General features: G+C 45.8%; 1 protein-coding gene and 1 long non-coding RNA gene across 3 annotated transcripts; one reads left to right on the plus strand and one right to left on the minus strand.

Moving 5' to 3' along the window:
* Positions 1–21,212: 21,212 nt before the first annotated feature.
* T3dh (Type III alcohol dehydrogenase) lies at positions 21,213–106,193 on the plus strand. Of its 2 annotated transcripts, none has more exons than XM_037422036.2 (12): positions 21,213–21,415; positions 21,960–22,000; positions 39,418–39,533; positions 42,103–42,257; positions 58,317–58,513; positions 64,774–64,957; positions 67,074–67,226; positions 67,368–67,466; positions 85,161–85,239; positions 89,295–89,391; positions 104,057–104,214; positions 105,517–106,193. In XM_037422036.2, the coding sequence occupies exons 1-12, from the start codon at positions 21,363–21,365 to the stop codon at positions 105,598–105,600; spliced, it is 1,416 nt and encodes a 471-aa protein (XP_037277933.2). In that variant the 5' UTR covers positions 21,213–21,362; the 3' UTR covers positions 105,601–106,193. The 2 variants fall into 2 exon arrangements, with proteins under 2 accessions (XP_037277933.2, XP_075742796.1); XM_075886681.1 differs by lacking the exon at positions 21,213–21,415 and adding an exon at positions 21,612–21,685.
* Positions 106,194–133,005: 26,812 nt separating this feature from the next.
* Positions 133,006–135,409, minus strand: LOC142785298 (uncharacterized). Its single transcript, XR_012888909.1, has 2 exons — positions 135,324–135,409; positions 133,006–133,482 (listed from the first exon to the last, which is right to left on the minus strand). It is a non-coding gene; the product is annotated as an uncharacterized LOC142785298 (long non-coding RNA).
* Between the last annotated feature and the right edge of the window lie 8,770 nt (positions 135,410–144,179).

The raw sequence follows: 144,179 nt of genomic DNA on the forward strand, positions 1-144,179 counted from the left end.
CTCCATGCCAGGCCGTGCTGCCTCCGCCGGCAGCCGTTCTCACGCTCGAGCCCCGTCAGTTCTCTCAATAATTGTTGCTTCGTAGAAGCCTCCTTAAGAGCGGTGGGTACACCGTTGGGCTCCGTGCGCTTACCAGTTGTGCATGCGACAGCGAGGCGCCCCGACATCCTAACAACAGCGGGGGAGATTATGCTCGTCTCCCTGCCGCCACTATGTCTGGGTCAGCCAAATGGTCGCGTCTCTGCGTCATTCTCAATGACACGCGTGCATGCCAACAATGGCTTAAACTCAGATGGTGGCGCCTGACCTACCTCTTGCCAGAAGCTTTCACGAACAACTTCCCCCTTCTAATCCCCAACGGGGGTGACCTTGACGGCTTCCCTCGTGGACTGTGCGAACGAAGAAGTCTTCTTTCTTTCCCGTGCTCGGGGTCTTCCGCATTCGCCTTCGCGGAACCGATCGGCTTCGCTAGTTAACGGGTCGGGGACAGGCTACGCGCTCTACATCAGCCGCATTGATTGCGCTACATTCAACATGCTGGTAATTGGTGCCTCATACTAACTAGGAGTACGGCTCACAAGACGCTGGATAGGTGGCACTGGCCCTCTGAGGGCGGGCATAGAAGCTACCGCAGCATAAGTAAGTAGGGCAGCCACAAGATCTTGCTCGCGGGCAGCTGGGAGCACCTCAGCGACCTCTCCTTGGATGAGGTCACGAAAGCAGGATGGTAGAGTTGAGGTAGGCTCTTGAGTGAAGAGCACCAGTGAGCCTTACAACTTCTTCGCGGACGAAGGCCTTGATTTCTGTCAAAAGCGGCACATGTTTGGGGCCGATGATGAGACTCAAGAGTGGCACCGCATTGGGTGGTGGAACTCGTCTAGTCAGAGCTCGCTGCTTGCGCAATTTGTCGTAGCTCTGGCACAAGCTAATAACGTCAGCTATTGTGGTCAGGTTCTTCGCCAGCAACATCTGAAAAGCATCGTTATAGAGCCTTTCCTTATTTGCTTTATTTTGTCGGTTTCCGTCGTATCAGCGTTGACGCGTCTGCACAGATCGAACACGTCTTCAATGTAACTAGTGAACGTCTCACCCATGTCATGTGCACGCGAGTGCACACGCTGTTCGGCACGGAGTTTTTTGACGGCGGGTTAATCAAATAGTGCTGTATTTGCTGTCTTGAAGTGTGACCACGTTTGCACGTCGCCCTCATGGTTCCTGAACCACAAATTCCGCACTTCTACTAAATAATATTACGAGCCAGTGGGCATGGCTCCGCCCCGTCGTAGACGCATCAATGAAGAAGAAGCGGAATCGGCGCACCAGATCCTAGCAACCCTGAGGTGTCAAACCTACCTGTAAGTATTGCAAATACACTCTTTTCTATATTTTGTGTATTTGTATTCCCCGTAACGAATTGGTGACCATGCTGGGTAACAAAGCGCACTACAACGGAGCTCCACAGTGGTCGTCAAGTCGGAGTTTCCGTGATGGAACACGAAACTGATCCCACGGCCACCACTCCATCGGCCTCAGCAACGCCTGCACCATCTATGGCAACGCCTCCACCGGCCCCACCCCAACCCACGTACATGCTGACGCATCCGAAACATCCAGGAACGTTCTGCGGTACGGACGAAGTTGACGTTGACGACTGGATCGCCGACTACGAACGTACCAGTGCGCTCAACCGGGGTGAGCCGACTCTCATGCTGGCTAATGTGCTGTTTTATCTTAAAGGCACGGCCAAAGTCTGGTACGAGAACCATGAGGAAGAGATCGGCAGTTGGGACACGTTCAAGGAGAAGCTTCGTGATTTATTTGGGAAGCCCATCGGTCGAAAGGCGGCTGCAAAAAAAGGAGTTGTCTATACGTGCTCAGGCGTCCACAGAACCGTATATCTCGTATATACAAGACGTGCTGGCTCTATGTCCTAAAGTCGACAACGACATGTCAGAGTCGGATAAGGTTGGCCACGTCCTCAAGGGGATAGCGGACGATGCGTTCAACCTGCTAATGTGCCGGAACTGCGTGACCGTCGAGAAAATTATTCAGGAATGCCGGCGTTTTGAACAGGCCAAAAGCAGGCGTAATTGAAGATCTTTCACTCGACTGCCGAACACCGCTGCGACGTCCTCCTGCGACGATGGACTGACCTCTTATCGGTAGTCTCCACCTGCGTCTGAAATTACGCGAATCGTCCGGCGGGAAATCGAAGCAATTACACCTGCTCTTCCCAGCAACGGCCATGTCGATTCGCAAGTACCTCAGGTTTGCTTGGTACAGTCGATTGTGCGGGAAAAACTCAGCAATTTGGGCTTTGATGTCTGCGCCGTTGCTCAGTCTCGACCATTTGGCTTCCATTCAAGGTCGCCGCCTGGCCCCAGGTCACCGCCCCAGGAACGGTCTTTACCACGCTCTCGCAATCCGGCCGAATGGCGAGCGGTAGATGATCGGCCGATCTGCTTTAACTGCCGTCGCATAGGGCACGTCGCACGGTATTGCCGCAACCATTGGTCTTCGTCCCCAACACAGTATAACACTGCTCGCCGCGCCGACAGCTACCACCTTTTCCAGCCTTCTGCGCCGATCCCCGACAGCTACCGCCGCCTTCCACCCTTCGATGCCCCTAATACGCAGCACAGCCGCTCACCATCGCCTCGACGTCATCAGTCTCGTTTGCCGCCTGCACGTCGCCTGTCGTCCCCTTCTCCTCTACGACGACGCCCGATCTCCCCGCTAACTCTCATCAGGGAAACTAAGCGGTGCAGCTCTTAGAGGTGAAGCTGCATCCTCAGTACCGACCTTAAATCCTCTCTTTGTACTGCCGACACGATGAAATTTGATCGGCATAGACGTTGACGGCCTGACTGTTTCTGCACTTATTGACACCAGGGTGCATATTTCTGTGATGAGTGCCTGACTTCGTCGCCGCCTGAAGAAAGTTCCCACACCGGCTGCTTCTGGCATTATTCGTGTCGCCGACGGAAGAAGTCTTGCCATCATAGGAATGTGCACAGCACGCACCACAATCGCCGATCACCCCACATCGTTTCTCTTTGCAGTTATTGAGCAGTGCCCCAATGACCTGATTTATAGATTGGATTTCTTGTCCACTCATGCCGCTCTCATCGACTGTGAAACCGGCGTTCTCCAACTTGAACTGCCTCGACTTGGGGCTGTGCCATCCTCACCGTCACACCAAATGTGCGCTGTTCATTATGTTCGGCTGTCACCGCAAGCCACCACGTTTGCGGTCTTAACGATATCACCAGCTCTTCCTGACTGTCACTACATAGTGTCTCCATTAGTGGATGTGCTATTGACGCGAAGTGTTGCTATGCCGCATACCATCGTGACTATCGTAGACAACTACGTTATGCTTCCGCTTCTCAACTTTAGTAGTTCGACCAAAGTTCTCCCGCAAGGCATTTCGTTAGGCCATGTTTCGCCACTTGATGCATGTAACATCGTGGCATTAGACCCTGAAGACTGCTTGTCCCCTATTGCAGCCAGCCGAGCAAACGCACCTACCGATGAAATCACGATGATGATTGCCCCTGATCTTCTGCCCTGTCAGGCTGCGCAACTCCACCACGTTCTGACCACCTACCAAGATATTTTCGACATCGATGACCGCCCTTTAGGTCAAACGTCCGTCGTGCGTCATCAAATACATACCGGCGATGCTAGTCCTGTTAGACGGTGACCATATCGTGTTTCCCAGTCCGAACGTTAGATCATACAACGAGAAGTCGAGAAGATGCTTTCTAAAGGAGTCATAGAGGCCTCTTCAAGTCCATGGGCGTCACCTGTTGTTTTAGTCAAAAAGAAAGATGGCAGTTGGAGATTTTGCGTTGACTACCATGCCTTGAACAAGATAACCCAAAAACACGTATATCCACTGCCCCGAATCGACGACGCCCTTGACTGCCTTCATGGCGCACGATACTTCTCATCTATAGATCTGCGTTCGGGCTATTGGCAAATTTCTGTCGACGACCTAGACCGCGAAAAAACTGCCTTTGTCACACCGGACGGCCTTTATCAGTTCAAGGTTATGCCTTTTGGGCTGTGCAACGCCCTAGCAACGTTCGAACGCATGATGTACTGTCTCCTCCGTGGTTATAAATGGTCCATCTGCCTTTTCTACCTCGACTATGTGATTGTTTTTTCTCCAACATTTGAAAGCCACCTAACTCACCTGTCGACCATTCTAGCCGTTTTTCGTCGAGCGGGACTCCAGCTGAACTCGAAAAAGTGCAATTTCAGCCGACTAGAAGTCACAGTCCTTGGTCATCGTGTAAGTGCTGCTGGCGTCCAACCGGACCCTGACAAGATTAGTGCTGTCAAGAAGTTTCCTCTTCCTTCTACTACCAAAGATATTCGTTGTTTTGTGGGCTTATGGTCGTACTTCCGACGTTTTATACGCAATTTCGCTACAATTGCACGACCACTCACTGATCTTTTCAATAAGAATACGCCCTTCTCGTGGGGCCAAGACCAAGCAGCTGCGTTTTCCACGCTGATCCTGCTGCTCACGTCACCACCAATATTGGCTCACTTCGACCCATCCGCGACGAATGAAGTTCGCACAGACGCCAGTGCTCCCGGCATCGGCACCGTCCTCGCTCAACACCAGGGGGCCAAACGCGTGTTATTGCGTATTCCAGCCGCCTTCTCTCTACATCTGAGCGAAACTATTCGATAACGGAGCGCGAGTGTCTTGCGTTGGTCTGGGCTGTAGCGAAATTCCACCCCTGCTTGTATGGCCAGGAGTTTTCAGTTATTACGGACCACCACGCTCTGTGTTGGTTGTCGTCGCTCAAGGACCAAACTGGTCGCCTAGGTCACTGGGCTCCACGTCTCCAGGAGTATAACTTCGACGTAATTTATAAGTCTGACAAGATGTCGATTGTCTTTCGCGTTATCTGGTGGATCCTGCTAGCCTCGCCGTCCATGAGAGTGATTCTTGTGTGCTCGCCATATCCGATTTGCGCGACATCGGCACGGAGCAGCGCCGGGACGCAACCCTCAAGACGGTCATTGAGCAAGTATCTTCAGGACATTCCGGCCCTTCGCTCCGTCAATATGTCCTCCGCAACGAAATTCTATACCACCACAACATGAAGCCTGATGGCCCGGACCTTTTGTTGGTTATCCCCCGACACCTGCGTGCCACCATTCTTCAACATCTGCATGACGCTTCGACGGCAGGACACCTAGGTTTTTCAGGCACCTATCACCACTTGTGGGAACGGTTCGTTTGGCCTGGCCTGTATAAATTTGTGCGCCGATATGTCGCTGCTTGCGAGCGCTGCCAGTGTCGCAAACGTCCTTCTCTCCGTACAGCTGGCCTGCTCGACCTATCGACATTCCCCCGGAACCATTCTTTCACGTCGGCCTCGATTTAATCGGACCTTTCCCAACGTCCGTGTCCGGCAACAAATGGATCGCTGTCGCAACAGACTATGCGACCAGATATGCTATAACTCATGCCTTGCCAAGTAGCTACGCTACAGACGTTGCAGACTTTCTACTGAATGACGTCATTCTGCGGCATGGGGCTCCGCGCCAGCTTCTGATGGATCGTGGCCACTGCTTCCTCGCAAAAGTTATCGACGGAATCCTCCGTATTCGCTCTACCGAACATCACCTTACCACTGCCTACCATTCCCTGACCAACGGTCTCACAGAGCGCCTCAACCGAACTCTTACAGACATGTTCTCTATGTACGTCTCTGCTGGTCACCGGGACTGGGACACAATGCTCTCCTACTTTACGTTTGCGTACAATTCATCAAGGCATGACACCGCCGGCTATTCTCCGTTCTTTATTCTTTACGGCCGTAACCCTGCGCTGCCATTCGACACACTTCTTCCTTCTGATACTACCACACCAACGGTGTACGCTCAAGACGTTGCTTCTCAAGCCAGCGTCGCTCGCCAAATCGCGCACACTAGACTCACTGCTCCTCAGGCTTCACAAAAAGTCCGCTACGATGACTGGTACAGCGACCTTGACTACCCTGCTGACTCACTCGTCCTACTTTGGACGCCGCATCAACGTGAAGGCTTGTGCGAGAAGCTCCTTTCACGATACACCGGGCCCTACAATGTTCTTCGCAAGGTCACTGACGTCGACTACCTCATCACTCCTGTTGAACCACCTTCATCTTCTGCCACAACACCTACTGATGTTGTCCATGTGTCGCGACTAAAACGCTACTACACTGCCAGTCCTGATTGATTTAGCAGCACCGCGACGGCGCTTCGTCCGCCGGGAGTGATATTACGAGGCAGTGGGCATGGCTTCGCCCCGTCGTAGACGCATCGATGAAGAAGAAGCGGATTCGGCGCGCGAGATTCTAGCAACCGTGAGGTGTCACACCTAGCTGTAAATATTGCAAATACACTCCTTTCTATCTTCCGTGTATTTGTAATCCCCGTAACAATATAAAGGTCATTTATTGCACTGGAGCTGTTGGCTGATCGCGCAAAAGGCCGAACCCAGTCACTTCACTGGTCTGTCAAGAGCTTTCGTTTTCTTGAGGTTAGAGGCTTGATGTGGGCGGCCTTTTCAATGTGGCAGCTTCGGTATGTACCCAAACAAACGTTTGAAGGCCGAATAGTCAGTGCTTAGGTGGCGGGTTGTATAGACAAAGAAAATGAATTCTTCCAGTTTAGCAATCCGAAGTGACTGATCGTCATTTCACAGTTTTCGAAGAGCCGTCGCAAGTGTTCCATTGTCGTGCTCAACAAGTCCGTTGCTAGCAGCCCATTACTGAAAAATGTTTGATCACACCATGCATGCACAATAAACTCTTGAACTAGCGAGAATCATATATGGCTTGACATATGATCAGAGAAACAGCCGTCAAGGGCTCAAATTCTGTAGAAAATTGAATACAAATGCTTTATTTGCACATATTTGTTTGATGTGTGAGGACTGCTGCTGGCATTCCGTATCTGCAGGGCTGTGAAGTCAAAACGTTCATGATGTATACTTCTCTTGTGTTCCTGGCATTTTTATGTATTCAAGGGCTATGGCACTGCAGTAGTGAACATGTAACAAATTATACCAAGTGAACGCGTGGTATAGGCCGGTAAAATTGCCAGGCTTCCACACACTCTTTCGTATGTGGACATTTTTAGTAGATAGTGTGTCCCCGATGTTCGTAGTAGTAGTAGTGGTAGTAGTAGTAGTAGTGGGCAGTCACCTCTAGCTTAGTCCTTGGAATATCCGCTGAATGTTGGTACCTATATATGATGAATCAACGGCTTCTAAAAAAAGTATGCCTGGAACGTCGCTCTCTTTTCAATTGGGAGCTTTACGCCAGCACGCAATCTCGGAGGCCATGCCTCCTGCCGCATGTTGCGACCGTCCACCGCGTGCGAACCCTTACCTCCATACCGCTCAGTCAAGTGACATCACAGGTGCTCGGAGGCAACTGTGAGAGCATTGCTGTATTCGCAGGGGGTGGCCGCCAGACGCGTTCACCTAGGTACAGGAAAGGGAAGTGGTGGTGGCAATTTTTTTTAATTTGAAACAATCTAGAGAGTTTTTGTGCGCCTGAGCGGCGGTCCCTAGTTCGGGACGCCATTGGGAATCGCCGCAGCCCGGGCACGCGCCACGAAAAAGCATTGCGCATCCAAGGGCAGCCGAGCAGGTACTCCTCCCGAGCCTCTCTGGGTGGGATCTGGAAGGGGGATGAGAAAGGGAGTGGAGTAGCAGGACACGAAGCCACAACGTGGAAGGTGTCGGCTAACACTTGATAAGTTGGACACGTGCCAAAGATTTCCAGTATGAAGTGCTGGGCGACTGCTGGACTAAGGAAAGTGTTAGTTTGAAGGTGGCGTAGCAGTCATTCGTCCGCTTTCGCCAGACCGCGTGCGGGGCCAGGTTAAAGTCAACGCGAACTGCGATAATAATCTAGAATATCGCAGTAGCGTGTGAGACTGCAGTTCCCAGGATCCGACTCAGGACATGGAAGGGCAGCAGCCTGGAGGAGAAAAGCACGGGCAGTGGCATTTGCCGCTTCGTTGCCAGGAAGACCTGTGTGGCCATACTGCTCTTACAGTGTGAGACATAAAGCGCCAGGAAGCGGCTTAAAGAAGATGAGCAGCCAATGGGGTGATGGAACGATGGATGTATCGAGAACAGACTGAGCGCGAGTTTGTTAAGATAATCTGGGCAGTGTGATGAGAGGCAGCCAAAGCGATGGCAACCTCCTCTGTATGAGTTTCACTGTCGGCCCTAAAGGAGAGGCCATCGCCGTGGCGGCCCTCTGTGATCACAGTGTCCGTGTAATGACCCAAAGTGAAAGGGCCCGAGACGTCTACATGGAATACGCCGGGGTGATCGGAGTGACGCGCCTAAAAGGCAGCAGACCCGCTTGCCTACGACCGGGGTGTTGTTCGGAGTCCATTTTACGGGGTAGTGGCTCCAGCCATAATTTGTGGCGCTCTAGTTCCAGTACTGGGGATGGCAGGACCGGGTTAGTGATTGTGTTCAGGCAAAGTCTGTGGAGCAGGTGTCTACAATAGACGATTGAGTTGGTTGACGCCATGGGCTTCCGCAGCTCCGCGAAGGAGTTGTGCATTCCCAGAGCTTCAACGCGGCTGTTGGAAGTGACGATGGGAAGGTCCAGCGCACGTTTATACACGGAGTGCAGAAGAGTATCAAGTTGGTGTTCGTGGTGACGACGCAGGCGAAGGTAGGGTGACGCATAGAGGACTCGACTGGTCGCAAACGCTTGGGCCAGCCGGAGAGAGCAGCTCAGGTTCCAGGCATAGTTTTTTTAGGGGCGAAGCTCCTCAAAGCGGCACCCGTTCGTCTCTCGGCACCCGTTCGTAGTTGTAGTGCGTAACCAGTCTTACGCTTTGACCTGCAAGGTGGTGCCGGTGGGAGATTTCTCCTGTGTGTTGAACAATGAAAAATTCACAGCGTGCGCGTTAACTAAAATCCTAGTTTTGATGTCTCTAATTATCAATTATCAGCCATAGGCATGTACGTTGAGCACTATCTGACAAGAAAGGGTTATACTCGCTGGGCGTAACCTCCTTGCTTTTAGAAAGGTTTAGCGAGTTTTGGGCCGCAGTGCCATGAATACAGTGAACTAGTATATTTATTTATTTATTTATTTATTTAAATACCTTAAGAGCCCAGAGGGCATTACATAAGGGGGGATACATACAAGAGGTTACTATAGCTTCAGTAAAACAACATGTCAGGGAGTAATACTAGTAATCAAACTGACCGATAGCCCAAGCAACATTACTAATAACACAATAAGCAAAAAACACAGTAAGCAGCTCACCACAACAGGAAACATATTTCAAGAACTAGCAATAAACATTCTCTAAGCATGCGTTACACATTAAATGTCAATGGTGGTTACAAATTATTGTCAACTTCTAAGTAAGTTAGTACTGCAGACTGGAAAATGGAGGGTTCTGTAATAGTGACGATGTTTGAGGGCAGCGCGTTCCACTCGTTAATGGATAACAGCAGAGGTGAAAATTGGTATTTCTTAGTGCGTGAATATATTGGATTGACCTTATGTGCATGACCAACGCGATCAGAAACGTAGGGAGCCGGGTGAATGAATGATCGGGAAAATGACGAGTCACTATGATATAAGCTATGGAAAAAACATAGGCGGGACAACTTTCTGCGCGTGGCAAGCAATGGAAGGTTCGGAGAACGCTTAAGACATGTTACGCTTTGGTGGCGAGAATGACAGGAGGTGATAAACCGAGCTGCTTTATTTTGTACCGATTCTAGCATATCAGATAACATTGCCGTGTGTGGATGCCAGATGGTTGGCGCATACTCTAGTGAAGGCCTGATCAGAGCTTGATATGCGTGAAGTTTAGTTTTCAAGTTTGCGCATCTGAGGTGGCGTTTCAAAAAACCCAGTTTTTTTTTATGATTTGCTGGTGATGTATTCAATGTGACTGTTCCAGGTTAGGTCGGAACTAAAGAAAATGCCGAGGTATTTTGTGGATGAAACGGTCTCAATTACGGTACTATTGACTATGTATCTGACGGATGATGAGGGGTTGACTACGGAAGTAAATCTAATATGTTTGGTTTTTTCAGCGTTGATGTGCATCTGCCACAAGTTGCACCACTCTGTGAGTTTTAACAAATCTGACTGTAGGATGCTACTGTCATTCGGTTCGGTAATCTCCTTATATATAACGCAATCATCTGCAAATAGGCGTAGAGAAGAAACAATATTAGATCCAATGTCATTGATGTAGACCAAAAATAATAATGGTCCGAGCACGGAGCCCTGGGGGACACCGGATTTTACCATGCTTTTTCTGGAAATTATGTGGTTAAGCTTGACCGATTGCGACCGGTTACAGAGAAACTCTTGAATCCATTGGATTGTTTTCTGATCAAGCTGGAGGTTACGGACTTTAGTTATTAAGCGGTTATGTTGGACGCGACCAAAAGCCTTTGAAAGGTCTATAAAAATAGCATCTGTAGGAGCAGAGCTATGCATGGATTTGTGCAAGTCTGTCAACAATTCGAATAGTTGGGTGTTGCAAGAGCGTTTTTCCCGAAAGCCGTGTTGGTTTGGGATGAGGATGTTGTTTCTGTTCAAGTGAGATATAATTTTCGAGTAAATGATATGTTCTAATAGCTTGCAAAATATACAGGTTAGAGAGATTGGATGGTAGTTGTTCGGACTTGATTTTTGGCCGGATTTGTATATGGGTTTAACAAAGGCATATTTCCAGTCTTCCGGTACACAGCCCGTGTCAAGCGACTGCTAAAAGATCAGTGACAATAAATACGCTGATCTGTGGCAAGTTAATTTTAGGAGTTTGGCACTAATTCCGTCGGGCCCCGGGCTAGTCTTGCGAGGAAGGCGTTGTACAGCTTGTGCGACACCATTTTCAGTTATTGTAATTGAAGAAAAAGGGTCGTGAATGGTAGGTTTTAACAGTGCCAGTGAGTCTAGTGGAAGTTTTTCCGTGAACACAGAAGCAAAAAATTCGTTGAAGCATTCAGCACTTTCCTCTAGCGACAACGCTTTGCCTTGATCACTCAGTAGAGTTGGCTCAGAAGGGTAGGCTGTAGGGTTCACCACGCGCCAGAATTTCTGGGGGTCAGTTTTCAAAAGGTTAGGTAAGGTGCAGTTAAAATATTTTTCCTTGGCTTCTTTTATTGAGGCCTCAGCTTGTTTTGAAAGATTTTTATAATTAAGCCAATCTTCTGGAGTATTAGTTCGTGTAGCCCTTTTAAAAGCTCGTTTCTTCCTATTTAGGCATCTTTTTACATCGCGTGTGAACCACGGGTCATTTGTTTTGGTGCTGATTGTTAGTTTCGGGACGCAGCATTCTTCTATTTTTTTTAGTGTGTCACGGAAGCCAATTTTCGTTTGCAGCGCGATGTTCAAAACTTGACTCAAATATTGGTATAAAATCATCTAACATACGGTTCATCTTATCGATGTCAGCACATGCGTAATTCAATAACTGCTTAGTTACCTTTGATTTGTCGGCGCGTGGTAGATATAGTGAACAATGGACAACTCTGTGGTCGCTAATTTCTTCAAGCACGTGGGTAAGAGCTTCCTGGGAATTATTAGTGAAAAGTAAATCTAAAATGTTATCGCCACGTGTAGGTTCTGTTACTAACTGGGTCATGAGGTGGACGTGTGTCAAATGTAGAAAACGCAAGCATTCGTGACGGTGGGAGCTGTTACTGCTGACAGAAGAAGAAGATGCCCAATCTATGCCTGGGTAGTTAAAGTCGCCGCCGAGAATAAGAACAGAATTTAGATAATGGGCATGCACATACTCGAGTGAATCTTTTAGCAAGTCGACGAACTCTGGACCGCTATCGGGGGGTCGGTAGCAGGCACCGATAATTACGGTGGTGTGAGCTGACTGCGCAGTAACCCAGATTGCTTCAATGGACGAGTCGTAAGCGATATCTGACGGTTGGAATTCTTGTTTAACAGCTATAATTACTCCTCCTCCTTTAGATACCGATCTGTCTTTGCTAAAAACTGTAAACTGTGCAGGAAAGTTAAGTTCAGAGTTCGAAATGTCGGCCGACAGCCACGTTTCCGTACCGATCAAAATGTCGGCGGAACATGTGTACAAGAAGGAATTTAAGGTGTCTAGCTTATTTAAAATGCTCCTAAAATTTATTAGGAGCAACATTACTTCAGATTTGTAGGTGGAGTTTCGATTAGAAGAGGTAGTTTGTCAATCAGCGAGAGGTTGGTGCGGAGAGACTTCATTAAGAGAACTGCCTTGGGGTTTCATTGCATGGGGCGTGAATTCCTGTCTGGGAGTTACTTCGACAACGCTATCAGTGACAAAGTTGTATCGAAAAACGCGGTCCCAAATGTACAAACAGTTCAAGCAAACCGAATAACGCTCGCTTCCTTTGCGCTTAAGCTTTGCAAAATCCCTCAACCGTTTACGGGCCATCTGCACCTTCGGCGAGAAATCTTCGTCAATCCAAACCTTGGAAAAATATAAGCTTTTCAGTTTCGGGGCATTGCGCAAGACCTCGGTTTTGGACTTATAGTTTAGAAATTTGATTATAATGGGTCGATCAAAATGCGGGCGTCGCTTACCGACGCGATGGGCGCGTTCAATGTCACCAACTTGTAACTCAAGGTGCGCGGAAAAAAATTCTTTAACAATTTTTTCTGTTTCCTCGTAGTCTTCTTTGTCGGTCTCGGGAAGGCCTTTAACGATGAGGTTGTTCCGCCTCATCCTGTTATATATATCGTCTACTACATCAACGAGATCTTCATTTACTTTGATATGCTTGATTTTACTTCACGTACTGAATCACCTACATCTTCGCACGTTGACTCAATTTGCGACATCTTTTGCAGACCTGTCTCAATTTCATGAATTTTAGCATTAATGCCTGCGATGTTTTGTTTTATTTCTGTCAGTGTAGCTGTAGTTTCTTCATGAAAATCTTTCATCAAAGCTAGTACGTCATTAATCTTCGGACCAGGGTTCACTTCCACATCACCAGCACAGAGTAGGAGCAAAGAAAGGCACGTGCTCACCAACAAAACACACGGTCTCGGGCTAGCAAAGCGGAACAAGTTAGACGCGCCATTGAAGCGAGCTCTAGGGTAACTTGTGTTCTTACGACAAGGCACAAACGACCCGATGCGTGCCTGGTATGTAGACACGTCAACACCCATACTAGTGCTCAGGATACAGAACACAAAAAGGAATAGTGGGGATCAGCGGCCAGCAGTATGCAAAAAATACAGTTCTGTAAAGAGGGCAAGGCTAAATGCCTACCTAGAACAATCAAAACGAGGACTTAGCCATGGCTGCTGCAGGCCGCGAATCCCAAGAAAGAGCTGTGGGCAGCGTCTCTATGTAGTGTCCGGTGGCGCTACATTCGTTATGACGTCAGCGGGAGGATGGTGTCATTCTTGAGTGGTGACAGCGCAGAAAGGATGAATCAGTGCTAATCCTCGGTGACGGTGTGCGACCAAGCAGCAAAAGGAACACGAGGCAGGAACCTAGAACAATCAAAACGAGGACTTAGCCATGGCTGCTGCAGGCCGCAAATCCCGAGAAAGAGCTGTGGGCAGCGTCTTCATGTAGTGTCTGGTGGCGCTACATTCGTTATGACGTCAGCGGGAGGATGGTGTCATTCTTGAGTGGTGACAGCGCAGAAAGGATGAATCAGTGCCAATCCTCGGTGACGGTGTGCGACCAAGCAGCAAAAGGAACACGAGGCAGGAACCTAGAACAACCAAAACGAGGACTTAGCCATGGCTGCTGCAGGCCGCAAATCCCTCATGACCTCGAGGTGGTTAAAGGTGGGAAGTAGACAAGAAGCTCAAGGTGTAAGAAAGTGCGTGTGCCACCTCTCGTCTAGTCCCTGGAATGTCTTCTGGATGGCGGTGCTTCTATATGCGGAACCAGAAAATTGACGGGTAAATACTTAGAAAACAGCAGATGGCCAAACAAAAAAAAAGAACTATCGGTTAAGAAGAAGGTGAAGGAAACGGTGACTGACATGTGGAGAATTGGCATGATTAAGAAGTCTGCACTAAAGATATATCAAACTTTCAAGCAGGAAATTTTCAAGGAAAGGATCTATGATAACACTCGGGGTAGTTCTGTACTGTTTGAGGCCAGGACGGGAGTATTGCGAACCAAGACATATCGGGCCAAATACGAAGGGGTAGACACGGTATGCAGTGCATGTGGATAAAAGGAGGAAACTGCTGAACACTTGATAATGTTCTGTAAAGAGCTTCCCACTATAGTTAAGGATGATGGCGCAGTGTTTTTCGAAGCACTGGGGTTTAGGAACAGGGAGGGCAAAATAGACTTTAAGCGGGTAGAATTAACTAAAAGAAGGTTATCTGATTAGTAGCTAAAGTCAAGGAACGAGCAAAATTAAACCCTTCACCACGAAGTACCAGTCCTCAACTTCACTATTTAAAGGGAAAAGATAAATATAGTGGTTAGTTCACTAAGCATCACGGCTAGGTAGCGTTAGCCGCCACCCGATTTAAAGGGTACAACCACATCCATCCATCCATCCATCCATCCATCCATCCATCCATCCATCCATCCATCCATCCATCCATCCATCCATCCATCCATCCATCCATCCATTGAATATATGATGAAAAGATGCGAGATGTTGGTACTTGGAATGTTGACTAGATGGACGAACAGACACACAGACAGATGCATGAATGGACGCACGGATGGCTGCAGGGACGGATGGACGCATGGATGGACGGAGGGGCGGTGCACGGATGGACACGCGGATGCACGAACAGACGCACACACGGATGGGCGCATGGATGCACGGACGGTCACACAGACGGACACATGGACGGACAGAAGCAAGAACGAATGGACGGATGGATGCTTCGCCCCACTCTCCATTATTCACCCCGTGGATATGCTGGCAATTTTTTAGGAGGCATTGGATGAATTTATGACGAAAAGATGCGAAATGGCGGTAATAAGAGTGTTCACTAGATGGACGGGCGGTCGGAGAGATAGAGGGACGCACAGACGGATGGACAGACAGACAGAGAGACATACGGGAGGACAGACAGACGCACGAACTGACGCACGAAAGCAATAACGAGCAGACGGGTGGAAGTACGGACGGACTGATGGAGGCTTCGCTCCACTCATCATCATTTACTCCATGGATATGCTGTGATGTTTTTCGGGGGGAGGGGGGTAATCATACTGTATCTTCGTGCGTGCGTTTGTATGAGAAGATTTGAAAACTCTCCTGGCATCGCTCCTAGTACTCATCTTCGACCACTAATAAATGTTTTCGATTTATGAGAGGGTGCGTGATACATCCATGTCAGTTGGCATCATGAGCAAGTTCAAGGAAGTTGCATATTGGCATGGGACAACGATTGTGTATAGGTCTAAACTCACGACTCTGAAGAGGATCTCATTGGCCAACAAAGTCCCGGTTCTCCTGTCCTGACAGAAGCTTTATATGCACGGGTGGCTTTGCACATTTCACCTACAGCTTGCAGAGATGAGGCTGTGGACTTGGAGCTGTGGTGCATGATTAAAGTGCTAGCATGTCGGCCACGTGGTTCTGGCTTTCTGGTCGTTGTTCAGCGGACAAGTCAAACTCTGCTAGATCTAGTAGCATCCTTGTGAAGCGTCGAGACGGCTTCAAGTTTGTAGGCGACTCCTTATCTGTCCGAAGATGGAACCGTCCTCCGAGTAAGTGATGTGGAAGCTTCAGTGTAATGCCTCAATGTACAGCTAAAGCTGCTCGAACGTTGCTGTGCAGTTTAAGCTCAGGCTCTCTGAGTAATCAGCTGGTATACTCAAGAGTCTCTACCGTCTTTTTTTTGTTTTTTTTTAGTACTGTCCCAAGCGGACATGTCTCGAGCTACTGTCGTAAGTGAATCAGCGTATGTGTGCGTTGAAATGTGAGTGTCGAGGGCCAAATTTCACATTTTCGTAAGATTAGTTCGTTCAAAAACGTGCGTCGCTGGACCTCAGAGAGATTGCAAGTATCGCCAAATCAGGGCCTTCCTGCATAGCACCGCAGTCTCGCATTTGTTCTGACTATATATACCTTTCTGAACACGAACAGTTACAGCATTGCTAATAGCATCCTGGAATAATTTCCACCACCTGCACGACCAGTCGATGCTGTTCTTTTTCGCCTTCGCCACCAAGCGCTATATAATGATTAATGAACGAAACGGCGCACGCAACTTCATGGGCACACCAGGTCGTCGAGGTAATTTGTTAATCATCAGCCTGACTACGCCCTCTGCAGGGCAAAGGCCTCACCCATGACCCGCCAATCAAACCGGTCTTGTGCTTTCTGCTGCCACTTTATACCTGCGACCTTCTTGATATCGTCTACCCCCTTAACTTTCTGTCCCCCCTTAGTGCATTTGCTTCTTCTGGGAATCCAATCAGTTCACCTAATGACCAGCGGTTACGTCCTACGTGCCCAGCCCATGTTCATTTCTTCTTGATTTCAACTAGGATATCCTTAACCCTGGTTTGCAACCTGACCCACTCTGCTATGTTCTTGTCTCTAAACGTTACACATATCATTTTTCTTTCAATCGCTCGCTGCATCGTCCTCGATTTAAGCTGAACACTCTTTGTAAACCTCCAGGTATAGTACCGGCAAGATGCTGCTGTCATATATACTTTCCTCTTGAGGATTAGTGGCAGAATGACAAACATGATTTGAGAATGTTTGCCAAATGTGATCCACCCCATCCTTATTCTTCTTGTTATTTCACTCTCAAGAGTTCACATCCGTGGTTACTCCCTGTCCCAAGTAGACATATTTTTTATATATCTTGTGGCGTCTCTCCACCTATCCCAAAGTGCTGTTTTCTGCCGAGACTGTTGCAGATTGGTTTAGTTTATCGCATGTTAACTTTCAGACCTACTATTCTGCTTTCCGCGTCCAGTTCAATAATAATGAGCCGCAATTCGTCCCCCGAGTTACTCATCAAGGCAATGCCATTAGCCAATCGCAGGTTACCAAGATACTCTCCGTCAACTCTTATCCACAACTGTTCCCAATCTATGGCCTTGAATACTTCCTGTAAACACGCGGTAAACAACACTAGAGAGATTTTATCCCCTGGTCTACACCCTTCTCTATTGGGATTCTCTCGCTTTTTTTTTATAGAGAACAATGGTGGCTGTTGACCCACTGCAGATTTCTTCCAGTATGCTTATGTAGTGTTAGTCGATTCTTTGATTCCGTAGTGCCTGCATTACTGCTGATGTACCAACTTAGTCAAACGCTTTCTCGTAATCTATGAAAGCTATGTATAGGGGTTGTTTGTATTCCACGCATTTTGCTATTACCTGATTGATAGTATGAATATGATCTATTGTGGAGTAGCCTGTACAGAATCCTGCGTGGTCCTTTGGTTCATTGAACTCTAATGCCGCCTTAATACGGACACGGCCGCTGGATAAAAAGCAAGGTGCGGCCTGCTGTGTGCCGCCAAAGCGGAGGGACGGGCCTAGTTCACCTCACGCCCGCTCTGGCACCATCGCGCTTCTCCCAGGAGAAACGTTTTCACACGCATTTCTACGCGGCACAGTAGGCCGCAAATAACGCGTTTCGTAGCTGCACATCACAAGTTCAATTTTGAATAGTTATTAGGAGTACCTATTACACCTCATATGTGAACAGTTTGCCCTGGGAGGGCCAATCTTTCGTAGAGTATAGATGTCAATGAGTGCTGCCAGTTTGATTTACCTGAACTGTAAATAAGTGTTCTACTGCGAAAATATTTGGGAGCAGCTTTACTCTTTCCGTCAAGACGAAACACTCAGTTATGTGAGCAGTGAGGAAAGTGGCTGGAAAGCCACTTTTCTCACTGGAAAGCCAACGTCTGCTGTGAACGCGCGCACAATAAACACCGCACTCTAGCACAGAAAACATGTATCTAGCTGCCCACACACACGGTCACACAAAGTAGTGGCTGTATACAAACAAACCACGCCACAATCACACGAACGCTCATAATTCCTGCGGCGACCCCCCTGCTGCACGAGCTGGCGTCTACATTACGTACGGGAGGAATGCCGCTATTCCAATTCCTGACGGTCCTTGTCGAGAAATATTTTTCAACCAGACTTCCCGACGCTTTAGATTTCAGGGAAATTCATGGTACTGCAAGTTAGCATCTCTTCTCGCGTTCGACTTCTACAGCGGTTGACGCAGCGGCACAACCAACTCGTTGCATTACACCGCTAAAAAAAACAACAAAAAATATCTCCACACAATAAAAACTGTCCTCAAACACAGTAAACATGAGGCAATTAAACTGCCCCCCACACACGATCTCACACGCACACAAAAGCACGAGAAAGCATACGAAAAAACTAGACGAACAGGTACCGCTAAGATGACCGACGCACGACAGCCGATTGCCTCTACTACTAAAGAAACCAGAGAGTTTCATACAATAATTGTATGAAACTCTGTGAAAGAAACCAAACGTCCAGCTTGCCCCGCCATGGTGGTCTAGTGGCTAAGGTACTCGGCTGCTTACCCGCAGGTCGCGGGTTCGAATCCCGGCTGTGGCGGCTGCATTTCCGATGGAGGCGGAAATGTTGTAGGCCCGTGTACTCAGATTTGGGTGCACGTTAAAGAACCCCAGGTGGTCAAAATCTCCGGAGCCCTCCACTACGGCGTCTCTCATAATCATATGGTGGTTTTGAGACGTTAAACCCCACAAATCAAATCAAACGTCCAGCTTATGACGTCAGTCTAGCGCCCGCGCTTATCGGTATTGGCTTATTTGTTTCCGGCTGTCAGGTAAAAATGTAGTATTTTATGGTCGTTTCCTGTCAATTCGTCAGAGGACGGGAAAGGTCAAAGTAGAAGTGCGACCACTCGAAATCAGAAAATCTCCGACGCTGCGGGCTCTCTGAAGCCAGCAATGTGAAAATTGAGCGAGAAAGAAAATAAGGTTTGAAGGTCTCGTTCATAAATCTACCTAGGTTGCTACTACTCACGTCTGAAAAAAAGATGTATAAGTTCGTCCTTAAGTATATTCGCGCACGCGAATTCTGTGCGATTACCAAGAAACTGGCGATTCAAAATATAATAATTAACGCACGCATCTTCATGTCGTTTGCTCCTTGGGGCCAACGCCTCCTCTAAACAATGCCTGGGGAATGGCTCGCGCTCCCAGCGGAGTTGGCCTGCCTTCAGTTTTGAGCAAGCGCCGCGCGGTGGCAATCGCGACCGAGACTATTATCACGGCAGCGGGCGGTACCAGCTAAGCGTTTTTCATCTGTGACCCATAGAGGCGTGTCAGTCGAGAATTGTTCGAGACCTGCAACTGTGCATCACTGTTTCTGAGGCTATGCAAAGTGTTGCGTTGTTGCACCGTCCGCCACAAGTGACGCTAGCGACCAAGAACATTTTCAGAATAAAGGAGAAAAAGGGTGCGGCAGCTGTTTTTCTCCTCATGCGGCAGGCATCTTCCTAGAGGGGGCGTTGTTGGGGCATACAGGTTAGATTTTAGATTCAGTAAGGAAAAATCAGCAGTCATGATTTTCAATGACAACGAAGGCAGTGAGCTTAGAATACAGGAGGTCACGCTAGAGATAACAGATAAATACAAATATCTGGGCGTATGGATAAGCAATGGGACCGAGTACCTAAGGGAACACGAAACATACGTTACGACTAAAGGTAACAGGAATGCAGCAGTGATGAAAAATAGGGCACTGTGGAATTACAATAGGTATGATGTTGTGAGAGGAATATGGAAAGGGGTCATGGTTCCTGGGCTGACATTCGGCAATGCGGTCTTGTGCATGAGATCAGAAGTTCAAGCAAGATTAGAAATTAAGCAACGTGGAATAGGTAGGCTTGCTTTAGGAGCTCACGGGAATACACCAAATCAGGAAGTACAAGGTGATATGGGATGGACATCATTTGAGGGCAGGGAAGCTAGCAGCAAGATAAAATTTGTGAAGCGATTCAGAGAAATGGGGGAAGAGCGTTGGGCTAGGAAGGTTTTCAGCTACTTGTACATGAAGAATGTGGATACAAAATGGAGGAAGCGAACCAGAAAGTTGACTGGTAAATACTTAGAAAACAGCAGGTGGCCAAACCAAAAAGAACTATCGGTTAAGAAGAAAGTGAAGGAAACGGAGACTGACATGTGGAAAATGGGCATGATTAAGAAGTCCGCACTAGAAATCTATCGAACTTTTAAGCAGAAAATTGCCCAAGGAAAGGATCTATAATAATACTCTGGGTAGTTCTCTACTGTTTGAGGCCAGGACGGGAGTACTGCGAACCAAGACATATCGGGCCAAATACGAAGGGGTAGACACAGTATGCAGTGCGTGTGGACAGGAAGAAGAAACTGCCGAACACTTGATAATGTTCTGTAAAGGGCTTCACCCTATAGTTCAGGATGATGGCGCAGAGTTTTTCAAAGCACTAGGGTTTAGGGACCGGGAGGGCAAAATAGACTTTAAGTGGGTAGACTTAACTAGAAGGAGGTTATCTGATTGGTGGCTAAAGTCAAGGCACGAGTAAATATTAAACTCTTCACTGCAAAGTACGAATGCTCAAACTCACTTATTGAAGAAAAAAAATCTAGTTTTTGGTTCACTAAGTATTACGGCTTGGTAGCGCTAGTGGGCCAATCTAAAGGGTACAGTCATATCCATCCATTCGTTTATTAAACAACGGCGCCTGTTTGGATCAGATATAAAGCCGGCAAGCGGTCGAGCCAAGCCAGTCATCCAGCCATCAACAAAACTGACGTGATTTTCCTCCTTGACTGACGGTAGTAGTAGTACAGGTAACTTATAACAATGTGGTTAGTATATTGCTCAAGGCTCTTCCTGTAGGACAAAGGAAGAATGCGTTTTCAGTGCTCCTGGGTGTCTTGCCCGCTCTACTGTACGGTGTCAGTTGTAACAATGAACAAAAATGAAGCTCGTTACCACGTGTACACACGACGCCGGTATGATGCGAAGCAGTCAGATCGTTGATATATGATCAGCTGATCGTTTGGGCTGGTAAAAAGATTTATCCTGGTTTTTGCAGTGCTTGGGTGTGGTATTATTGTAATATCGCAGAGGTAAGCGTTCGTGTCACGTCTTAGATCTCAGAGGCCTAGTTTAACGTCACCTCCTGTTATGTTAATCTCGCTCTTATTACGTAGCGGCTGTCGATTTGCTGCAGACGCCTCCGTGCAGTGCGGCGCGATCTCACAAGCTCTTGAGGGTTTGTACGGACGCTTTCAAGGAAAACCAGCTTTTGCGGTGCTTTTATGCTCAAGTAGACTTCACTGTAGCGGAACCCGCATTTCTTCCACCCAATGTCCAACACACTTCGCGTCGTTAACTTGCTCCAGCAAGTGTCGCGGGCATCGTAAGTGTCGTCACGTCATTTGCATATTTTGTCACGTAGCAGGCTACCGTTAGTTTTGCATGCTTAGCGGGAGCTATGCGTCAAGAGGACGTTCGGCCACAGCTGGGTTTGTGCGGACTTTTGCTGCAGGGCTTGGGAAAATTTGCCGCGGCTTGTGCTTTCTTAGTTTCTTTAGAAAGTGCATGCAGCTGATGGAATATCCATAGAACTGATGTTACGATCACTACTACCGCTTTCGAATTGTGGGTGGATTCAGCAGGGTAATAGCAGGTACTTGATCATGCAATCACCAATTTTCGCAATAAATACCTTGCGCCACGTTGGCGTGTACCATGCCATCCGCATGCGGCATCGCGTGGTTATGCTTGCATGCTTCTCCGCTTTCACATTCTTTCCTCTTAATTGCTGCTAGGTATACGTGGGCTTCGTGTTCCAATCTTTACTCGCACCATCTTGCAATTATCAGCGGGTAGAAAGACCAGCTCTTATCTTTTTTTTTTTCCGATCGCTTATCAATTCCGCCTTGTTTTCACCTTGACAATAGATGCCGGTGTCCAGCTCACGCCACAGTTTCATCTGTTCAAGGTAAGCTGCAGGCGCGTGCAAAATGAGTCTGCACGGCTTCGAGATCCTGTTGACCGCTTTATGGAGTGCTATTAAAAACACACCATCTCGTCGTATGGTATTGACTGTGTGCCTACGGTTAGCGTGGCGCAGTAGCGCGAAACATTTATGGCAATTTGACAGAATAGAAAGCAACTAACTTTTCATATTGTGTGACGTTTTTAACAAGTCTAATTGCAAGAAATCTGGCTGTCTGATTCATAAAGCGTTTGAATGAACATGTCTGTCACTAGCTTGGCGACCTTCCACTGTGGATGCATTCATGCAACGTGAGGATACATATGTGGTGCTCAGTCATTTAGTGACAGCTCCTGCATTGTGTTCTCCATTGCGTGCAGTCGGTAGCACAACGTAGCACAAAATTTCTTTGCAAGGTAGCACCTGGGTGTCTTTATATACACCCGCAGAATACTTCGTTCTTCAGATAAAGCTTCCTCCTTTTTTCTTCATAACACCTATCGTGCACAAGCATGGCATTTGTACACCGAGATGAGCCAAAGTGTTACGCATGCAACGAAAATCGATGGCCTCTTATTTACAGAGAGGAACCGCGTTGTATAAATTTAATGCGCAAATTAAATGGAGCGTGTACATATAGAAAGCCTGAATGCGTAGTCAAAAAGAAGGAACCGAAGACGGAGGCGGTGCCTGTGCGCGGTAATAGTGAGGTTCACCTCTGCCGTCTCTTTATTGCTGCAGATGATCAAAAATTAATCTTTGTGAATAAACGCCACATTTGTAACCAGACAGCCCTCCACTACGATGATGTCTCTTCTCGGGTCATCTAATGGCTTGCCACCCTGAAAAATTAGGTCTGAAGCTCTGGCCCTAAGAGATGGCGACTTTCGCTGATCGAGGCCACGACAACACTGCCTTTAGCACATCGGCTAATCTGTGCTTGAGGGGAAGCCATCACCACGCTTCCTATGCCGCCAACCGGTGGCACACCTTTGCCTCTATTTATAGAAAAAAAATTGAACCTTCATTCACCCTTTGGAAACACGCCTCAGCTCATTTCAATAAAGAAATATGTAACGAGATACCCTTGTCCTACCTACACAGTTTCACAATACAATCGATACATCGTTAAAGTATTTCACTATCAAGGTATAAACACATTTTTCAAATGTATCTTCATAAAAACATACAGATACTCAAAAGTATCTCTAAAATACTATTTCGATAGTAATCAAAAGTACCTCTAAAATAATATTGTGATACCCATATCTTGGTACTGTTTAGCCTTGTTATAAAGCATCTTATAAATAGCACTACCGCTAAGGGTAAGCGAACAATGAAATTTTTTTATATCTAGTACTATCAAAATTGCAGAAACCCGATTTGAATGATGTTTTCACGATTCTTAAGAGGTGTCAAATACAAAGCTTTTGCATAGTTAATTCACTCTAAGAGGAAAATGATATACAATGACACATACAGTACTCACGGATTCAAATGCAACATCAAGTTTTTTAGAACGACTCGTTTACGTGATTGCTCAAACTAACTACGTTGTGCAGCACTAAATCTACTTGCTTGATATGATGTAGACTCTGATCTACACGTTCTATTCAAAACTACGCACGTATGACCCAAGTGAAAATGGTGGAAGTTTAAGTATTTGCGTTATGTGGCCCTAAATATTTTTGTTTCGATTGGTGAGTACTATTACATGTGTGCATTGCCTGTTCTGAATTACACATCCAAATATTTGAGGGGCATGTCATTGATAAGCAACTGCTTTCTGGGACAAAATAGACAGGATATTAGCAAAACATGTTGCCGGGTATACATACACTGTTGTGTTTCTTGAAGAAGAAAGGTGTGGCATCGCAGCACTTTACATTCCATTTCATTAAGTAAATGGAGCAATGATAATCAAATAATAAAGTGTAATAAAATCATATACACACACTAACCTTAAAAGCAAACCATTCTTAGTGAATGACCTAAAATTACTGCAGGACAAGTGTTTCATGCAGTTGTTAAGGATGTTCTGGAGTTGTGAAACAGTTGCAGCTATTCAATACTAAATCCATATTTCTGTCCTTATCAAGGCACCAGTGGGGGATATGATTGCCTGGATGTTTTGAAAAATGTAGGATTTGGCTGCTTTGTATATTGAATGCTGCAAGGGAATGTGCATCAAGTGACACATATGTTAGTATTTAAAATGTTCATTTATTTGCACACTGCTGACTGCCTAATCAAATGAAATCAAGTTTTATTATTTCACAACACAATGTACAAGAAGGATATACAGAAAGAGGTCCCGTAGTGTAAATTGAAATGGGGCCTGCTATGAAATGTAAACATTGGTATTTGATTGGCAACAAAAGTAGCCAAAATAGTAAGATTGCAATGTTGTAAAAAATGAGATACTGAAAACTCCTAACAAGTCATTCTGTCAGTACACGTTCCCACCCAAGAGACAAAAAAATGTCTGTATATTTACTTTTTTTCTTTCCATTTTAATTTTCAAGTACTTTTTTTTTCTTTCTTCTTGTCTTTTAGTCCCCAATCCCCTTCCCCACGCAGAGTAGCAAGTCAGTGATATACACATGCCGGCTAAATTCTCTGCTTTCAAATAGAGCTCTCTCTCTCTCTCTCTCTCTACAAATGAAATGAAATGATGATGCTAATGCACAGAAACTTGTTTTCTTTTTTTGTAATATAGAACTTTTCAACAACAATAGCCTTGATAATTTCTCATGAGCGGCAGGCTGTGCTGGCTAACATATTGCAGTGGGCAAAGTAATTAGCTATGTTGCCTCTGGCAGCATTTCTCATCACAATTGGCTCACAAAAGAGCCAAGAAAGTGCACGACACAAGCGCTGTCTAGCAACTTGTTAGACAGTGCTTGTGTCTTGCATTTTCTTGTAGTTTTTGTGTTTTTTTTTTGGGTGCAGATCATGATGAGTATGTTGTGACCAGGCCCACTTGCTACTTTACTGCAGAATTTTTTATATAGTTGCTTATTTGTTCTATTATTAGCCTACGACAGAGACTGGACGCACAAAAATAGAATGAGTGAGGTCGAAGTGCCACATATGCCGCTCTCTTGTGTCCATGTTGGCACGCCATGACTCGTTAACAAGAGCACCTACCAGCTACCTCAGCTTTCTGTGATTCTGATTTGTTTCTTTAAGTATCCCAATAAGAAATGATAAATAATTAAGGTTGAATGCTACCACAACAATAAACTATGAAAGGTACACGTGTAAAATACGCAAAATAGCAGTGCAGAATAAAACGATGAAAAAAGAATCGTTGTCAGGGGCACACATATAATGAATGTGGCTCTTGAGAAACCAGACAGTAGCATAACCTTTTTAGCGGCGGTGCGTACAATTGAACACATCTAATACGGAGGCACATCAAGCATGGCATATCTAAGTGGCTCGAGATGCAGTGAGCACATTTGTACAGGCGTCCGAAATGAACAATTAGCAGTCATTTAACTTCATTGTAGTGCGTATTTCCGTAGAGGATCACCTTGCTGGATGCACTACCGGGTTTAACGATTGTTCAGCGTGCCGCATTGCAGTATCAATGCTGAGAGTAATATTTTTCTTTAGTTGGAAACCAATACAACCAAAAACAAACTGTGCATGTATATTGAGTGTATTATTTGATTCTTTTTATGCAATAACTGAAGCTACTTAAGCATAAATAAATATTTAGTAGCTATAAATGAATAATTATTTAAGCATTATTACTGAAAGTTGCACTAAACAACATACTGCCTCCTTCTTTTTGTTCCGATGTAAGATCAAGTGCTATATACGGATGCTCTGTGAACATCACACATTTTTAGACAGTGCATCATAGTTTGCAGTGGAAAGAAGTAATCAGCACATGCGAACTAATGAAAATGGGGTCAGTAAACTGAAAACAACATTTAATAGCAACAACACACTCGAACATTACAATATCAGAGATTATTCTGTTTTAGAAGCTCGAAAGGACCCTGAAATGCTTTTGATGATTTTGTATAAACACAGTGCACGTAGATGAATTCCTAAAGGTCATTTACATATGAACTTGAGCTCCCTCCATGAACTTTGTAGTTTATTACAGCACTTTAAAGCTGGGAATAACTGCAGATAGCTGGGACTCTGCCAAAGGCGTTTTCAACTACCCATTCACAGAACTACATACTTGGGGTAGCTCGATGTCACCCATGCTGCTGATCTGATTGGGTGTGGAATTCGCCTAAGCAAGATTGGCTTGTAAGGTGGCAGCGGCTGTCGGAGCAGCCAACCACACCGTGATCTTCGTCACTGTTGCCAGAGAGCATGCGTCCTTCCGGGCACACATAGTGATGGCCTCCGAGATTGGGCACACCTGCTGGCATGCGATCTCAGAGGTCCACACTGGGTGAAGCTCAAATCGTCAAGTGCGCTCACAAGAGCTCTGCGATCACCAGTGATGCCAGGGTGTCTCATTTGTTGAGGAGGCAAGGCAGAGGTGAGAAAGAGGGTTTGATACAATTGCCCTAGGTGACCTTGGTACACTGCATGTCGCTAGATTTGTGGGGCGAGTGGTATGGTGATCATCTTGCCTAAATGCTCTCAAAAGTTAAAAAAAAAACATTTCAGGGTCTCTTTTGGGATATTGCATTGGAGATGCTTTCAAAGTATGTGCTAGAAAAAGCTGTCACAATGAAGTATGAAATTGAGCAGTTATCGAAATTTTCACTGTCATCATAGCAGCAGTATTGTGGGATAGATTATTGCAGTCTTTGGCATCCCGAGTCGAGAATGAGGCTTGAAGTGTGACAGTTTTTGCAGCTAATGGCTGACGCACTGCAGCCTGTGGGGAAATTATGGTGTTATGTGAAGGTGTGCAATTTATCCAGCTTTAAAAAATTGTGATGAAAAGAGAGTGTGGAAGTCTGATGGTGAAAAGTGAGAGGTGTAAAGCTTGATTCTAGATTTATTTATTTATTTGCAATACTGCCAGTCGCTACTGAGACCATGATAGGTGGACACTCTACACATACTGTGATTGCCCATCGTAATAACATACAGCAATACAGAAAAAGAGTAACATCAATCTACTACATGGGTAACTTAAACTTCATAATATATAAACAAAATACAAGTGCATATGAAATGGTAAATTGAACATTCGAGGGTGAATACACTACTTATAGAACTTGAAAGTATATGCTGCTTTCATGATTTGTGTCACTGGCAATCGAAACATGCTATGATTTTTTTTTTTTTTCAGTTTTGGACTCAAACTGAGACAATGACTTAGTCTTAGTGATGAAAGGTGCTAACATATTTCATTCAGGGATGGCAACAGGAAAGAAGGAATATTCAAGCCCATCACTGCTGCATTTCTAATGTACTAATATGAACAGTAAAGAGGAAAAAGCTACCCACAGGGGCGCCTGCGCAAGTAGGCGTTTGGTGTGTAGCGACACCACGGACCCAAGCTAACGGGGGAGTTTCTACTCCCTCCCACGCCTAGCCGTGCGTGGCTTTACCGTGTCCGGGGAAAAGGGGATCTTGGGGGTTGAGCCGACGCTGGGTGATTGGACCTTCAAGGCCCCCCGGCAGAGGTAACACACCCCTTTGGCCCCGGCTTCACGTAGACGGCACCCCTGGGCTGACCCACCCAGGGGAAATCGGCAGTCGCCTTTTCCTATCTCTCTCTCCCTACATCTTCGTCTTTCTTACTTTTTTAGCTTTCCTGTCTACTTCTCTCTTCTGCTTACTTCCAATTTTCTCGGCGGCAAGGGTTAACCCTGTGCAAATAGCCTACCTTGGCCTAGGCGCATTGGGTTATAGCAGGGCTGTACGGCTGACGTCTGCAAGCTTTCAGCATCCGCAAACTTGAAGCGTCCCCTTGTTGGGCTCCGTGGTGGGTGGCCGCCAACGCTGCTGAACAACATACAATCAGCATGCACAAAGCATTCCCTTTACTTAGTTATCGTGCCCCTTCAAAGCGGGTACGCACCTAGGATATCAATTTTTTCATCCGGCCAAGACAAATCTTTCCTCATTTCCACGTTATACACTGCGAAAAAACTAACAAGCAAGCCAGAACTGTATCCCCCTTCTTAGTGGCTAGACGCTTAACCGAAACTCTCGGTGCCGGGTACAAGGTTACCAAAATGGCCAGCGGAGATCTACTCCTTGAGATACGTGACAAAGACCAATTTGATAAACTGAACACCCTCACAACGTTTGGAGACACACCCATCAGTATTACACCACACAGGTCCGTGAACTCATCTCGCGGGGTCGTATCAGACGCAGATTTGCTTGACCTGACCGAAGCTGAACTTCTGGAAGGATGGACGAGCCAGAACGTGACAAACGTACAGCGTATTAAGATAAGAAGAGATCAAAAAGAAATACCAACTAAACACTTAGCTTTGCTTCGAGCGATTTGCCGGAAACCATTCAGACTGGGTATACAAAGACATCCGTGAGGCCATATATTCCCAACCCCCGCCGTTGCTTCCAATGTCAGAGATATGGCCACGGCTCGCAAAGCTGTCGTGGCCGGAAAATTTGTGCTCTGTGTGGAGTCGTGGGCCATGCGTCCGACAACTGCGAAGCACCTGCACACTGTGTGAACTGTGATGGTAATCATGCCGCGTACTCACGTTCCTGTTCTTTCTGGAAAAAAGAAAAAGAGATCATCACTTTAAAGATAAAAAAAAACATTACATTTAAACAAGCAAGAAAAAGAGTCTCGCCATTTTATGGCCCCACATATGCTGATGCGGCGTGCCAGGGGGCAGTGTCGCACCAGCCCTCGCCACTCCTTCGGCCTGCGCATAGCGAGCCATTGGCTGTGGCGCCTGCCCCCAAGGTGGCAGTAGTTGAGTCTACTCCGCCTACTATTGAACAGAGACCAGAGACTCCAGGGTCCTCGGGTCTCAAGGCCTCACCTCGCCAGGCGAGGCCCAAGCTTCGAAAAGCCAGCTCGCATGAGCGGGCATCCAGTGCCTCCGAGGAGGCAATGGATACAGCGGCACCCCTGGTGTCAAAAGAACGGCGCGGCTCTCTGGAGCGCGCCAAGAGAACTAAAAAGCTCATAACAGGGCCTGATAATAGCCCTGTTACTTGAGCTCAACCTTTCAGCTTAAACAAGTCACTCCCTTAACGTACACACAGCACTACTTTACTTCCAATATGAAACACAAATTATACATTGGAACGTCAGAGGACTGCTTAAGAACCTCGACGACGTACAAGAGCTTTTATAGAAACGCTCACCTCAAGTGCTGTGTGTACAGTAAACACACCTAAAATCCTCCAACACAAATTTTTTACGTGCTTACGTCATATATTGAAAGGACCGAAATGATGCTGTGGCGTCATCCGGTGGCATAGCCATTATTATTAATCAAGGAGTAGCGTGTACACATTTACCACTCCAGACATCCCTTGAGGCGGTGGCTGTTCGAGCGGTACTTTTAAACAAACTCATCACCATCTGCTCTTTGTATGTACCTCCCCACCACCGTCTTGAAAGACGTGAATTTCAGTCTTTAATAGACGAACTGCCTGAACCTTATTTGCTTCTTGGGGACATAAATGCACATAGTGGACTGTGGGGGGATTTTCGCTGTGATGCACGAGGTCGTCTCATTGAACTATTTATCTTCTCTTCCGGTGCCTGTTTGTTGAATAGGAAAGAGCCAACATACTATAACGTTGCCAACAAAACTTACTCGTCTATAGACCTCAGCATCGTATCACCTTCACTCCTACCCCTACTTAAATGAAAAATCATAAATAATCTATATGGAAGTGACCATTTTCCTGTAGTGTTGAGTTCACAAACAACATATGAATGTCCTCTACATGTTCCCAAATGGCTGATAAACAAAGCAGACTGGGAACAGTTCCATAACACCACACGTTTGAGTTGGACAGACATATGTAGATTAAACATAGATGAAGCTGTGCAGTACTTCACAGCTTTTCTAACTGACGCAGCAGCCAAGTGCATACCGCAAACATCTGGAATGCCTGGCAAACGACACGTCCCATGGTGGAACACAGAGTGTCGTAATGCGCGAAAGGAACAGAACAGGGCATGGAGGTTGCTTCGGAACTCGCCAAAAGCCAGAAATCTTGTCACCTTCAAGAAAATAAAGTCTCAAGGCAGGAGAACGCGTCGGCAGGCCAGAAGAGAAAGCTGGCAGAAGTTTTTGTCAGGGATCAATTCATACACACAAGAGGCTAAAGTCTGGAACATGGTCGGTAGGATAGCAGGAAAGCAACTACACACACTTCCACTCGTAAACACTCAGGGTGATACCTTGCAAGATCAGCCAAACTTCCTCGGTGCACACTTTGAACGGGTATCCAGCTCGTCCCACTATACTGACACTTTCCAAAAATACAGAACAAGAATAGAAAAGCAGAAACTCGAACACAAATGCACTAGATACGAGGCATATAACCAAGCTTTCAGTCTAGCTGAGCTGCGAACGTCTCTAAACTCCTGCAGTACTTCTGCCCCAGGTTCTGACCGTGTGGTGTATGAAATGTTAAAAAACCTACCAATCGAAACACGAAAAACCTTACTTTGTTTGTACAATGCTATCTGGTTTTCTGGCAATATCCTTACCTCCTGGAAAGAGGCTATTATTATTCCCATTTTGAAAGAGGGCAAGGACCCTTCTTTACTTTCGAGTTATAGGCCTATTGCACTTACAAACTGCTTGTGCAAAGTCTTCGAAAAAATGATAAACTGCCGACTTGTACATATCCTTGAAACAAACAATTTGCTTGACCCATTTCAGTGCGGGTTTCGAGAAAGTAGATCCACCACAGACCACCTTGTTCGTATCGAGGCACAGATCAGAGACGCCTTCATCTATAAACAATACTTTCTCTCTGTGTTCCTCGATATCGAAAAGGCTTATGATACAACATGGCGTTTTGGAATTCTAAGAGACCTGTCCCACCTTGGTGTGCGCGGAAGAATGCTTCATATAATCGAAAGTTACCTGTCAAACCGGACATTCTGTGTCCGTGTGGGCAGTGTTCTCTCCCAAACATTTGTCCAGGAAACAGGCGTGCCACAAGGTGATGTGCTTAGTTGCACACTTTTTATTATTAAAATGAATTCTTTGTACTTGTCCATCCCCCGCAATATGTTCTATTGTACATATGTCGACAACGTTCAGCTTGGCTTCAAGTCATGCAACTTGGCAATGTGTGAGCGGCAGGTTCAGCTGGGTTTAAACAAGGTCTCCAAATGGGCAGATGAAAACGGATTTCGACTTAACCCACAAAAAAGCACGTGTGTCTTGTTCTCTCGAAAGAGAGGCATGCACTCGGAACCTGACATTCGACTGAACGGGCAACGTCTGTCCGTCAAAGCTGAGCATAAATTCTTGGGCTTAATCTAGGACAACAAGTTGACCTTCGTACCGCACATCAAGTATTTAAAAACAAAATGTTTAAAAGCCATGATTGTTATAAAAGTGTTGTCACGTACTACTTGGGGTAGTGATAGGCAATGCCTCATGAATCTGTATCGAAGCCTCATTCGCACCCGCTTAGATTATGGGGCCGTTGTTTATCAGTCTGCAACTCAAAGTGCTTTGAAGATGCTGGACCCCGTGCACCATTTGGGCATCCGCCTTTCTACGGGCGCTTTTCGCACCAGCCTCGTAGAAAGCCTTTATGTTGAGTCGAATGAGTGGTCGCTTCATCTGCAGAGAACTTATATGTCCTTTGTTTATTCCCTTAAGGTGAAAGCAGATAAGAAGCACCCCTCATACTCTACTGTTAATGATTTGTCGAGCTCATTTCTGTTTCAAAACAGGCCTTCGATGAGGCAGCCCTTCTCAGTTCGCCTGAAAAGTCTAGCTGAGGAAACTGGAGTCTCACTTGAACACAGTTTAATGGCTCCTGTAGCATATCCACCACCGTGGCAATGGCAGACTATAGACTGCGATGTGTCCCTTCTAGAAGTTAGAAAACATGCGCCTATTGCCCATATCCAAACATACTTCCTGGAACTTCAACACAAATACACACGTCCTGAGTTCTTTACAGATGCCTCCAAGTCCAACTCCTCTGTGTCCTACGCTGCTGTCGGCCCATCCTTTTCGGATGCTGGCCCTCTACATCCAGGCACAAGTATCTTCACAGCGGAAGCTTACGCCATACTTGTGGCAGCTAAACACATCAAACAATTACAAATACAAAAAGCAGTAATTTATACAGACTCCCTCAGTGTGGTAACGGCTCTGCACAGTCTTAAAAAACAAAAAAACCCGGTCCTTGTCTCACTTTACTCCATTTTGTGCACACTCTACACACTCAAAAACAACATGTAGTGTGCTGGGTGCCAGGGCACCGTGAGATCCAAGGCAACGTGAGGGCGGATCAGCTCGCTGCATCCGTCCACAAAAGCACTGCCCCTACACCCATATTAATCCCGGCCCTTGATCTTAAGCCGTCTCTCAAACGAAACCTCAGGGACTACTGGCAGAGCAAGTGGGATACACAGACACAAAACAAACTACACATTATTAAGCCACAACTTGGTCATTGGCTGCCAGTATTAAAATCGCGTCATACAGAGGTAATACTAACGAGACTCAGGATAGGACACACATACACGACACACACATATCTTTTGTCCGGTGACGATCTACCATTGTGTGACAGATGTGGTGAAGCATTAACAGTCCTTCACATGTTATTACAGTGCAAACACTTAGAAACTCTAAGAAAACAGCATTTTCCACTACCCTACCGACAACATATACTTTTACACCCTGCAATGTTCATTGGTAGGGAACCGCTTTTTAGTTATAAATCATTGTTAGCGTTTTTAAAAGATATTCATAATTTTCATATCGTATGCCCGGGCGTTCCGTAGCACGACCTCTCCAGAGAGGTTTTCGCTGCGGTGGCTACACAACAAAGCATTTGCCTCACGGCCCTTGTACGCAAGGGTATGAACGAGTAAGGCACTTGTGCTAATGCCATACATGTCCACCATCGTTTTTATTATCACCAACTTTTGTCATCTATTCGCACCACACACACCTTTCACGGCATGATCATGATTTTAGTACTTCTATGTTTTTACCAGCCTTACTGCGAGGAATTTTATGGCCCTTATACAGCCACTTATCACAATCATTGTCCACATTCCTTGTCCCATGAACTGGCGCTCTTTGGCCATCAAATGGCCCTTGCGCCAAAAAACACCATATATCATCATCAAAGAGGAAAAAGCTGGCGTGATCTGAATATGAAGAATAGGTTAATCTTAATGTGCAAGTTTAAATGAATTCTATGTGTTGAAGATATATTTTTGGTGAGAGTTCCAAATGGTGGTTGCATGTTCCACTTGTGGTCTGACAAATGTCCAGTTCTTCAGTAGCATAATGCACTGCAGAGCCCGATGATGGCGATGTTTCATGAAGAATCACTTGCACATTCCAGGAAAGCCCGTGGGTACATGTTTTAGTGTCTGCACCAGTTTTGCCTGCTACTGTGGTCATTCTGGAGTGACTATTTGTCAAAGATGCTAGTCACAGTATGATATATTACAGTGGTCACTGGACATGTGTAGAGAATGATACATGCAGTTGAGGATTGTTAATGTGTATTAATGAAAGAAGCAGCAAAGACTGAGCATTGAAGGGCGCTTTAAGTTGACATGTAGTGGTTTGTACGGGTAGTGATGACAAACTGAAACGATTAGTTGTCTGTTTATCCAGTTGACTTTGTGAGTGTTCAACCAAAATAATCTTGGTAAATAAGTGGATTTGAGTCAGAGTTATTCAATAATTGTTGTGAAACTCCTCATAGGCTTCATGTATTGAAATTCAAACACGTCAACCCCCCTTCCCCCAATTGGGAGTGAGCAGATTGTCGCGCCACCTGTGGATCCGCACGCCCACTATTAACAGCCAGGGGCAGATCCAGCCACTTACTTTAAGAAAGAGTGGTCGTGTTAGGTAACACCTAAAAGGGGGGCGTCATCAAGAATTTTTGTTTTTACTAGCAGAAAAACCCCTTCATAACATAAGTACTGTTAATTTGTACATGCTCTCAGTGGTTTCACTCATTTCTTTTAATTGGCAATAGGAAGTGGACTACGAGCACTTAAGTGACGGAAGGGGGGGGGGGGGTGAGGGGTAACTGCCCTTACCGCTCCTCCTCTGGATCTGCCACTGTTAACAGCATTATTTGTTTTTTGTTGCCCGTCCCAGGTGGCGCTAATATCGGCTAACTCCGTCTAACTGGCGTGATCTGAATATGAAAAATAGGTTAATCTTAGCGTGCAAGTTTCAATGAATTCTATGTGTTGAAGATATATTTTTGGTGAGAGTTCCAAATGGTAGCCGCATGTTCCACTTGTGGTCTGACAAATGTCCAGTTCTTCAGTAGCATAATGCACTGCAGAGCCCGATGATGGCGCTGATGGCGAAGGAACATTTATGGCTAAAAGGGAAAGTGGCAGGTCAAATGACACTCCTTGGTTTCGTGGACTTGTGGACGGGAGCAAAGGCCAGAGAGGAAAACCAGACAATGGTAGAGTGTATATCAAAGGACATTCAGGAGTTAAGAAGAGAGTGCGAGATAATTATACGAGGAGACATGAATGCGCACATAGAAGATATAGATGGGTATACCGACCCGACAGGCAAAATGATCATGGATATGTGTGAAAGGCTTGATTTGATTTTTTGCAACAGTACCGAGAAGTGTGAAGGGCAAATAACATGGGAGGTAGGAAGGCTGCAGTCGACGATAGATTATGCACTGATGTCACATAGGATGTATGATAAGCTCAGGGGAATGCACGTAGGTGAAGGTGGCTCCAGAAGTCGGGGTAGTGATCACAAACGTATCAAGCTAAGTTTTGGAAGAGCAGTGAAAGTGCGAAGGAGACAAGATGAGCAACTACAGGAAAATTTTTATTCAGAAAGGCAAATTGAAATAGCCACTAAACAAATTGAGAAAGTAATCACGGAGGATAATAAGACAGTGTGGACATACATGAATCTAATTAGACTCTTTGAGCTAGAGCTTGCTAAGATGCGTAACAAGTCACCCCGGAAAAGAAGACACAAACCCAAAAGTTGGTGGGATGAGGAAGTTAAGAGAGCCATAGTGAAACGTCAGGAAGCCTCTAGGGAACACAGACATGCTAAGCAGCGGGGTGAACCGACAGATGATGTTGAAAGAAAATGGGAAACCTTTCTAAGCTGTAGAAGGGCTGCATCCCTTCTGATCAATGAAAAGATTAGAAGAAAGGGAGCTCAGTGGCTGGCAGAAGTACATAAAAAAGATAGAAAGGCAGCTGCGAAATTTTGGAACCATCTAAACTCCCTAAGAAATGAGACGAGCCTAGAGCAGAGTTTTATAACTACAGCCCAAGGTGCCAGGCTAGAAGGGGACGAAGCTATTGAATATATAAGAACAAGGGTGACAGAAAAATTTCAACAAAGAAGTACTTTATGCACCACAATAGACAAGGACGAATCAAGTGGTGCAATGGCTCCATTTTCACAACGAGAGTGCGAAAGGGCTGAGAAAAGGGTTCCTAGTAGTACATCAACAGGCCCAGATGGCATTCCAATTAGGCTGATAAAGACATTAGGTCCGAAGTCTAAGCAGGCTTTGAGAGAGGCAGTGAGCAAAATAATAATCGATGGTGAAGTTTCCGATGGATGGAAACTTAGCAGGATGAGCATGATCTATAAAGGAAAGGGGGACAAAGCTGACATAAACAACTACCGTCCTATAACAGTGACATCAGTGGTCTACAGGCTGGCGATGCAGATTATAAAAGAAAGACTGCAGGCATGGATAGAGGATGAGGGGGTGCTGGGGGAACTGCAGAATGGGTTTCGGAAACACAGGAGGTTGGAAGACAATCTGTTCTCACTGACGCAGTGCATCGAAATAGCAGAAAAGGAACACAGGTTCCTGTGGCTAGCATTTTTGGATATCAAGGGAGCGTACGATAGCGTGGTTCAAGAGGAATTGTGGGGAATACTGGACACACTAGGCGTGGAACATGTAGTCACTAATCTTTTAAAGGGTATCTATAAAGGTAACAAGGTAGTTATAAAGTGGGAAAAACAGGTATCCAAGCCTGCCAGAGGTAAAACGGGGGCTTAGGCAGGGGTGCCCCCTGTCACCCTTATTATTCATGATGTACCTACAAGGATTAGAGGCAAAATTAGAGGGAAGTGGACTGGGCTTCAACCTCTCTTTAGTCAAACAAGGAAAACTTATTGATCAGGCACTGCCAGCATTAATGTACGCTGATGATATAGTGCTAATGGCCAACAACAAGGAAGATTTACAGAGATTGATGGACATCTGTGGTAATGAGGGAGATAGGTTAGATTTTATATTCAGTAAGGAAAAATCAGCAGCCATGATTTTCAATGACAACGAAGGTAGTGAGCTTAGAATACAGGAGGTCACGCTAGAGATAACAGATAAATACAAATATCTGGGCGTATGGATAAGCAATGGGACCGAGTATCTGAGGGAACACGAAATATACGTGACGACTAAAGGTAACAGGAATGCAGCAGTCATGAAAAATAGGGCACTGTGGAATTACAATAGGTATGATGTTGTTAGAGGAATACGGAAAGGGGTCATGGTTCCTGGGCTGACGTTCAGCAATGCGGTCCTGTGCATGAGATCAGAAGTTCAAGCAAGATTAGAAATTAAGCAACGTGGAATAGGCAGGCTTGCTTTAGGAGCTCAGGGGAATACACCAAATCAGGGAGTACAAGGTGATATGGGATGGACATCATTTGAGGGCAGGGAAGCTAGCAGCAAGATAAAATTTGAGAAGCGATTGAGAGAAATGGGGGAAGAGCGTTGGGCTAGGAAGGTTTTCAGCTACTTGTACATAAAGAATGTGGATACAAAATGGAGGAAGCGAACCAGGAAGTTGACTGGTAAATACTTAGAAAACAGCAGGTGGCCAAACCAAAAAGAACTATCGGTTAAGAAGAAAGTGAAGGAAACGGAGACTGACATGTGGAGAATGGGCATGATTAAGAAGTCCGCACTAGAGATCTATCGAACTTTTAAGCAGGAAATTGCCAAGGAAAAGATCTGTGATAATACTCGGGGTAGTTCTCTACTGTTTGAGGCCAGGACGGGAGTACTGCGAACCAAGACATATCGGGCCAAATACGAAGGGGTAGACACAGTATGCAGTGCGTGTGGAGAGGAAGAAGAAACTGCCGAACACTTGATAATGTTCTGTAAAGGGCTTCACCCTATAGTTCAGGATTATGGCGCAAAGTTTTTCAAAGCACTGGGGTTTAGTGACCGGGAGGGCAAAATAAACTTTAAGCGGGTAGACTTAACTAGAAGGAGGTTATCTGATTGTTGGCTAAAGTCAAGGCACGAGTGAAAATTAAACTCTTCACTGCAAAGTACGCATCCTCAAACTCACTTTTTAAGGAAAAAAAAATAAATATAGTTTTTGGTTCATTAGGTATGACGGCTTGGTGGCGCTAGCCATCGCCCGATCTAAAGGGTACAGCCATATCCATCCATTCATTCATCCTGAAAACTTGGGCCACCTGTGTGCCTGGATTTGGGAACGCAGTTCTGCTACTCTTATAATTGCATAAGTCTGAATTTTAAGCCATTCTATCGAAAGCTTTAGAGTAGTCTAGAAAGATAGAATAAGTTTAAACATTGTGGCTATGAAGATCATGAACTAAGCAGGTATTTGTGGTTCACTCAGAAGCCCCTAATGAAAACCAAAAGTATGAAATAAGTTTATCAAGTTTTTTTTAAAACTTCATGAGTATTTAACAGTTTATCGTAATAGCTCATGATAATTGAGTTTGATGCATTCTTGTCACACTTATACGATTATCACTTTTTTGGCCCGAAATGATGATTATCAATGATTACCAATTTTTTGGCAGCAATTGATTATTTTTGTCAAATAATTTTGAAGCGAATGCAAATTTGGTAATGGGGTGCAAGTTATGGGTGGTAAAATACATTGTTTCAAATATTTACTTTACTTGGCCGATACAAGTACAACATCCTTCTAAAGTTAATTAGGCCACTGGTAATGTGCAGACTAATTATTGGGGACATAACATAATCAACCAAGAGTGAGCGGTTTTCAGCTAAAAATAGAAGTCGAGAATTCATTATCTGCACATGTGAAAAATGAACTGCAAGGTAATACTCACGGGCAAAGTAAGCGCTACATGTCGCCAGCTAGAAACCCCGCCCACCACCACTAACCGTCATTTTTCCATGGCATGTGGGATGTCATGAGCTGCATGGAGCCTAGCCGTCGCCCTTTACCAAAGTTTCAGACGCCACAAATATTTCTATATCACTGCGAAGCTAAAGAAAGGTGGCAGCTCTACTGCGTGCACAAGTGAGTGCGCAAAAATTGATGGCCAGATTGCAAACACCTGCATAGCATGCAGCTTCTTATGATGCGGCTCATGAGCGCATCAGTGTTCCCTGACTGTCAGGCCGCTTGCATGTGTATAAAGCTATTCAATTGTAATTTAATTGATCTACCAAATGCACTAAAACTTTGCCAGCTTGTTTGTGAGTGCACAAGAATTCATCTGCATAGCACCGATTATGATAGAAAATTGGCTATCATGACCCCTTTAAATTTGAAGTGGGGATTTATGGAAGCGGCGATTTCTCCAGCATAGCCAGTCCGCTGCTCACCCAGAGGTCGCAGGCTCGATGCCGGCTACGTCGGTTTGATGGAGGCCAGACGCCTGCGTACTATGCGATGTCAATGCACTGGAAAGAACACTGCATAGTCGAAATGTCTAAATTTATGTAGCCCTCAACTACAGCATGCCTGATAATTATGTGATGGTTGGGGTGCATAAAACACGAGTATTATTAGTTAAGGTGGTTTAATGGCACAGGGGTCTCGTGCTGCTGCAAAACGACCTTTTCAGGCAGCCTATATATAGTAAAATGCATCTTTTTGTTCATTTTGAACACTTAAGATATCGGAATACTTCTGCAAAAGAAAACTTACATGCTACTATAGTATCGACCCGATAATTTGAAGCACTCAGGTGCCCACACAGACCGAATTCTTACCTTGAGCAGTTTCCTGGTGAAATTATTGTATACTGCTACTGCAAGAAACTGAGAAGGTATGCAAGTCTGAACATTCGTTCAGAAGGTACAATAACATGCCCTAGTGACCACTTGCTTAATGTCATCACTTGCCATTCCAATAAATTCAGAAAAAACCATGAAACTAAACTGGAGTGCCAGCTTACGTTCTCACTCACTGCAATGTCCAGCCAATCCAAGGCCCTGCTAGAGTGTGCTGTGGATGTGCCCTGCCCTAACCTAAGTCGTTTCGTTATGTGCAGGCATTAGAGATAGCCACCATGACCACCATGTGGACCTTCCAAAGAGCGACTATGCATTCGAGATGGCCTGCTCCAACATTCGCTACGGACCCGGGGTGACCAGAGAAGTTGGAATGGTCAGAGGCTTCACTTTGAATATTTTTCAAAACTGGCCATGTGAGGGGTCGTGTCCGGCTTCGATGCTAGCTAGGCCTCTTGTGGATGCCTGCATGCGATCACGCAAATAATCAGATCCATGAAGTTTCATGCTAAGAAACTGCGCTCAAATAAGCTTTGTCCACGAACACAAACCGCTAGTAAAGTGCACTTTGCAGGCTAGTGATGCGTTTCTGAAAAGGGGCATTCTACCACTATGCAGTATCACATAATAAACCAATGAAAAGCTGAAGTGTCTGCATATTTCGGTAATTTAATGTAGTTACTTTTGAATGTGGGCTCTGGCTATCGTGTGTCCTGATATGCTGATAACTGTTTGTGCATTTTTATTGAGTATGTGTGTTTCTTTTTAAATGAAAGGTTTTGGTAATCTGTATGCAATATGTTATACCTTTATGTACTACTTTTTCTGACTGCCTTATCTTTACCCATTCTGCCGGCCCCTCTCGTTTTGGCATGCTAGAAAAGAAGATGCCCAAGTTATGAGTTTTACCACTTTGATGTCTGGCATGCATGCTAATTTTTGCCTGTGCCAGCTGTACATTAATGGAAACTCGCTTTGCCACTATCCTGCACAAAACAGACTTATTAATTATTACTCAGGTCCTGAACCCGCTTCAATTGTGTACAAGCCCATTGAGCAAGTAGTGCAAGTTTTGTGGTTCTTTAACTAGATAAAATGCTGCAATATGATTTTCTATTGTTCTGTAGTCTATATATATTTTCTATATAAATATTTCCTGTATTTCTATATTTCTATAGTTCTGCACATTGCTGTATATAATACTGGCACCACCCATACCAATTTTTCGGCTGCTCCTGCGCTTGGAATGTGGTTTTCTTTGCGACATCAGTCGTGTGACCACTCTAAGTGGTTTCTTTTAGGCTTGTGCGAGTATTCGAATGCTTCAAATATTTGAACAAATATTACTGTATTCAAATTCAGTTTGATTTGAATTGGAATTGTGGAAAATCTCGAAGTATTTGAAATTAACGAACAAATGAATGTTGGTCCACATATGACTCCTGTAAAGTTGGTTTCACCACAGTGGAGGGTTGCAGAGTTATGAAAGCACCTATTGAAGTATGTAGTATTAAGTCGCATTTAATTTCCTGTAAAGTGATTTCACTGTGGTGAAGGGGTGCAAGCCATGAAAACAGTTATCTAGGAAAACTCTCACTGCCACAAAGCCTCTCTTCAAGGTTAAGTGAGCACATTACCCCACATCAATTCATCATCTTTCAAGTTTAGAAACTTAATATATGCCATATTACATGCTCTAAGTATACGAAACGTTGAAACATATTTTACAGGTTATCACTTGCATTCTAGGGAAAGTAAAATGCAGTGATTATTCAAAATAGTTACCACTTTTTTCGAACCAAAAAGAATGGCATTCACGCAGTCATTGTTTCAAGTTTAAAAAGTATTGTGCAGCTTAGCTGGGTCGTTACAAATATTCCCATTTTTTTTTTTTTTTAGGGGCGAAGTTCCTTACACCGTTGGTCATATGTCCCGTGTCATCATGGTAGTCCTAGTAGGCAGTTGCATTGCATTGCATGTGAATAAAAATGGTGTCAGAGCATATCCATGGAGTGAATGATGATGAGTGGGGTGAAGTGTCTGTGCATCGGTCCGTGCTTCCATGCGTCCTTCGTTCGTCCATCTATTTGTCTGTCCGTCCATTCATTTGTGCTTCGTTCACTCATCATCATTCACCTCGTGAATAAGCTGTGATTCTTTTTAACAATGTGGATCAGGAAACAAACTAGGGTTAAGGATATCATAGTTGAAATCAAGAAGAGGAAATGGACATGGGCCGGGCATGTAGCGCGTAGGTAGGATAACCGCTGGTCATTAAGGGTAACTAACTGGATTCTCTGAGAAGGCAAGCGAGTTAGGGGGAGACATAAAGTTGGGTGGGTAGATGAGATTAAGAAGTGTACGGGTATAAAATAGCAGCAGCAAGCACAGGACCGAGTTTACTGGGGGAACATAGGAGAGGCCTTTGTCCTGCAGTGGGCATAGTCAGAATAATAATGATGATGATATATTATTCAAACTTGATTTGAAATTACTTGACCAAAATACAATTCGCTTCGAATTCACTTAAAGCCTGAAGTACACTATTTTCACAGGCCTAGTTTCTTCGCATTTTTATTTGTGGGGAAGAGGCGAGCAGCAGTATTTTTGGCGGCATATGGTTGCACGAAGATCGACTAGACAAAATGCAGTACACGTTGCTATCTTTTACACGCCAGCAGACAATTACGTAAGGTTGAGCTGAGTATTTACTGCAGGGCAAAAAAATGGAGGCAGTAAAGCACAGCTTAGGAGGAGCGTAACGTTGCCTTGCTTATACTAGCACTTTCAGTACAAGATGCCCTGTTTAAAATTTTGGTAGGAATGATTTCTTGTGGTTCTGGCTTCACAACTTACTTGATTTTAAAAAACTGTCTTAGGAACCCTTTAAACTCGATTAGTGCATTACGCGGGTCCCCTAAATTTCTTTTCCTGGCATCACTCAGGATATGAACAATCTTGGGGCGAAGAATGTCTGCCTCATGACGGACCCAAACCTGGTGAACTTGCCGCCTGTTCGAGACACCTTGGACTCCCTGCACCGGCACAATGTCAACTACAGCCTGTTCAGCGAAGTCTGCATTGAGCCCACGGACGAGAGGTGCGTACCACATTGCTAATGCAGCCAAATTGATTACAAAGATGACATAAATTCCACTGTTAGCATAAAAGATCTCACGGTGATGAAAAATAAGGCAGACAAGAAAGTTGTCTGTGCTTTCACTAGAGTGGAGATGTTGCCTTTCAATTCGGAACACTGCTTGTCCTAAGCAAGGGATAACTGGTCAGGTGTGGTTAGTATTCTACCAAACTAGTTCATTTGTGCATCAGCAGTCATCCATAATTATTTATATGAAGGCAGGATTACTTTTATAATTTTGCTATTGATCAAATACAAAGTTTGATTACAAATTGTCTGGCTGTGAACTACGTGGGAAGTATGAAGTAAAAGCTGATGATGGGGCAAAGCAGTGTGAATTGGATTATGAATCGTGGCCTTATGTTTGGTTCTGGTTACCAGCCTCTTATTTTGTTTTTGTTAACTTTTTGTTCTATATTGACACGTGTTTATATGAAAAAGAACGATGATAGGAATGTTTTGTAGATTCCAGCTAGTGGGTCAGGTGGTTTTTCGGGACGACAACGAAGCAGGCATCTTGCTGTACAGCTGATCCCGAATACGCTCTTTTCGCTGCCGTAAGCTGCTGTCATCTTTTGTTCGCGTTGCACTGCGACACTGGTGGAAGTGCTGGGCCGCGACGCTGCCCGATGCTTCACACTCCTAGTGGGAGCCGTTCATCCAGCTCGGACGTGCCTACTGCAACCCCTGTCCACCGATTCAGTCGTCGGCTACGAGGTATTCCTCCAGACTGCAACCCCTCGCAGAAAACCTCTACCAGACATCTAGAAATGGCTAACACCAGCCCCCAGCCTGTACTTCTCGGCACCAGTCCTCCCGCTCCATCCCAGGTAACGTTTTTTCAATCGCTGGAGCCTAAACGCTTTCTTTGGTGGTGGCGCACACGAAGATGTACAAGACTGGTTAGACCACTATGACCTTGTTGGGAAGATCAGCCAGTGGTCTGCTCAGGAAAAGCTCGGCCGGGCCTACTTCTATCTCGATGACAGCGCTCGTACTTGGTATGAGAACAGAGAAGGCAACCTGTCCACATGGACCGACTTTCACCAGAAGATAATTGAAACTTTTGCCAATGTCGACAGACGTGACCGCGCCCACCAACTACTAGAGCTAAGGGTCCAAAAACCCAATGAAACGGTCGCCATGTTCGCCGAAGACATGACATGTTTATTTCGGAGGGCTGACCCGCAGATGACTGAAGATAGGAAGTTGCGCTACCTCATGCGTGGCGTGAAAGAGCAGCTGTTCGCCGGCCTTCTGCGCAACCCGCCAAGCACTGTAGAGAACTTCATCAAAGAAGCATCGGCTATCGAGCGGGCCCTTCACCAACGCTGCCGACAATATGACCGCTTGTGCAGCAGCCCCCAAATTCAGGCCGCCGCTGTGACGTTTGACAGTCATAGCTCCTTACGTGACATGATTAGAGAGATTGTTCGTGAAGAACTGCAAAGGCTGCGGACTCCGGTAGTGGATACACCCATGGCATCTGTCGCTCAAGTCGTCCGTGACAAAATCCGCCAAGCATTCTCGACAGCTGATCCTGCCCCCGAACAACGTCCCATGAGGTACGCCGCCGCCCTTCGAAGCTCCCCACCCGCTCCGCCTTCATACTACCCGCCACCTGCAACTGTTCCTTGGTAACCACCACAGGGGGAGACATTGTGGCGCCCACCCATCCAGCCCCCCATACGACCAGTCGTCTTCTGGCCTGCCATGGCCTTCGTCGCGTGAGGAGTCATCACGGCAACCACAGCTTCGCCGAACAGACACCTGGCGCACTGCCGACAGACATCCACTCTGTTTTAACTGCGGAGGTGTAGGCCACATAGCCCGCTATTGCTGGCACAGCGCCGATCCGTCTCGCCCTCTCAGGCCACGGTTTGACATTCGACATGCCAACGAGTACGTATCCCGCCGTGGCGATGTCGGTTCTCAAGGACCTCCGGTACATTGACCCCCATTTGACGGCCGCCGTAACAGTGATGACGAGACTATAACTGATTACGAGCGGGTCTTCCGACATCGACCACGCTCTCCTTCTCCTGCCCAGTCACCTTCGTTGCACCGCCACACTTTTGCCGACACCAGAGGAGCGAGGTCACCCAGCCCACACCGGGGAAACTGAAGGCGGCGACCTCAGGGGGTAAGGTTGCAGGCTGTCAAGACGAAGAAAAAAAGCCCCCATTACTTCCACCTCAGGACGCTGTAAAGCCGACAAGACGTAATACTGACGAAACTGTGACCCCAGGCCTTACCGTTCTTGTGGATGGACAGCAAGTCAAAGCTTTAGTTGACACCGGGGCTGACTTCTCTATTATCAGTGATGACCTCGCCGTACGCGTCAAGAAAGTAAAGACAGCGTGGACGGGACCTCGCTTAAGGACGGCAGGCGGCCAATTACTGATGCCTGTCGGAATGTGCACAGCAAGGCTCGACATCGGTGGCTCTGCTTTCGTGGCGACATTCGTCGTTCTCGCTTCATGCTGTAAAGACCTGATTATCAAAATGGATTTCTTGAGAGAACATGGCGCCGTCATCAACATCCCTGACAGTGTCATTACATTTCGCAACAACAGCCTTACTTTAGTCAATTGTTCAGAGCCGAGACATGCGTCTTGTTCAGGGCCTTTGCGTCTAACGGATGACGATGTGGTAGTCCCGCCACGATCGTGTACGCTTGTTTCGGTGGCAGGGGATGAGCCGTTTGAAGGCGATGGTATTGCTGACCAAATAAGCTCACTGATATTTAGCCACAATATTTCAGTTGCTCGAGGTCTTGTCACTGTCACTGCTGGACGCACAAACTTGCTGCTCACTAACTTCAGTACTGAGCGCCGACATCTCCCGAAGGGTACAGCCGTCGCTTACTTTGACACTACTGCAAAAATCCAAGGCAGTTTATCGGCCCTAGACGAAGCACCTCAAGAAGAATCAGTACCTAATCTTGACGTTGGTACTACTAAGTCAAGGGACGAACGAACGAGACTTCTTGAGCTGCTAGCTGAATTCCAGGACTGCTTTTCATCGACATCACGGGTCGGTCGAACGCCGCTAACAAAGCATCGAATAATTACCCACGACGCAGCAAGGCTTATACACCAGAATCCTTATCGTGTGGCTCCAAAGGAACGGGAAGTGATACAGCAACAAGTCGCTAAAATGCTTGAAGATGATGTGATTCAGCCATCACAGAGCCCGTGGACATCGCCTGTAGTATTAGTTAAAAAAAAGGACAGTGCCCTGCGTTTTTGCGTGGTTTACAGGAAGCTGAATCAAGTGACTAAGAAAGATGTGTATCCGCTTCCACGTATTGATGACTCCCTCGATAAGCTTCGAAACGCTCGCTACTTTTCTTCAATGGACCTCAGAAGTGGATATTGGCAGATCGAGGTAGACCCAAGAGATCGGGGAAAAACCGCTTTTGTGACGCCGGATGGTTTATATGAATTTAAAGTTCTACCTTTCGGTCTGTGCTCAGTGCCCGCTACTTTTCAAAGGCTCATGGACACTGTACTTTCAGGGTTAAAATGGAAGACCTGTTTAGTTTATCTAGACGACGTCATAGTGTTTCCCCCAACTTTTGACGAGCATCTCAAAAGGCTAGAAGTTGTTTTACGAGCCATACGCTCCGCAGGCCTCACATTGAAACCAGAGAAATGCCACTTTTGTTTTGAAGAACTGCTGTTTCTTGGCCATGTCGTCAGCTGTACCGGCGTTTGGCCTGATCCCGAAAAGCTTGCGGCCGTGGCACAGTTCCCAGTACTGTCCGATAAGAAAGCTGTCAGGCGCTTTCTGGGCCTATGCGCCTACTATCGCCGGTTCATCGCCGACTTCGCACGGATTGCGTCGCCGTTAACTCACCTCACTAGAGACGACGCCACCTTTGAGTGGAACCTCGAACAGCAAGCAGCGTTTAATAACCTCCGCCAACGTCTTCAAACACCTTCAGTGCTTGCTCACTTCGACGAACAAGCGCCAACAATGCTTCACACTGACGCAAGCAATGTAGGCCTCAGAGCTGTGCTTGTGCAGTGGCAAGAAGACACGGAACGAGTGATCGCCTACGCAAGCAGGACGCTAACATGCGCTGAGGCCAATTATTCAACAACTGAGAAAGAATGCCTCGCCGTGGTCTGGGCAGTTATGAAATTTCGCCCGTATTTGTATGGCCGCCCTTTCAAAGTTATAAGTGACCATCATTCCCTCTGTTGGTTGACTAATTTAAGAGATCCAACCGGCCGATTAGCACGGTGGAGTCTGAAGTTACAAGAGTTTGATATGACGGTCATACACAAGTCTGGGAAGCGCCATGCGGACGTCGACTGCCTGTCTCGATCACCAGTACAGTCATCTTCTTTTTCTGACGACGACGATATGGCCTTCCTTGGTGTTCTTAACGCGTCCACGATTGCCCAACAACGAAGTGACCCTGAATTGCTTGATTTGATTAATTACATGGACGGACGTTCTTCGAGGGCACCTAGAGTCTTTGCAGGGACATTATCGTCGTTTTGCTTACGCAATGGCGTCCTCTACAAAAGAAACTTTTCATCCATCGGAGCTCCCTATTTGCTCGTTATTCCTGCACCCCTTCGAACTGAAGTGCTCCAAGCATGTCACAATGAGCCGACGTCTGGCCATTTAGGCTACACTCGCACATTGACAAGAGTACAGCAGGGATACTACTGGCCACGACTCACAACAGCCGTCAAGCACCACATTCACACTTGCATCGATTGCCAGCGACGCAAGTCACCTCCAAAGAGACCTGCGGGTCAGCTGCAACCAGTTCAGGTTCCACGTACACCGTTTGAACAGATAGGAATGGATATTTTGGGACCCCTTCCTACTTCTACTGCAGGGAATCGCTGGGTTATAGTCGCAACAGACTACCTAACCAGGTATGCCGAAACAAATGCTATCCAAAAGAGCACCGCAGTGGAAGTGGCGAGATTTTTCATAGAAAATATTGTGCTACGCTACGGTGCCCCGACTATCGTGATCACAGACTGCGGAACAGCATTCACGGCAGCTCTTTTAGACCATGTCCTGATGCTTAGTGGAGCGACTCACCGTAAGACCACTGCGTACCACCCGCAAACGAATGGACTAACGGAGCGCCTCAACAAGACGATTGAAGACATGCTGTCGATGTACGTAGATGTCCAACATAAGAATTGGGACGAAATTTTACCCTATATCACGTTTGCATGCAATACGGCCAAACAAGAGACGACTCGCATGACTCCATTCAGCTTGGTTCACGGACGGGAGGTACGGACTATGCTGGATGCGATGTTGCCACATGAATGGGACGCTACCGACACAGGCGCTGACGTGTTCACTGAATGCGCGGAAGAAGCCAGGCAGCTCGCCCGCTTACGGATCCACCAGCGACAAGACTACGACGCAGGCCGCTACAGTGCTCGCCATAGAACTGTAACGTACAAAATCGGTGACAGAGTGTGGGTTTGGACACCCGTACGAAAACGTGGACTGTCCGAGAAGCTGCTAAGGTGATATTTCGGGCCATACCGAGTATCGCGCCAGCTAAGTGACGTTACCTACGAGGTTGTCTCCGACAGTCCCCAATGCCCGAAGCGTCGCCAGCACCAGCCTGAACTTGTTCATGTAGTGCATATAAAGCCGTATGTGAGTGACTGACTGCACGTTAAAAAAAATACTGTGGGTCTGAATCAGCATCAGGGCGATGCTCTTACAAGGAGGGGCAAGTGACATGTGTTTATATGAAAAAGAACAATGATAGGAATGTTTTGTAGATTCCAGCTAGTGGGTCAGGTGGTTTTTCGGGACTACAACGAAGCAGGCATCTTGCTGTACAGCTGATCCTGAATACGCTCTTTTCGCTGCCGTAAGCTGCTGTCATCTTTTGTTCGCGTTGCACTGCGACAATATTATGCTTTGGTTGACGAGTGGTTAAATGTCAATGTTTTTGTGGTGTTGTGGCCTTTTATTTCGTTTGCTCTAGTTAACAGCCTTTTGATAACCTTTTTATGTTATTCACAAATGTTTCAGTTTGTCGCCTTTTGATTACCTTTTTTGTTGTTCACAAATGTTTTAGTTTGTTCACATGTTAGCATTGCTTCTTTGCTGCGTTTATGGTATTCTTGCCTTCTATTTTGTTCTGGTTTACCGCGTCTTGGTTGCATTCGAAAGAGCTCTCCTTTTTCTTTAATATCCCGTCGTGCTTGTTTTCATCCACTCAGTATGCATGCCGTGAATCCACGTAAGAAAAAGCCTCCCCTTGTGAGCTGTTGGTGTAGTGAGCACACGTGACTAAATCTCGCTTTCCGATTCGCCGGACCTCCCGAGCTGTCTGCTGCATGCGACAGTGGAGCGCACACGAACCGGCGAATGTATCTTGCTCACATGTCACTTTGTTCTCAACGGCTACCTGAACCCGCGCAAGTTAGTGAAAAATTAAAGCAAGCATTTCTCAACAGTCTGCACGTTGTGATGATATACAGGCACAGCTGCGAACCAGCCCAATGAAGCACGCCACAGTCATCGGGCCAGTGCGTTAGGCCCACGCTCTCAGCCACATTTCGAACCTTTCATCATGATGAAGCCATATCGCAAGTTCCGCACCGCTCACAAGTTTGGAAAAAAAGCACAAGAATTTGACGGCAAAGCGAGGGTGCAGGACGGCGGAGCGACCGAACACGATTTGGCGGTTGAAACGCTGTCATCTCTGTCTGTTTCCCCGGCTGCCTCGGACGACTTGGACAATAGGCAGTGCATATGAAGAGACACAACCTTTTTGACGGACGCCGATTGTGTGCAACAGCAGAAAGTGAGTGACAATAAGACCTGCAACTTATCAGCAACTGCGGCGAGCAAGCGCAAGCTACGATCGCTTGCGACAGCACGCGAGGACTCTGACCCGTCAGCGGCTACCTACGGAATCGTCAACTTATCCGTGATAAACAAGCTGCTTGAAAGGACTACTAAATGCCGGACATGCAGTGGGACCATTTCCATTGAAAAAGGGAGCATGAATATGGACTTGAGATGAAGCTGTCTTCAGAGTGCCGCTACTTTGGACTTGTTGACAGTGAGTTGAGCTCTGGGAGGGTCATGAGTGCCAAGCAGAAGCCTTCATCATCTGCCAGGTTTTCCAAAAAGACTTGTTTTTGGGCTAGTTGGTGCATAATTGGTGCAGAAGACTGAGGCATAAAATACATAACAGGAAGCAGGAAGAGCAGGAGAGAAGACAAAACAGCGCCAACTACCAACTGTTTAATGACCGTCTAGGCTGTGCACGCATGCGTGGTTTTGTCTTCTTTCTAGTACGTTTCCTAGACGGTCATTAAACAGTTCGTAGTTGGCGCTGTTCTGTCTTCTCTCCTTCTCTTCCTGCTTCACGTTATGTTTTTTGTGCCTCAGTCTTCTGCACCAAATCTGCCAGGTTCTTGCACCAAGCAAAACGGCGGCAACGACAGAAGTGTGACAAAGACTACTGCCTTGGTGCTTTCTGAGGCATTTATATGCAAAGTGAAGAATTTTTGTTTGTATAGAATTTCTTGAATCTACAGTCTTGTTTTTTGCCATTTTCTCAGTTTCTGTTTTTCTGTTTTTTTCGTTTGGTGTGTAGCGACTCCACGAACCCGAGCTGAGCTAACGGGGGGTTTCGACTCCCTCCCACGCCCAGCCGTGTGTGGCTTTGCCGTGTCTGGAGAAAAGGGGATCCTGGGGGTTGAGCTTACTATGGGTGATTGAACCTTAAGGCCTCCCGGCAGAGGCAACACACCCCTTTGGCCCCAGCTTCATGTAGACGGCACCCCTGCGCTGACCCGCCCAGGGCAAATCCGCAGTCGCCTTTTCCTACCTCTCTCTGCCTACATCTTAATCTTTATCTCTCACTTTTTATCTGTCCTGTCATTTTCTCTTTTCTGTTTACTTCCAAATTTTCTAGCGGCGAGGGTTAACCCTGTGTAGTTACCCAACCTTGGGTAGTTATATTCGGTTATAGCGGCGATGCATGGCTGGCATCTCCAAGTGTTCACTATTCAACCTTGTAGCGTCCTGTTGTTGGGCTCGGTGGTGGGTGGCCATCATCGCCGCCGAACTGTACACAATCTGTATGATCAACTTTTTCCCCCCTCTCCCGATGCTGCCCGTAAAGATGGCGCACCAAAGAACCGTTGCTTTTTTCCAAACCAAAGCAGTCCTTCTCTAAGTTTCATGTCGTGCATAGCCAGAAAGAGAACAAAACAGTTAGAGCAATCTCACCTTTTCTTGTCTCGAAAACACTCACCGAAGCAATCGGCCCAGGATATCGTGTAACGAAGTTGGAAAGCGGCGACTTCCTTTTGGAGGTTCGCGACAAGCTCCAATATGACAACTTACCTAAACTGGTAGCATTTGGAGATCTCCCAGTCTCAGTTGGCCCACACAGGTCAATGAATACAGTGCGCGGTGTGGTCTCTGATGACGACCTGCTTGGACTGTCTGAAAGTGAATTATTGGAAGGCTGGCAAGACCAGAATGTAGTCAAGGTCTAAACAATGATTATATGACGGGACCAAAAAAGAAACACCCACAAAACACATAATCATCACCTTTGGTACCAGTGACTTACCTGATTCAATTGAAACTGGCTACTGCAAGCTTCGTGTCAGGCCCTATGTGCCAAACCCTCGCAGATGTTTCAAGTGTTAGCGCTTTAGACATGGGTCACAAAGTTGCAGAGGGCGCATTACTTGCGCAAATTGTGCATCCAGCGAGCACGCATTAGATATGTATACCTCAACAACATTATGCTGTGCAAACTGGGAGACCATGCTGCCTACTCGAGATCATGCACAGTTTGGAAGAAAGAAAAACAAATCCTTGATATTAAAGTGAAGTTCAATCTGTCATTTCAAGAAACACGTAAACGGTTCTCCATCCATCAGTCCTGTCCCTCCTTTGCCAATGTGATGCGCCGGGGCGCTGCGCCTCATCTCTCTGTGCCCGCAAAAGTCGCAGAGTGAGACTGCAGGTGCGCCACAAGCGCCCCCGGCTGGAGCAACCAGTACTGCTCTGCCACCTAACAAACAGGGCCAGCAGACTCCCCAGTCTACCGAACCTCAGACCACTGCAAGCACAGTTAGGTCCGAAAGTTCTGTGAATGTGCCTGCCGAGCAGGCACCATCCACCACCTCACAAGAGGCGATAGATAGAAGTACGACTCCTCCGGCACCCGAGACGCCGAAGGAGAGGCGCAGCTCTTCAGAGCGCATTAAAAAAAAAAGAATACGAATTCCAGGGCCTCTTAAGGACCTTGTAACCTAAGGCAACACCTTTGTACCCACAGCACCACACAGATTAAACATGACACAAATACTACAGTGGAACGTCAGAGGACTGCTCAAAAACCTTGAGGATATTCAAGAACTTTTACACAAACATACACCAAAAGGGCTGTGTGTACAAGAGACACACTTGAAACCGAAACACACAAACTTTCTTCATTATTACGCCATGTCTTGAAAAGATCAGAATGATGCAGTCGCGTAATCTTGTGGTGTTGCCATTGTTGTGGATCCAGGAACTGCCTGTACACATTTACCACTTCTGACGTCTCTTGAGGCAGTAGCCATTTGAGCCGTTATCTTGAACAAACTGGTCACGATTTGCTCTATTTATATACCTCCTCAGTTCCAACTTAGTAAACAAGAATTCCAGGCGTTAATTGATGAACTACCAGAACCGTATCTTCTCCTTGGAGATTTTAACACACATAGCAGTCTTAAATTAAAAAAAACGTATCTTCACATTCATTTATGTACAATACTTTACTGTTTTTGTTATTGAAGCTGCAGCTAAGTGTTTTCCGCTAACATCTGGACTGGGCGGAAAACGACGAGTCCTCTGGTGGAACAGTGAGTGCTGCAATGCTTACAAACAACAAAACAAAGCATGGAGACTGCTTCGAGACTTACTGATTGCTGAAAATCTTGTCAATTTTAAAAACATCAAGTCTCAAGCCAGGAGAATGCGTCGCCAGGCCAGGAGGGAGAGCTGGCAGAGGTTTTTGTCTGGAATCAATACATATACACATGAAGCAAGAGTCTGGAGAATTGTCAGTAGCATAGTAGGACGAGAACCACATCCTCTTTCTCTAGTAAGCACACAAGGCAGTGGTTTGGAAGACCAAGCGAACTCCTTTGGTGCACGCTTCGAACAGGTCTCCAGCTCATCCCATTACAGTCCAGCGTTCCAACGATACAAAGCAAGAACAAAAAAAAACAGAAAATAGAATGCAAATCGAAAAACAATGCGGCATACAATGAACCTTTCGTCTTAGCAGAGTTACAAGCATTATTAAACTGCTATAACAAAACCGCCCCAGGCTCTGACCGTATATTATATAAAATATTCAAACGTCTGCCTCCTGAAACCCAAAAAGCTCTCCTTTTTTTGTGTAATGCCATTTGGTTTTCCGGTGAGATTCCTTCCACCTGGAAAGAAGCAGTCATTGTTTTGATTCTTGAACAGGGCAAGGACTCATCTTCAGCATCAAGCTACAGGCCAATAGCAATAACCAGTTGTCTTTGCAAGGTCTTCGAAAAAATGATGAACAGGCGGCTTATGCACTTCCTTGAGACTAATGACCTACTTGACCCATACTAGTGTGGGTTTCGAGAGGCTAAGTCCACTACTGACTTCACTTCACTTTATTTCCTTAAAGGCCCCGAGGGGGGGCATTACATAAGGTGTGGGTGTACGGTAAGGATACATGATACATGACCATTCAGGATGAGAGGTGCGCTTTTACAGCATCAATGAAAGCATCTGAGTTGGTGGTGGCAACGACGGCATAGGGAAGGCCGTTCCAGTCTACAATGGTGCATGGGAAAAAAGAAGACGAGAAGGTGAGAGTACGGGTTTGAGGACGAGCAACACTTAAGCAATGGCCTGTACGAAGGGATATGCGAGCAGGCGGTGAGATGTAAGGTGGCTGATTGAGTGAACTGTAATACATTTTGTGAAACAGGGATAGACTGGCAGTGCGATGGCGACAAGAAAGGGTGGACAGGCCAGTTGTCGCCTTTAATGAGGATCATCATCATCGGCCTGACTACGTCCACTGCAGGACAAAGGCCTCTCCCATGTTCCGCCAGTTAACCTGGTTTAATGAGGATACACTAATGTTATACGAATATGATGAGTGAATGAACCTGATGGCGCGGTTCTGCACCATTTCTAATGCGTCTATGAGATAAGATTGATGAGGATTCTAGATTGTGGACACGTACTCAAGTTTCGGTCGAATTAAAGATTTGTATGCGATGGGTTTAACGTGAGGAAAGGAGCTGCGTAAATGACGTCTGAGAAAGCCTAGGGTTTTGTTACTGGATGACATGACGTTGGACACATGTGGAAACCAATTGAGATCTTTGGAGATAGTTACACCGAGATATTTGAAGGTACTAACAGATTCAATAGGAGTGCTAGCAATTTTGTACGGATAAAGGAGAGGGCTTCGTGAGCGGGTGGCGGACATTAATTTACATTTACTGGGATTCAGGACCATCATCCAGCGATTGCACCAATTCAGGATTTTAGATAAACTGCTCTGCAGCACAGCCTGGTCGGAGGTATTTCTTATTGACTGGTAAATAACGCAGTCGTCTGCGAACATACGAATAGAGCAAGTAACTTCCAATGGCAGATCATTGATATATATCAGGAACAATAGGGGGCCCAGCACGGAACCCTGGGGGACGCCGGAGGATACAGGGACGGGGTTAGAGGCTATATTATTGATACATACACACTGAGACCGATTAGTAAGAAATTCTTTAACCCATTGTATGACATCTGAATGCAAACCTAAGTGAGAAAGTTTTAACAGCAAGTGTTGATGTGATACCTTGTCGAAGGCTTTAGCGTAGTCAAGGAATATTGCGTCTACCTGTGTATTATAATTCATGTTGGAATGCAGATCATGAATAAAAAGAGCGAGCTGTGTTTAACAGGACAGACCTTTGCGAAAACCATGCTATGATGAATGGAAAAAGCTGTTGGAATTGAGGAAGTTCATGATGTTACTGACCACCTTGTCCGTATCGAGGCACAAATTCATGATGCTTTCAGTCATAAACAATTCTTTCTGTTAGTGTTTCTCAATATGGAGAAGGCCTATGACACTACGTGGCGCTTTGGCATACTCCGAGACCTGTCACACCTAGGTGTGCGGGGCAGAATGTTGAAAATAATCGAAAGCTACCTGTCTAATCAGACATTCCGTGTTCGAGTGGGCACTGTGTTGTCCCGTACATTTGTTCAAGAAACAGGAGTGCCGCAAAGAAAGGTATTGAGTTGTACACTTTTTATAGTCAAAATGAACTGTTTGCACCTCGTTATCCAACGAAATATGTTTTACTGCACATTTGTTAACGACGTGCAGCTCAATTTTAAGTCCTGTAACCTCTCAGTGTGTGAACGTCAGGTTCAATTAGGTTTGAACAAGGTCTCTCAATGGGCAGATGAGAATGGTTTTAAACTGAATGCGCAAAAGAGTGCCTGCATCTTGTTTTGCCAAAAGAGGGCCGTTCATCCCGATCCAGAGATTGACCTGCAGGGTCCACGTCTGTCTGTGAAGACCGAGCATAAGTTTCTGGGCCTAATATTAGACACAAAACTAAGCTTCATCCCATACATCAAATATCAAGTACTTAAAAGACAGGTGTTTAAAAACCATGAATATTTAGAAAGTGTTGTCACGAACTACGTGGGGCAGTGACAGGGAATGTCTGATGAATTTATATAAAAGCCTCGTATGCACTCGCCTAGATTACGGTGCTATAATCTATCAGTCTGCGACACCATCAGCCTTAAAGATTCTCGACCCTGTCCACCATCTAGGCATCTGCCTCTCTACGGGCCTTTTACATACCACTTCAAGGTCAACGCTGATGAAGAACATCCCGCTCACTCCACAATTAATGATCTGTCAAATTGTACCTTGTTCAATAACCGTCCTTCGCTGAGATAGCTCTACTCCCTTCGTGTCAGGAGGCTCGCTGAGGAAACAGCTGTGCCACTTTTAGAACAACGTTTGATGGCTCCAGCAGTATATCTGCCACCATGTAAGTGGCATGTTATAGACTGCGATCTATCTTTCATGGAAGTCACTAAACACACCCCTTTTGTACATATCCGCACGTATTTTCTCGAACTCCAACACAAGTACACTTGCCCAGAATTTTTCACAGAAGCTTCGAAGTCTCACACTGGTGTGTCCTATGCAGCTGTTGGCTCATCTTTCTCCAACTCAAGTATTCTGCACTCCGAAACAAGCATCTTCTCAGCAGAAGCTCACGCGGTATCTGTGGCTGCCAAGCATATTAAGAAACTGCAACTACAACGCGCGGTAATATACACAGATTCGCTGAGCCTAGTGACGGCTCTGAAAACTTTGCAAAAACATAAAAATCCTGTCCTTGTGTCCTTATACTCTCTGATATGCACGATCTATGCTCTTAAACGACATGTTGTAGTCTGCTGGGTGCCGGGGCATCGCGTAATCGCTGGAAATGTGTTGGCGGATCAGAAGGCCGCACCTGCCCAAGACAGCGCTGGCGCCAATACATCTGTAGCTGTCCCTGTGCTTGATCTGAAACCATTTCTAGGACAGGAGCTCAGGGCATGCTGGCAGCGCCAATGGGATAGGCAGACTGAAAACAAACTGCATGTTGTCAAACCGAGAATCGGAAATTGGCCAACAGTATCCAGATCATGCTACACACAAGTCACACTTACAAGACTACAGGTAGGACACACACACTCGACACATTCATACCTTTTGTCTGGTGGCGATGCACCATTGTGTGAGAGATGTGGAGAACCGCTCACGGTTCTTCACATCCTTGTCCAGCGCAGTGATTTAGATTCTCTCAGAAAAAAACACTTCTTATATCCCTGTCGACAACAGATATTCTTGCACCCATCAATGTTCATCGGCAGAGAACCCCTTTTTCCACATAAATCATTGCTGGCGTTTTTAACAGATGTACGTACTTTTAAGGTCATATACCCAGGCGCTCAGTAGCACAATCTCTAAAGAGAAGTCGCTGTCGCGGTGGCTGCATCTCCGTCATTGTCTCACTATCACGACATTTCGCCATTTAATATTATTGCACATATTTCACGTCAATGTCATGGTTTTAATGCTTCTATGATTTTACCCACACTAGCGCAAGGAATTTTAAGGCCCTTTTACAGCCACCTATCATGATCATTGTTCGCATCACTTATCGGCTGACCTGGCAATCTTTGGAGATCAAATGGCCCTTGCGCCATAAAACACCACACATCATCATCATCAGTTTCTGTTTTTAGGCAACCTTTCATTCTTCTGACAAGGGCTTTACAGCTTTGGTACACTCGATTTTGATATTTTTTGTCTTGCTGAAAAGCTGGATGCCTATTGAGTGCAAGAAAGTGCTACGTTTAACTATAGCACACCATGAAATTGTAGGAAAAAAAATAAAATACGAAAATTATTTTTTTTTAATACTGAAAGGATGAGCTTAAAAGCTCATCCTCCCATCAAATGGCCAAATGGCCCTTGCCAAATGGCCAAATGGTCCTACAACTTATGTTGTAAAAAAACTAAAGCCATGAAACTTGCTTTTTGTACTATTTGCTAATTGTAGAGTGCAATGACATTTAATTCTGCAGGATCTCTATACTGGATTTATTGAAAATGTGAATGAAAAAATAATTATTGACTAATCAAAAACAAAATGGTAAGAGGTAGATAAGAACTGAGTTCATATTTGACATCTGCACATGTAAATACAGCATCTAATAAGTTTTCATCACGCTAGCTTAAATAATAAGATGCCTGATGGCTAAGTGCCTCTTCCCCCTTTAGTTGACATGAATCGTTGATATATTCATACATGTAACTGAGTAAAATAGACCTGCACATAACAGTATCTGGTGTACCAATATCACTGTTGTGGGCATGTTTTAATGACTGCTGTAGGATTGTCACAAGGCTAATAAATCGAGGCGCTGTCATGTTGGTTTGTGAGTGAACTCACGACGTCAACATCATCAAAAAGAGACGAGACTGCTGATACAGGAAAAGAACCAGTCAATATGTTTACAACTTCAAGACATATCAGATATTAGAAAGTGTGGAAAACCAAAACTACAGAGACGACGAATAGAGCAAGCTCAAGAGAGTTTTACAAAAATAAATCGCCATTCTTGATGAATGGCACTGACGCAATCGAGGAAGGTGCACATGCAGACATCCGTGTGGCAGGTGAGATTGTCGATACACTCCACCGTTGATGAAGGTTCACAAGGATGCGCCTGGCAAGCTATGGCATTCAGCAGGCACAGCCCAAGTGTCACACGGGGGATGCATGTCTTGTGTTGCCAATTCCAGGTGATGTGAAGGTTGAGTCTGTGCCTAGGTGGGATTTTGTAGCAACTTTGACGCAAGAACTTTGCAAGCCAATACTCCCGTGCCCTCATCGCTCTATCTTCACTTTGCCAAGTGTTGGCCATGTCTCCTTTGTTCTACCTCGCGCTTTCTTCGAAATCCCTGTGAGGTTTGCTCATTGGTTGAGTGTGTCTCATGCTGACCCATGCCACTGCTGTACATCATTTTCCTTTTCAAATCAGAGCTTCTCACCACTCTCACACTTTATTAGAATGCACACTTCCCTTCACAAGAACAAAGGCATTATTAAGTGATCTCTAGTTTACCTACCCTGCAACTTTTATGCCTGCAACTTTTGTAGTTTCATGCAGTAAATGCAGCCATCCTCAGTCGCACTTAGCATTCCTTGGTAATCGTCCTATCTAAATGAGTTATCCGTCCCACACCTTATGTGGCCACCAGAGGCATATTCATGTTCATCAGCAAAATATGCATTATGTTTCATCAGATGTACCATTATTTCTTGTGTTTGAATAGCACATTTGTTCATGAGTTGTTGAACTGATGGACGAGCCAGTTCAGTGAAGCTTGTGTGTTGCCGTGTGCAGCTTCCAAAAGGCTATAGCGTTTGCCCGAGCATCTGAGTACGACGCATTCCTGGCAGTGGGCGGTGGCTCCACCATCGATACGTGTAAGGCTGCCAACTTGTACTCATCCAACCGTGACCGAGACTTCCTGGATTTTGTGAACGCTCCCATTGGTCGTGGGGTTCCCATACCATCAAACCTCAAGCCGCTGGTTGCAGGTGAAGTAGCCAAGTTATTAACGAGTGCGACATTTAAATCTGTTCTGTCCTGCTTGCCTCATTTGTTCATAAACTGTGAAGAAATATTCCAATATGTATAATGGTGTGACGCTTGGAATGAAGCATTGAATGGGAGGTGCAGCAACTGGAGTCATTCAATTCTGTTCTGGTGATTGATTTTTAGGTGTACCCACTAGAAAGCAGCTAACCACAGAAGCGTGTTGTCATGCTTTCTAACCTGTTCATTTCATGATCAACTATTAGAATAAACCAGCTAACCCCCTAAAGATATTGTACTTATTAATTTTATTTCCTTCTTTTCATGTTGATGAAGTTTTGTTGGCGCATTTCATGAATGTGTTCTTGTTCATTTTATGTACCTCAATTTTATACCCACTTATCACCCATCAGTTTTAACCGACTAGTCGTCATGGTAATGTATGTGTTATGCTACTTGTTTTGTTAAGGAAGCATGAGGGGGAAAAATGCTTATGTCATCAATGCATTTTCTCAGTCAAAATTGACAAAGCAGTTGCTTATGCATGCATTCTTTCCGTCCTCATCAGCTGTGTATTATTATAAGTTGACTCTCATTGAATCATTCTTAAAAGGACCTATGAATTTTGTTTGAATTATCAAGAAGTTTGAATTATCAGAAGGTCTCAGATAGATGACTCTGGGTGAGGTGACACCACAAATTATGATTAGGTATTGATTTTATCATATTAAGAATTTTTAAAGTGTTTTTAAACCATAACTGCATGCAGTGAACAGAAAGTAGAGATGCAAGTAATTGGCCAAGCTTATTGGCCACTTACTGCTGTTCAGACCTTTTAAGGAAATTGTGAATTGCCAACTGCTTCTTTGCTATATGGGCCTTCAGCACAAAGCTTTTTATACCAGTTGAGAAGCGTCACGGTTTACTACGCGTGTGCTTCGTTTCAAGCATTTGTTTTCTAGCAAAGCCTTTTTTCTTGAAGGCCTGGAGCGCTCACTTTTCATTTTTAGACTGTTAGGTTTATATATGCTGTTAAGAAATTTGCTCTGTCGCGATGGTAGCGGTGGCGAAGAGCGGCGAGCCGTCGAGCGGACTTCGATGAAGCCTTAGCCCGAAGGTGAAACAGGGAGGCAATTCGTTTGGAAAACAGCAACAAAAGTAGCGTTTACTATCGCAGGTTGTCGTTTTATAGAGCCAGCCAGCACGACAACGTCGGCTGGGGCAAAAATCTTCTTAACATGGGGCCGGCTCGGCCTTAAATAGCGTCCTTGGTCCATTCTCTCGGACCAGTTCTCGGGCTCGGAGGGGGAGATGTAGCCATACCCGGAACTGCAAAGTGGTCCGGCGGAGGAAACGACGTTATCCCCGGACTTCACGGTTTTTCTGCACGGAAGGCGGCGCTGGGAGAGGGGGAGACAGTTCGTCGAAACAGGGCTCGATCCTGCGAGACGCGCTCCCGAACGAGGAACATGTCTGTGGCACAACAGCACCCCCGCCGCCAGACAATGCATCCGGAGTTTTGAGCCGTCAGCGTGGCTCGGAAGGAGGGATGCTGGTTGACCATCGGTAGCCGTTCCGCTCTCTCCGCCCGTTGAGACTTCCAAAGGCCTGCAGATGTTCACTGGAACGACGGAGTCGAACACAAAGGCGAACCACTCCGGCCAAAGCAAGCACCCTCCAAATGCTGATCAAGTCGCCAGACCAGCAGAAACGAAAATTTTTCCTCGAGATTTAACTGAGCTAAAAAAAAATAGCATCACGAGCAATGTATCTGAGGAGGAATACACAATGCGGACACTCCTTTACAGTGCATGACACTGCAAAACCAATCACAATTTTTGTTTTCGTGAGCGATTTTCGATTGTGACCCGGGCAGATTAGGGACGTTCGAAGCTGCCGAGGTTAACTCAATTTGGCCCCGAATCTACAATTTAGAATACCAAGAGTTTTCGAATCACGCACATTTGCGTCGCCTGCAAGCATAAGATTGTTAAACATAACAAAGTTTGTCATCCTACAAGCAATCATTCAATGCGCACCGCCAACGATCATCACGACAAGAGAAAGCACGCTTGAAAAAAAACTAAAAAAATAAGACTGAAAATCAAACTTGCGCGCATTAGACAGAACAAGGTTAAAAGTTAACCTACACTGACACGCTTACCAACACGTAATGCCAAACAAAGAAGGTATTTTAAACAGGGCTTTTACTCAGCCTTCTCTGTTAAAAATAGAACACGTGAACTGTTACCTTTCGAGATATAAGGAAAACAAAAGTAATGAACCAAACATATCAACAATATCTGCTTCTGCGACGACAAGAAAAGTAAAACTTTCAAAAATTTAGATCCATTCCTTGCTCATCGGCAGAAGACAAAACTAGAAAAAGTTATTCTCAAAATTAAATTAAAAAAAATACACTCTTGGTATCAGCAAGGTGGCACTCTCAGACGAACTCTGGGAAGTCGCCCACTCCATAGCTTTCGTGGGCTGCGGTGTGGACAAAAGGACGACGAAAGAACTTGTTCGCCGAACTCAGTAGTAGCGACTTTTGACCCGCAGCCGCTGGACTCGAAGAAAGTGGCATCTGCACTGCGTCGTTTACGCCGCCCGTTCGACCAGTAACCCTCTCGCCACGGTGGGGAATGACAGCCTTTGTTACAGCTCAGGCGTACGCGATGCTTCTCCACGTGATTGCCTCTACGCGGCATCGAAAAATATGAGACCACGCGATTATCTCGGCGTCCGAATTTCCTTGAAACTCGGTTTTTCTTGACGCGCTTTCCGCCTAATCTCGATCCTCGTGATGGTCTGAGCTTCAAACATTTCCCAGAGGGCCCTGTCACGATCCTACACCTAGCCGTGAACATGGCGTCTCGACGGATGATGTCATGGCACCTAACAGCAGCTTTAGCACGCTTGGCGCCCATAGTCTTTACCACGTTGCGCTTACGCTGACGCCTCTTTCTGTCGGGACTTCTCGCGATACTGGCAGCCTCGACACACTTACTTCCAAGTGTGCTGCATTTGACACGTACTCCCGAAACTGCACACTGGTTATCTAGCTTATCCTCGGGCCCGTTGCTAGCTGCCTCTGCTTGGGACAGAACGGGAGTCCCGATGCCTTTAAAAGCAACTAACGCGCCTAAAGAGCTTTCGATCGGTGGGGGTTTATCGCTGTCGTGGTTAGCCCTTGTTCTCTGCCCTTCGAAGTCAGCCTCGTGCTCTCTTTTAAGAGCTTTATTCTCTAGCGCTTTATCTCGCGCATCCTGCTCAATATTTTGTCGACAGGCGTCAACCTGTAGCGCCTTACGACTCGACTTGTCAAACTCTTTTTGATGCGATGCATCTGGATCATGTGTGTTGTGAAGCGGCTCCGTCTCTAGCGCTTCGCGATGTGCCTCGGCGTCCTTAGCCGTGCGATGGACCTCGGCCCCTAACTCCTCGCGGTGCACCTCAGCGTCACGCTCTCTCTGGCGCACTTCGGCGGCTTGTGCTTCGCGACGGGCCTCAGCCTCCATAGCTTTTCGGCATGCCTTATCTTTACGCGCTTCTCGACGCGCTTCTACTTCTAGCGCTCTTCGGCGAGCCTCAATTTCACGCGCTTCCACCTCCATCGCTTCACGGCGCGCCTCATCCTCACGCTCTTTTCGGCGGGCGTCGTCCTTTAGCGCCCTTCGTGGCGCTTCAACCTTGTCTTCATCGCTCCGACTTTCTTCGTCAGCATGACTTGAAAGAAAAAAATATCTTATCAAGGCATATCTAACATAACTGAAGTCTCTTGCTTCCTCGAAGGGTAAGCAATTCAAAACATGCGCTATCTTGCGCGGCAACAGCGTGGCGAGCTTCTCCACCCAAAGGTCGCGGCTAACACCAACATTACAGCAGACAACTTCAAAATCATCAAGAAAATGCGCGATGTTCTCGCCTGTCTGAAAGTTGTGGAGCTGGTGTTTAGCTCGCTCCCATTTAAGTGCTTGAATTTGAAGATCGAGCTCTTTCATTCTGAGAGCGTGCTCTCTCCTTTTTCGGCACTCTTCGGCCTTCCACTGTTCGTGCCTTTGAGCTTCGAGCTCTTCGGCCTTCTGCTGTTCGTGCCTTTGAGCTTCGAGCTCTTCGGCCTTTTGCTGTTCGCGCCTTTGAGCTTCGAGCTCTTCGCGGCTTTTCTCGGCCTTCTGCTTTTGCTCACAAATGAGCTCCCAAAACTCGTCAGCTTCCTCGGCCGTCACATTCTCTGCCCGCATCACCTCGAGAATCGCTTCCCTTGTTTTAGCGGGCCCGGCGGAAATCCCCATGGCTCCACAAATTTCAAGGAGATCCTGCAACAGGTACTGCTCCATCGCGATCTCGTCCCTCGTGATGCTCTACTACTGATATTCACCGTACTTTAAAACTAATCTCGTGGTTTAAAGCAGGTGAATATTTAAATTACAACTAACAAAACCCAAAACGCTCTCCTAACACCTGCCTGTGCTAGAGAGGTCTGGCGAAATGAACAGTAAACGTTGGGCACTCACCCAACCAAAGTAGCCGACGATGGTCCAACTCGTGGCTGCCGTCGAACAGTATCAGGCCTTCCGGGATCCGGTCCAACTTGCCAATGTTGAGATCCGGGGTTGCTTGTCCCAGCTTGCCGAACGATGAGAACAGGGTAGCGTATCGCAGCGTAGCCAAACGCTATCACGGCGGTCGTCCTCGTGCTCGGAGATCCGATCCAACTTTTCAGCCGTTGAGATCGGGGTAGCGGGTCCCAGAGCAGCAAAACGTTGAGGACAGGCGTCTGATCCGGCGTGCCAAACGTAGGATATCGTATCCCGAAGCTGCCAACCACTGTTAAGAAATTTGCTCTGTCGCGATGGTAGCGGTGGCGAAGAGCGGCGAGCCGTCGAGCGGACTTCGATGAAGCCTTAGCCCGAAGGTGAAACAGGGAGGCAATTCGTTTGGAAAACAGCAACAAAAGTAGCGTTTACTATCGCAGGTTGTCGTTTTACAGAGCCAGCCAGCACGACAACGTCGGCTGGGGCAAAAATCTTCTTAACATGGGGCCGGCTCGGCCTTAAATAGCGTCCTTGGTCCATTCTCTCGGACCAGTTCTCGGGCTCGGAGGGGGAGATGTAGCCATACCCGGAACTGCAAAGTGGTCCGGCGGAGGAAACGACGTTATCCCCGGACTTCACGGTTTTTCTGCACGGAAGGCGGCGCTGGGAGAGGGGGAGACAGTTCGTCGAAACAGGGCTCGATCCTGCGAGACGCGCTCCCGAACGAGGAACATGTCTGTGGCACAACAATGCATGCAAATTTTTAAATAGTAGTGGGAAATCAGCAGATTTTTTCTAGTATGAAACTGCAAAAGGTATGAATTAACCAAATGATAGAGTTTGAATTAAGAGGCTTTTAAATACATTGAAAGAATAGAGGGCCAACCTCAAAATTGAATTTTGTTTCAATTAACTGAAAGTATGATTTATCAGAGTTTTGATTATTACGAGTCTGCTGTAGTGGCTTTTTGCTGCGGTGTTTCTTTTATGGCAGCTGCAAAGAAAGGGTCCTCTATAGAACAGTGGAAAAAAAAACTGGGTATTCTTGCGCTTTCTTTGCTCCCTTTCAGTATTCAACTACAGAAGTACGATGCTTCCATACGGACGCATTCCCAAAGCAGGTCAACTGCAGTGCAGCAACCTTACTGAAAGAAAAAAATGTCCTTTAAAGCCATTCACTTCTTGTCATTCACTGCTGTTCCGAATTTCCTGGTGCTTCTCCATGTCAGTAAAACAGTGGCTACGGTGCTCTGCTGCTGAACCAAAGGTCGCGGGATTGATCCCGGCCGTGGCGATCACATCTCAATGGAGGCAAAATGGAAGAGGCCCATGTACTATGCGATATCAGTGCACGTTAAACAACACCAGATGTTATAAATTTCCAAACTCCTCCTCTACCGCTTCCCTCATAATCATCTTGTGGTTTCATGACGTAAAACCTTAGATATTATTATCATTACTCCTGGTGCCTGCATTGTGGTTCTAGAGCAAACCATTTTTTATGAGGTTCAGTTGTGTGCCATGAAAAGTGCATGTTCAGGTTAGTTTTGAAAAATATGGCTGCTGTTCTTCGTCTCGTGTGCAGGAATTTGATTAATTTTAATGTGTGTCGCAATTTGACAGACACGTCCTGAATGTGAGTGCGTTATTACAGACCGACGTACTGCCCTGCTTCGGGAGCATCATTAATTTCTCCTGCTCACAGCTTGTCTATCGACCTGCAGTGCCCACAACAGCTGGCACAGGCAGCGAGACGACAGGTGTGGCCATCTTTGACTACCTACCCCTGCGTGCTAAGACGGGCATCGCACACCGCGCCCTCAAGCCTACACTGGGAATCGTTGACCCACTGCATGCGCTCCACATGCCCGAGAGAGTGGCTGCCTACAGTGGATTCGATGTGCTCTGGTAAGAAAGCTACTCTTGCCTCATGATGGCTATGCTGTCCAGCATAACCTCTTCTGGAGATAGCTTTTTAATGTTACCGTATATTTTCAACTAGAAGTCGACCCCCCAACTTGCAACATCTTCTAGGAAAAAAAATGTTGACTCAAACACAGCCTCATGCTGCGGCCATAGCTCACCAATAAGTTTTTCATAAGAGGGAGCGATGCAAAGAAACATTCATTTGCGCTTGAAACATTGCTTACGACTCGTTGCAGTTGAGGGAAGGATGCAGTCACGATCATTGTCATCGTGTGAGCCACTGCTGCTGCTTGCCGTCAGAAGAGGTGGTCGTAGTACTGAGATGCCGCAACTGGAAAACTCCGTGAGAACCTCATCGATTGGTAGTCTATACCAGGCATCGTTGACCCATTGCGCCACTTCAATAAAGAAAATGCGCATCAGCTTCCCTGACATTGTCTTCAGGTTTTCTTCTTGGAGCAGTTCATTGTAAAACAGGCACATGCGGTCTTTGAATGGCTTGTTCCAATACCATGTCTATTGGCTGGAGAATAGGTGTCAGTTTGCCTGTAGTGATGACCAACTCACATCCAGAGTCTGCTACCACTTTCTTCGATGCAGTGTAGCGGTGGCATCATGGTGATCGTTGAGCAGCGTTGCAAATTGTGCACCCCAGTGTTTGCATGCGCAGTGAAATGAAGAAATGGCAAACAGGCAGGAGTGCTCTATGACTCAAAGACAGTGTGCATGTGACTGATCATGTGGTTTTGTTCCCTGCAAAGTGTTGACACTGCGTTGCCATCTTCTCCGTGGAACAGTGACGGTCTATCAACAAATCATTTCTATTGACAAACAAAACTGCAAGGTGTATGCCAAAATAAATTACTCTTTTTTTTTACATAGAGCATAAGTTAGCTCTCCATCAAGGATTTGAAAGGATGCTCTCGAGACCTTGTTTTTCAAGCAGTTCGCATTGAAGCCGTGCGGCAGTGGTCTTTAAAATGTGCTCCATAGTTTTGTTTTAGTTCTGCAATCAACGCAGCAGATCGAAAAAATGTCCGGCTCCAGAAGTAGCATGTGCAGGTTGGGAGGTTCCAGTTTCCGCGACTCCGATGCCTCTGCAGTTGATGTTATCGATGTGTCGAATAGCTGTGAATCCGGGGACCCCACAGAGAAGTCGACTTTATGATTCGGCATATAAGTTGACTCCAAGTATAGGTCAACTCTCAAACTTTGGATGTTCGTTTTATAAAGAAAGCATCGAATTACAAATGTCCATATACAATAGGTTTACTAAACCCACCCTGATTCCTTTCAGGACATGCAGAGCAAACAAAGTTCAGTTTACTTTCTTTAAAAGAAAGCACAAGGGACTAGAGAATTGAGTTCTGTTAATGAGCTGAAGAGGTATAAATAAGATTGTTATTAATCAGCAATGTTATATACTGAGAGACAGAGCTGGTGGTTGCATAAGAGGTTTTTTTCAAGCACTTACTCTACAGCATAGAAAAAAATCATTAATTGCATAGTGCAAAAAGGTTATTAGCTACTGATTAGTATTACTCATAGCAGGTTACTGCATGAAATTAAATGTTCTTGCAGCCTTGTTGGCTGATGTTGGCAAAACTGAGAAGGTAAATAATGCTAAGTAGTATTCTCTGAGCAATGCATGGTACCTAAAGCCAACTTCAAATCAGCAGCAATGGATCATCCATAGCCAACGGAGGACATGAAGAACCTGTGTGTATCATAATGTCCCTGATGCGTATTTCAACACAACTGATATTGCCCGTTTAGTTTCATTTTCGCTGATGCTTATAGAGTTATTAATTTCAATGGAACCATCCAATGCACATTCTTTATTTCTGGCATTGCTTGAATGCAAAATAAACCAATGGCGAAGACAGTGCTGTAATGAAGCATAAGTTGCATCGAAGTGATTTTTATTTACCATGATTTTACTTTACTTCAAAATAGAATGTACCACAACTTATGATGCTACTTTTTTTCTGGTTACCGTGGCAACAGAACACCAGCACACTTGCTTGCACAACAAAATGATAGCACACATCTGCTGTCTCTGTGTGTTCACACAGCTTTCTTTCATGTTGCTCTGCAGCCATGCGCTTGAATCGTACACGGCCATTCCTTTCAACAAGCGCACACCCTGCCCACCCAATCCCATACAGAGGCCTGCCTACCAGGGCAGCAACCCCATCAGCGATGTCTGGTCACTCTATGCACTACGCATCATCAACAAGTACTTCAAGAGGTACGTACAGCCTCCCACTTTTTTAATACGCACAGTATCACTAGAGTGTTCATCACAGGCAATGCTAGTGCCTTATAAGCATTAGCATAAATGTTTAACTTGCTGAGTTTTTATGCTGAGTTACCTTTTCTGTTCTCGCAGAGCCGTGTACGACAAAGGGGATGTCGAGGCTCGTTCTCACATGCATCTGGCCAGCGTCTATGCTGGCATTGGCTTTGGCAATGCTGGAGTTCATCTCTGGTGAGCTGGTGGCTTGATGTAGTTTCACGCTTGTGGTCTGAACTCACAGGTCATTAACTATCACCCAGGGGCTAACATTGTAGACTGTTGCATTCTCTTTAACATATTCACCAGAACACAGCGAGTTCACTGTGTGCTGGGATATTTAGGCGGCGTAACAAACCATTCGTTGCAAGCACAGTGAAGCAAAGCCCTAAACTGCTATGCTAGCAGACGTACCGTATTTACTCGATTCTATCGCGCCCTCGATTGTAACACGCACCCGGTTTCCACGACGAAAAAAAAAAAAAGTAAGACATCGATTGTAACGCGTATTCATTTTTCTCGTTGGCCCGCACGATCACATTACTGAGGAAAACGACTCCTTTCGGGAGCCTCTTCCATTTAAATATAAGGTACGGGGGAAGCTTGTGCCCATCTGACGTGTAACAGAGCATTGCTGTCACTCTAGTTTTACTGTGGCCAGATGTCAGCACACGAACTTGCTTCGCCCCCTTCTCCTCGCCGGTTGTGGTGCCAGGCATGTCGAATTAAAGAGGCGTCTGATCGGCATTCCCTATTTGCCCAAGCAGGTAGCCGTTGTTCTTCTGCAAGTTTAGGACAAACCTCTGAAAACTGTGAAGCTTTTCTTCGCACTCCTCCAGCAACTTCTGGTTGTCCAGCACCTGCTCGCTTCGAACTGGCATCGGGTTAGCCCATTTTTTAAGGCTGACTGCATAGCCCGCACTTGGAGCAGTTCTGCCGTCATGGGCGGCTGTGCCACTCGCTGCTCAAGCACATACTCGGCGAGCAGCTCTTTGATTTGTGGAAACCGACCCTACTGTGGTCCACTGAAGCCTTTACGTGAAGCTTTGCTGTTGACAATCTTCTGCTTTTGTTTCCGCCAGTCCAGCAAACACGTTTCCGGAACTCCGAACGACCGCGATGCGGCCCCATTTTCGTCCGTTCCTGCACACGCGATGACTTTTCTTTTAAAAGTGGCATCGTGGTGCACTCGTCGAGTTTTTGGAGCCAGCGCTTCCATGCCCTCGATGCTAATGCACTACAAGATGAAGAACTCGGCACACGTACGAAGTGCCGCACAAGGGAAACACATTGGCAAAAATGGCCGACGCGCCATGCCGACCCACGTAGGGGGCAGCCATTTTGGAAATGCCGATGGCAATAGAATGACCGTATCAATTTTTTTTTGTACTCGATTCTAACGCGCATGTGACTTGTGAACTCGCTTAACCGGAAAAAGATGCGCGTTAGATTAGAGTAATTACGGTATCGCAAATAAGATGCGAAATTTTCCAGCCTGGCCGTAAACATGTTTCGTGCTACAACTAAGTGCCGAGCACTAATTTGGAGGCTCAATTTTTGACTGGAGCAGCTATACATTGAGATGAGACAGTTATCATCAGAAACTCCTGTGCCATGTGCATTCCATGCACGTCAAAGATGCGCTGATGGTTAAAATGCATTGGAAACTTTTTTGTGCTCCCCGCAATGGTACCTGCGCAAGTAGGCGTTTGGTGCGTAGTGACACCACGGACCCGAGCTAACAAGGGAGTTTGTACTCCCTTCCATGCCTAGCCGTGCATGGCTTTGCCGTGTCTGGGGAAAAGAGGATCCTGGGGGTTGAGCCGACGCCGGGTGATTGGACCTTTAAGGCTCAGAGGCAACACACCCCTTTGGCCCCAGCTTCACGTAGATGGCACCCCTGGGCTAACCCACCCAGGGGAAATAGGCAGTCGCCTCTTCCTGTTTCCTTCTCTCTCTCCATCTTCGTCTTTTCTACTACTTTTGATCTTTCCTGTCCTGTCCTCACTTCTTTTTACTTCCACGATTCTCGGCGGCAAGGGTCAACCTGGTGTAGATATTCAACCTTCGATAGGTATTGTTATGAGACAATGTCCCACAAAAGCGGTTAGATAGGTGCGGAGAAAGACGACATGATTTTGATGTAGGGCCCCCTTTGTGGGTATGCGCCAGGGTAGGAAGGATCATCATCTTCAGCTCTTGTTCTCCATCTTGGCTTGCTCGTTGGCGTGGCGTAAATATATCTTGAAACGCCTAGTATCGCGCGTACCTTCACGTAACATTTTGGTGGAAGGTGCATGGTTACAACGCACGACGGAGTTATGCAGCGGACGCCTAGTCTCTGCTTCCGACATGTCCACCGGCAGCAACACTTCGTCAACTGCCACGCCCAATGCATCAACGGCGCCGACCTCCTCTCTTTTTCTCGTGGCCGCTCCACCCCGCGATCCTGGCAACTTTTCGGGAACGGAAGTCGAGGACGTGGATGAGTGGCTTAAACTCTACGAGCTCGTCAACCAAAATCACAGGTGGGACCCAACCTTGATGCTGGCAAACGTCATCTTTTATTTACAAGGAACGGCCAAGGCATGGTTTAATAACAATGTGGACGCGATCACGAGCTGGGACGTATGCAAGACCAAGTTACGTGAGTTGTTCGGTCAATCTGCCGGCTGCAGGCAGGCCACTAAAAAAGAACTTGGCACACGTGTTCAGACGTCCACGGAATCTTACCTGACGTATATACAAGATGTGCTGACCCTCTGCCGTAAAATTGACCAAACCATGGCTGAAGCAGACAAAGTAGCGCACGTGCTCAAGGGCATCGCAGACGATGCATTTAACCTCCTTGTGTGCAAAGGCTGTTCCACCGTGCAAGATGTTATCTTGGAGTGCCAACACTTTCAAGAGGCTAAAAGTCGTCGCATTGCCCACCACTTTACGCGCCTCCCCAACACTGCTCCAACGTCAACTTGCGAGGATCTTCGAATAGCGACCCAGTCCAATTCACAATCTGGTGACATTACGAGAATCGTACGCCGTGAAATAGAGGCCATATCACCAGCACCCTTGAGAGCACTAGCACCGAGTGATCCTCATGCGACCATTTCGCTAATACAGACCGTTGTTCGCCAAGAACTAGCCAACGCGAGTATTCACACGGTCTGTTCTGTGCACCGTCCCGACGCTGTCAGTTCATCTACCTCCAGCCACCCACAGCATTATCGCCGCCCTGCTCCGCGTAACCGTGACCCGAATGCGTGGAGGACGCCTGACGACAGGCCGATTTGCTTTCGATGTGAACGAGTGAGACACATTTCCCGCCATTGCCGGAGCACGTGGACCTCACCGTATCAGGCAAACTCAAGCTTCTCCAACCTCCACTCACCAGCCCATCTCTATGGCCAGGAACTACCACGGCGTGAAGGCTCAGCTAATTACGACCCGACCACTATGATCACTGCCCAGTACAGTCGTTCACCTTCACCTCGACGTAGATTTTCCCGGTCTCCACCGCCATCTCCTTCCCTGTCCCCATCCTCTGCCCGGCGGTTTTCCTGGGAAAACTAATGGCTGCAGCTCCTGGAGGTGACGCTGCTGATACGACTTGCTCTCCAATTCCTCTGTTGACGCTGCCGACCAATCAGAACCTGATTGACGTTGAAGTGGACGGTTTATCTGTTAAAGCCTTGGTGGACACTGGCGCCCATATTTCTGTGATGAGCTTGCACATTCGTAACCGCTTGAAGAAAGTCCTTATTCTAGCCCCTTCACGCAGTGTTCGTGTTGCTGATATAGGTACGGCTTCTGTTATTGGCGTCTGTACTGCACGCGTCACTATCGCTGGCCGCCAAACTTCAGTTCTCCTCACTGTTCTCTCTCACTGCACTAATGATGTGATCCTCGGTCTTGACTTTTTGTCCACTCATTCAGCCCTAATCGAGTGTTCAGCTGGTACTGTGCAACTTGACCTACCGTGTTCGATTGATCCGCCCAGTCCACCCCAAGCTCGTATGTGCTCTGCTGAGCATGTTCGTTTGTCACCGCAAACTGTGACCTGCATCATCGTAATGCCCTCACCACCTGTATCCGATGGCGACTATGTGCTCACTCCCATTACATCCATTCTTTTGACTCACAGTGTCATCTTACCACACACTGTTATTCAGTTACGTGCAAACCGCGCCTTCATTCCGGTGCTCAACTTTGCTCTGTGTCCACAAGTGCTCCCGCGTGGAATTGCCCTCGCCATGCTGACTCCCACTGACAAATGCGCCATCTCAGCTCTATCTTCGAACGATGCTAGACAGTGTAGCTTCACACATGCTCGATCTTCACAAGCAAGCCAGTCTGCTGATGTCAAAGAAATGATCGCGCCAGACCTTTTGCCAGATCAAGCTGACGCACTCCTACACGTCCTTGAGTCATACTGGGACGTATTTGACTTTTGTGATTGTCCGCTTGGTCAAACCACTGCTGTAAAGCACCGCATTGACACCGGCGATGCCTCCCCTGTCCATCGGCGGCCATACCTCATATCTTCAAACGAGCGTCACATAATTCAAGCAGAAGTCGACAAAATGCTCGCCAGAGACGTAATTGAGCCATCATGTAGTCGATGGGCTTCCCCTGTAAATCTTGTCAAAAAGAAGGACAACGCTTGGCGATTCTGTGTTGACTACTGACATCTGAATAAGATTACTAAGAAAGACGTCTACCCGCTACCGCGCATAGACGACGCCCTGGATTGTCTTCAAGGCGCTAAGTATTTTTCGTCCATTGATCTAAGATCAGGGTACTGGCAAATTGCTGTCGACGACATGGACCGCGAAAAGACCGTTTTTGTCACGCCTGATGGTCTCTACCAGTTTAAAGTCATGTCGTTCGGGTTATGCAACGCTCCGGCCACCTTCGAGCTGATGATAGACTCTATTTTGCATGGGTTCAAATGGTCAATTTGTCTATGTTACCTTGACCACGTTATCATCTTTTCTCCGACCTTTGAGACCCACTTCGATCGCCTATCCTCAATACTGGCTGTTTTTCGCAATGCCGGTCTCCAACTGAACTCGTCAAAGTGCCACTTCGGACGCCAGCAACTAATCATGTTGAGCCACCTTGTCGACTTCTCTGGTGTACGCCCTGATCCCGATAACGTGCGAGTCATGCGGAACTTCCCCATTCCGACCTGCACCAAAGAAGTCCGTAGCTTTCTCGGTCTGTGCTTGTACTTTCGACGTTTTGTGAACAACTATGCGGAAGTAGTCTGTCCTCTCACAAACTTACTGAGAAAAGATGTCTCATTCACATGGGGTGCTGCGCAGGCTACGGCGTTCTCTACACTTATTGCATTGCTAACAGAACCAGCTGTTATGACCCATTTTGACAACGCCACCTTTACAAAACTCCGCACCGATGCTAGTGGCCACGGAATTGGTGCTGTTTTGGTCCAGCATTAAAGCGGCTGTGCCTGCGTTATCGCCTATGCCAGCTGTCTCCTCTCACAGGTGTAAAGGAACTACTCAATCACCGAAAGGGAATGCCTTGCTCTCGTTTGGGCAGTAGCGAAATTTCGGCCCTATTTACACGGTCGACGTTTCACCGTCACAAAGGATCACCACGCACTTTGCTGGCTCGCATCCTTGAAGGACCCCACTGGGCGCCTTGGTCAATGGGCATTACGACTCCAAGAGTATAACTACTCGGTGTCCTACAAATCTGGCCGCTTACACCATGACGCTGACTGCTTATCTCGGAATCCAGTGGACCCACCTGAGGCGTTCGATGAAGCGCCATGTGTCCTGTTTCTCTCCGCTTTAAGCAACATCCGGGAGGAACAGCGCCGAGATCCTGTCTTACGTAACATTATCGAGAAGCTTCATTCTGCAGCACCCAATCTGTCTACTCAATTGTTCGTGCTCAAGCATGGCACATTGTACCGTTACAACGTCCGCCCTGATGGACACGAACTGCTCCTTGTGGTACCTTCTCACTTACGTGCAAGCGTGATCAGCCAGCTCCACGACGCTCCCACTGCTGTTCACCTCGGGCTGTCTCGGTGTATGACCGTGTACAGCATCGATTTTACTGGCCCAGTCTTTATCGCTTGGTCCGCAGCTACATCGCCTCATGCGACCAGTGTCAATGCCAAAAAAAAGAAAAAAAAAAAAAAAAACCTTTGGTGAGCCCTGCTGGGTTCCTCCAACCACTTGACGTTCCCTTTGATCCGTTCTTTCGACTTGGTCTTCACCTCCTAGGCCCTTTCCTTGCATCCACTTCTGGGAATAAGTAAATAGCTGTTGCGACGAATCACACAACGCGGTACGCCATTGCACGAGCTCTACCAACCAGCTGTGCCACAGACGTTGCCGATTTTCTTCTGCACGACGTCATACTTCACGACGTGAGGAGTTGACACACCACGCCAACTCCTCACAGATCGTGGGCGCTATTTTCTCTCCTGAGTAATCGATGATCTGCTTCGCTCCTGCGAGACAAAACATAAATTTACGACAGCCTACCACCCGCAAACTAACGGACTGACTGAGCGATTCAACCGGACTTTGACCGATATGCTCGCCAAGTACGTATCGTCCGACCACCAGGACTGGGACGTTGCCATGCCCTTCGTTACGTTCGCCTATAATTCCTCACGCCACGATGCAGCTGATTTTTCACCTTTCTATCTTGTGTTTGGCCGTAATCCGACTTTACTGTTTGACACCATCTTTCCGACAGCCGTCGACTCGACGACCGAATACGACCGCGATGCTATCACCAGAGCTCGAAAAGCACGAGAAGTTGCCCGTCAGCGCCTCTTAGCATCGCAAGATCAGCAGCGGCACCGTTACAACTCCCATCATCGCCAAGTTTCCTTTACTCCGGGTTCTCTTGTGCTATTGTGGACTCCGACCAGGCACGTTAGACTTTCTGAAAAACTGCTTTCCCGCTACTCGGGACCTTACTGCGTATTGTGCCAGGTGACAGATGTGACCTACGAGATAGCCCCGCTCGTGTCTTCCTCCTCCTCATCTTCACTATCTACAGACATTGTTTATGTATCTCGCCTTAAGCTTTACCACTCGGCAACATCATAGAAAGCACCGAGACGATGCTTCAGCACCCGGGGGTTATGTTATGAGACAATGTCCCACAAAAGCGGTTAGATAGGCGCGGAGAAAGATGACATGATTTTGGTGTAGGGCCTCCTTTGTGGGTATGCGCCAGGGTAGGAAGGATCATCATCTTCGGCTCTTGTTCTCCATCTTGGCTTGCGCGTTGGTGTGGTGTAAATATATCTTGAAACGCCTAGTATCGCACGTACCTTCACGTAACAATATATTAGGTTATAGCAGCCATGTACGGCTGGCGCTTGGGTCTCCTTTGCGTCTCGCAGCGTCCCCTTGTTGGCCTCGGTGGTGGGTGGATGGCATGGCCGCCGAATAAGCTACCTAATTCATGGGAACACCTAGCCCTCTCTCAACCAATTGCCCCTCCAAGAGGTGGTGCACCGATGCAATTTTTGAATTTCTACCAAACAAGAAAGATAACTTCCCAAAATACCGTATTTACTCGATTCTACTGTGCCCTCGATTGTAACACGCGCCCGGTTTCCACGGCGAAAAAAAAAAAACTAGGGCATCGATTGCAATGCGCACCCATTTTTCTCGTTGGCCCGCACGATCACACAACTCGGGGAAAACGACTCCTTTCGAGAGCGTCTTCCGTTTAAATATGAGGTACGGGGGAAGCTTGTGCCTATCTGATGTGCAACGGAGCACTGCTGTCACTCTAGTTTTACTGTGGCCCGATGTCAGCACACGAACTTGCTTCGCCCCCTTCTTCTCGACGGTTGTGGTGCCAGGCATGTCGAATCAAAGAGGCGTCTGATCGGCATTCCCGATTTGCCCAAGCAGGTAGCCGTTGTTGTGCCGCAAGTTTAGGACGAACCTCTGAAGACTGTGAAGCTTTTCTTCGTATTCCTCCGTTAGCTTCCGGCATATGCCCGTTCACCTTCGGAGGTAAAAGCCTTTCCTCTTCATAAAGTTAGTTAGCCAGCACCTGCTCGTTGCCCTGCCGCGATGGTCTAGTGGCTAAGGTACTCGGCTGCTGACCCGCAGGGCGCGGGTTCGAATCCCGGCTGCGGCGGCTGCATTTCCAATGGAGGCGGAAATGTTGTAGGCCCGTGTGCTCAGATTTGGGTGCACGTTAAAGAACCCCAGGTGGTCTAAATTTCCGGAGCCCTCAACTACGGCATCTCTCATAATCATATAGTGGTTTTGGGACGTTAAACCCCACATATCAATCAATCAACCAGCGCCTGCTCGTTTTAAACTGGCTCCGCATTAGCCCTTTTTCTAAGGCTAACTGCATAGCCTGCACTTGGAGCAGTTCTGTCGTCATGGGCCGCTGTGCCGCTCACTGCGCAATCACATACTCGCCGAGCAGCTCTTCAATTTGTGGAAACCTACCCTGCTGTGGTCCACTGAAGCCTTTGCGTGAATTTTTGCTGTCGACAATATTCTGCTTTTGTTTCCGCCAGTCCCGCACGCACGTTTCGGGAACTCCGAACGACCGCGATGCGGCCCGATTTCCGTCCGTTTCGGCACACACGATAACTTTTCTTTTAAAAGCAGCATTATGGTGCACTTGTCGAGTTTTTGGAGTCGGCCCTATCATGCCTTTGATGCTAATGCACTACGAAATGACGAACTCCTCAGCACACGTACGAAGTGCCGCGCATGGGAAACACATAGGCAGAAATGGCTGACGCTGCATGCCGACGCACGTAGGGGGCGGCCATTTTGGAAGTGCCGATGGCAATAAAATGACCGTACTCATTTTTTTTTTCGTACTCAATTCTAACGCGCATGCGGTATATGAACTCGCTTGACCGGGAAAAAAGGTGTGCGTTATATTCGAGTAATTACGGTACCACATCATCCACTGTGAAAGTACAGAAAAGAAAGCTAGAAGCATTTCATCTTTCCTTGTGTCCAAATGCCTTATAGAAACGCTAGGCGCAGGCTACAAAGCCACAAAGACCATTAGTGGTGACCTGCTACTCAAAATAAAAGACCACGCACAGTACCAGAGACTGCATAACTTTACATCATTTGGTGATCAGCCTATCACAATCGCACCGCATCGAACCATAAACACCGTAAAGAGTGTTGTACCAGATGGAGACCTGATGAACCTCTCTGATGAGGAACTTGTAACAGGCTGGAAAGACGAAAATGTCATTCAGGTGCAGCGTATCAAAATAAGAAGAGAAAAGAAAGAAACCCCAACGAAACACATCATACTCACTTTCGCATCTAGCACTCCCCCACTGAAACAGCAACAGGATATCTTAAACTGCCAGTCAGACCATACATACCCAACCTGCGGCGCTGCGTTAAGGGTCAGAGGTTCGAGCACGGCTCCCGGATCTGCCGAGGACAGCTTACCTGCGCGAAGTGCCGCACCAAAGGTCATACCGCTGACGATGACTGTCACTTACAAGTTCACTGCTCAAACTGTAGGGTGACCATCCCGCATATTCCAGGTCATGCGTGGCCTGGAAAAGATAAAAAGAAATAATAACCTCAAAGTTTAAATTGAAAAGCTTCTGTGAAGCGCGGCAGCGCGTTTCCCCGCATTTTGCAGGGAATACATCATATGCCGAAGTGGTGCGAGGGGGGTCAGCACCACTGCGGTTTTCGGCAATACCTTGGACCACGCCTAGCGTGCCGAGGCAAACGCCACAAGCACCCACGGGAGGAGAAGCCTTGGCTGCCTCACCCTCCTTGAATACAGCCCCACCGAAGGCCCCTGTGAACCCGGGCAGCAAGCAGCCAGGGCACGACACAAACAAAAGAGGTCCCTTCGACCTCTAGCCCGGTGGGTCGATGGCTCTGTCTGTCGCGACAAAGCCTACTATAAAAACAACATTGTCTGTCGTCTCTCCTGATGCAATGGACACATCCAGTGCACCGGCGCAAACTGCACCAAAGGAGCAGCGAAGTCCCCTCGAACGCTCTAAAAAAGACAGAACAGTAATTACAGGGCCTCCTAAAGGCTCTGTAAGATAAGTCACTTTTCTCTTTAGACACCAGCTACACTCATTTTTTACGCACAGCACTTCTTCACTCCCATAATGGAGACACAAATTATACAATGGAACATCAGAGGACTGCTTTGAAACCTCGACGATGTTCAAGAACTTCTACACAAACATTCTCCAAAAGTGCTGTGTGTATAGAAAACACACCTAAAATCCAGGAATACAAATTTTTTGTGTCCGTATGTTGTCTTCGGAAAAGACAGAGATGATGCTGTGGCGTTATATGGTGGTCTAGCCATCATTGTTTATCGAGGAGTAGCATGTACTCATGTACCACTACTAACATCCCTAGAGGCAGTGGCTGTTCGTGCAGTTCTATTGAATAAGCTCGTCACCATCTGCTCTCTATACATACTGCCGCAACACCACCTAGAAAAACATGAATTCTAGTTTTTAATAGATGAGTTACCAGAACCTTATCTGGTTCTAGGGGACCTGAATGCGCACAGCGGCTTATGCGGTGACTGTCGATCTGATGCCTAAGGTCGTCTCATCGAACAGTTCCTCTTTTCATCAGGTGCTTGTCTGTTGAGTAGGAAAGAGGCAACATGTTATAACCTTGCAAACAAAACTTACTCCTCCATAAACCTTATTATTGCGTCTCCTTCACTTCTACCACCACTCAAATGGAAAAGTATAAATAATCCATACAGAAGTGACCATTTTCCTGTCGTTTTGTGTACACCAACATCATACGAATGTCCTTCACGAGTTCCCAAATGGCTGAGATACAAAGCCGACAGGGAACAGTTTTATAACATTACTCATTTAAGTTGGAATGACATATGTAGGTTAAACATAGATGAAGCTGTGCAGTACTTGACAGCTTTCCGTATTAACGCAGCAGCCAAGTGCATCCCGCAAACATCCGGACTGCCCGACAAGCGACGCATCCCATGGTGGAACACTGCGTGTCGTAATGTGCGAAAGTAGCAGAACAAGGCATGGAGGTTGCTTCGGAATTCACCGACAGCCAAAAAATCTTAACAACTATAAAATCTAAAGGCAGGAGAACCCGTCGGAAGGCCAGAAGAAAAAGCTGGCACAAGTTCTTATCAGGAATCAATTCATATACACAAGAAGCTAAAGTATGGAACATGGTTCGTAGGGTAGCAGGAAGACACGTACATTAAATCTCACTCATTAACACGCAGGGTGACAGCCTGAACGATCATGCGAACTTCCACGGTGCCCACTACGAGCAGGTGGCTACCTCATCACACTATACTCAAGCTATCCAAAAATATAAAGCAAGGATAGAGAAGCAGAAACTAGAACACAAGTGTACAAACTACGAGGCGTACAACCAACTTTTCAACTTAGCTGAGGTACAAACATCACTAAACTTCGGCAGTAATTCTGCCCCAGGCTACGACCGAGTCGTGTATGAAATGTTGAAAAACCTGCCACTCAAAACGCGAAAAACATTACTCTCCCTATACAATGCTATCTGGCGTTGTGGTGCCATCCCTGCTTCCTGGAAAGAGGCTGTAGTTATTTTCATTTTAAGAGAGGGCAAGGACCCTTCCTCAGTTTTATTTTATATTGGCCCATTGCATTTACAAGCTGCCTTTGTAAACTTTTTGAAAATATGATAAACCGCCGACTTCTACATTTCCTTGAAACACACAATCTGCTCGACCGATTCCAGTGTGGATTTCGAGAGGGTAGATCCACCACCGACCATCTGGTGCGTATCGAGGCAGAGATCCAAGACGCTTTCGCCCACAAACAATACTTCGTCTCTGTGTTCCTCGATATCGAGAAGGCTTACGACACAACATGGCGTTTTGGCATATTAAGAGACTTGTCTCTCCTGAGTGTGCGCGGTAGAATGTTTTCCATAATCGAGAGTTACTTGTCCAATCGGACATTCTGTGTCCGCATGGGCAGTGTTCTCTCCCAAACATTTGTCCGAGAAACGGGAGTACCGCAAGGTGGTGTACTTAGTTGTACACTTTATCAAAATGAATTTCTTGCACCTGTCCATCCCCCGCAATATGTTCTATTGTACATATGTCAACGACGTCCATCTTGGCTTTAAGTCATGCAACCTGGCAATTTGTGAGCGACAGGTTCAGCTAGGTTTAAACAACGTCTCCAAATGGGCAGAAAAAAACAGATTCCGACTGAACTCACAAAAAAGCATGTGTGTCTTGTTCTCCCGAAAGAGAGGACTCAGAACCTGACATTCAACTGAGCGGTCAACGTCTGTCTGTCAAAGCCGAGCACAAATTCTTAGGTCTAATCTTAGACAACAAGTTAACCTTCATACCGCACATCAAGTATTTAAAAACAAAATGTCTAAAAGCCATGAATATTCTAAAGGTGTTGTCACGTACTACGTGGGGGGTAGTGACAGGCAATGTCTCATGAATTTGTATAAAAGCCTCATTCTCACCCGCTTACACTATGGGGCCATTGTTTATCAGTCTGCGACTCAAAATGCTTTGAAGATGCTGGACCCCGTGCACCATTTGGGCCTTCGCCTTTTTACAGGGGCCTTCCGCACAAGCCTTGTGGAAAGCCTGTATGTGGAATCGAATGAGTGGTTACTCTGCTTACAGAGATGTTACACATCTTTTGTGTACTACCTCAAGGTGAACGCAGACCAAGAACACCTCTCTCATTTCACAATCAATGATCGGTCTTGCTCTGCCCTGTTCCACAGCCGTCCTTCGCTGAGGAAACCGATGTGCTACTTCTAGAACACTTTATTTTATTTATTTTCAATGCTGCCAGTCTCATTCCGAGACCATGACAGGTGGGCATACAGATTGTACATGCAGGTGGTACATTAACAGCGCAGAAAACAGAAACAGGAATGTAGTGAAATGACAGTCATCACAAAGTATAAAAGCGAGAAATATACAAATTGTTTACATCTGCAAAGACAAAGAAACCATCACCAAAAAGAAGAGAAATTTTGCATTAAGTGCAGTGGTATACAGGCAAACAAATAGCAAACTTCCAAACACTCCAGTTAACACTTGTACACTCCACTAATACGCTTTCACTGGTAGCGCAATGCTTCTGGTGATGCGAGTATTGCCGCATTAAGAGAACATATTTTCTAATTTTAGTGCAAAGTCAGATACCGACTTCGCACTAGTTATGGAGGAATCCAAACAGTTTCATTTCTTTATGGCAAGTGGAAAAAAGGAGTGCTTGAACGTGTCATTGCGGTAAGAGTACTTCTTTCAGTGTGTGTGAATGTTTGTGCTTAATAACGCGGGAGTCTGACGGACGGATGTACAATGATGGGTCAATTTTATAATGGTTGTGAAGTAGCTGAAAAAAAAATTTAAGGCGCGCTTGTTTTGCTCGAATCGCAAGTGTTTGGAGGCCAGAGCTTGCTAACATATTTGTAGGAGAATCAGGGCGCTTATATTTGTTGCAGATGAATCTTGCTGCCTTCCTCTGTACATTTTCTAGCTTTTGAATGTTAGTGACTGTATAAGGAAACCATACTGTGTTAGCATATTCTAATACCGGTCTCACGTAAGTAGTATAGGCTAAAAGCTTGGTTGAGTGAGGGGCCAACCAAAGGCATCTGCGAAGATAAAAGAGCTTGCGCAGAGCAACCGAAGTAATGTTAGAAATGTGCGCATCCCATCTGAGGCTTGACGTTATCGTGACGCCTAAATATTTGTGCGCATTCACTTTTTCAAGCCTGGTGCCTTTAATGCTGTAGTCATACTGGATAGCTTCTTTTTTTCGGACGATATTTTTCGGAGTATCGTCATGCACACTGTTTTTTTGGGGTTAATCGACATTTGCCACATGTCGCACCAGTTGGAAAGATGGTGTAAAGAATCGCTTAGTGCAAGGTGATCTGAATGACTGTTAATTTCTTTGTAAATAATGCAGTCGTCGGCGAAAAGTCTAATGTTGCAAGAGATACTGTCTGTGATATCGTTAATAAAAACAAGAAATAACAAAGGCCCCAAAATGGAGCCTTGTGGTACTCCGGACGTAACAGGCAAGTTTTCTGATGGTACTTGGTCATACAGGACATATTGTGAACGATTACTTTTTGATGGCTCCTGCTGCATATCTGCCGCTGTGGCAGTGGCAGCTTATACACTGTGACATATCTTTTGCGGAAGTCACAAAGCATGCGCCTGTTGCACACATCCGCACATACTTTCATGAACTCCAACACAAATACAGTTGTCCCGAATTCTACACCGATGCCTCAAAGACGAACACTTGTGTCTCGTATGCTGCGGTTAACCTATCCTTTTCAGTTCCCAGTACTCTTCATCCTAACACAAGCATCTTTACTGCCGAAGCTCATGCAATTCTTGCAGCCGTTAAACACATTAAACAAACAAAACTGCAAAGCGCAGTAATATACACAGATTCCCTAAGCATGGTAAAAGCCCTCAAAACCCTGAAGAAACACAAAAATTCCGTTCTTGTATCTCTTTACTCACTGCTATGCACAGTATACTCACTCAAACAGCATGTTGTAGTGTGCTGGGTGCCAGGACCCGGCGAAATAGAAGGTAACGAATTGGCGGACCACTTGGCTGTATCTGCCAAGCCAACCAATGCCAGTACAACAATCTCAATTCCTGCACTTGACCTGAAACCTCTTCTCAAACGAAAACTCAGGGCTTTTTGGCAGCGCACATGGGATACACACACACGAAATAAACTGCATGTTACTTAGCCGCAACTCGGTCAATGGCCGGAAGTATCCGAGCAACGCAGCACACAAGTTACACTAAAACGGCTAAGAAGAGGACATACATACACGACACACTCACACCTGTCTGGTGACGATCCACCATTGTGTGAGAGATGTGGTGAAGCACAAACTGTGCTTCACATTTTAATTGAATGTAAGGAATTAGGCACCCTTAGAAAACAATTCGTCTCATTACGCTATCAACAGCAAATACCATTCCACCCTGCAATGTTCATTGGTAGGGAAGCACTTTTCAAACACGAGTCTTTACTGTCATTTTTAAAACAGGTGCAAGATTTTCAAGTGTTTTACCTAGGAAACTCGTAGCACGACCTCTAAAGAGAGGTCGCTACTGCAGTTATTACAAAAACACAGCACATGCCTCCTGACCCTTGTATACAAAGGCATCCAGGAGGCATTTGTGCTAACGCTAATTATCACCACAGTTTTATTATCACGGTTTTTTATTATCAAAACCTTTTCTCCCCCATTTTTACTATACATATCATGCCACTGTCATGATTTTAATACTTATGTTTTTACCCGCGTTAGTGCGAGGAATCTTAAGGCCCCTATACAGCCACGCACCATATCATTGTCTACATCTCTAGTCACTGAAAATAGCACTCTTTGGCCATCAATTGGCCCTTGCACCATAAAGCACCGCAAATCATCATCATCAACTTTTGTGCTTCATTGGCGTGGCGTAGTGATTGTTATTCACTAAGTCAGTTATGTTTTTTTCACTGTTGACATGTGATTTCAACTTTGTCAAGAAGTTTGTGAGTCTGTTACATTAATTCTGTAAAAGTACAGTGGAACCTTGTTCATATCATTTTCATGTAAAGTGGAAAGTAATATGAGGCCTGTTCGAAAAGTATCTGACCTTTGGTGGAAGAGAAAAAAAACTGACATAATTGGAGCGTTGGTTACCTTATCTCCTCGCAAAGTAGTCCCCCTGGTACTTCAACACTTCTCCCAGCTGTGCTGCCATTGTTGGAAGCATTCTGAGAAGGCTTCTTTTGGAATGGAGTTTAGTCCAGCTGTTGTTGCAGCCATAATGTCCTCCCTTGTCTGCAGTCGTTCCCTTTCCAATGTCCTCTGGAGCTTGAGAAACAGCCAAAAGTCGCAGGGAGCGATATCAGGAAGATAAGGAGCCTGTTGAACTACAGGAGTCTGACTTTTCGCCAAAAAAGTCTGAACCAAGTGTGAGGAATGTGCAGGAGCATTGTCGTGATAAATGCGCAAGTTTCCTGTTCATCACAACTCTGGTCTTGTGCGCCACACAGCATCACGTAGGCAAGGGAAGACATCCCTGTAGTACTCTTTGGTGAATGTTTGACCCTGTGGTGTGTACTCATGGTGTACCACACTGTGGGAGTCAAAGAAAGCACTCAGCATCACTTTGACGTTGCTGCGCACTTGGCGAGCCTTCTTTAATTTTGGTGTCATGAAACGCTGTCACAGTGATGATGGAGATTTGGTTTTCGGGTCATGTCCGTACACCAAGGACACGTGACGAGTGATAATGGTGTTCATGAAGTTAAGGTAAGTGATTGTGAAATTCATCATGTCCTGTGAGACTTTTAACACGAAGTTGCTTTTGCTCCGCTGTGAGCAGTTTCGGCATGAATTTCGCCGCAACTCTCTTCATGGCCAAATCTTTGGTCTTAATGGAATGTGCAGAGAAAGTGCTGATGCCCACCTCTTCTCCGATTTCCCGAATAGTCACACAATGGTCCTGCATCACCACAGCATTCACTTCGGCAATGACCTGGTCATTTTGGCATGATTATGGCGGACCCTAATGTGGCTCGCTCTGCACTGATGCGCAGCCATCTTTAAGCCGGTTGTACCACTCCTTAATCTGCGTGAATTAATATGACTGAAAGCCATATTCATCTTCCGAAAGGCTTCCACCTTGCTGTCGCTCGGTTTCTGGCAAAATTGGATGCAGTAGCACTGCTCCACTCACTCAGTCCTTTTTATTGCAATGAAAAACCGATAGGAGCACTGCGCACTACTTCACTCAAACGCTGCATCGACGCAGTGTCAGTCGGGAAAAAAAATGGCAGGCAGGAAAAAATTCACGCATGCTCAGAAGGTGCAAGGTCGGCTTATGCAAGTGTGCTTGTTTCAAATTCATCAGGTGCTAGGGGAAAAAAAAGGAGGTCGGATACTTTTCTAACAGACCTTATACATACTCTAAGATTGCTATTATCGAAAGCAGGCTTCGTAAAGTAGAAAGTGGGCACACTCGGGGCCAAACTGAAAGCAGAAGTGCGTGCGGCATGTTAATTGGCAATCTGGCACTGGCTATTCCTCTTCCTGCTCCCTTCTAGTGCGAATTTCTCCGTGCTGCCTGTAAGTGGTTGGCGTGTAAGACATTGTCTTGTGGTTCATTGGAATCTTAGTATACTGAAATATAAATGTTTTTGTTTTGAATATCCCACATCTGCTGTTGTACTATCCTGTAAAGCAGTAAATGTATAGAAATATAGCATCGCTGCTGTTTATCATCGGCCAGGAAACTAAAAATTAAAAAATGTTCACGCAAAAAGGGGGTAAGTCAAGCTCATTTTCTGAAAGTAAATAGGAACCCTGAGTAGGATTTTATGTAAGCGGAGATAAATGGGAAAACAGAGCATACTGTAAGCAAAGAAGTTACGAAATGCGAGTGCGATTTTTGAATATGTAGGTAAAACAGCACCAAATAAATTCAAAAGCTGGGTTGTTTTATGTTCATTTATGAATCTAAACAAAGGTAACGTATTTTTTTTTTCTTCTCACTGAGAAATGCAGCTGTCTATTATGCCAGCGTTGCTACCGGTTTAAACGCAGCAGGGTGCATTTGCAAAATGTACTCTGACGGGGAGCATTTTCTTCTGCCTACACTCTTCACTTCAGCCAAAGTATGTGCCCACCTAAGTAGACTTAGCTTGCTTGCTTGACGTGGGTATAAATTATTATCCTCAGAAGGGTATTATGCAGATCCGTATAAATCAAACTTGTGGGCATGGCTAGTAAAGAGTTGTGTGTGTCTTTTTCGTTCTCCCTGTTTTCACACTTTATCGTGGTCTGCAAGCCATGGCATGTCTTATCCTATTGCCGGCCAAGTGAAGGACTACAAGGCAACTGAGTACGTCACCGATCACCCCATCATTGTGAGTGCCAATCACTATTTCTTGCTTTCAATGGGAAGTAGCTAGCTTGCACAGAAAATGGCATTTCTCGTGGAAGTACCCTGCCGGGTCACTGTTGTGTGCGTGATGACGCAAGCATCATCCGAGAGTTATCTTTCTTTTTATTGGCATTTTTTTCTGCTCTCGTCAGGTTAGTCTGCTAACTAATGAATCCTTCTGCAGTGGTGTGTGTACAACTATTCTTTATTGATATGATTTAATTAATATACCTACTATTAGTAAATGTATGGTAAACTCTCGTGAAACGGAACCTGAAGGGACCAGAAAAATGTGTTCAATTTAATGGCAGTTCTGTTTACCGAGAGATGAACATGGGTGCAGAACACAACTACTGAGCCCATTATATCAGAAACAGTTGTTCCATTTAGGCAGCAGTTCGATTTAACACATTTCCGTTTAATGAGTCTACTGTAGTAGCAGTTGTTCATATTAGCTGGAATAGGATGCATTTCACCTCTGGACCCCCTGCCTACTTTTGTGAAAAACATCCTTCATCATGTTCATTGCTCGCTCAGGAGTGACAATGTGAAATAACATAGTGTCAGAAATGCCGTTGCTGACCACTTTGGGCCGAATTTGCTGCTTAACTATGTTGACTGGCTACAAAATTTTAAAATTGGTTGCATCGCTACTTTCAACTTCTCTTTTGGCATGTTTAGTAAGCATTTTTTTTCATACTTGCAGATAAATTACATTGTTTACAAGCTTTTCGGTCATGTCAACCAACGCATTCACATGCCCTCCTCCTGCCTGTAGGCTGTTGTATTAAGGCACACCGACACAACTGGTGTCTCTTGTGCGATTACAATTTGATGACGTTTCACGCATGTTTTCAAAGACAGGGTTAGCATGTAGTTTACGCTGCTTGTCATCTGTGGTGACGCTGTCTGCCAGTTTCTAATGCTGAGCGATGCATGTGTTTTCGTGTGAAATAGTGGGCAAAAACAGCAATCTACAATAAAGTGAAACTGCATTGTTCACTTTCAAGCAGATTTCAACGTACTTGAAGCTGAACTGTCGTTATGGTAACTACTAATCCCTTTCGGTGTGCGGTGTTTAGGACAAATGGGTTTAACGTTTAATGTTCCTACTAACCAGCCGACTGGAGTGTTTTGAAATTACCTAGTCTCCAGGAAAAGTCCATCTACTCTGTGTGAACTATGTGTGGGCACACAGAACTTACAAATTCTTGTTAATTTATCTCCAACTTGGCTGTAGCTAAAGAGGACCAAGTAACAGGGGAAAAAAAAATTTCTTTGTTTTTGTTTATTCAAAGTCAAATTTATTGTTCAATAATAGAAACTCTGTTATATTATGTTATATTTGGCTGCTACAGTAAGAGCTCGTCAATTTAGATTTCCTGGGACTGGAAAAACAGTCTAAATTACCATAGTGCAGATTTAAATACTGCAAGTATTAAGAAAACAATAAATGAATGTCTATTACATAAATTACCTTTCATCTTCTTGAGAAAAGTCATCAATACTTTGGCAATAGAGTTGTGGAAAAGTCGCAATTTTTGTCATTTGGAATGTCAATCACAATGCGAGTGCGGCTCAGGGCCCTTGTTTGTTAATGCGGAATGCGCTCTGATTTCATGGCTTATTAAATGCAAACAATGTGATCATGTATGGTGACCATGCCTTTTAGGAGGCCCACAGTTATTTTGGCTGTCTGAGAACGCCATTTTCGTACCTTAGTGACATACATATTAATGTGGCACGCTTGGTGTACTCTGAGGATCTTCTGAATTAACAAGCTTGGGGTAAAATATTAGGCTTGTGCAAATATTTGAATGCTTTGATTATTTGAGCGAATATGACCATATTCAAGTTCATCTTGATTCAAATTTATTTTAGTGAAATTTGGAAACATGATTTAAATATAACTTATCGAAAATTTTAAAGTATTTGCAACGAACCAATATGTGCGCATGTAACCCCCTGTGAAACTTGTTTCATTGTAGTGTAAAGATGCTTAACCATGAAAGCATCTATTTAAATATTGATTGTGAATTTTTGTAAAGATAACTTCGCTGCAGTGAAGGGGTACTAAACCGTGAAAACATCTATTCAGAGAAAATCTGCACTGCCACAAAACCCTACTTGAAGGTTAAATAAACATATTAGCCTTAAATTGATTGATCATTTTTGAAGTCTGATGGCTTTTAAGGGAACAAAGTAAACAAAACAATTGAAGCAAATCATTTTTTAAAATTTCTGCGTTATTTCAAATTTGTGGCGTTTTCTGAACCAAAATCAGTTGCTTGTTTCTTCTCGCAGATTCTTTTTCTCTAAACATGACACATTTAGAACTTGTGCCATGCCCTGCCCCCATTCTTATGTAGGAAAGGATTTTTTCCAGTTAAAGCATCATAGCCTTGTGGATAGGTTACAGTTAGCAAGCTGGAGTGCATTCAGCACATTCAGAAAAGAATGGGCCCACAACTACAAAAACGAAATAATGTAGAGGCATCAAGCTTTCTTTCGGGAAATCTACATTTAACCGGAGACTTCTTAATAGTTCCATCAAATCAAATAGGGCCAGCTTGGAGGAAATGCAAAAAGCTGTCTGGGCCACATATTTTCACACGGCGTCAAAGGATACCAATTCATTCTGCGGCCTTTGCCCGACGGGTGCTGAAACTTGATGTAAAATCAATAAAGCTTTATTTAATGGTCCACCATTCATTCATAAAGAACATTTTCCGGTATCTGTTATTGAAACTGTTAAAGCCAAATCATTCGTAACTAGCTCATCTAGAAACACATGCTAAATTTTTCTATGGAAAAATTCGAAACCTCATTGAATTTTTATGTGGAAGCGCACCCCCAAAACAAAGTTTTTCTCGGACATCGAACACTGGAAATATCCACTCTTGATGTTATGCTCACTTAATAACGATGGCAATATAGCGCGTGTGAATGCACTTAACTCCTTTGGAATTTCGCTAGGGCGCTGCACAGTGCAGACCCATGCACCCTTGACCTGCGCCAACAGTACACTGCTGACAGGGCTGCACAGCTGGTGACAAAGGAGGCTCGACAGGCAAGATGTTTGAACACAAACAGAAAATAATATCATTGTTGATAAATATTTGGCTGGTGCCTATGGAACGAGTCTGTCAATTCACTGTGATGTTATTGTACTTTTAAAATAATGCACATTTTCAACTTTAACTGCTATTGTCTTGAAACATGGCTTTTTCATACTTATTTTCCTTTATCTCAGCAACCACAGTGTATAGAATCATAGACTTCGGCCAGTGTTTAGGTGATATAATTGGCAATGTGCTGAAGCAGAATTATTATTGTGTGAAGAAGTGCTTTTCTTCAGACAGCCAGTGACCTGCACTAAACATCTGCAACCGCTCGGCTACACATAAGCATGGTATGAGCGGTATTAAATTCCAAACATTTCTTTATATACTTCGAGCACCTTTGGTGTCCATCTGCGTGTCTATCTATCTATCTATCTAGCTGCCTATGCCTGGGTGCTCTCGTAATCAACGCCTCAACTTGGGGCAAACAAAAATTAGTAATGGAGGGTAAGCTGGTTTGATGAATATGACTCGCTGGTCATGACATCAATAATGTCACAATTCTGTCACATATGTCGTCACTTTCTGCCAGACAGTGGCACATACCCAGGTGTGGGTATGTGAGATTTGTTTACACTCCTCACGCATTGATGTCGGCGTCATGAGGGGGTCCGCGCGCAGCATGCAGTTTAAAATTTATTTTAAATATTGTAGGTATTTGCACACACAATATGTCTATGCTATATTTCACCCAATATGTTCTATGCTGCATTTGCTCTTAATATTTCATAGATGTGTACGTCTCTAGATAAATCTATTTATCTCATTATCTCACCTTCATAATATTGTCCTACACTGTTTCTTCCTTTCATCTTGTCTCTCATGCATAATCTACTTAGCCTATTGGGTGTGGGGCCACATTTACATTCACTTCACTCTGAAGTCTTGCTTTCTCCTTTTTCTCCACCTCTTGCAGCCCCATGGCCTCTCAGTGGTAATGACATCACCGGCTGTCTTCGAGTTCACTGCCGCCATGTGTCCCGAGCGCCACATTGAGGCAGTCAAGGCCCTCGGTGAGTCCCCCTGCTGCTCAAACTATTAGGATGATGATTAGTGGATCTTTGTGGCGCAAGGGCCATAGGTGGCCAAAGAGCGCCATGTCATTGATGCGATGTAATTGATGACTAATGATTGCGATGACAAGGTGTATTATGGCTGCATAAAGGCCTAAAACCACGTGCCGCATAAAAGCATAAAATATGTGCATAAAGTTTTAAATTATGACAGTGAAACGCAATTTGATTTAAGAGGTGGAATGAATCACAAGTGACCTTAGTATCTACAAGTGAGCGATTGTAAAATAGCACGAATGCCTCCTCAACCCCTTTAAAACCAAAGGATGAGAGGCAGGTGCTTCTCGCAGCCGCTACCACAGCAACAACCTCTGCAGAGAGTTTATGCTACGGGTTTACCTTGTATATGATGCTGAAGGTTTGAATTTTATCTAAAAACGCAAATAATGACTGATATTTAAAAAGTAGTTTTTTGCCAAAGAATATTCCAGAATGTAGTAGAATGTGTTCATAGTAAGCTTATGGAAAATGCTTTTTTCTAATAGAGTCAAACTCACTGCATTAGATGAGGATGTGGTTGACGGTTAGTGATTCACCATATCTATCACACAAAGTTGGATCGCAACTGCACAAAAGGTGTGAGTGTGTGCTGTGTGTATGTCCTGTTTGTAGCCTCGTAAGTGTAACTTCTGTGTGGCGTGATTTTGATACTGGTGGCCAGTTACCAAGGAACGGCTTAATGACGTGTAATTTATTTTCTCTGGGACTATTCCATGTGCTCTGCCAATAAGCTCTAAGCTTTCGTTTAAGATATGGTTTTAGGTCAAGAGGAGGGATAGCTACGGATGTATTAGCAGCGCTGTCTAGGATAGATGCGGCTAGCTGGTCCGTCATCATGTTACCTTGGATCTCGCGGTGACCTGGAACCCAGCACACTACAACATGCTGTTTAGACTTGTACACTGTGCATAGAAGTGAATAAAGCAAGACAAGGACAGGATTTTTGTTTTTTTTAGAGTTTTCAGAGCTTTTACAATGCTTAGGGAATCTGTGTAGATTATTGCCTTTTCTAGCTTTAATTCTTTAATTTGCTTAACGGCCGCAAGTATCGCAAAAGCTTCTGCGGTGAACATGCTTGTGTTAGAATGCAGAGCGCCAGCATCCAAAAAGGATGGAACAACCGCTGCGTATGAAACAGAAATGTAAGACTTTGAGGCAGCAGTAAAAAATTCAGGACAAGTGTATTTATGTTGCAATTTCATGAAGTGTGTGTGGATGTCTACAATGGGTGCATGCTTTGTAACCTCTAAGAAAGACACATCGCAGTTTATCGACTGCCACTGCCACGATACCACCATGGCAGTGGCAAGTGTGCTACAGGAGCCATCAAAAGGTGGTCAAGTGGCACACCAGTTTCCTGAGCAAGGCCCCTCACACGAATCGAGTAGATTTGTCGCAACGAAGGCTAATTGTAAAACAGTGCAGAACTTGACATATCATTAATAGTCGAATGTGTAGGGTGTTCTTTGTCTGCATTCACTTTGAAATAATATAGCAAGGACATGAACGAATGGTCGTTGCAACTTCAGAGATCTTACGATTCTATGTACAGGCACTCTACTGGACAAGTGCGAAAAGCACCCATAGGGAGCCGGATGCCTAAATGATAGACCGAGTCAATAATTTTCAAAGCGCTTGGTGTGGCAGACTGATAGACAATCACCCGATAATCTAAGCGCACGTGTACGAGGCTTTTATAAAGATTCATGAGACATTTTCTATCACTGCCCCATGATGTGCGCGACAAGATCTTTAGTACATTCATATATTTCAGGCATTTATTTTTTAGATTTTTTATGTGCGGTACAAATGTCGATTTTATATCTGAAGTTATGCCTAAAAATTTGTGTTCAGTTTTCGCAGCAAGCCACTGACCGTGAAGGTGAATAGTCGTATCGGGATGAAAACCTCTCTTTCTTGAAAATAAAATGCATGTGCCTTTTTGCGGGTTAAGGGTGAACCCATTCTCGTCTGCCCATTTAGTAACCTTATTCAAACCAAGTATGAGCTGCCGCTCGCAGATTCCAAGATTGCAGTATTTAAAACCAATTGGAACATCGTCGACATATGTGCAATAAAAGATACTGGGTGGAATGTGGGAATGCAAGGTAGTCATTTTTACAAAAGAAAGTGTGCAGCTCAAGACACCACCTTGCGACTCCTGTCTCCTGGACAAATGTTCGTGACAAGACATTCCCCACCCGAACACAAAAAGTGCGGTTGGACAAGTAACTTTCAATTATGGTCAGCATGTTACCTCGGACACCAAAGTGCAAGAGGTCTCACAGTATGCCGAAGCGCCAGGTGGTGTCGTAAGCCTTCTCTATATCGAGAAACAATGAAAGCAAGAATTGATTATGGATAAAAGCATCACGAATTTGCGCATCTATTTGTAACAAGCGGTCAGTAGTGGATCTATCCTCACGAAATCAACACTGGTATGGGTCCAGTAAATTGTTTGTTTCCAGAATATGTAAAAGGCGGCGGTTAATCATCTTTTCGAAAAGTTTACACAGGCAGCTTGTGAGAGTGATAGGCCTGTAGCTTGTGACGGATGATGGATCTTTGCTTTATTTTAGAATCGGAATAATAATGACTTCTTTCCAAGCAGAAGGAATCTCGCCGGAAAACCAAATGGCATTATACAAGGGAAGAAGGACTTTTTGTGTTTCAGAGGGCAGGTGGTTTAGCATTTATTTATTTATTTTATTTTTATTTATTTTATATACTGCCAGTCCCAAAGAAGACTAATGCAGGAGGGCAAACAAAATACACAAGAAATACATATACAACCAAATACACAATAGATACACTTGCACTTACATGCGAGAATGCGCGACAGCAGATATTCTATAATAATACATGAAGAGTATAAAAGCACAACCTATGTCAGGCAGATATGCACAAAAATATTGTAATACATAATGCACTGATAACACAGACATATTCAAGAAGCATCAAGAACTGTACAAGCGAGAAAAAAAGCATAGAAAGGAAAAACATCGTTTCGGCTATGAGTGATATGCAGGGTTTAACGTCCCAAAACCACGATATGATTATGAGAGGCGCGGCTATGAGTGTCACGAATGTGGTTTTCAAGCAAAGTTAAAAGAAGTATTCAGATCTTTAGTATTAGTCAGACAAGCGGGCTATCTATTCCATTCTCTAATTGACTGTGGGAAGAAAGAATACTTGAAGCAGTTGGTGCTGAAACGGTATTCTTGTAATGTTAGTGGATGTTTATGGCGTGACTGTCGGGTTTCTGAAGTAGATATGAATCTTGAGCTGTCGATGTTTAGCTGCCTATGAATAAGTTGGAAGAACATTTTTAGGCGTGCGAGTTTAGCGCGATTTCGTAATGTTAGTAGCCCGGCTCTTGCGATCAGTTCAGAGGGTGAGTCGAGCAAGCTGTATTTATTATAGGTAAATCTAACTGCTTTCCTTTGCACCCCTTCTAGCTTTTTAATTAGGTTCTTTGTTGCCAGGAACCAGACTAAGTTGACGTATTCTAATAATCGGCGGATTAAGGTTTTATATGCTAATAGTTTTGTTTGAGGTGGTGCAGAACGTAGTCATCTTTTTAGGAAAAATAATCTTTTTAAGGCTGAAGATGTAACATAGTTAACATGCACCTCCCATCTAAGATGATTAGAAATCACTAGTCCTAGGTATTTATGCTGTTTTAGGGAAGTTAGTGGTGTGTCTTCAATAGTGTAGTCACAATATGATAGCGTTTGTTTACGCGATATTCTTAACAAAGCTGATTTTTTTACGTTTAGGGTCATCTGCCATTTCGTGCACCAATTAGATACTGATAATAGGGCATTACTAAGAGCAATATGGTCTGAAAGAGAGTTAACTTCTTTATAAATAATATAATCGTCGGTGAAAAGCTTGATGTTCCTTCCAATGGACTGGGGCAAATCGTTAATAAATATAAGAAATAATATAGGGGCTAAACCGCTGCCCTGCGGTACACCTGATGTAACTTTTGATAGCTCCGATGTTTGCTGGTTTATTTTTACGAACTGTGTTTGCCTGGTCAGATATGCGCTAATCCATTTTGTGATTGGTCCTTTACCTAATGTTGCCTGCAGTTTAATTATTAACTTTTGATGCGAAACCCGGTCGAATGCTTTTGAAAAGTCGAGTGAAATAAGGTCGATCTGCTTTTGATGGTCAATGGCCGATGACAGTTCATGTATTAATTCAGTAAGTTGCGTAACGGTAGATAGGCCTTTATGGAAACCGTGCTGAAATGGTGACAAAATGTGCTCTTTTTCAAGGTAAGTAGTGACATGCTTAAGAATAATGTGCTCTAGTATTTTGGGAGTAGTGCTTGTCAAGAATATCGGGTGATAATTGGCGACGTCAACCTCACTACCCGATTTGTAAATTGGTATGACTCTTGCCACTTTCCAGTCATTGGGAAGTGAGCATTTTGTTAGGGACATGCTAAATATAATGAACAGATATTTGGTTATCCATTCAGCGTAACGGGCGAGAGACTGATTCGGTATATTATCAGGCCCTGGTTGTTTCTTAACCTTCGTTTTTAGCAAAAGGTCAAATATAGCCCCGCCGCGGTGGTCTAGTGGCTAAGGTACTCGGCTGCTGACCCGCAGGTCGCGGGTTCGATTCCCGGCTGCGGCGGCTGCGTTTTCGATGGAGGCGGAAATGTTGTAGGCCCGTGTACTCAGATTTGGGTGCACGTTAAAGAACCCCAGGTGGTCAAAATTTCCGGAGCCCTCCACTACGGCGTCTCTCATAATCAAATGGTGGTTTTGGGACGTTAAACTCCACAAATCAATCAAATCAAAGGTCAAATATACCCGCTTTGCTTAAGCGGACAGGTTCAATGGAGTTGACGCTATGAATTTCGAGAGGCGCAGGGATGTCGCTGTCTGTGGTTAAAACTGAATGAAAGTAGTTATTGAACAAATTACCTAGCTCGTTCTCTGCTTTCCTCTGGACATATTTTGCTATCTTTCTTTATTTTTTGGATTAAAATAGTTCCAGAACTTTTGAGGTGCATCATTTATAAAGTTGAGTAAAGTGGAAGAAAAGTAGTAGTTTTTGGCAGCTTTAATTTGAGACTTCATGGAAATAATGGCTTCTGTAAGGTGCTTAGTAATTATGACATTCGATGTTTGTTTTGAAGACTTTCTCAGGCACTTTACATTTCGCATGAATAATGTCTCAATTTATCCATGGATTGAACTGTCTTTCCCTCTTTGTTTTAGTTGGTACGTAGTGAGATATGGAATACGATACAATTTCTTTAAATTTCTGCCACAAGGTTTCCATATCAATATCTGGATGACTGGCTAGCTGTTCGAATGAACTAAGTTCGTGTGATAAGTGGTCCAGTAAACTAGTGTCATCAGCATTGCTGAAGTCGAGATAAGACACAGTTGAGTTGGAATGCCTGATACGCTCATGTAAGGGATCGAGCATGATAGTATCTTGTGATCGGATATGCCATCTGTTAGTTCAATGGCAGCCTTATCTGCAAGGAAGTGGTCACTAATAAAAATTAGGTGAAGCTCATTTGAAGAACACCCCTGTACACGTGTGGGCTCTTTAACAATTTGAGAGAGATTAAATGTCAGCATAGTATCAATAATGATGTCGGACGAGGGTGATTGATGGTTCACAGTGAGCCAGTCGATATCGGGAAGGTTAAAATCGCCAACCAGTATTAGTCCACTTGCAAGAGCATGAAGGTGCAGGTACTGCGATAAACGCAACGTATTATCAGTGGATAGGTGCCTAAGTGAATTTTACAGAATACCGCTTCGACTCCTTCGACATCGGGAAGTGCCGTAAAGGTGATATCTCTTCTTACTTGGATGACCACTCCTCCCCCACGTGTATTCCTATCTTTACGTAAGATTACATAGTTTGGGGGTGTTATCTCGAAGACCCTGACATCACTTGACAGCCACGTTTCAGTGAGTGTGACAGTCGGGATCTTTGCCAAGTAGAAAAGATTCTAGCCAGGTTGTCTTGAGAATAATGCTGCGAACGTTTATGTTTGCGAACTTTGCTTGGTGCGTTTCTGGGTTTCGCGTGGTCGCAAAGTGCGCACTTGGGTTTCTTCGTTTTTTTGCTGAGGGTTGCGCCTAATCGGCCGAATGTAGTTTGCCTCCTCATCCCATACAAATATATCACCATTGATTTTCAATTTGTCAAATACGAGATTTACCTTTTCACCTGCCATTTTCTTTGCTTTAGCTGCTTGCCACAGCTTCTTCCCGATGTTTCGCACGCGGAGAGAAAAATCTTCTCCCACCGCGATCTTTGATCCCTTTAATTTATAGCAATACTTTAAAATAGCAGTTTTTTCCTGGAAATCTAGGAGTTTTAGTATTAATTGCCATGCATTATTAGCAGAAGGTCTTCCCAGTCTATGGATATGCTCGATAGCAACTGGTTCTAGTTCAAGTAGCTTCTTTATTACATCTTCATTAACTACTTCAGCCAGGTCCCTGTAATTTTTTTTGCCCTTCTCTGGAATTTCATACATGATCAAATTAGACCGTCGTGAGCGGTTTTCAAGGTCTAGTCTGGCTTCTATAGCTGAAAGGGATTGCTGTAGTTCATTTACCATGCTTATACATGAGGCAACCTTCTCATCAAGAGCTGCTACTTCTTCCAGTTTAGATTCGATGGCAGTAAGCCGGTCATTCTTGATTTCCTTGACATCATCAGCAATTTGTTGAATGTGTTTAAAGAGAAGGGTTAGTTCAGTTCCAGGCCCTGGGTTCGTTTCAATGTCCCCGGAAAATAACAATAATTTCTCAACACAAAATAGCATTTCAGACACCAACAGGCAGAGCAGCCCTGGGCACAGCATTACCACTAAGCAAAGGTTATTTGAGCGAAAGCATTTGCCGTAGCGTTTGCTCACCTGTGTAACAAAAACAAACGGATTAGACGTCATTCCAGTGATGCCACCGTGCCCTATGGCGTCTGGATAGCCGCGACCCCACTTTATACTCCAGCGAGATGCGTGCAGCGCCGCCAATGCTTCGTTGAGACCCACCAAAGCACCAGCCGCCATCGATGAAGGGGGCATATACCAAATATTGTTGAGGTGCGCATGTGCTCTTGACGAGTTAACAGGCAGCATGGTGGTCGGTTGTAAGGCGTTGGTCGCAGCTTGCCAGCCCGGTGCATCACCCTCAGCCAGCATCAGCAGAAAGGTGGTGACAAGCTTTGTAATGAAAACAAACGGATTAGACGTCATTCCAGTGATGCCGCCGTGCCCTATCATACACTACTCGGTCGCAGCCTGGAGTGGATTTATTATAGCAGTTTAGCGATGCCTGTCACTCAGCTAAGACGAAAGGTTCATTGTATGGTTCGTGTTTTGTAGGTTTGTGTTCTAGTTTCTGTTTTTCGATTATTGTTTTGTATCTCTGGAACGATGTGGTATAGTGCGACGAGGTGGAGACCTGTTCAAAGTGCGCCGCAAGAGAGTTCGCCGAGTCCTCCAAGCTGTGGCCTTGTGTGTTCACAAGAAGGAGCGAATGAGATTGCTGTCCTACTACCTTATCTACCATGTTCCAGACTCTCGCCTCCTGTGTATATGAAGTGATTCCGGATAAAAACTTATGCCAGCTTTCTTTTCTCGCCTGACTGCGTGTTCTTCTGCCTTGGGGTTTTATCTTCTTAAAATTGTAAAGGTTCTTGGCTGTCGGCGAATCCCTGAGCAACTTCCATGCCTTATTTTATCTATAAAGTAACCTTCCACTTATAATCATTTCTCATTCAACATCTTGCTCTAACATCTTGCATATACATTTGCATTACTGCCTTTATCTTAAACCACTGTGTAACTGCGTTGTAAATGAAGAGTAAAAAGCGGAGTACTTTCACATATATGAATAAATTCCCCTTTCATATTGCTAAGAATGTAATTATTGCTAGGAGAAGTTTATTTATGAATGAGAAAAGACATTAAACAAAGACTAGATGGCAACGCTGTTACATTTATTACATGAACTTGACATTAGGCCATAAATTTGGATGCATTTGCTAAGGCCTGCACTAATCGTTATTCATAAAATTTGTTACATAGTATTGTAAGACAGCTACAAATGTAATGCAGAAGTTTCAATAAATTTTGTGGAGCCATTATTGCTAAAATATGACTACATACTTTGGAAATCTGCGACATCATAATGACATTAGGGTGGTGGTATTTAATCATGAATTTCTCTTGTAAAACTTTGACCTACCTTCATTATTGTTTTAATATTGAGTTTATAATTGCTAAGTTATCAACAAGTTTATCAAAGAAGACTTTATTAGTCCAAAGTGATTTAGTGTTATTCATTCGTGTTCCTCTGTCACGGGTCCCGTTAATTAGGGAGGCGATCGCCGGATAAATCCAAGGGCCGAGGTATCGGCCCCCCGAACCGCACCACGAAAGCGTGGACAATTTAGAAGTGGTCCTTTTTGGCGCGCCAGTGGATGCCGGCTGTGGCCCAAAGAACAAGTCAGAGCCGAGAGTTGATAAACAAACGAAATTATATTCTCAATAATGGCAGATCAAAAACAACACACAAGTATGCACACTCCACAATAGTTGAGTACAATACGTCACCAAACAAACAACGTACTACACAGTACAATCAGCCACACTCGAAACAACGGACACAGACACAATACGCACTACAATGCAGTCGCATGCATTGAACAACCAAGACACTTAAAGACTAAAGAGATAGAAAACCTATTCAGTCCAAAGTTCTTGGAACAAAAGTCTGGATGATACTCTTCCGAGAATCACTCACTCAAAGTCCAGCGTTGTTGTCGTTCCGCTGCCCCCGAAGTTTCTCTTCCAGGAAACCTCGCCGAAGTTTCTCTTCCAGGAAACCTCGCGTCTTCAATTGGCCACTCTCCAAGCTTCAAACTTCTTCGCCGGAAACACGTCGGCTTCACAAACGCAGCGGTTGCCACGCGTCTTCGCTCGATAGCGGTAAACACACACTCTTGCCTGTAGCTCGAGTCGTCACCCCTCAGGTGGAAATCATCTTCTTCTCCTGCTTTGTCTCCACGGACAAAACCTTCGCCGACTACACGGCGGAATCCCTACGCGCTCTTGCGCTAACTTCCGTCTTTTCCTGATCTTTCGTCTCGGCTGCTCGATTAAATACTTTCCGCGCGAGATTCCAGAAAGTTCTCATCATTTCGTCGGCGCGATACGCAGCGAAGGCTGGGGAGAGAACGAGACGGCTCGAAGGCCGTCCGCGATGGATGACTCAACCCGGCACCACCACGCCTCTTTCCTTCTAGCAATTTCGAGTGCTTGCTCGGCCGCCGATGTGGGGTGAGGAGGTTCGTCGGCGAAGCCACGCTTCCGAGGAGAAGAGTCGCACGCCCGGGGAGCCTTTAGATGTTTGTTTTCTTTCCCTTTTTTTTTATCGTTGACTTTGCGGCGTCACTCCGGCGTTTCCTCGCGAGAAGTTGGCGGTGGGCCCTTTTTGAGCGCTCGTTCTGTGACACTGCCCCCCACTTTAAGAATATTATCTCATAATATTCAAAACCACACAAACGAGCGCGAACAGTCACCACACACTCTCACAGACTGTAACACAATCCGTCGCTCATGACACGTCACATTCACAATAGAGCACTCAATACAATGGTACATTACAATTCAATCTCACCACACAGGAAATAAAACCACAGGTACATGAATGCAACACTCCATCACATATTCCAAACAAGGCAAAGTACAAAGTTCTCTCATTACAATAATTATACAATACTATACATCACATCACCGTAACAAACATTTTGACTCGCTCGACATACAGTTGTGACACAGGACAACAAGAACATTAACACACATATGGCACTCAGCCCTGCCAAACGCATTCCGATTTGACCTCAGCACCTATCCTGTGCATTTCGAGCGGCGCTTGCGCCCTTTCTTGCGGTGCTCTCTCGATCTCTTCTTATTGTTTTTGCTCGTTTTGTTCCGGCGAGCCCCTTCCAACGACGGTATCTGAGGCGGCGTCTCAGCCATCGTTGTCACTTCCGACACTGCTAACGGGTCATGACGCTCAACCGATCCTGCCCGGTTATTCACCCGCTTGTTCACGTCCCGACATTTTGCCTGGCTGGCCGACTTCGTCACCTTTACACTGTCGCTCGGTTGAGGTTGTGCCGACGTAAGTCCAGCTGCCCGGCCCGTGAACTCATTCAACACGATCATCTTCTTATTCACTGTCTCTTGCACCGCGGCTTCACCTTGGGCTCTAGTGAGATCCGTCACGGGCTGCTCCTCCACTGTATCTCGCAGTCGCTGGGTTGGCGAGGGCTCTATCTTAGGGTCTTCTCCCAAACATTCCGGATCATTCGGTTCTCGCACCCCGTCGATGTTTCCGATGACAAGGTCGTACAGGGGGGTCGTCATGCATAAAGCTGTAACCTTCCCGCTGAAGTACGGGATTCAACCTCAATTTCTGCTTCGGGAAGCATCCGAACCGTACGGCCAATTAGGCAAACCGGTTTCGTTTTGCCTGTTAACTCACTTTCCCGTACCAAATTTCTCCGCACGATAACAGTGGAACTGCCGGTATCTCTTAACACCGTAACCTTTTTGCCCGCAACTTTTCCAGTCAGCGTTGGCATTCCCTTCGTAACACCGGTTGGCTGTTTTGTCATTACAGCACCCACAATAGGAATTTTCTCCCCATTTTTCAACTCTACAAATCCGTCGGTGACAGCATTATCATCGGATTTCGGTGCTGCTAGCACACAGGACACCTGGTGAGTTTGACTCGCTCCGTTTCGACATGCGTCTACTTTGTGCCCAGTCTGACCACACTTGAAACATTTTACAACCGGGGGGCTCGTGAAGTTAGTTCGGCAGTTTTTAGCACGGTGACCCACTCGGTTACACAGAAAACATCGGGGAATGCTCTCCGGTGCACGCTTCTTTTCTTCGGGAGCCGATTTCTTCGAATCTTCAGGACACTCTTTCTTGACCCTGGCCAAATTAGTTCCACCTTGTGCTTCCAAGAATTGATCAGCCAATTCGAGCATTCCTTCAAGTGACTCAGCCTTCCTCTCTTTCAAGTACAGCGACAGGCTTGGGTGGCAACTATTAAGAAATTGTTCCCTAATTAGGAGCTCCCTAAGCTCATCGTACTCCTGCGCTGTCCCTGAAAGTTCAATCCATCTGTCGAAAAAATGGCAAAGTCGGGCGGCAAACTGCGTAGCCGTCTCACCATCAGCTGGCTTTGCTGTCCGAAATCTGTTCCGGAATCTTTCCACAGTAAATCTAAATCGCTTCAGCAAAGCAGTTTTCACCTTTGCATAGTTGGCTGCATCGGTCGGCGTCAGCCTACCGTACACACTGAGTGCTTCACCACTCAAGCAAGTACTCAAAGCAGTTGCCCATTGATGTTCCGGTCAATTCTGGCTCCTTGCAATTGTCTCAAATCTGTGAAGGTACGCGTCAAGGTCGTCCTTCCTTTCATCAAACGCTACGAGCAGCTTGCTTGGGTTCAAGCGGAAGCCATGATCTTCTCGTTCGCTGCTTTCAACTCTAGCTTGGACGGGAGTTTCACTTCGCTGTTGCAAACGGAGCCGCTCGAGTTCCATCTCCTGCTGCCACTGCCGTTCCCTTTTCTCTCTTTCTTCTTTCAGCTGTCGCTCCTTTGCCTCTCTTTCTTCTCTTGCCCTCTCAGCGGCCAGCTTTCCTCTCTCCAGCTCCACCTTCAACTGCTGCTCTCTTTCTTCTTTCAGCTGTCGCTCCTTTGCCTCTCTTTCTTCTTTCAGCTGTCGCTCCTTTGCCTCTCTTTCTTCTCTCGCCCTTTCGGCTGCCAACTTCTCTCTCTCCAACTCCAACTTCAATTTTTGCTCTCTTTCTTCCTTCGCCCTTTCAGCGGCCAGCCTTTCTCTTTCCAACTCAGCTGCTTTTTCTTCCTTGGCCCTCTCAGCTGCCAACCTCTCTCTCCACCGCCTCTTTCTCCTTCTGGCTTACCCATTTCCGTAGTTCGGCGCCAGAAAGACCCATCTTCTCACCAAGAGCAACTAACTTTTCGAGATCTATGGTGTCTCGCAAATAAAGTCTTGCTGCGTGTAAAAAGTATCTGCCTAAATCAGTCTATCGGAACACTCCCCTGCACTCGTTAGCGAGAACACTGAACAACACACAAAATTGTTCCGATAGCACTATACACAACTCGAGGCTCTTTCTCACTACTTTGGACACAATGTGCACCAAAAGGTCCTCGTCGCGGACGCCAGATTAATTGTCACGGGTCCCGTTAATTAGGAAGGCGATCGACGGGCTAAATCCAAGGGCCGAGGTATCGGTCCCCCGAACCGCACCACGAAAGCGTGGACAATTTAGAAGTGGTCCTATTTGGCGCGCCAGCGGACGCCCGCTGTGGCCCAAAGAACAAGTCAGAGCCGAGAGTTGATAAACAAACAAAATTATATTCTCAATAATGGCAGATCAAAACAACACACAAGTATGCACACTCCACAATAGTTGAGTACAATATGTCACCAAACAAACAACGTACTACACAGTACAATCAGCCACGCTTGAAACAACGGACACAGACACAATACGCACTACAATGCAGTCGCATGCATTGAACAACCAAGACACTTAAAGACTAAAGAGATAGAAAACCTATTCAGTCCAAAGTTCTTGGAACAAAAGTCTGGATGATACTCTTCCGAGAATCACTCACTCAAAGTCCAGCGTTGTTGTCGTTCCGCTGCCCCCGAAGTTTCTCTTCCAGGAAACCTCGCCGAAGTTTCTCTTCCAGGAAACCTCGCGTCTTCAATTGGCCACTCTCCAAGCTTCAAACTTTTTCGCCGGAAACACGTCGGCTTCACACACGCAGCGGTTGCCACGCGTCTTCGCTTGATAGCGGTAAACACACACTCTTACCTGTAGCTCAAGTCGTCACCCCTCAGGTGGAAATCATCTTCTTCTCCTGCTTTGTCTCCACGGACAAAACCTTCGCCGACTACACGGCGGAATCCCTACGCGCTCTGGCGCTAACTTCCGTCTTCTCCTGATCTTTCGTCTCGGCTGCTCGATTAAATACCTTCCGTGCGAGATTCCAGAAAGTTCTCGTCATTTCGTCGGCGCGATACGCAGCGAAGGCTGGGGAGAGGACGAGACGGCTCGAAGGCCGTCCGCGATGGATGACTCAACCCGGCACCACCACGCCTCTTTCCTTCTAGCAATTTCGAGTGCTTGCTCGGCCGCTGATGTGGGGTGAGGAGGATCGTCGGCGAAGCCACGCTTCCGAGGGGAAGAGTCGCGCGCCCGGGGAGCCTTTAGATGTTTGTTTTCTTTCCCTTTTTTTTTATCGTTGACTTTGCGGCGTCACTCCGGCGTTTCCTCGCGAGAAGTTGGCGGCGGGCCCTTTCTGAGCGCTCGTTCTGTGACATCCTCAAAGAACATTGCAAGCACATGGGAAGACTACTTGCCGTTAGTTGTGGTTGGTTAGTACATCACAATAAAAATAGTGTGCAACATTCAGTAATAGGTGCATAATTATTATATAATTATTCTGCAATGGGTCAGCTTGACATCTTGCATCAAGAGAATCAAATATTAGGCTCAAAATATGTGCCTATATTGTTTTTTGGTTGTATTTGTTTCAAGCAAAGAAAAATGATGTTCTTGACATTGGTGCTGGAATGTGGCACATCGAATAATTGTTGAACATTGTGTTTTAAGCATGCAGCGCAATGAAGATGAATGACTGCTAGTTGTCCACTGAATGTATGGACTGTGGGGCTGCCACTCACGCCTGCTTGTGTACTGACTAGAGTTTCTTGGGCACCTACCTAATCCACTATATGGCTAAGCTGTTTTAGTGCTCGGCTGGGAAATTGAAAGACATTGTTTCAATCCTAGGGGCGGTGATTGCATTCTTATGGAGGCAAAATTCTAGAGGCATGTTTATTGTGATGTCAGTGAACATTACAGTGGTCAAAACTACCCACAGCCCTCTGCTAAAGTGCGTCTCATAGCCTGTCACTTTGGGACATTAAACCCCACAAGCCAACTAACAGACATGAGTTTCTTAGGTACTAAAAGACATGAGTTTCTTAGATACTATTTCTTGGCCATTCAATATAATGTGTCATGTAATTTCCCTGAACAGCTGTGTTCCACTGTAGGAGATAAGGTGCAGATGCCTCGAATATCCATAGACATCTCAGGCATCTGTACTTTTTCTTTTACACTGGAACCAGCTCATAGGCAGGAACCACGAAGCAAGCAGAATGTAATGGGCACCCTCACTCCCCTGGTTTCTTGACTGGTCTAGAAAGAAAAAAGTCGTTCCTGAACTGCCTACCTCAGGTAGCTGCAATTACGGCTGCAGGAATTTCTACACATGAAAGGCACCTATGTAGAAACCATGCTCAAGAATTCATGCATAAACAACCAAACAAATTCCACTTTATATATGATGCAGATTGGTCTATGCTACCGAATGTCCCCTCTGTAACAAATGTATGCCCAGAAGAACGTTGCTTATATATGCATAAGCAACTTAGAGAAATTTTCAGCAATTTCCTTACATTGACACTAATTACTCTGCAGGCGGTGATGTCACTAACCTCAAGGAAGAAGATGCTGGCCAGGCCTTGGCTGATGTGCTGCGCAAGTACATGCAGGACATGAAGGTGGACAATGGACTCTCTGCCCTGGGCTATGGCACTGAGGACATCCCTGCTCTAGTGAGGGGCACCCTGCCACAGGTCAGTGCGCACCCTCTCTTTCTTGGGGATTAGGGAGGCGCGATTACAGTATTGAAACAAACACGGACGTAAACAATGCTATGTCTATGTAACTGTAATAGTACGAATTGAGATGTTTCTATTGACTGAGAGTACACTCTCAGTCAACGGAAATATGTTACGTGGAACTGCTGCTTGAATCAAATAATTGTATCTAATATGATTGGTTTCGCACTTGTATTCTGCAGCCCTGTTCATCTCTCAGTAAATGGAATCCCTGTTGAATGGAACAAATTTTCCTGGTCCCTTAAGGTTCTGTTTAATGAGAGTGCACTGTATGATGTTAGCTAAATAACTTTTGAACTGCTCATGCAATGTACGCAGTAACATAGTTTCATATATTCGATTGGTTTTGGTTTATGAGAACTTTGTTCTGAAAGTCCGTAGGCATGTGCCCCAACACACGGCGAGCCGCTCATAGTAAGGCCGAGACCTACCGCCGCATCAGGGGCCCTCTGGACAATGTGCGGCTTAATTTTGTTAAACATATTTCGTAGGGCTGGCCAAAGGTGTTGCATTTTAACAGTAGCTTTGTTTGAAGAAAAATGTACAAATGTGCAGTGTCTGCAAACAAAACCAACCAAATTAGAGATGGTTCTGTCCAAATTACATTTACCAAGAGCCTGCAGTACATGGAATGAAACGTTTGGTTTAGACTATGAAAATTCAGAGTTGTGGTAGCATTTTAGCCAGGATACAGGAGAAGAGCTTGTTAGTCTTAGAGAAAATGATGGTATAAAGTTTGATTATCAAGAGACGTTAAGAGGCAGTTTCAAAATGATGTTATAGTAACAGTAGTTTTAATGTCTTTCTTTGAAATCGTTGCCATGGTTCACTTTTATTTTTACAAACATTCATCCCCAAGAAACACCACAATGTGTTTTATTACGCAAAACACTTGTTCAGCCATGTTTTTTTTTGTATCAAGCCCCTTAGCCAGGTAAGATACCCCTTGGCCCCCATACCCCCTGAAATTCAGATGGAAGCAGTGTTTTACTACGGACAAGTAATGAAAACAGGTGTTTTTCAAAGCCTTCAATAACTGCCCCCCCCCCCCCCCCTTCTATTCCTGGCTATGGGCATGCAAGGCACAGAGGACTTTGCTCAGACTGTTGTCATAATGTTATCTTGTAGAGTTTTTTTTCCGGAGTACTACTTTGTAGTTATTGCACAGGGCTAAATGCAATTAATGGTGAGATGTTTTTCACAAGCCCTGCGGTTCTTGTGTGTCCCGCTGAATGGATTCTTGTCACTATTGCGCAGGAACGTGTGACACGCCTGTCGCCACGCACTCACACCGAAGATGACCTGACCCAGCTCTTCGAAGATTCAATGACGGTGTACTGAGCTCAGATGCAGCTCATGGGGCAAGGATCGGCCTGGACGACCAAACGTGCTGCCACTCATGCAGCCACCTGTTTGTATGTGGCTCCTCTAAATTCGGGACCTAGCATGTGCCCAAGAGGGGACAGTGTTTAAGGTGTCACCACACCAGATGTGCTTTCTGATGCTTTTCAATGATTGCAAAATACTGTCTTTTTGCAACATTGCTAATGAGAAGAACATACCAGAAGCAGTGCTAATTTGCACCTCAAAAACTTTTCATGGAGAAAGCTGTAAATCAAACACTTGCTGTGCAAGACTACTGCATCAGGTCCAGTGAAATATCATGACGTTTTTGGTGTTTATGAAAGGTTTTCATCATATGATGAAACAACCAACTTTAAGACATTAGTAGGGGATACGCGACATTGGAGTGGAGCACAGAGCCACATTATAAGCAGGTGTGTAAGGTGGAAGCGATTATTCTTGAAATGATGAAGCAACAAGAAATGTTATCAAAAAGTGAAGTTATGTTGCAAGTGGTGAATGAAGCACTGGGAGGAAAACACAGACTCACTTCTGTAGTCTTGCAAAACGAATTGGGTTCATTAATGCAGCCCCCACCGCAGTGGTCTAGTGGCTATGGTACTTGGCTGCAGACCCACAGGTCGTGGAATGGAATCCCGGCTGCGGCGGCTGCATTTTCGATGGGGGCAGAAATGTTGTAGGCCCGTGTCCTTAGATTTGGGTGCACGTAAAAGAACCCCAGGTGGTCGAAATTTCCGGAGTGCTCTACTACGGCGTCTCTCATAATGATATTCTGGTTTTGGGACGCTAAACCCCACATATCAATCAATCAACTAATAATGCAGAGAGAACACATCAAGAGGGCATGCAATTATCCTTTGAAGTACTCATGCATGCCAAGACCTGCAATTAAAAATTTTTTAGCTGATTACCCTGCCCCATTCTCGATGCCTTTTGCGTTTTCATTGTGAACATTTTTGTGTTTCCAGTGCAAAACGAATAATTCTTGTACCTGGCCTAGGTGCGCAGATGTATATATGGGTCTGAAACTAGAACTGCCATAAGTTCGTATTTTGATGAAATAAAAATACTACGCTTCAAAGAACTCTTGTGATTTATTATAGGATTTTTGTGGCACAAGGGTGAGCTGTATCCTAAAAGCACATCATTAAGTTTTTATGTAATGTATGCAATGACCAATTAATATGACAACAATACGTACTATTATCGTAATAAAGAGGCCACAAGTCATGGCCTACATAGTAGCATAAAAGTGCATATTGTCACGTGGCCCTGACCTCGATGAAGGTACCAGTCAGCATGTCAAAGAAGGAACACTTTATTTAGCCGAACTTGTGGCTGGGTAAGTGAAGCTCAGACTACAGCAATACACACTGGTTCTCATAGCGGCAAACGGAGTGTCGGCCATCAATAATCTGACAGGTGGTATTGCGCGTCGGCATTTATGCATGTGCCGTCGTATGTTCCATCGTTATTGCGAGCAGCCATGCAAGTTCTAAAAGGATCTGTTATGTTCGCTTTGTGCATCGAAATGTTCTAAATTATGTCGATGGTTCTTATTTTAACAAACAGAGTTTAACTTGCGACTTAAGTAACCAATCCGCACTTATCGCATTTCACAAACCAATCTTGTACCTTAGGTAAGCTTTAATCAGCACTTGAGTACTGGAAAATAAAGTACAGCTACTGGCTACCTTTATGCTACTTTCACTGTTTATTGTGAAACAATATGGCCAACCACTACGGCAGTATTGTTGACTTCACTAATTTTGCCAGCCACGTTTAAGAATTATTACACAAGATGAAGCATATCGTTACAGGCCACTGTTACGCCCATGCGTAATGATGGCATGAACGCGGTGACGAACGTCGTCATCGTCTTTTGCCACATGATGTGATGACTTGTTTTATTAAACGGTTTCGGTAAGGCGTCCACAGCACCTTGGAATATCCAGGCTTTCATTTGAATGGCTGGCAGCGTGCGTTTGTAGACCTCATGGAGGCTGCAAGCGCTCAATCACTTCTATTGCCAGCTTGCGTCTGCTGAACAGATGTGGATGTCCGAATAAACTGTGTAATGGGAGTAGGTGAATGATGCTCACCTATTCTTATTTAAATCATTGGTTCCTTTCGGGAGCTCTGAAAATAAAGAAGTCAGACAAAACACCCAACATTGAGAAGGAGAAAAAAAATCCAAGGACCGAAATGCATGTATAACCACGAAGGAACCACGCGTGTGTCATGCGATATCTCCAGATATCTCACGGCAGTAACAAGCACTTGTAGGCCAAATAACCACAAGTTATGACAACCACACTATATCGACGCCTGCAGAGCGGTAGCTGCTTGTACTGGCCAGTCGAAGGTTTGAAACCAACAAAAGCGAGAATTATTTATTCTACTTCCTACAAAATGTACCTTACAAAAACTAAAACATTTGCGGCCAGTGTTCAGCTAAAGCTATAGTAGATAATTGGTGCTTTATTTATCCAAACAAGTGTGAAAACTTCTATAGCCTCGTTCCCAGATGTCATACTTATTCAGAAAATCAACACAATCGTAAGTGAGCCTTAAATGGAGTTTTTGAAACTTAACTCAAACCTATACTTTCCTTATACTTCATAAGTGTAACTTATCGCTTACATTAAAGGGACACCAAAGTCAAATAACTATTCATGTCAGAGTGAAACCTCAATGTGTGACGTCCAAAAGGACAATATTGTCACGCGCTGTGTTGGTAGCAGAAGACGAGAGAAAAGAAGTGAATGGCAGCTGTGGCTGAGTAAACAGTCCTCTACTTCGAGTTCCTGCCTATCGTTTCCTCTCGCGACAGACTGGCGGACGTGCTGGGTACTGTACTGCAACGTCTTATGCCTGCTGGTCCTGAACCAGAAGCAACCACCGCCAGTGCACCAGGGTCTGCTGATATCTACCGAAGCAGCCGCCGCCTTCAAGGACTACCACCACAGTACGGCCCCTTGGCAAGTTCCGTGAGGACAATGTTTGCCACATCCGCAACCCAAGCCGAGCATGACCCACTCGCTAGCGTACCCTGTGTCATCAACACGCCTCGCACACCCAACCCATTCTATGGTGATGCCGGTGAGGATGTCGAAGACTGGCTTGACCATTTCGACCGGGTCGCTGCCATCAACGACTGGGACAATCGCCGTAAGTTGAAGAACGTGTATATCTCCCTCTTAAACGCGGCAAGAGTGTGGTATGAGAACCACGAAACTTCATTCACAAGTTGGCAGGAATTCCATCGGCAGCTTCGTGAGGCGTTCAGTAACCCCGAACGGAAAGAGAGAGCGGAGCAGGCACTTTCTTTGCGGTTTCAAATGCCGAACGAGAGCGTCGCCATGTCTCTATGAATTTAAAGTTCTCCCTTTTGGCCTTTGCTGCGCTCCAGCCACGTTCCAACGTATGATGGACACAGTTTTATGTGGCTTGAAGTGGTACTCTTGTTTAGTGTATTTAGACGACGTAGTCGTTTATTCTACGACTTTCGAACAGCACATTGAGCGGCTTGAGGCGGTTCTTCTGGCTATTCGCACTGCCGGCCTCTCTCTGAAACCGGAAAAGTGTCATTTTGGATATGAGGAACTGAAATTTCTTGGCCACATTGTCAGCAGCAGTGGTGTTCGCCCCGATCCTGACAAGGCTATGGCAGTTGCTTTGTTCCCGATACCGAAAACAAAACATGATGTACGCCGCTTTCTGGGACTTTGTGCTTATTACCGCCGCTTCGTGCCAAACTTTTCGAAAATCGCCGACCCTCTACAACAACTCGTCAAGGATGACGTCGCCTTCGTCTGGGGTCCCAAACAATCCAGCGCTTTCCGCGACCTTCAACAACGCCTACAAACGCCACCGATCCTAGGTCACTTCGACACCGAAGCAGACACAGAAGTCCGCACTGACGCGAGCAACCTTGGCCTCGGAGCTATTCTCGTGCAATATCAAGATGGCGTGGAACGCGTCATCGCCTACGCTAGCCGCACGTCATCTGCGGAGAAGAACTACTCGACAACTGAAAAAGAATGTCTGGCGGTTGTATGGGCCATAACGAAATTCAGGCCATACTTGTACGGACGCCCCTTCCGAATCGTGACCACCACTCTCTCTGCTGGCTAGCGAATCTGAAAGATCCTTCGGGCCGTCTCGCAAGATGGAGCCTTCGGTTACAAGAGTTTGATATAACGATGGTTTACAAGTCTGGCCAGAAACACACCGACGCTGACTGTCTTTCCCGCGCACCTGTCGAGGTTGCTGAAGAAGACAATGATGAAGAATTCAGCTGCCTTGCTATTTTCGCATCATTAAACGTGGCTGAGCAGCAACGCGAAGACTTGGAATTGCAACCACTGATCGAATACCTTGAGGGACGTCGCCCACAACCCCCACATCAGTTCGCGCGTGATTTGTCATCTTTCTGTTTACGCCAAGGCATTCTCTACAAGCGCAACTTTCATTCAACGAAAACTGTTTACCTCCTCGTCGTTCCTGCTGCTCTCCGCGATGATGTTTTGCGTGCTAGTCACGACGAGCCATCGTCAGGGCATCTTGGCTTCGCGCGTACTCTGGCGCGGATCAAGGACAAATACTACTGGCGGAAACTTACGAAAACCGTCCGGCAGTACGTCAAGACATGCACAGCCTGTCAGGGCCGCAAAACTCCGACGACGAAACCAGCCGGTCTGCTTCAGCCTTTGCGACCCCCTCACGAATCTTTTGAAAAGGTCGGGATGGATTTACTCGGCCAATTTCCGAAGTCTACGGCTGGTAACTGCTGGATTGTGGTTGCCACCGATTACTTGACCAGATACTGCGAAACACAAGCCGCCCAGCGAGCAACTGCTTCCGAGGTGGCTGACTTTTTCATCAAGAACATCGTTCTCCGCCACGGTGCTCCCGCTGTCGTCATCACAGATCGTGGTACTGCTTTTACGGCACAGTTGCTTCGACAGATTCTGTTGCTGAGCGGCACGACGCATCGAACAGAAATTGCGTACCACCCACAGACTAACGGGTTAACCGAACGTCTTAACAAAACGATCGCAGATATGCTTTCGATGTATGTCGCCAAGGATCAGAAGAATTGGGATGAAATCCTCCCATATATAACATTTGCCTACAATACGGCTTTGCAGGAAACCACCGGCTTTGCTCCTTTTCGTCTGGTTTACGGCCGTGACGTCACCACAATGCTTGACACCATGCTGCAACCAACTCTGCCGGACACGATTACCCCGGACGCAGATGTATTTGTTCAGCGTGCCGAAGACGCCCGGCAGCTGACGCGCTTTCGCATTTTATCGCGGCAAAATCAAGATGCTCGCCGGTACAACACCCACCACAGAGCAGTAATATACGAACCCGGTAACCTAGTCTGGGTTTGGACTCCTATACGTCAACGTGGACGCTCAGAAAAATTGTTATGTCGGTACTTCGAACCCTACCAAGTTCTTCATCGCCTCGGCGAAGTGAACTACGAAGTTGTCCCAGCAGACACGTCACACCGTTCTCGCAGACCCCGCTCCTCGGATGTGGTTCATGTCTCCAGGATGAAGCCGTACTATTCTCGTTGACTGCAAGACAAGAACTTTGTGATGTGGCAATATTCTTCAAGACAATTGCACATTACTTTCTTGCCTCTTTATTTTTCATCTCGTCCTTTTTCTTTTCAATGGACACAGACATTTCTTACTACTTTTCGTTGTTTTTCGAAGCCGTGGCATTCATTCGATGCTTCTTTTTTTTTTCATTGGGGAGAGGGTAATGCCACGCGCTGTGTTGGTAGCAGAAGACGAGAGAAAAGAAGTGAATGGCAGCTGTGGCTGAGTAAGAAGTCCTCTACTTCGAGTTCCTGCCTATCGTTTCCTCTCGCGACAATATTATGTCAACAACAGGGCCCTACTTACCGAGAAATTAAGGCAAACGCATGGGAGCACGTGCTAGGATAAAACATTCGCAAAATGATCCCCATTACGTCAGAGATACCGTCTCCAATTAATCACTAGTAATTGAACTAGCTGCACTACATAAAGAACTTTCCGTGCATCAATAGATGTAATGAAATGCTGCTTGTTCCTTTCTGTTTAATTCATTGTTTAATTCATGAAAGAAAGAACCGCCGGACATTACTGTGTCGAGTAGTGCGTGCGAGTAGTTAAAAAATTCAATTTTCGCCTGGATAAACTGGACAGGTCGTGCCATCTAGCACGGCCCAGTTGAACCAAGCAAGCCTGCAATCGTGAAGGCCATGGTTAAACATTGTTCAATAGTCATTGTTGCTGCTATGGCTCCCGCTACTTTTCCTTTGCTGCAACTAGTGTTGGCCGCGAAGTAGTAAAGCCGGGCAACGTTGCGCATGGCCACAGTGGCATGAGACGTTCTGTTGAGGGGGAGAACTTGAAGTGTGCTAACTCGATGAGGACCACTAAAATGTGATTTTGTTTCAAAATAAGCACTTCCTTGACATAAAAGTAACACTATGTGGTCTCTGGACTGCTATTTCAACAATTTATGTCGACTTGACAGTTGTCTTTAGTGTCTCTTTAAGTTCTTTTCTTGAATACAGGCCTTAGTCAAGGAGGTTTAAATAAATCTTGCTGAAGTAAAGGCCACCTATACATCCCAATGGGGCGCACTGAAGTCGCGCCGTGCACGTGACGGCCGTCTTGACATAGGCAAGATATGGAAGCCAAAGTGCGCCCGCGGCATCTTTTCGGCGTGCTTTTTAGCAGTTATGGTGGGAATTTACGGGAAGATGTCTAGAATAAGGAATCAAATGGCTTGTAAGACCACAGTAGGCTTTATTCTGTTTCTTTTGGCATTTTTCTCGAAAGCATGCAGACCGACCAAAAGTATGTAAAGCTGGTTTTTAAAAAAAAGCATACTCGTGAGAACAGGCTTCACATTCTCGGCACTAATTTTGCTGTTTATTCATGTGACAGAGTCTTATGCATATGTAGAGTTTGAACACTCACTTTGCATGATGTATAAATTTGGGTATCAGCGTCACACACAAGGACCTTCTCATTAAGAAAGATATGCTCATCAAGGCTTTCAGTCAAAGCCGTTATTTTTCTAAAGACAAGCTGTCATGAACATGTCGCCTGGTACGTGCTTCAATTATGAGTATTCATCTTACAGTTGATACTATTTTAATAGCTTCTAGCTGCAGTTTTTCGATACAATTTCGTTAACTAGGCTCTCTCTGCTCTCGTCAATGAATCAATTTAAAAGCACTCTAGTGACATCCTAAGTCATAAGTTCAAGTCAATGAGCATATGCGCATGCAGTCTGTCATCGTGCATTCCAGACCCAATGTCCTCATTACCATCTATGGTAGTCACCCACAATATAAACACGCTTCCTCATTTGTGATCAACAATCAGCGTGCAGTACGAAGTCTCTGTCTCGAAAAAGCTTGCCCTATGCTACACAGTGTCTCAGTTGTTAACTGAACCTTTTTTTTTTCTTTTATTTATTTATTCATGGTACCTCACAGGGCCCGATAGGGCATTGAGTAAGGGGGGCAAATACGAAACAGAAAATATCACAGAAAAATGCATCAATAAATACAGGAAAACAAAATTGAAAAAAAAAGGGTACAGTGTAGTTAAGGAACTTTTTCTTTTATCTTGCTAGGAAGCGCAGCCACATTACACAGAACACACAACGTAAGCGCTTGTGTTGTGTGTTCTGTGTAATGTGACTGCGCTTCCTAGAAAGATGGATCCTTACCAACTGGCCCGATACAATTGTTTATTTTTCTTTTATACATGGCAAAAAACAGCAATTAACAGCAAGGAAAAAAAAGCAAGAGAGAGAGAGTGTGTGTATGTGTGTGTGTCTGTGTGTGTGTGTGCATGCAGCACAAAGCATTTGCATACAGAGGATTCCATGAAAAAATTTTTCGACAATCGCACACACTCGCAAAAGAAAGAATGGAGGAATAATTCGCAAAATAAAAAGTAATGATGACGGCATAATACTGTTTTAATAGATGCTTATGCAATTAATCAAGAAATGATTGATGGTTACTGATAAATGCAATATTGTCGGGAAGATCATTCCATAGAACATTGGCTCGAGGAAGTGCTGATGAATCGAAAGTGTTAGTTCGTCCACTGATGCGTTTAATGCTATATTGATTATGCAAGCGGCGTGATATGTGTGAAGGCGCTTCCAATAGTAAGGGAGATGGCCTGATGCCATCGCGATATTTATGGAATAAAGATAAAAGAGTAATGGAACGACGTACATTTAATTGCGCTAGTGCTATGTGATGTTTGATCTGCGTTATGCTAGAATGTGGGCTGTAGTTGGAAGTAATGAAACGAGTGGCTCTGTTTTGTACAGACTCGAGCTTGTTAGTCAGGTAGATTGCCCTGGGACACACCTGATGTTACGTCACAGAGAGATAAGATAAAACTGTTAGCTGAAGTAAACTGCTGACGGAAAGAAAGAAAGTTACGAAGCCATGATAACTATGTGCCGTTTTCGTATAATGCACTCTGCTGACAAGTGCTCGGTATTTAACTTCTAGCGTACATGCTGTCACGCGCTAGGAGTGTGTGACAGTATATACAATGTTGAATGACAGTATGTACGACATTGACTTCATTACTGTTTGTTGACACTTGGTTTAGACCAATCGATGTGCTGCGTCACGTCGCTGAGTTGACGCCACTGCGCATGGAAGAAGGTTGGTCACGCCCAGGAAAAATGTGCAAGCTTTTTTTGTGTGTTTACGAGCCTGTTGACTTGCCCTTTAAGCAATATCGCCAGCTGAAGTTGTTTGCTGCAGAAAACTGCCGTATGTGCCAGCCACATAAACACTTCAAGTTGGCGTTTTCTTGGACTAGTCGGTAACTATTTATATTTGGTATAGATGCGAAACACGCATACCCAAGCCCCACGGCCTTTCAATGTGTCTGTCTGTTTTGTGCCTTCCACAAAAGGGTAAAACAGCTTGCCTGCCGGCTGCAGAGAAAATATATATATATATAAAAAAACTGCTTGTGGGGGCAGATGCCCGCATGGTTACTGTGTAAGATATGTACACTTCAGGCAGGAATACTTCATTTGCATGCAAGACGCGTTGTACGGCTATCCTTGTCCAAGACATTTTTCTGCGTAGCATTGAGAATGCTCTTACGCCAGTCCAGCGCACAAAGGTTGTTCAACTGCTTGAACGCTTTCGTGCCTCTTTTGACGCTCACCAGCCAATATTGGGGTGCACGTCTGCAGTGGTTCATCGTATTGACACCAGTCATCATGCTCCCCTGCAACAGCGTCCCTTCCGAGTATCCCAGGCCGAATGTCGCGTTATTAGCGAAGAGCAATGGCCTGTCATTGAAGCGTGGTAGTGATTTAACTGAGCGAGTTTTAGCTCAGCTCTACGTTCCTTTGCAGGGCAGTGGGTTTGTGGTTGCTCACATGTTTCGACAGGATTTGAATGGCGTAGGCTGCCTTTCTCAGACTTTTCAACCCTAAAGGCAGCCACTTGTCACATTTTTGGCTCACTAAAGACGCATGCCTTAGGTCGCTGGCTTACCATAGCCACGTTCGCAGATCACAAAAAGTAAGTTTGGCGTTTGTTGTCTTGAAAACACATCGTTTAGAAACAGGAATTACTTCTTTCAGAGAAAGTGTAAAAAGGGTTTTTATTGTTTTCAGCATTCACTCGTAATGGCTCCCTGGGCACCGCCATAGTCCTTAATAGGCTGCACAAAGTGGCATGAGCCCCCCAAAATGCGCTGCTGTGGCTTTGACTTAAGCCTTTGTATTCCCGTGCACAGCCCAACTTGGCGACGTTTTTTTTTTCATCCTGTAAGAACGTGATGATGATATATCGTATTTATTGGCACAAGGATCATGTAATGGCCAAAGAGTGCCTTGAACATTGACAAAGTGAAGAGCGATGGCCTGTCATTGAAGGGATATGACCAGGATGTGAACAATGATATGTTACGTGGCTGTAAATGGGCCTAAAATTTCTCGCCCTGAGCCGGGTTAAAACTCAAAAGTAGTAATATCATGGTGGTGACATGAAACCTGTAAAACTGGAATAAATAACAATGTTCGTGATGAGAGCCGCCATAGCCGCGACCTCCACAGAGGTCGAGCTGCGGATCACTTCGGAATATGGGGTGAAAACTACGTACATCTTTTAAAAACATGAAGAGTGATTGGGAATTAAACAGTCCATCCCTACCAATGAGCATGGCAGGATGTAGTCGGTAGGAAACTAGAAAGTGCTTTTTTGTAAGAGCATCTAAATCACTACATTGGACGAGGATGTGGAAAACTGAAAGCGGATCTACACATCGCTCACAGTTGGGTTGGTCACGGCCGGACAAAAGTTATGAAGGTATGAATATGTAGAATGTGTGTGTCCTTTCTGTAGCTTTGTGTTACTTGTGTGTAGCGTGATCTGGATTTTGGTGGCCAGTATCCAAGTATGTATCGGTTTGATAACATGTAGATTGTTTTCTGTTCGCCTATCCCATAGGCACTGCCAGCATGCCCTGAGCTCCTGTCATAGGAAAGGTTTCATGTCAAGTTCAGGGACAGCCATAGATGTACAGGCGAGTGCATGGTCATGCGCAGACGCAGCTAGCTGGTCTGCCACCATGTTTCCAGCAATCTCGCGGTGCCCTGACTCCCAGCATACAATGACATGTCATTTAAGGGCGTAGATCATGCATAAAAGAGAGTAATGCGATGCGACACAAAGACAGGATTTTTATCTTTTCTAAAAGTTTTCAGAGATGTTACTAGGCTAAGCGAATCTGTGTATATCACCGTGTGTTGTAGTTGTAGTTCCTTAATATGCTTCATGGCCACAGATACCGTGTAAGCTTCTGCGATGAAGATGCTTGTCTCGGAATGCAGAATACTGGAATTAGAAAAGAATGGGCCAACAGCTGCATAGGACACACCAGTGTGAGACTTTGATGCATCTCTAAACAATTCTGGGCATGAGCACTTGTGTTTGAGTTGGAGCAAGTGCACGCGGATATGTGTAGTAGGTGCCTGTTTAGTTATTTCCATGAAAGATACTTTGCAGTCTACAACCTGCCACTGAAACAGTGTCGGATAGGCTGCATGAGTCATCAAATGGTGTTTTAGAAGTGGCACACCGGTTTCCTGGTCGAGGCTCTCCATACGGAGTGAGTAAGGCTGTCTCAGCAAGGGACAAATGTGGAACAAGGTAGAACTAGATGCATCATTGATTGTGGAGTGAGTGAGATGTTTCTCGTCGACGTTCACCCTGATATAATATGTAAACGACATATAACATCTTTGCAGATGGAGCAACCATTAATTTGATTCTGTGTACAAGTTTTTACAGGGCTAGTACAAAAAGCATCTTTAGAAAGGCGGATGCCTAGATGGTGGACAAGGTCGAGCATCTTTACAGCAGATGGTGTCACAGACTGGTACGTTATAGCACCATAATCTAGGCACGTGCACACAAGGCTTCTGTACAAATTCATAAGGCGTTTCCTCTCTCTACCCCACGTAGTGCGTGACAACACTTTCAAAATACTCATCCTTTTTAAGCACCTGTTTTTTAAATACTTGATGTGGGGTATGAAGGTTAGTTTTGTGTCTAATATTAGACCCAGGAACTTATGCTCAGACTGTAAACACAGGCGTTGACCATGCAAATCAACCTCAGGATAGGGATAAGCAACCTTCTTCCGACAAAACAAGACGCACGTGCTGTTTAGCACGTTCAGCTTAAAATCATTCTCAACTTCCTATTGAGAAACCTTGTTCCAACCTACCTGTCATTCACCTATTAAGAGGTTACACGATTTAAAACCAATCTGCACATCATCGACATGCGTGCACTAAAATATATTGCCTAGGATCATGAGGTGCAAGGGGTTCATTATGACTATCAAGAGTGTGCAACTCAGTAAATCTCCATACGGCACTCCTGTTTTGTGGACAATTGTTCGTGACAAAACAGTGCCTAATTGAACACGTAACGTCCTATTGGTCAAGTAGCTTTCAATTATGTTCATGATTCTACCCCGTATACTGATGTGTGAAAGGTCTCTCAGTATGCCAAAGCGTCACGTAGTATAATAGGCCTTCTCGATAACGAGGAACACAGCGAGAAAAAAGTTGATAATGAGCAAAGGCATCATGAATTTGTGCCTCAATACGGACAAGGTGGTCAGGGATGGATGTAACCTCTTGAAACCCACACTGGTATGGGTCAAGTATGCCATTAGTCTCAAGGAAGTGCATGAGCTGCTTGTTTATCATTTTCTCAAAGACCTTGCACAGACAACTGGTTAACGCTATTGGTCTGTAGCTTGAAACCGAGGACAGGTCCTTGCCTTGTTTTAAAATAAGAATAACTAAGGCTTCTTTCCAGGTCGAGGGTACCTTGCCGGAAAACCATACAGCGTTATACAGGGAGAGTAGGGCTTTTTGGTTTTCTGTGGGCAAGTGTTTCAGCATTTCATATGACACACGGTCGGAGCCGGGGGCAGACTTATTGCAGCAGTTTAGTGAGGCCTGTAGCTCAGCTATACAGAAAGGTGCATTGTATGCCTTGTGCGTTCTGAATTTGCACTGTAGTTTCTCTGACTTTGTATTCTTGAAACCCTGCTGTATAGTGCGATGAGCTGGAGACCTCCTCAAAGTGTGCGGCCAGAGCAGCCTGGAACATACTCAGAGTTCTTGCCGGCACTGGTTCAACACCAGTATCGTAATATACGTGCTTATTCTTTTCGAAAGCTTTGTATTCTGCGACATAATACAAAACAGGTGCCCCCAGAAACCAAACTTGATGAATGATGATATATGGGCTTTAATGGCGCAAGGGCCATACTTGGCCAAAGAGTGCCATGGAAAATGTTGATAAAATGGCAATGGTGCATGATTTGATGCAATATGTACAGGATATGATCTATGATAATGTTTCTTGGCTATAAAAAGGCCTAAAATTCCACACCCTGAAGTGGGTTAAAACATATAAGTATTTAAAATGATGAAAATGACGTGAAATGTGTGTAGCGGAAGTACAAGACAGTGTTCGTGGTGATGAAACTACCTTGAGAAAATGAGATTAGCACGAATGCCTCGTCAATGCATGCCCTTGAGCCCAAGGGCAGCGAGGCACGAGCTGTCTTTAATGAAACCACCGCAGCCTCGACCTCTGTACAGAGGTCGAGCTACGGATCACATCGGAATATGGAGTGAAAGCTATCTATATCTTTTAAAAACACGAACAGGGATTCAAGCTTAAAAAGAGGATCTCTACCGATGAACATGACTGGATGTAATGGAAGTTGCTGCCGGTAGAGTAAAAAGTGTTTTTTTTCTTAGAGAGTCTAGCTCACTGCACTGAACAAGTATATGAAAAACCATAAGCTGTTCCCCACATCTCTCACAGATGAGTTGCTCACCACCAGTCAAGAAATATGCATGTGTGCTGTGTGTGTGTCCTATTTGTAATCTGGTGAGCGTTACTTGCAAGTAGCGTGATCTGGATACTGGTGGCCAATTTCCAAATATCCGTTTTATTACATGTAATTTGTTTTATGTTCGTCTATCCCAAAGCCACTGCCATCACGCCCTGAGCTTCCATCAAAGGAAGGGCTTCAGGTCAAGCGCAGGGACAGCTATGGATGTATTGGTAGCAGCGTTGTTTTGGGCAGATGGAGCAAGTTGATCCGCCAAGACATTTCCCCCGATCTCACAGTGTCCTGGCACCCAGCACACTATGACATGCTGTTTGAGAGCGTATAGTGTGCATAGGAGTGAGTAAAGAGATACAAGAACAGAATTTTCGTGTTTTTTCAGAGTTCTGAGGGCTTTTACCACGCTTAGGGAATCTGTGTATATCACTGCGCTTTGTAGTTTTATTTGTTTAATGTGTTCGACAGCCACAAGTATCGCATGAGCTTCTGCAGTAAAGATGCTTGTCTTAGGATGAAGAGTACCGGCATTTGAAAAGCATGGGCCAACCGCAGCGTACGAGACAGATGCGTTAGTTTTTGAGGCATCGGTGTAGAATTCGAGACTACTGTATTTGTGTTGGAGTTCATGCAAGTATGTGCGGATGTGTGTAACAGGTGCATGCTTTGTGACTTCCGCAAAAGACGCGTCACAGTATATAAGCTACCACTGCCACGGCGGCATATATGCAGCAGGAGCCATCAAACAGTGTTCCAGAAGTGCCACATCTGTTTCCTCAGCGAAGCCTTTCACACAAAGTGTGAGAGGCCTCGCTGAAGGACAACTGAAGAACGGCTGCCTCGACGAAGGACGGCTGTGGAACAGGGCAGAATAAGACCGATCATTGATTGTGAAATGAGAGGCGTGTTCTTTGTCAGCGTTCACCATGAGGTAGTACACAAAAGATGTGTAACATTTCTGTAAGTCGAGTGACCACTCATTCGATCCCACATACAGGCTTTCCACAGGGCTAGTGCGGAAAGCACCCATAGAAAGGCGAATGCCCAAATGGTGCACGGGGTCCAGCATCTTCAAAGCACTTTGAATCGCAGACTTATAAACAACAGCCCCATAGTCGAAGGGGGTGCGAATGAGGCTTTTATACAAATTCATGAGACATTGGCTGTCACTACCCCACGTAGAATGTGACACTTTTGGAACATTCATGGCTTTTACACATTTTGTTTTTAAATACTTGATGTGCGGTACGAAGGTCAACTTGTTGTCCAAGATTAAGCCTAAGAATTAATGCTCGGCATTAACAGACAGACGTTTACCGTTAAGTTTAATGTCAGCTTCTGAGTCCTGTCTTTCGGGAGATTTTGGAGACGTTGTTTAAACCTAGCTGAACCTGCCGCTCACAAACTGCCAGGTTGCATGACTTAAAGCCAAGATGGACGTCGTTGACATATGTACAATAGAACATATTGCGGGGGATGGACAGGTGCAAGAAATTCATTTTGATAAAGTGTACAACTAAGTACACCATCTTGCGGTACTGCCGTTTCTCGGACAAATGTTTGGGAGAGAACACTGCCCAAACGGACATGGAATGTTCGATTGGACAAGTAACTCTCAATTATGGGAAACATTCTACCGCGCACACCCAGGTGAGACAAGTCTCTTAATATGCCAAAACGCCATGTTGTGTCGTAAGCCTTCTCGATATCGAGGAACGCCCCGCCGTGGTGGTCTAGTGGCTAAGGTACTCGGCTGCTGACCCGCAGGTTGTGGGTTTGAATCCCGGCTGCAGCGGCTGCATTTCCGGTGGAAGCGGAAATGTTGTAGGCCCGTGTGCTCAGATTTGGGTGCACGTTAAAGAACCTCAGGTGGTCGAAATTTCCGGAGCCCTCCACTACGGCGTCTCTCATAATCATAAGGTGGTTTTGGGACGTTAAACCCCACATATCAATCAATCAATCGATATCGAGGAACACAGAGAGGAAGTATTGTTTGTGGACGAAAGCGTCTCGGATCTCTGCCTCAATGCGCACCAGATGGTCGGTGATGGATCAACCCTTTCGAAACCCACACTGGAATCAGTCGAGCAGATTCTGTGTTTCAAGAAAATGTAAAAGTCGACAGTTTATCATCTTTTCAAAAAGTTTACCAAGGCAGCTTGTAAGTGCAATGGGCCTATAACTCAAAAGTGAGGAAGGGTCCTTGCCCTGTTTCAAAATAGGGATAACAATAGCCTCTTTCCAAGAAGTAGGGATGCTGCCAGAAAGCCAGATATCATTGTATAGGGAGAGTAAAGCTTTTCGCGTTTTTAGGGGCAGGTTTTTCAGCATTTCATACGTGACACAGCCGTAGCCTGGGGCAGAATTACTGCAGGAGTTTATTGATGTTTGTAGCTCAGCTATGTTGGAAGGTTGGTTGTATGTCTCGTATTTTGTGCACTTGTATTGTAGTTTCTGCTTTTCAACCCTTGCTTTATATTTTCGGAAAGCTTCAGTATAGTGTGACGAGCTTGAAACTTGCTCGTAGTGTGCACCGAGCAAGTTCGCCTGATCTTCCAGGCTGTCACCCTGTGTGTTTACGAATGAGAGTGAATGTACTTGTCTTCCTGCTACCCTACAAACCATGTTCCAGGCTTTAGTCTCTTGTGTATATGAATTGATCCCTGGTAAAAGCATATGCTAGCTTTCTCTTCTAGCCTGCCGACGCATTCTCCTGCCTTGAGACTTTATTTTCTTAATGCTGCCAAGATTTTCAGCTGTCGGTGGGTTTCGAAGCAACCTCCACGCCTTGTTCTGCTCCTTTCGCGCATTACGACACTCAGTGTTCCACCAAAGGACGTGTTGCTTGCCGGGCAGTCCAGATGTTTGCGGGATGCACTTGGCTGCTGCGTCAGCAAGGAAAGCTGTGAAGTACTGCACAGCTTCATCTATGCTTAACCCACATATGTCAGTACAACTTAAATGATTTATGTTATGAAACTGTTCCCTGTTGGCTTTGTATGTCAGCCATTTAGGAACACGTGAAGAATATTTAAGAACACGTGAAGGACAGAACTCAAAACGACAGGAAAATGGTCAGTTCCGTAGGGATCATTTATAGTTTTCTATTGAATTAATGGTACAAGTGAAGATGATACGATACGGAGGTCTATGGAGGAGTAAGTTTTGTTGGCAAAGTTATAATATGTTGCCTATTTCCTATTCAACAGACAAGCACTTGATGAAAAGAGGAACTGTTCAATGAGACGATTTCGTGCATCACATCGACAGTCACCCCATAAACCGCTGTGCGCATTCAGGCCCCTAGAACCAGATAAGGTTCTGGTAACTCATCTATTAAAAACCAGAATTCATGTTTTTCCAGGCGGTGTTGTGGTAGTATGTATAGAAAGCAGATGGTGATGAGCTTATTCAATGGAACTGCTCGCACAGCCACTGCCTCTAGGGATGTTAGTAGCGGTACATGAGTACATGCTACTCCTTGATTAACAATAATGGCTATACCACCAGATGATGCTACAGTATCATTTCTGTCTTTTTGGAAGATTACATATTTCATTTCATTTTATTTACCCTCAGGGCCATATGGCATTATAGAGGGGAGTGGAAATAAAGTTTACAAGGAAAAGGAAAATACAGCATGAGAATATACAGCATAAAAAATACATATTATACAGCAGAATGTATAATGATGCAAAAAGTTTGTACTCTTGGATTTTAGGTGTGTTTCCTGTACACACAGCACTTTTGGTGAATGTTTGTGTAGAAGTTCTTGCACATCGTCGAGGTTTCGAAGTGGTCCTCTGACGTTCCATTGTATAATTTGTGTCTCGATATTGGGAGTAAAGAAGTGCTGTGTGTACGAAATGAGCGTGACTGGTGTCTCAAAGAGAAAAGTGACTTATTTTACAGGGCCTCTGTGAGGCTCTGTAATTGGTGTTTGGTCATTTTTGGAGCGGTCGACAAGAGGTCGCCGCTCCTTTGGCCCTACCAGTTTTGTTTGACTAGAAGTGGTGTCTATAGCCTCCTGCGAGGCACTGGACACCCGCTCCAAAAAGCGATCCGTGTGTCGTTTAGACTTCACCTCAGTCGACGAAGTCTTTGCCCCCACCGGGCAGGAGATTGTTGGGACCTCCTTAGTCTCTTCATCGCTTTGGCTTGTAGAGGCCACCGGTGTTGACTGGTTGGCTGTGGGTGGGACAGCGCTGGCTGCTCCCTCCAGAGGGGCAGGTGGCTTTGACCTGGGCACGCTAGGCGTGGTTCACGTAGCCGCCAAGTGCCTTTGTGGGGCCGCCCCTAATTGCACCACTTCAGCGAAAGAAGTTCTTAGTGTGAAAGAAGGCGAGACTCACTGTCGTGTTTCATGAAATGTTATATTTTCGTTAACTTTTATGGTGACAATTTTTTTTTATCTTTTCCAGGCTGGGCACGCTCTGGAGTTTGCGGCATGGCTGCCTTTGCAGTTTGCACAGTGAACCTCCTGATATTCGCACTCATCAGTACCGTGACTAGTTGTGCTGTATTTACAAAAAGTAAGCTGACATCGGCAGGTCTGAGATCCATGTCGGAATCGCTGGCATTTAAAGCAACGTCTCGGGTTAGGGACGTACGGATGCACACGAAGTTTTACGTAGCCAGTTTCAAGTGTCTCGAGTAGTATGCTTAAATTGGAAGTAAGTATTAGGTGCTTTGCTGTGGTCTCAGTGTTGTAGCATCTGATTTTTATGCGCTGCACATGTGTTATGTCTTGGTCCTTCCATCCGTCAAGGAGTTCCTCTTCGCTTAGTGTAATAAGGTCTTGATCAAATACTACGCCCTTCATTGTGTTCAGAGTATGATGTGCAGTAACTGATACAGGGATATCCAAACGATACGAGGTGTGAAAGTTTGTTGTACTGTTCTTTGTCTTTTCATTAGAGGAGAATGTCCCCACTTGCCATCTTTGTGGCCTTATAGCCAATTCAAATGGTGTCTTTTAAGCACTTGGCCACGAGGAAAGGTGATATTGCTCTGGCTTTAGTTGATATTTCTTCGCAGTGAAGAACATGGTATCTTGGGAAAGTTTCAATGTTTTGGGGGAAAAACAAAGATGATGCACCTGTGCGCACCCTTTTCAGGGCACGATCAGTTCCAAGGGGGTTCTGAGGCCCCATCAAAAATGGCTTCCTTGGCAGTGGCGCCTACCACCCACCACGAAGCCCAACAAGGGGACGCGGCAGATCGTGTGAACAAGTCTGTCCTACGCCAGCAGTATGCCATTGCTATAACTGAATATGGTTTACCCCTAGGTGGGATAGCCACACAGGGTTAACCCTAGCCGCCAGGAAAGAAGAAGAGGGGACAGATTTAAAAAAAAGAAAAGAATGAAAATGTAAGAAGAGAGAGACAGGAAAAGGCGACTGCCGATTTATCTGGTGGCCTTAAAGGTCCAATCAACTGGTGTCGACTCAACCCTCAGGATCCCGTTTTCCCCGTACACGGCTCAGCCAGGCGCGGCTAGGCGTGGGAGGGAATGGAAACCTCCCCCGTTAGCTCGGGTCCGTGCTGTCGCCACACACCAAATGCTTGCTTACGCAGACGCCCCGGTGGCGAAACTTGATGCATACAAGGCACTAATCAGGCCTAAGTTGGAATACGCTTGTACCATCTGGGATTGTCACACCAACCACAATATTGTTATGTGCCGCTTACCTAGAGAACGAAGAAGAAACGGACTAGGTTGTGCCTGCTCTCGCCATCTTGGTTGTTTTTGCCCGCACCGTGGACTGTAAATATTGTAAATACGCCCGTTTTTTGTCATCTACCCCATAAAATCATTGGTGGTAGCATGGGGTAATCAAATAGTCGCTACCACGTACCAATGGGTCTGCGTTAAATGAGACGCAAGTCGTGGTACCAGGGTGCAAGCGAACAAACTAGATGACACGTACATGAACGTCGTGGCGATGCAATAGTGAGGTCAGGTATAGTAGAAAGCTCTAACTGTAACAAACCAGAAGAACAGTCGATTAGGCGAGAATGCATGCTCAGAAAGTCGTGGCCAAGGGTAAGGTCATGAGGCAACTCGTCCAGAACAGCGAAGGGAACTGAGGTCTTGCGGTCATCGAAGCTCACACGAGCAGAGCACATTCCAAGGACAGTAGGTTTACGGCCATCGGCTACGCGAACAACAGGTGGTGAGGTGGGTGTAATGAATTTACGAAGACAGCGAGAAAAATGAGCGCACATGACTGATAATTAGGCACCTGTTTCAATGAGCACTGAAACAGGCACGCCATCTACTTCAATATACGAAAGGTTTTGCCCAGTTACGAGCGTTAGCGGAGGACTTCTGGGTCAATAGGTCAATGCGTCATCACATCCGGGAGCTGCACAGATCAGTTTTCCGAAGGGGAGCGAAGGGGAATAGGTGACCTTATGCCCCGTCGCTCTCCTTTGCTGTTTTTTGAATGTCAAAAGGCTATCTTGTTTCAGCTGTGCAGCGGTTTATATCTCCTCTGAAGCCTTAAAGTACCAGGCAGCTGAGCTGAAGGCACATGTTCAGCTCCTACAGGAATGAACTGTATGCAACAGGGCTCATCTCATTAATCTTTTTAACGCCGTTCATGGTGCCAGCACTGTGAATCACATGACATGATTAGCGCACATGGTCTCGATTGCTCCATATACTAGAACAATATCAGTTGTCAATCGCCCTCCATCTGGCTTTGCTATGCAATCGCTCACAAGTTTTTGCTTGTTCCGCATCACTATCATGTGCGACCAACTACTTTTCACTCCATTTTGTACATTTCTGACAGTGCAAGCGCAGATGACTGGTTGTAGACGACAAGCGCAAAATCTTGATAAGCTCAACGCTTAGTGCTGGCATTGCATGTGTGCTTTAGAAAGAAATAAGTGGCGAAGATACATCACCTGCGAGAAGAGAAGTGAAGGCGAGAATGGAACAGATGGAAGCACTGTGGATCATTTGATTTTATGATGATATATGGTGTTTTTTTGGCGCAAGGGCCATTCGATGGCCAAAGAGCGCCAGTTCATGGGACAAGGAATGTGGACAATGATTATGATTAGCGGCTGTATAAGGGCCATAAAATTCCTCGCGGTAAGGCGGGTAAAAACATACAAGTAATAAAATCATGACCATGCCGTAAAAGGTGTGTGTGGTGTGAATAGATGACAAAAGTTGGTGATAATAAAAACGATGGTGGATATCTATGACATTAGCACAAGTGCCTCACTTGTTCATACCCTTGCGTCAGAGGGCCGTGAGGCAAGTGCTTTCTTGTGTAGTCACCGCAGCGAAGACCTCTCTGGAGAGGTCGTGCTACGGAATGCCCGGGTATATGATGTGAAAACTATGAATTTCTTTTCAAAACGCTAACAATGATTTATGACTAAAAAGCAGTTCCCTACCGACGAACATTGCAGGGTGTAAAAGTATATGTTGTCGGTAGAGTAATGGAAAGTGTTGTTTTCTTACAGTTTCTAACTGTTTGCACTCGATTAAAATGTGAAGAACCGTTAGTGCTTCACCACATCTGTCACACAATGGTGGATCGCCACCGGACAAAAGATGTGTGTGTGTCGTGTATGTGTATCATATCCTGAGTCTCGTTAGTATTACCTCTGTATGACGCGATTTCGATAAAGGCAGCCAATGACCAAGGTGTGGCTTGATAACGTGTAGTTTGTTTTGTGTGTGTGTATCCCGCTTGCTCTGCCAGTAGTCCCTGAGCTTTCGTTTGAGAGACGGCTTAAGATCAAGGGCCGGGATTGATATGGGTGTAGGGGCAGTGCTTTTGTGGACGGATGCAGCGAGCTGATCCGCCCTCACGTTGCCTTGAATCTCACGGTGCCCTGGCACCCAGCACACTACAACATGTTGTTTGAGTGTGTAGAGTGTGCATAAAATTGAGTAAAGTGAGACAAGGACTGGGTTTTTGTGTTTTTTAAGAGTGTGCATAGCCGTTACTACACTGAGGCAGTCTGTATAAATTACTGCTTTTTGTATTTGTAATTGCTTGATGTGTTTAGCCGCCACAAGTATCGCATAGGCTTCCGCTGTGAAGATACTTGTGCCTGGATGTAGAGGGCCAGCATCCGAAAAGGATGGACCGACAGCAGCGTAGGACACAGAGGAGTTAGACTTGGAGGCATCTGTAAAGAACTCAGGACGTGTGTATTTGTGTTGAAGTTCCAGGAAGTATGTTCGGATATGGGCAATAGGCGCATGTTTTGTAACTTCTAGAAAAGACACATCACAGTCTATAGTCTGCCATTGCCATGGTGGCGGGTATGCTACAGGAGCCATTAAACTGTGTTCTAGTGAGACTCCAGTTTCCTCAGCTAGACTCTTCAAGCGAATTGACAAGGGCTGCCTCATCGAAGGCCTGTTTTGAAACAAAATTGAGCTCGACAAATCATTAATAGTAGAGTATGAGGGGTGCTTCTTACCTTAAGGAAATAAACGAAGGACATGTAAGTTCTCTGCAGATGAAGCGACCACTAATTTGACTCAACACCCGTAGAAAGGCGGATGCCCAAATGGTGCACGGGGTCCAGCATCTTCAAAGCACTTTGAGTCGCATACTGATAAACAACGGCCCCATAATCTAAGCGGGTGCGAATGAGGCTTCTATATAGGTTCATGAGACATTGGCTGTCACTACCCCACCTAGTTTGCGACAACACTTATAAAACATTCATGGCTTTTAAACATTTTGTTTTTAGATACTTGATGTGCGGTACGAAGGTCAACTTGTTGTCCAAGATTAATTCTAAAAATTTATGCTCCGTATTAACAGACAGACGTTGACCGTTCAGTTCAATGTCGGGTTCTGAGTGCATGCCTCTCTTTCTGGAGAACAAGACACACGTGCTTTTTTGTGGGTTCAGTCGTAATCCGTTTTCCACTGCCCATTTGGAGACCTTGTTTAAGCCTAACTGAATTTGCCGCTCACACATAGCCAGATTGCAAGACCTAAAGCCGAGCTGGACGTCATTGACATATGTACAGTAAAACATATTGCGGGGAATGGTCAAGCGCAAGGAATTCATTTTTATGAGAAAAAGTGGGCAGCTAAGTACACCACCTTGTGGCACGCCCGTTTCCTGCACAAATGTTTGGGAAAGAACCGTGCCCACTCGGACACGGAATGTCCGGTTTGACAGGTAACTTTTCATTATGTGAAACATTCTTCCGCGCACGCTAAGGTGGGACAGGTCTCTTAGAATTCCAAAACGCCATGTTGTATCATAAGCCTTTTCGATATCGAGGAACACAGAGAGAAAATATTGTTTATGGACGAAGGCGTCTCTGATCTGTGCCTCGATACAAACAAGGTGGTCTGTGGTGGATCTACTTTCTCGAAACCCGCACTAAAATGGGTCGAGCAAATTGTTCGTTTCAAGAAAGTGTACAAGTCGGCAGTTTATAATTTTTTCGAAGACTTTGCACAAGCAGCTTGTAAGTGCAATAGGCCTATAACTCGAAGCTAAAGAAGGGTCCTTGCCCTTTTTCAAAATGGGAATAACAATAGCCTCTTTCCAGGAGGTAGGAATAGTGCCAGAAGACCAAATAGCATTGTACAAACAAAGTAAGGTTTTTCGGATTTCGTTTGGTAAGTTTTTTAACATTTCATACATCACACGGTCAGAACCTGGGGCAGAAGTTCTGCAGGAGTTTAGAGATGTTCGGAGCTCAGCTAGTCTGAAAGCTTGGTTATATGCCTCGTATCTAGTGGATTTGTGTTCGAGCTTCTGCTTTTCTATTCTTGTTCTGTATTTTTGGAAAGTGTCAGTATAGTGGGATGAGCTGGATACCTGTTCAAAGTGTGCACCGAGGAAGTTTGCCTGATCTTCCAAGGTATCACCCTGAGTGTTTACGAGTGGAAGTGTGTGTACTTGTTTTCCTGCTATCCTACCGACCATGTTCCAGACTTTAGCCTCCTGTGTGTATGAATTAACCCCTGATAAAAACTTGTGCCAGCTTTCTCTTCCGGCCTGCCGACGCGTTCTCCTGCCTTGAGACTTTATTTTCTTGAAGGTTTCAAGATTTTCGGCTGTCGGTGAGTTCCGAAGCAGCCTTAAAGCTCTGTTTTGCTGTTTGCGCGCGTTTCGGCATTCAGAGTTCCACCATGGCACACATCGTTTTCCAGGGTGTCCATTTGTTTGTGGGATGCATTTTGTTGCAGCATCAATCAAAAACGCTGTGAAGTAGTTCACAGCAACATCAATGTTCAAAGTACAGATGTCATTCCAACCTAGACAAGCGATAGCATAAAACTGTTCCCAGTCGGCTCTGTTTATGAGCCACTTGGGAACACGTGGTGGACAGTCAGTTACTGTCGTTGTGCTCAAAACTACGGGGAAGTGGTCACTTCCGTACAGATTACTGACGACTTTCCACTGGAGTAGAGGCACAAGAGATGGAGATACTATGCTCAGGTCTATGGAGGAGTAGGTGTTATTAGCGAGGTTATAATAGGTTGGTTCTTTTCGATTTAGGAGACACGCGCTCGACGAGATAAGGAACTGTTCGATCAGTCGACCTCGCGCGTCATACCGAGAGTCACCCCATAGCCTGCTATGCGCATTAAAGTCTCCAAGGAGAACATAAGGCTCCGAAAGTTCATCAATTAGAGAGTATAAATCGCGTTTTTGCAGGTGATAGCTAGGAGGAATGTAAATAGTGCAGATTGTGATCAGTTTATCAAAAAGAACCGCTCGAACAGCCACTGCCTCAATGGATGTTTGGAGTTGTAAGTGTGTGCATGCTATTCCTTGATTCACTATGATGGCAACACCTCCGGATGATGTCATGGCATCAACACGGTCTTTTCGGAAAATAACGTATTTACGAAGAAAATTTGTTTGTTTTAAATTAAGGTGTGTTTCTTGTACACACAGCACTTTTGGTGAGTGTTCATGTAAGAGTTCTTGGATGTCGTCAAGGTTTCTGAGAAGGCCCCTGACGTTCCATTGTATAATTTGAGTGTTCATGGTGAATGTGAAATAGTGCTGTGTGTACGAAAAGCGAGTGGCTGTTTAGACAGGGAGTTTGACTTCACTTAACAGGGCCATCACCAGGCCCTGTTATCTGCTTTTTTGTTTTCTTGACGCGCTCCAGGGAGCCACGCCGCTCTTTCGGCACCAAGGGTGCCGACGTATTCATTGCCTCCTCGGAGGCACTGGATGCCCGCACGTGCGGGCTGTTAATTCGAATTTCGGGCCTCGCCTGGTGAGGTGAAGCCTTGAGACCGGAGGACTCTGGAGTCTCCGGTCTCTGTTTGTGAGTAGGCGGTGTAGCCTGGGCTACAGCCGCCTTGGGGGCAGGTGCCACAACCACCGGCTCGGTATGCACGGGCCGAAAGAGTGGCGAGGGCTGGTGCGGCGGTGCCCCCTGACGCGCCGCATCAGCGTATGTAGGTCCATAGAATGGAGCGACTCTTCGCCGTGCTTCCTTAAATGTAATGTTCTCCTTAACCTTCAACGCAATTATTTCTTTTTCTTTTTTCCAGTATGTGCAGGAGCGTGAATATGCGGCATGGTTTCCTTCGCAGTTTACACAGTGTGGTGGTTGTTTGCAGTTCTCAGACACGTGGCCTAGGACTCCTCATTGTGCACAAGTCTGGCGACCACGACAGGTTTTAGAGCCATGGCCATACCTCTGGCATTGGAAGCAACGACGAGGGTTTGGTATGTACGGCCTAATAGATGTCTTTGTGTACCCTGTTTGAATAGATTCCGGTAGTTTACTGGATGCAAATTTGAGTATTAAATGTTTCGTCGGTGTTTCCTTATTATCTCTTCTAATGATGATTCTCTGTACATTAGTGACATTTTGGCTCTTCCACCCCTCCAAAAGTTCAGTTTCAGTCAATTCAAGTAAGTCCATGTCAGATACCACTCCGCGAGTTGTGTTCATTGATCTACGTGGTGTTATGGTTATTGGTATGCCACCGAAATCTGAAAGACGGTCTAGCTTTTCAAATTGTTCTTTGTCACGGATTTCGAGGAGAAGGTCTCCACTAGCCATTTTGGTTACCTTGTATCCTGTGCCAAGAATTTCGGTAAGACATCTAGAAACCAGGAAAGGAGAGACGGTTTTGGCTTGCTTTTCAGTTTTTTCACATTGGATAACATGATAGTGAGGATATGTTTCTTTGGACTGGTTAAAAAAGTTTATATCATCGGTGCGTACCCGCTTTAAGCCGGTACGATCAGACAGTAAGGGGAATGCTTTGTGCATGCCTGTCTTATTTTTGTTCAGCAGCGTTGGCGGCCACCCACCACGGAGCCCAACGAGGGGACGCTACAAGTTTGCGGATGCTGAAACCTGCAGACGCCAGCCGTACAACGCCACTATAACCCAATGCGCCTAGACCAAGGTAGGCTATTTGCACAGGATTAACCCTAGCCGCCAGGAAGTTTGGAAGTAAACGGAAGAGAGTAGAAGACAGGACAGATAAATAGTAAGAGATAAAGACGAAGATGTAGGGGAGAGAGGGATAGGAAAAGGCGACTGCCGATTTCCCCTGGGTGGGTCAGCCCAGGGGTGCCGTCTACGTGAAGCCGGGGCCAAAGGGGTGTGTTGCCTCTGCCGGGGGGCCTTAAAGGTCCAATCACCCAGCGTCGGCTCAACCCCCAGGATCCCCTTTTCCCCGGACACGGCAAAGCCACGCATGGCTAGGCGTGGGAGGGAGTAGAAACTCCCCCGTTAGCTCGGGTCCGTGGTGTCGCTACACACCAAACGCCTACTTGCGCAGGCGCCCCTGCGGGGGATCATTTGATTTTTCCAACAAAGGAACTCTACAGTGGAGACGATGCAGCCAGCCTGCAAAAAGGCATGCTCGATTCAACAATTTTTCTTCCTTTTTTTTCACTAGTTAATATATGGAGATTTAGGATAGGTATTTCCTGTCGCCATCATTTTCTGATTAAAGTCTATGATGCGCAGCGCTAATGGCGGCGAGCTGGCAGCAGGAATAGACGACAAGCATCGATGGCTCATGGCAAAAGGCACTTAGAACGTTCGGGTGCTGTTGGCTGGCTGGATGCCACGGCCAACTCTCTGCTTCGGTGTCTCGCATCCTTCCACAGCTGTACCCCCGTAGGGGCGTCTGCACGAGCAGGCGTCTGGTGTGTAGCGACACCACAGACCCGAGCTAACGGGGGGGGGGGGTTCGACTCCCTCCCACGCTTAGCCTTGCGTGGCTGAGCCGTGTCCGGGGAAAAGGGGATCCTGGGGATTGAGCTGAGGCTGAGTGCTTGGACCCCGGCAAGGATCCCGGCAGAGGCAACCCACCCTTTTGGCCCCGGCTTCACGTAAACGGCACCCCTGTGCTGACCCACCCAGGAGAAATCGGCAGTCGCCTTTTTCTATATCTCTCTCCCAACATCTTCATCTTTATCTCCCACTTTTTGTCTGTCCTGTCATCTTCTCTTTTCCATATACTTCCAAATTTCCTGTCGGCAAGGGTTAGCCTTGTGTGCTTATCCAACCTAGTATAAATCATATTAGATTATAGTGACGGCGTACTGCTGGTGTTTCGCAGACGTGTTCACATGCTCTGCCACTTCCCCTAGTTGGGCTCCGTGGTGGGTGCCGATGCCTAACAAACACTTTATTTCATGGGATCACCAAACTTTTTCCTAAGTGATCGCCCCCAGAAAAGGGGGCACACCGAAGCAGCCTCACAGTTTTCATTTGGTCCTTGCACTACAAGACACTGCTCATCATCATCATCACAGTGTGTAATAAAGAATCAAGACTTTTTCCTGTGAAACCACAGGAAAAAAAGCGACAAACATATCACCATTTCTAGTTTCAAGATGCCTCACTGATACCATCGGCGCTGGCTACAAAGCCACCAAGATGGCCAGCGGGGATCTGCTAATAGATGTCAAAGACAAAATCCAGTATCAGAAACTAAGCAATTGTTGCATTTGGGGACAAACCTGTCACTGTTACCGCTCACCGGACATTGAACACAGTGAGAGGTGTCGTATCAGATGGAGCTCTTGTAGACCTTACCGACGAAGAACTTTTGGACGGCTGGAAAGACGAGAATGTCATACATGTGCAGCGCATTAAAATCAAGAGAAATAATGCAGAACTCCCCACAAAACACATTTTACGGACGTTTGGAGCAAACACACTCCCAGAAACAGTCGCTACAGGCTATCTCATGCACTGTGTTCAACCACATATACTAAATCCGAGACATTGTTTCAAGTGCCAACGATTTGGCCATGCTTCCCAAAGGTGTCGAGGGCAGCTCATGTGCGCAAGGTGTGCCACCACAGGGCACTCTGCTGATGGCTGTAAGTCTGAGGCTGAGGCTCATTGCGCGAACTGTGATGGTGACCATCCCGCTTATTCTCGCTCATGCCCAGCCTGGAAAAGAGAAAAAAAAATTTTCACAATTAAATTCCAAGAAGATGTCAGTTTCAGGGAATCCCGACAGCGCACAACGCACACTTTTCTACAGAAGTTATTCGCCGAAGTGGTGCAAGGGGGGTCAACACCACTACGGTTTTCGACGATGCCCCGGACGACGCCTGGTGTGCCGAGGCAACCGCCAGCAGACCCCACTGGAGTAGCAGCCCTGGCTGCTCCGCCCTCTTTGAACACGGCCTTACCAAAGGCCCCTGTGAACCCTGGCAGCAGCCAGGGCAACACACAAACTAAAGAGGTCTCTTTGACCTCTGGCCCGGTGGGGGCGAAGGCTTTGTCCGCCAAGACAAAGCCTACCCCACGTACACGACTGTCTGGCGCCTCTCCAGAGGCGATAGACACCACTGACCCACCGGCGCAGACTGCGCCGAAGGAGCGGCGAGAGCCCCTTGACCGCTCTAAGAAAAAAAACACAAATTACAGGGCCCCCTAAAGGCTCTGTAAAGTCACTCCCGATCCGTACACACAGCACTACTTTACACCCAATATGAAAACACAAATTTACAATGTAACGTCAGAAGACTGCTTAGAAACCTCGACAATGTCCAAGAACTTTTACACAAACACTCACCAAACGTGCTGTGTGTACAAGAAGCACACTTGAAACCAAAACACCCCAGACAACACAAACACAACCTCAGGATGTCCTCAGTATGCCTCCGTGAGGACAATATGACGCCCTCAAAATGTCCTTTTATGGTACTAGGAAGGCACTAATCCCGTCCTCTTGTCCGAACACATAACAACCTCAGCACATCCTCAAAACAACAATTCAGGACTTTTTCAGTATCTTTTCAGAACCACGATAGCGTGGCCGGTTCGGTACTGTGGGCAGTGATACTATTTAGGATTTACTTCTTCTCGTGATATTTTCATAGATCGAAAGAAAAACACCTGCGAGGTCTCGAGTATATATACTGTATCAATCAACAGAGAAGCGACAGTGCTGGACTATTAGAGTAAAACAAACAAAGCTAGTTGAATGAAATTTATTTATTTAACAGTAATTAATCACAATAGACAGCTTTGTCAGGCATTCAAGTCCGCGTATAGTCTGAAAAAAGAAAAGCAGTATCAAGGCAGTAAACACTGCTCAATCAACTACGGTTGTAATCTTCCTTGAAAGTTTGACGCAGTGTCCTCATCACCACGTGCATCGCGCCCAATGCACTCACTAGTGTTAGAGGCTCCGCTCTGACAGCCTATCAGTACACTCGACACGGGCGTTGACTTGACTTGCCCGAGGTCGGGCCATGTGTCAAATGCAAAAGTCGGTCGTTTCACGTTGGGACCAGGCTGCTTCGAAGCCCAATGGATCGCGATTGGCTGTTGTTCCAGGCTGCTTCGAAATGCTCTGTCACAATTTTTGTTGAAATGAAAGATGCCAATTTCTGTCTGCATGCTGTTTGTGTTTTACTTTTCCTTGATTGCCTCGTGTTCCCGAGAATGTGTACACACTGTATAAGCTGAGCATGCTTACTTGTTTTGTGATCGGTATTCATACCCTGTATCAATTTCAAGTTTTACGTCTCCTCCCCCCTACTGTAATGCCCAAACTGGGCGCTGTAGGTACTCGAATAAATAAATAAATAAATAAATAAATAAATAAAACCACACCTCGCCGCGGTCGGCTGGTGGCAATGCGTCCATCATCAGTCTGAACGTTGAGCAGCCCAGTGCACCCATCAACAAGGCAATTTACCAACCATCATCACCTACAACTTACAATCTCACACATATCTCACTTTTAACCATGCATACAAACAACAAAGGACACGAACCTTCATTAGTTCACTGCACTTTCCTTGACAAGGCCACCGCTGCCAATTTGACAGTCAGTTGGCTTGGAATGGCTTGGCTACTTGACTACCTAGAATGGTGCCGCATAGTTAATGGTTGCCAGCTGCTAGTTTGTTATTATGCGCTACAGTGGCGTATAATCACTAATTTAAGGCTGTGACATTTAGGAACACACTGTTTCAAACAGACATTTCGCAATACGAGGTTCGATACCTAAGCCAATTGATTACGTATGTCTCATTAGGCGCGACGCATAATTTTAAAATTTTCTGCAAAAAAAAGAGAAACGAACGAGGCAAAAATGTACAATAACTTTATGACTGTAAGAAACAAACGTGTGGAGAAAGTTTTCACGCATTAAATTAATCTACTTGGTGCGCAAAGGTCTTCAGGAATTATATCCAAGTGCTCAGTGCAATACTTTTGTCATTCTCAAAAGATCCTTAACAGGACCTTTTCCGGACCAATTGTGGTCCTAAGAAAGCACTGGAAAAGACGTTTCCGGCGCAAACCAGCTTGTTTCGTCCTCAGTAAGTACTAAGGTCAATGAGAACTGTGCGAGGACGATTGTACCACATGAGGACGACCTCAGGACATCGAGTGTTGTCTGGGACACGAATTTTCTTAGAGACCACATCATCTTCCGCAAAGATCAAGATGATGCAGTCGCATCATCAGGTGGCGTTGCTATTATATTAGACAAATGCATAGTGTGCCAAGATTTGCAGACACAAACAGCCCTCAAAGTAGTGGTTATTCGTGCTGTTGTCTTAGGGAAACTTGTTACCATTTGCTCAGTGTACATTTCTCCTCATTATCAGCTGCAGAAATAAGAATTTCAGTCTTTTATGGATCAACTACCTGAACCATATATCGTCTTTAGTGATTTTAATGCCCACAGCCCTTTGTGGGGTGACTGGAGGAGAAATGCGCGAGGCCGCTTGATCGAGAACTTTATTCTTTCCACAGATGCAGGTATTTTAAATAAGAAAGACATAACAGTTTTTAGCCTCGCAAAGAAAACGTAATTGTGCATTGATCTTAGCATTGTTTCTCCTACACTTTTACCTGATTTTCATTGGGATGTTATTAAAAAACCCCTATGGGAGTTATCACTTTCCCATATTACTGAAGACGCCAAAAGAAAATGAATTTCCACCTCAGGCTCCAACTTGGAAGGTAGACAGAGCAAATTGGGAGAAGTACCAGAGTCTTAGTACTATATCGTGGGCTGAGATTTCCTCTCTAGGAATCAACTCTGCCGCTATGTATTTCACTGCTTTTATTATTGACGCTGCTTTAAAATGTATCCCCCCGTCAAGTTGTGGTCCCTGCAGACCTCGTGGCCCGTGGTGGAACGACGACTACAGGAATGCTCGCAAAAAGCAGAATAAGCGTGGGGTCTCTTGCATGACTATCCAACTGCAGAGAAGCTGATCAATTGCAAACAAGTACGGTCTCAAGGGTGAAGGACGCGCCGACAGGCTAGGAGAGAAAGCTGGCAGAAGTTTTTGTCAGGCATTATTTCCTATACTGATGAAGTTAAGGTCTGGAACAGAGTGAATAGGATAAGAGGCCGACAGACACACTCACTCCCTCTAGTAGACACAGAGGGTAGCCTTGAGGATCAAGCAGACTCCCTGGGAGCATACTTTCAACATGTGTCCAGCTCATCGCATTATTTTGATACATTCAAACGATACAAAGAGAGAGTAGAAAGGCAAAAGCTTGAACGTAAATGTGGAAAAAATGAGTTCCTTTCTGCTTGACTGAGTTGCAGGCAGTGCTAAACTGCTGCAACAAATCAGTCCAAGGCTCTGACCGTGTTATATATCAGATGCTTAGACACTTACCTCAAGAAACACATAAAACTTTTTCTGTCTCCATATGGGCTTCTGGCGAGATTCCCTCTGCATGGAAAGAGGTCATGGTACTACCTATTTTTAAACAGGGTAAGGATCCATCTTCCGTATCGAGCTACAGATTTAATGCTCCGACTAGCTGCTTCTGCAAATTATTTGAAAAGATGATAAACTGCCGATTATTACATTTTTTGGAATCAAACAAACTCCTCGACCAATATCAGTGCGGATTCCGAGAGGGTCAGTCCACTGCAGACCATCTCATCCGCATAGAGGCGCAAATACGGGAAGCTTTCATTCATAAGCAGTTTTTCCTATTTCTCTTTCTTGACATGGAAAAGGCATACGATACAAGTTGGCGTTTTGGAATATTGAGAGAACTCACACATTTAGGTATACGAGGTAATATGCTAAGTGTAATCGAAAATTATCTGTCCAAATGTACATTTCGTGTTCGAGTGGGCAATATGTTGTCACGACCGTTCGTGCAAGAAACGGGAGTACTCCAGGGCGTTGTCCTCAGTTGTACTCTCTTTGTAGTCAAAATGAACTCCCTGCGATCATGCATACCGCGTAACATCTTTTATTCAGCATACGTTGATGATCTACAGATAGGTTTTAAATCCTGTAATCTCTCGGCATGCGAGCAATAGAGTCATCTCTGTGTTAACAAATCCGTAAATGGGCAGATGAGAACAGTTTCACTCTGAATCCACTAAAGAGCTCCTGTGTTCTGTTTTCTAGGAAGAAGGCCTCTACCCTGATCGCCATATAGAGTTGCAGGGTGAGCGCGGAGCTGTCAAGAGTGAACAAAAATTTTTAAGCATAATTCTAGACATGAAGCTCACGTTTATTGTACCACACATTGAGCACATTAAGAAGAAATGCATGAAAAAAATGAACATCCTAAAGGTGCTGCCCCGCACAAGTTGGGGCAGTGACAAAAAATGTCTGATGAGCCTCTACAAAAGCCTTATATGCACGCGTCTAGATTATGGGGCGATAGTGTACCAGTCCGCACCACCAACGGCAATGAAAATGCTGGACTCTGCCCACCATCTAGGCATTCGCCTTTCTACGGGAGCTTTTCGTACAAGCCCCGTGGAAAGCCTTTACGCAGACTCAGATGAATGGTTGCTACATATACAAAGATTGTACCTGTCTTTTACATATTTTTTGAAGATAACCGCAAGGACCAGCCACCCTACATATCCTGCTGTAAACGACACATCCAGCTCCCAGCTCTATCAAAACCGACTCACATTGAAACAGCCCTTCTCGCTGCGTGTTCAAGCGATAGCTCTGGACTCGGGCGTCCATTGCTCGAACACCGCGCAATGGCTTCGACTACATGCGCCCCGCCATGGCAATGGCAGGTTATAAATTGTGACACATCTTTCATGATTGTGACAAAGCATGCCCTACCCCTACACATTCAGATGTACTTCTGTGAATTGGCAGTCAAATACACCTATCCTGAATTTTTCACTGATGCATCAAAGACTCGCGCGGCCGTGTCCTATGCAGCGGTTGGCCCATCTTTTTCGGATGTCAGTATTCTCCACCCTCACACAAGCATTTTTACAGCTGACGCTTACGCAATACTGGCGGCAGCTTAACACATTAAAGAATCAGAAATAAGTAATGCAGTCATATACCCAGATTCATTAGACGTTGTAAAAACTTTAAAAGACATCAGAAAGTACAAAAATCCTGTCATATTTTCGCTATACTCTCTCTTTTGTGTCATTTACGCATCAAAACAGCATGTAGTAGTATGTTGGCTGCTAGAACACCGTGAAATTGAGGGAAACGTACTAGCGGATAAGCTTGCAACATCAGTCCATGCAAGCACTCCGCAGTCATCTGTAGCTGTCCCCGAAATGGACTTGTAACCCTTTTTGAGAAAAAAGCTGAGGGATTATTGGCAGCGTACAAGGGACGGACAAGTACATAATAAATTACATTTAATAAAGCCTTACCTTGGTGACTGGCCACCAACATCACAAACACGCCGTACAGAAGTACGGTTACGTACTCTGTCGGTTACGTATCGGACACACATTTAGTACACACTCACACCATCTGACCGGTGGTAATTCACCAATGTGTGAGAAATGTGGCGAGCCCCTTAGTGTCCTACATATTTTGATACAGTACAGTGAATTAGATCCTATTCGAAAAAATCATTTTTCAACATCCTACCGAGAACAAATGCCTCTTCACCCGGCAATGTTCATCGGTAGAGATTCACTTTCCAAACATCTGTACCGAAGCATAGTGGCGCCAGCTCTGTGCCAGCGTGAAAGAAGACGTTGACGTCCGTGTGTGGCTCGTGCTTGCCGGGTTCCTGCCTGTACCAGCTTGTTGCGGCTAACGTTTCTCGAATAATAACCTGTGTTTTTACGCAACCTTGCTCGTTGCATTTGGTGGAAACGGGCTGGGTAACGTCCTGGAGCTCCGCAGCCGTAAGCTACCATCTCAGTCCGCGATGACCGAGCGCGTTGATCCCCCACCAGGCTCTTCCACGCTGCCACCTGTCATGTGTTCTGGTGTAGTTCGTCTTAGTGACCCACCAGTATACAACGGCACTGAAGATCAAGACGTCGAGGACTGGCTGGCAGAGTACGAGCCTGCCAGCACGATTAACAAGTGGGATGACCCTGCGAAGCTGACTCACGTCATCTTCTACTTGACGGATTTGGCCAACCTATGGTTCACGAACCACCAAGCCGACATCCCCACCTGGTCGGTTTTCAAAGAGGCCGTCACCTCGTTTTTCGGTCGTCCAGCCATGCGTAAGCTTCGTGCTGAACTGGGCCTGCGGGGACGATTTCAGCGAAATGGTGAGAGCTTCACGAGCTACATTGAGGATGTGATCAGCCTCTGTAGGCGAGTTGATGCTAGGATGACGGAGGCTGACAGAATAAAGCATATAATGAAAGGCATTGATGACGACGCTTTTCATATGCTTGTGGCCAAAGACCCACAGACCGTCACGGCCGTGATTCAGCTATGTCAAAGTTTCGATGAGCTGCGCAAGCAACGAATTTCTACACGTCGCGCTAATACGCAAACAGCTGATACTTCGGCCTTGTCGTACAAAAGCAGTGGCCCCGACTACAGCGTGTTAATGCCTCACATTAAACAGTACATCCGGGACGAAGTTGCTCGACAGCTCTCTCTTGTCGCCACCATCAACGAGACCCCCACAACACTGGACCACTCACTTCGCCGTGCTATTCAGACGCAAGTTGCCGAGGCTCTCCCTTCGCCCGCATCCCCAATATCAGTGGCTGCACCGGCGACTTATGCAGAAGCTGTCCGCCGACCTCCTGCCCAACCGCCGCTCCCTTCATACGGTCCAGCCACCAACTACTACAGGTCACCAGTTTCGGTTTATTCGGTAAATCGGCCCTTTCCACCACCTCGAGCACCTGTAAACTCTTGGCGTACTCCGGATAACCGGCCCGTCTGCTACAACTGCGGTATTCCAGGACATGTCGCGCGCTACTGTTGTCGCCGTGGATTCTATGTTAATGATGTTCAGCATTCCAGCAACATACCTCGGCAATCAGAATCGCATGTGACACCTGATTCACATGACCCCCGCTCACGTCGACCAGACTTCAGCCGACGTCGATCTCTTTCACCCCGTCTTCCGTCTCCTTCCCCCATGCTTCGCCGTTCCAACCATGCCCAGGAGGAAAACTAATAGTCGCAGTTCCTGGGGCAAGAGCTGCGCCACCGACGAAATTTTCAAGGCCTCATCTTTCGCCCCCTAACGAGATTGCCGTGTTTGTGGACGGTTTCGCCACAACTGCTCTTGTCGACACAAGTGCCGCTATTCGTATAATCAGTGAAGTATTATGCCGCAAACTGAACAAAGTGATGATTCCACTATTTGAAATTTCTTTACGCACAGCGAGTTCGCAACACGTCCAACCTTCTGCCACATGCACTGCTCGTGTTGTGATTCAAGGAGTGCTTGACATCGTTAAATTTGTCGTCCTTCCGCATGCGTCTCATGAAATCATCCTGGGATGGAACTTTCTATCCGCTAATCATGCGGTTGTTGACTGCGCTCGTGCTCAACTCGTTTTGTTTCCATTCAGCACGACATTCATAGATCTCCCTCGCTCACCCAAAAAGGTGATCGTCGCCGCTGACGTCGTCATTACTGATTTTTCGGTCGCCGCGGTATCTCTTTTGTGCAACTCCGTTTCCGATTGAACTGCCCTATTTATGCCGTCACAAGAATGCGCTCGTCGCCGGAACCTTGTCGTCCCGTTTGCCGTCATAACACTTGCCGATGGCTCCAGTGCCGTGTACGTGTGCAATCCGTTCCCTTGTCCCGCTACCTTATTGCATGGCGAATGCATTGGGAGTCTTGACACTTATGACGACATCTTTTCTTCTGATGCCCGTTCTGATACGACACCGACGTCCGTGGATGCTGTCACAGCTGCCACCACGCCCTCACTACCTGACGAAGACGTTCTGTTGCGCAGCGTAGACACCGGTCGTACGCAAGACCAGCGCAATCAGCTCATTCAACTACTTGACCGTTTCCGCGCCTCCTTCGACCACGGACAACCTCCCTTGGGACGCACGTCAGTTGTCGCTCACCATATCGACACCGGTCATCATATTCCACTTCGTCAGCGCCCCCACCGCGTCTCGCAGGCTGAGCGTGACGTCATCACTCAACACGTCGACGAGATGCTGAAACGTGGTGTTATTCAGCACTCTCACAGTCCTTGGGCTTCGCCAGTGGTCCTCGTTTGAAAAAAGGATGGCTCCATTAGGTTTTGCGTGAATTGTCGTCGACTAAACAAGATCACACGCAAGGATGTTTATCTCCTGCCATGCATTGATGACGCCTTGGATTGCCTTCAAGGTGCGGAGTTTTTCTCTTCACTGGATCTGCGCTCTGGATATTGGCAAGTGCCAATGGCTGAACCAGACCGTCCAAAAACGGCGTTTGTGACCCCTGACGGCTTATATGAATTTAATGTAATGCCCTTCGGTCTTTGCAATGCGCCTGCGACTTTTGAAAGAATGATGGACAGTGTCCTCAGGGGACTTAAATGGCACATCTGTCTTTGCTATTTAGACGACATAGTTGTATTCTCGGCGAATTTCGAAACTTATCTTTCCCGTCTGGAACAAGTTCTCCAGTGCCTTACGGCAGCCGGGTTGCAACTAAACTTCAAGAAATGTCGTTTTGGCGCCCACAAACTCACAATTCTCGGCCACGTCGTTTCAAAAGAAGGAATATCGCCAGACCCTGCCAAACTGCGTGCCGTTGCCGAGTACCCCAAGCCTACTACCCTAAAGGAGCTTCGTAGTTTCGTAGGCTTGTGTTCCTATTTTCGGCGTTTCATTCGCAATTTTTCTTCTATAATTGCCCCTCTGACTCAGCTTCTCTCCCGTAGCGTGGACCTCTCTGACTGGAATTCCCACTGCGATGAGGCATTCACGGCGCTACGCCGGCTACTCACGTCTCCGCCAGTTCGCCGCCACTTCGATCCCAATGCACCCACTGAAATTCACACGGATGCAAGCGGTGTCGGCCTCGGTGCCATTCTCACTCAACGCAAGGATGGCTGTGACGGGTACGTTGTCGCCTATGCCAGCCGTACACTAACTAAGGCAGAGTCCAACTATTCCGTCACGGAAAAGGAGTGCTTGGCTATCATTTGGGCTATAGGAAAATTTCGCACTTACCTTTACGGACGCCAGTTTGATGTTGTCACAGATCATTATGCCTTATGCTGGTTAGCGTTCATGAAAGATCCTACTGGCCACCTCGCTCGTTGGGCTTTACGCCTTCAGGAATACGATATCCGTGTTGTTTATCGCTCAGGACGCAGACATTCAGACGCCGATGCACTATCCCGTTCTCGACTGCCTTCTGACCTTGCCTGCTTATCAACTGCCATTTGCGATTCGTCATCGTTGAGCATCACTGACATGCCATCCGAACAGCGCAAGGATCCTTGGATCAATTTTTTGCTCGACGTCCTCTCTCACAGTTCGTCAGAAACGACTTCACACTCCCTCTCTCGTCAAGCAAGACACTTTGCTGTCCGTGAAGGCTTGTTGTATCGCCGCAATTACGTGACGGACGGCCGTAGATTACTCCTTGTAATCCCTCGTCATTTGCGTTCGGACATCTGCGCTGCCTTTCACGATGACCCCCAGTGTGGCCACGCTGGAGTATTTAAGACTTACGCTCGCCTTCGTCTAAGATACTACTGGCGCGGCATGTATCGGTACGTTCGCCAGTACGTTCGGTCATGCTCCACGTGCCAACGACGCAAGACGCCTTCTCACAGCACTGCTGGCCCTTTGCAACCCTTAACCTGCCCAGCGAGACCATTCGACCGCGTCGGAATTGATATTGATGGTCCTCTACCCTCAAGGCAACCGGTGGATTATCGTCGCCGTCGATCATTTGACACGCTACGCTGAAACATCTGCGCTGCCTGCTACCACTGCGAAAGACGTTGCGTCATTTCTTATTCACCATCTCATTTTGCGACACGGTGCACCTCGTGAATTACTGAGTGACCGTGGACGCCTGTTTCTCTCGAACGCTGTCGACGAGCTGCTCAAGGCATGTCGCACTGTCCATCGAAACTTGTCGGCATACCGTCCTCAAACCAATGGCATGACGGAACGCTTTAACCGTACCCTTGGGGATATGCTTGCCATGTACGCCTCTGACGACCAAACTAATTGCGACCAAGTGCTCCCTTTTGTCACGTACGCGTTCAACTCTGCACCACAGACAACCACTGGCTTTTCTCCTTTCTTCCTCCTGTACGGACGTGGGCCATCATGCTCCATGGACACCATTCTCCCTTACAGGCTTGATGTTTCCGAAGCGATGCCTGTTTTCAAAGCAGCTGCTTATGCCGAAGAGTGTCGTCAACTAGCTCACTCATTTACCGCACAAGACCAATGGCG

Source organism: Rhipicephalus microplus, chromosome 2 (genome assembly GCF_043290135.1).
Source record: "Rhipicephalus microplus isolate Deutch F79 chromosome 2, USDA_Rmic, whole genome shotgun sequence".
Lineage (NCBI taxonomy): Eukaryota > Metazoa > Arthropoda > Arachnida > Ixodida > Ixodidae > Rhipicephalus > Rhipicephalus microplus.

What these genes read in the sequence shown, in the direction of transcription:
- T3dh (XM_075886681.1), top strand. Translation starts at nt 21,627, where the DNA reads ATGTTACGATCACTACTACCGCTTTCGAATTGTGGGTGGATTCAGCAG. An exon ending in ATTGAGCCCACGGACGAGAG is followed by an intron (nt 42,258 to 58,316) that starts GTGCGTACCACA and finishes TGCCGTGTGCAG; the next exon opens with CTTCCAAAAGGCTATAGCGT. An exon ending in TGAGGGGCACCCTGCCACAG is followed by an intron (nt 104,215 to 105,516) that starts GTCAGTGCGCAC and finishes ACTATTGCGCAG; the next exon opens with GAACGTGTGACACGCCTGTC.